Source organism: Oryza sativa, chromosome 12, assembly GCF_034140825.1.
Source record: "Oryza sativa Japonica Group chromosome 12, ASM3414082v1".
In the NCBI taxonomy this organism is placed as follows: domain Eukaryota; kingdom Viridiplantae; phylum Streptophyta; class Magnoliopsida; order Poales; family Poaceae; genus Oryza; species Oryza sativa.
Window position 1 is genome coordinate 6632744 of NC_089046.1, and position 116770 is coordinate 6749513.

The following is a 116770-nucleotide window of genomic DNA, read 5'->3' on the forward strand; positions in this document are numbered from 1 at the left end:
GAAACTAAAGCGAAAGAACAAAATTCAACAAAATAGTGTAAATCTAGCATAAACAGTACATGTGGATATTTTTAACATGTAGATCTCAGTTTTAGAAAAATTTAGCAACTTGAACCACTCGAATCCGAGCTACGGTTATTTAGTTATGATTTTCCGAAGTTTAATCGATTTCATCTATAAAAAACAACTGAAAAAGAGGAGATGATGACATCATGATGACGTCATCGATGGCAGCCACGGCACGGGTGGCGACCTCGCCGGAGCTAGGGGGGTCGGCCGGACTTTTGGAGGACACCTACGCGTAGAGGACAACATTGCGAACTCAATGGTGCTCACCGATACGACAAACGACGTCGGACGACGGACGGCGACGAGCTTGTGCGGCGGCGGTGGCTCGGTCGACGGCGGCGACGGGTCTCCGGCGACCGGCGACAGCGGGGAGAGGTCGCCCAGGCTTCTACTCCACCGTGCGCACCTAACGGCGGCAACGGGAGGCGGCGGCGACGACGCACGCGGTGGCGCGAGGCGGCTGCTCGTCGGCCGGCGACGGCGGCCGCTTGGACGGCGTGGCGGCGGCGCTACGGAGCACTAGAGAACACGGGAGATGGGGCAAACGAAAGAGGACGCCAAGGGGATGCTTTATATAGGCATGGGTGGAGGAGATCGGCTCAGGAACGGATGGATTTGGTGAAAGAAGTTAGGATTTATCCGAGTTCACCCGAATATAAACGGCCAAAATTCGTGAGATATATAACGAATTTGATGGGGGTTTCTTCGGGATTAGGTAGAGGAGATAGAGAGGAATCCGTTTTTGCAATAAATTTTGGAAGGGGATCAACGGATGCGCCGGATTTGGTGGAGATTGGCGCCGGTATCGGGATGAACTCGGCCTCTGGACGGCTGGCTGGTGCTTGAAGACCCACTGTAGCGAGAGGGACGTAGATTAGACTTTAGGCTGGGCTGAGGAAGGGAGAGAGAAGAGGAAGGAATGGGCCGAAAAGGGCCCAAGCTGAGGAGGAGGATTTTTTATTACTTTTCCAAATAAATCAATCACCAAAATGATCTTTGAATTGTTAAAAATACTTCCAATGCTCAAATAATTTCAAGAAAAATCCTGAAAATACTTGGACACTCAAAGTATTCAAAAAAATTATAATCAGACCATTTAATGATTAATTTAATATTTGAATAATTGCTGAACTGCTCTTTGTATAATTAAAATTAAGAGTTGAGCTCTGAAAAATCTGAGAAAATTCCAGAGAGTATAATTAACCATGGAGAATTTAATAAAAATTAAATCCATCCATGCTTTATATTTAGGAAATTTATTTCCCACATTTAACTTTACTGGTAAATTAATGAACATTTAATATAAATTCTAATAATAATTTATTAAATAATTTATAAATCCTAAGACGAAAATCAGGATGTGACAACGAGGTATACAATGTAGTCATCTCCAAAGGATTTTGCAACCCTTTGTCTCTTACTCTTGCGAGTATCTACAATGTTGTCCTCCTCAGGATTTTTCTTAGGCGTTTGATCATTGTGTTCTATCGGTGCAAAGTGCTCATGGGGCATGACAGTTTCTTGACTAGAAGTGCTAGGTGTATGTTTCATGGGAAATTCATTCTCAAAGAATATAGCATCTCTGGACTCAAAAATTGTACCAACATGCATGTCGGGTACTCCAGAGTTTACTATTAAGAATCTATAACCCACACTGTGAATAGCATAACCAAGGAACACACAATCAACAGTATTTGGTCCAAGTTTCCGCTTTTTGGCTATAGGTACATTTACCTTGGCCAAACAGCCCCATGTTCGTAGGTATGAGAGATTTAATTTCTTCCTTTCCCATTCCTCGAATGGTGTTACTTTCTTATGCTTCATTGGAATTTTATTCAGGACATAACACGCAGTCAAAACTGCCTCACCCCACCATTCCTTGCAAAGCCCCGTAGTGTCTAACATAGCATTCACTATCTCAGCTAGAGTACGGTTCTTTCTTTCGGCCACCCCATTTGATTGGGGTAAATAGGGAGGCGTTCTCTCATGAATAATTCCAAACTCTTCGCAAAAGGATGCAAACTCATTGGAAAAATACTCCCTACCTCTATCAGACCTCAACCGTTTGATTTTCCTTTCAAGTTGGTTTTCTACCTCAGCTTTATAGATTTTAAAGTAATGCAATGCTTCATCCTTTCTTTTCAATAGATACACATAGCAAAATCTAGTGCAATCATCTGTCAGTGTCATGAAATATTTCTTTCCCCCTTTAGTCAACACGCTGTTCATTTCGCACAAATCGGAATGAACAAGTTCTAGAGGTGCCAAATTCCTCGCCTCAGATGCCTTGTGAGGCTTACGAGGTTGTTTCGATTGAACACAAGTATGGCACTTGGAACCTTTGACCAAAGTGAATTTTGGAATTAAACTCATGTTAGCTAAGCGCGTCATACAACCGAAATTCACATGACAGAGTCGCGAATGCCACACATTAGACTCATCATTCTCGCTAATATGGTTCACAGCATTATGATTATTACACATGTCATTCAAAGCAAAGCGAAACAAGCCTCCGCTGTCATAACCTTTTCCAACAAAAGTCTCATATTTAGATACGACACATTTATTGGACTCAAACACAAGTCTAAAACCTTCTCTACACAATAGAGAGCCGCTAACAAGATTCTTCTTTATTGAAGGGACATGCTGCACGTTCTTCAGCTGCACGGTATTTCCCGAAGTAAACTTCAGATCGATCGTACCAACACCATGAACAGCCGCAAGCGACCCGTTTCCCATCAACAAGGAGGAACCTCTCCCGACCTGATAAGAAGAAAACAGAGAAATGTCAGCACATACATGAATATTAGCACCAGTATCCACCCACCAATCAGGTGAGTGAAAAACAGAGAGAACTGTAGGTAATATTTTACCGTACCCCGATGTTCCTCCGCCCTCGCTAATGACCATGTTAGCAGACTTCCTGTCTTTGCGCTCAGGACAATCCTTGGCCCAATGCCCAGACTTGCCACACACAAAGCAGTCTCCCTTTGCCTTTCCCTTGCCTTTCTTCTTAAAGTTGGTTGCAGCCTTGGGTTTGACATCAGGCTTGACTTTCTTGTTGTTGTGGGATGCTTGAGTGTCACGCCCGGAAATTCACAAGTAATTTCCGAACTTATTTGTGCATAAAATCCTCGTCCAGGAATCAGCCGAGGTACACAAACTGACAATTTAATATACAGATTCATCAAATTAACTAAACCGATAAATACTTACTTAAGAGGCACTTAGTCCTCACCAAGAAGAAAACTGCAGCGGAAAGAAAAATCTAGCGAAGCTCCGGCTCCACTCCCACAGGCAGCTCAACTGGGGTATAAGCCAAACGTCTTCTCCTTCTGGATCCTTTTTCTTCAACTGAGGTTGATTGATTATTGCAAGGTGAGCATATGACATACTCAGCAAGCCACACAGCAAATATGCAAGTGCACAAGGATACCAAAGGATGGCATAATATAGGCTCATTTGCAAAAGCAGCATTTAGCAAAACATTTAAGAGAAGTAAAACAGTGGAGTAATTAATCAGAAATTTTAATCAACACTGAACAACACGCCCATGCTGCTCAGGCCCAACCATTCTGAAGCAACCATACCCGGCTGTACAGATCTAATCTCCAAACCAGGAGCTAAGCAAATTATTACCAGGTATAACATCTATAATTATTGTGAGAGGTGTGAGACTAATCACGAAAAACATTGCTCAACTCGCCCATAACCGCGGGCACGGCTATTCGAATAGTTTTACTCTGGCCAGAGGTGTACCACTGTACCCACAAGACACAGCCCCACATCATGTCACCATGTGCCTCAGTACCACCACGGTACCTCGGAAAGGGGCTGTGACAGTACCCCTTGCATAACACAATCCATCGCAGCGCACCATTCCTGGATCATAATCACCCCCTTATAAACAAGGCATGGACTCCCCAGCGACCCCCGTGGGCTTATCTCCGCCACTTCTCAGTCTGGTGCTCTGCAATGAACCATGCTATACAAAAGGTAAAGCCGTTGCCCACGCTGGCTTGTGGTTGGCACGGTTAATGTTTCACAACAGTAGCTCGCGAACCGGTCCTTAATTGTCATGAGCACGACTCTCAAAACCATGTGCTCACAACCCACCATTATCAAGTTTTAGTTGGCAAGTAATTAATTAACCAATCACGATTGACCATCGTGAGCTATCATTAAATATAACCATAAGTGATAGTGAAACATTAGTTATCCCAATTGTGTGCTAATGTTTCTAAGCATGGCTAAGCAATTATATCTAATATCTAGTTGAACCAATATATAAAGCTCAACTAGTCAAGTTATAATAACCCAAGGTATCAAGGAATAAAGTAATCAATGCAAACATGCCATAACAAAGGAATAGGTTCACACCACCCAGTGACATTCGAAAATAAATGCACAGTTGAAATAAATAGAGAATTTAAATGTAGGATCAACATGCTCAAAGGATTGTGTTTAGGATCTGTGTGACTTGCCTTGCAATAATCGGTCTTCAATTAATCTTCTTGAATACTTCCGGCGCACTCGCGAACCTTCGCAACGACGGAAACGACAAGCTAACACGCAAAACGAAGAAAAAGACTAATAAAAACCAAATAAACAATACATAAAAAGTAAACAAACATGTAAATCATAATTTTAGATGAATTATGAGACTTGAACGGCCTCATTCTGACTTCAAATGAATTTATTATGAATTTTACAAGATTAAATCTAATTAAAGCCCATTTAAAAAGAATTAAATAAATTTAATTCAATTTATGGACAATTTTAATATGTAGATCTTTATTTTACACAACTTTTGCAACTTGAACCACATTAAACTGAGTTAAGATGAATTAGTTATGAATTTTTAAACATTAAATCGGATTAAAACCTTTATATGGATTTTAATTAAATTATGACGCAATAATGAATTATTTTTGAAAAGGAAAAGAAGGATTATTGCGTCAGCGGCTAGGGTTTGCGGTGGACCGGGTGCACGGCGGCGGTTCACGCGAACGGACGGCCGAGATCAACCCTATCCAAAACGGACGGCCGAGATCGATCGGTCCACGACCGGCTCACGGGAGAGGGCGACGATGACGTCAGCGACGACGTCAGCACCGGCGGCGGCTCGGCGGCTCGGCGGCTCGGACGGCTCGGACGGCGCATGCTCGCCGGCGAACGGCGGCTCTACGGCACAAACGGAGGGCACCAAGACGTAGATCACGGCGCGGCGAACTCACCGATGACCAAAACGTCGGCGGAAGACCAACGGACGGCGGCGGCGTCGAGGAAAAGGCGGCGGAGAAGATCAGGTCGACGGCGGCGACGGTGCTCCGGCGGTCTTCGGCGGCGGCGAAGCGGTGGACGGGGACGGCGGTGACCTTGCGAACCCGATGGTGGCGACGGCGACCGACGACGGCGGCTGCAACGGCGGCGCGGCGCGGCTGAACCGACGGCAACGACGGCGGCGACTAGGGCTACGCGGAGGCGGCGCTAGACACGACGGCGGGCTAAGGCAAAGGTGGCGGCGGGTAGAAGAGACACCGGGGGTCCTTATAAAGGGGCTAGCGAGCGGCGACGGAGGCCCACGGCTGCCGGCGACGAGAAGGAAAGATTGGGGAAAAACGAATCCGAATCAAACTCGAATCCGCCTATTTCCAAAGGAAATTGACCGGAGTTTCTATAAGAGAAAAGGAAGAGGAGATCGAGGAGATTATTTCCCCTCAATCGATTTGGCCGGAGAAGGAAAGGCGCGGCCGGATTTGGAAGGAGACGGCGGCGGCTTGCGCTAGGGTTTGGGCGGCGGCGGCGGCGCGAGGAGGACGACGGGTCTGACAGACGGGCCCCACCTGTCAGCGAGCGAAGGCGCGCGCGCGCGGCGGACTGGGCTGACTTGGGCCGGGAAGAGAGAGAAGAGAGGTTTTGGGCCGACTTTCGGCCCAAAGCCAGAATAGAACTTTTAAAACCTTTTTCAATTTAAATTATTTCTTAAATGCAATTCCATTTATTAAAAATACTTCCTTAGCTCAAATAAATCCCAGAAAAATCTAGGAATTATAGAATTAAGCAAAGTATTTAACAAAATTTTATCTAGCCCAATTTTATGTTGAGATTTAACAAATTAAAATTAGATCTTCTCTTCTAGACTTTTAAAATCATTTCTAATAATTCCTTTTAAACAACAATTTATAATTTAAAGATTTTTAAACAAGAAAAGCTCTTAACAAAAATAATTAGATTATTAATGATCAAATAATTACAGAACTGTTCTTTGTATCATTTAAGAATTGAGCTCTGAAAAATCCGAGAATATTTCAGAGAGTTGACTTAATCATGGAGAATTTAATAAAAATTAAATCCATCCATGCTTTATATTTAGGAAATTTTATTTCCCACATTTTACTTCACTTGTAAATTAAAGAACACTTAATATAAATTCTATTATTAATTTATTAAATAATTTATAAATCCTGAAACAAAAATCAGAATGTGACATTGAGGTTCTTCTTCTGTACCATATTGGCACTAGAACCTCCCTCAATCTTTTTGCCCTGGACGTCCTTTGCCCTCGCCTTCTCCTCAACACCCAAAGAGCCAATGAGATCAGAAACACTGAACTCTTATCTCTTGTGCTTTAGACAAGTGGCAAAGTCCGAGCAAGAAGGTGGCAATTTGGCAATAATGCCACCCGCCACAAACTTGTCCAGCAACTCACAGTTGTTGTTCTCAAGTTCCTTAGCCAGCTGTTTACACCCAAATTTGGCACCTATGGACGAAATAGAGGAAAATTGCCAAAGTTTGGAAAGTGCTGGGTTTCCTTCACAGGGTCGGTCAGACCGCAGGTGTATGGGCGGTCTGACCGGCTAGTAGGGCCGGTCTGACCGCAGGTTCGTCGGGTCTCGGGTTTCCTTTCTCGGGAAGGCATGTTTCGTGTTTCCTTTGGTTTCTATCCTGAGTTGGACGTGGAGAAGGGCCTGTAGAGGGCAAGACCAACCCCTATTTAAGGGACAAGGCCGGTTCATTGTAAAACCCCCCGAATACAATCTACTTGAATCGTTCTTTTACTATGTTTTCTATTTTACCCTAGTTTTAGTCCATCTTTGTCGGTTTGCGCCGTAAACCGTCCGCCGCCGCTGCGAGAGTGCGACACCTCTTTATAGGTTTGTCCTGAAAACCTTCTATTTTGCCCACGAAACGGGTAGTTATCCTCATATCGATCTAAATCGGCCTAGAGGCTGATTTTTATCTCTAAATCGGCTCCGCTAACCGATTTAGCTTTTCTTTTTGCAAAATCCATCTTGATTTGGCCCTTTGGCTAGATCGAGGTGGTTGGCGACTCCATATCACTGCAAGGCGTTTAGTTGTTGCGGTCGTGCTTGTCGACTTGTCAAAAAAGTTGCCAACACGATTTTTGGCGACTCCGCTGGGGAACGATCTAATCGGACATATCACAGCCGAATTTCGTTTAATCTAGTAGTTTTCATGGCCGTGTGGCCGAAATTGATTGTTGCCGATCCTGTTGCTCGCCAGCAAAAGCCCTCACATCTCGTACACGTGCGCGCACACAAGCAGCAGTAGGCCGCCGAGCAACAGCAACAAGTCCTTGCTGTGCACAGTCAGAAAGTTTGAAACCCAATCCAATTCAATCTACTGTGCATACGTGTTACAAAAATTTTTTTAAAAAAAGATCAGGCTAGCTGTTGTTTAGAGCCGATCTACAGAGAGACAAATCAAAGTTTATCTGCTGATTTTGGTGAAATTGATTAGTGCACGTATTACTCATATCGAGAAAAAAAATTCAAGACCGTATATTAATTTATTCGGACAACGATTTCGGCTATGAGCTATATGGCCGGATTTAATCAAGGAATTTCTTCATCAACTATGACGAGCGGGAACGAGTTCAACGGGATTACTACACAATACATTAGGACCGACCAAGGCGCCATGAGAGGAAACGTCCCGCTACCTCAAGTTGTAATTTCACCAAAGGTAACCTTCGATTCGCCCAACCCGTCCTTTGCTATTCAAAATGTTAATAATCATTGTGTAGATGCATATGCTACTTCTAGTTTTACTCCTATACAATATGCTTATAATGCTTAGGGGGGGTGTCAATAGGTGATTATACGGCCGATTACACAGAAATCGGCTATAGGCAAAACCTAGATAACGGTATGATTGGTCATGGCACCGGTCTAACCGTATCCTATGCCGGTCAGACCGTGCCCACCATGGCCGGTTAGACCGTGTACTATGCCGGTCAGACCGTGCCTACCATAGCCGGTCAGACCGTGCCCTATTCTGGCCAGATCGGACCTCCTGTGGCCGGTCTGACCGCACCACTGACCACCGGTCAGACCGGGCCATGGGCCGGTCAGACCGGTTCCCTAGGAGTTTCTCCAGGTTTTCATACCACGACTAGCAATATTGATTTTAATTATTATTCATCACCTGTTAATACTGTTAGTCATGCTACTCCACATATCCCTGATGCTTATAATGATGTTGCTAGGGGGTATCCTCCCGATACTAGACAAGGCCAATATAATCATATTGCGCCGCAACAACCACCCCTTAGGCCATCAAATACACCACCAGATCTACATAGGCCTAAAAATATGAAGGAGTTGATTAGTGACATTATCAGGGCTACGTTTGGGGTTGAAGCGAAGGATCGTGCTAGGGAGAACCAAAAGCCGTATCCTTATTTTTATGACGCTGTCCCATATCCTCCTAATTATAAAATTCCTGAATTTACCAAGTTTAGTGGTGTGGATAGTAGGACTACATATGAGCATGTAGATCAATTCTTAGCGCAATGTGGTAGGGCTAGTAGTATGGATACATGTAAGTTGCGCTTGTTTTCTTTATCTTTGTCCGATACTGCTTTGATATGGTTTAATTCTTTACTGGCATATTCTATTGGTACTTGGGCTCAATTAGAACAAAAATTTCATGATTATTTTCACACTAATGAAACTGAGCTTAAGTTGTCTGATTTAACATCGGTTAGGCATAAATACAATGAATCTGTTGCTGATTATATTGAAAGGTTTAGAGATATTAAAAGCCGATGTTTTAGTTTGAGAATAACTGACAAAGATTTGGCCAACATTGCATATGATGGATTGCTTGACTCTATTAAAGAGAAATTAAATGGCCAAATATTTCTTGATATTGATCATGTGTTGCATGAAGCTCTGGCTCAGGAAAGCCGAGTGGATGACAATAGTTTAAATTCTAGTTTAGATGAAAGTGCAATATCATGTATAGCCGAACCAAGCGACGGTTCGAATTGTGTTAATAATTTGTGCAATGATGCCATATCGATTATAGCCGAATCAAATGTTGGTCCGGATTATCTTGCTAATTTGGATAATAATGCAACAATCATTATAGCTGAACCAAGCGACGGTTCGGATTGTGTTACTAGTTTAGACAATGATGGAATAGCCGAACCAAGTAATGGTTTAGATTGTGTTGCTAGCTTAGAGAGTAACATCATTGAAAATATAGCCGAACTAAGTAACGGTTCGAATTGTATCATAAGCGAAAGTGAAATAGCATTGTCACCTAAGACCGAATCACAAATCGGTCATGTGGATATTGGAAAAGATGATGACAATGTCTTGCGGGATAGTGGTGAAATAGAATCCAAAGTAGCTATGCATACATATCAAAGGCCGTATCCTGAACATGTAGATTCGATCCCATACCCGCAAGGATTTAAGGTGCCCAACTTCACGAAATTCACAGATGAGAATGCTATGACTACAATGGAGCATATCGGCCGCTTTATTGATCAATGTGGTAAGGCTGGTAGCGATGATTTGCTAAAGTTGAAGTTGTTTCCCCTTTCTTTGTCAAACTTTGCATCTACATGGTATAGTTTACTTGCTCCTAATTCAATTTCTACATGGTTACAAATGAAGCATGAGTTTCATGATTATGTCAAAGATGCAAGCTTGATAGAGCAAAGACCGATTGATACTTCATCGGTCACTTGTGAAACGATTTCGGTTACATCTATGCCTAAAACCGGAATTGTTAGTAATCCTCTCCCTATTAGTCCTATTGATGTTAACAAAAAGAAAGGGAAAAGTGTTATTATTGGGGATCCTCGGCCCAAGACTAGGATCAATAATGCGAAGGCCGAAGATCATAAAGTTGCAAAGGATGAGTCATCTAGTTTCCAAAGGACCAAAAAGCCGAAGCTCACTTTTGAGATGCTTATAGCTAAGTACGAGAAAGGATTAGCGGGTCAATGATTTGATAATCAAACTAGTGATTCGAAAAGACTAAGATCATCTCGTAGGAAGAGATTTGGTCAAACACCAAAGCAATCGGAGCCATCAACTATACCAACTCCATGCAAACCTCCGATTGTGATGCCATGGTATCCATATCCAATGTTACTATATGGTTATCCTTTTATGTATTATATGCCATGGATGCCTCAACCACCTATGCCGTGTCATCAAGCATGGAAGCAATCACCTAGGACGGTACCAAGTCATTCTAACTCAAGACAAGACCGTTTCCCACGAAAGAATCGGTCAAGTGGATCAAAAGTGAAAAATGTGAAGAAGTTGTGGGTGAGAAAAGAAGAAAAAGCTCCGGAGGTCGTTGCTATCAAGGAGAAATCTCAAGATATTCAAGTACCTATTGAAGATGCGGCGAAAACTATACAAGCGGAGAAGACTGAAGCCGACGCCGTTGCTGTCGACATCGGCAGTCTGACCGAGCCAGCCGGCCGGTCTAACCGCCAGACTACGGCCGGTCTGACTGACCCTCCTAGCCGGTCTGACCGACGGCTTGTGGCCGGTCTGATCGGGCCCAGAGGCCGATCTGACCGGGGGGCATTAGAGAAGAGTGGGAAAATTGAGAGCAACATAGGAGCTTCCACTTCGACCAAAAATATGAAGAATCATTGCTTAGCTCCTAGAAAACAACCACAGCCGAAGTGGATACCTTCTGGCTTATCTCGCTCTCAAAAGAGGAGGCTACAGCGTCTTCGAGCCATAGGTCAAAAAGAAAAGGAGGCCGAAGATGTGGAGAATAAAATATGTAATAATTTAGAGCCTCGAACGACACCTAAGCGAGTGTGGAGACCTAAAGAAGTAAAAAGTAAGAGATCGGTGATTTCCCAAAGTAGGGATAAATCCAATTTGATGAGAGAAGAATCATCGGTCATTAGAGATAAGTCTCCTTCACATGATGCAATGGATGTTGGTGCGGTGTTCGTCTTGCCTTTGAAATCGTGCAATCAAGAAAGCCGATTTTGCTTGGGGGGCAAGACATTAATATGCTCATGAGGGAACCAAGAGAAGATGAATGGCGATGGATATGACATCACATCTTTGAGCCACCGTTTGTCGGATGCTAAGGCAAGGTATGGGTTTATTGTGTTCAACATTATATTATATGCCTATGCCATGTTAGAACATTGCTTGCTATCTAGCACATGTGTGTTTTTGCTTATCAAATTGATATTATACATACATGTTGCAAATGCCAGTTCTAGGTAGTAGAATTGGTAGGTTGGCATATAATTTGTTTGAAGTATGATTTGGCTCATGACTCTTTGATATTTATTTAAAGCCAAATCATATGTGTTTTTATGGATCACCATGTAAGATATAGATTTCATATTTATTGCACCATGAAAGTTTTGCTTACTCGTAATTCGGCTAATGTCAATGGTCAATGTGATGATTTGCTCTAGAGTGGTTTTCTTTAGGAACATTGGCATTGTTAATATTTTACATACATGCTCAAGCTGATTACTTACATTTGTAGTTTATTGGAATCTGTACATGTGACACATATGACTTTGGTGATTCATTATTGATTATACTTCAATTGGCTAAGTGTTTTGATGTCATGATGATTATTGTTTCAAAAGCCAATTGAATTAGTATTCATCTAGACATATTAGTTGAATGTTATAATTTTTCATATGTCTAGAGAGAAGAAGTTTTGGTCCAATAATTTGATGCACCAAGCATCTGGCTATTATGTGAAGAAAAATTATATACTAAAGGCCGATGCTTGATTTCAAAAGTTTGGACGAAATTGGCAAAGTCATAGACCAGGGGTGGTCTGACCGGCATTGCACAGCGGTCTGACCGGTGGTACCTGCGGTCTGACCGGCTCTGCATGGCCGGTCTGACCGGGCAGACAGGGTGGTCTGACCGGCATTGCGTGGCCGGTCTGACCAATCCCGGGCAGAGAGCTGGGGGGCACGTTACAATTGATTTAAAGACCGGATTAATTGTGAATTCGGATATTTGTGCCCATAAGTCAGAAATAGATTGGAGAATCCCTTTGAATAGAATATTTGAAAGGTCCTAGTCTTGGGGTTGATCGGAAGATTCTGTGGTAAGCGTTCAAATATTATATCGCCGAAATATAGATGGAGTGCTATTGATGTGTTTAGACAATGATCAATCTAAAGTTGCTAGGGGAGATGTGCATGAAGGGATTTGTGGAGTTCATCAATCGGCCCATAAGATGAATTGGTTGCTTAGAAGAGTGGAATTCTATTGGCCGAAAGTAATTGATGATTATTTCAAGTGCTACAGAGGGAGTGAAACTTGTCAATGGATCGGCAATGTTCATTTGGCGCATGTCGCTATATTGAATCCTATCATCAAACCATGGCCGTTCCGAGGTAGGGCTTTGGTTTTCATTGGTCAGATTTATCCATCGTTATCAAAAGGGCATTGGTTTGTGCTAGTTGCAATGGATTACTTCACTAAGTGGGCCGAAGCCGTGCCGCTCGAGAATATTACTTGTACGAAGTTGAGGTAAATCTTGGCTCTCTTCGGTATTTCAAGCAAGACGACTTGTCGGTTGGAGATTACAAGACCTTGATGGGAATTTTGAAGACGTCATCGACAAGCGTTTGAAGACTTTGAAGGAGATGAAGATGCTTCAAGATGGTGTTTTCAGAGAGCAATTAATGGGAAATACTTGAAGAAATACTTCCCGAGCATTTGGCAAAATGCTTAGGAAGTCCTATGGCCGGTAATTGGATTATCGCCCTAAGACAACATGTTCTATGCTTTTAGAATCACGATGTTCATCAAAAAGGCAGGGGGGCATGTGTTTACACCCAAATTTGGCACCTATGGACGAAATAGAGGAAAATTGCCAAAGTTTGGAAAGTGCTGGGCTTCCTTCACAGGGCCGGTCAGACCGTAGGTGTATGGGCGGTCTGACCGGCTAGTAGGGCCGGTCTGACTGCAGGTATGTGGGCGGTCAGACCGGCAGGGTCCGAGTCCGAGTCTATTTTCGTCGGGTCTCGGGTTTCCTTGCTCGGGAAGGCATGTTTCGTGTTTCCTTTGATTTCTATCCAGAGTTGGACGTGGAGAAGGGCCTGTAGAGGACAAGACCAACCCCTATTTAAGGGACAAGGCCGGTTCATTGTAAAACCCCCCGAATACAATCTACTTGAATCGTTCTTTTACTATGTTTTCTATTTTACCCTAGTTTTAGTCCATCTTTGTCGGTTTGCGCCGTAAACCGTCCGCCGCCGCTGCGAGAGTGCGACACCTCTTTGTAGGTTTGTCCTGAAAACCTTCCGTTTTGCCCACGAGACGGGTAGTTATCCTCATATCGATATAAATCAGCCTAGAGGCTGATTTTGATCTCTAAATCGGCTCCGCTAGCCGATTTAGCTTTTCTTTTTGCAAAATCCATCTTGATTTGGCCCTTTGGCTAGATCGGGGTGGTTGGCGACTCCATATCACCGCAAGGCGTTTAGGTGTTGCGGTCGTGCTTGTCGACTTGTCAAAAAAGTTGCCAACACCAGCATCTGAATCTCATGAGCTTGTTCTACTACAGAACGGTCATCGACCATCTTGTAGTCATAGAACTGCTCCATGACATACAGCTCACTACCGGCGTCAGAAACTCCGAACTTGGCCTCAAGTGCATCCCACATGTCCTTCCCAGAAGGCATGTGCATGTACACGTCCACTATGTTGTCAGCGAGTACACTGATCAATGCTCCCCGGAACAGGCAATCCGAAGCCTCGAACTTAGCCTCTTCCTCAGGAGAAAGAGGTGGTTCACTTCGTTTGCCCCGTGAAACATAGAAGCACTGCATCGCTGTCAACCACAATAGTGCACGTGCTTTCCATCTCTTATAGTTAGAACCATCAAAAGCATGTGGTTTCAGTGCAGCAGCAAAGCCAACTACCGAAAATGGCCTATCAGGTTTTTGGATTGTTGGAAATATGGTCATGAATCGGCATATTTTAATCCAAAATGTTAAGACAATAATCATGGCATAAGCAGTGTAGGGTGATCTAGTGACAACATGTAACATAACCAGTAGCATACTAAAGACATCATGCGCATCATGAATATCACGAACAAGAACATAGCAGTAACGCAATAGCATGCTAGAGGCATTATTCATGAATATCAGGAACAGGAACATAGCAGTAAAGCGCTAACAACGGGAACAGGAACAGGAACATAGCAGTAAAGCGCTAACAACGGGAACAGGAACAGGAACATAGCAGTAAAGCGCTAACAACGGGAACAGGAACAGGAGAAGGATATACCCCGAGAATGGCCCTCCGCTAGATTGTGAGGCAGAATTGCCTCCGTTGGTGTTGTTGTTCGCGCCACCGGCTCCAGCTCCTGGCGCACCACCTCCGGCTCCAGCTCCTGGTGGCGCACCACCTCCGCCATCTCCTCCAGCAGCAGCAGCGGCGCCGGCTCCAGGCGCAGACATGGTGGGGCGAGAACGAGCAGTCGTGCGGAAGCACTCTGTAACATACCGAAAATTAACCATTTTCTAATTCTGCATCATGCTGAGTCTTATGTTCTTAATAACTTCCTAAACCTAGGAAAATATAATTAGAGGGACCTTCTAAAACTAACTTGCATAAAATCTCTTTCTGGTATTTAACTTCTTTTGTGTTTTTCATTTAAAATACATGTGGTTGAATTGAGGTATTTCTTGATTTGGTTTAAAACCTTCTTTTGACTAAAATTTCTTTATTCAAAATTAGTTTGAAAACCCTTTCTATTTTTTTTTATGGATTATGGTCCAAGAAACCTTCCTAATTTTTTTCCCTTGAACCTAAACCAAAGTAATTCCAATTTTATTGGAATTAATTATTAGCCCATTCTTTGATCTTAAACCCATCCTTTGATTCTCGATACAAATATCCAAATTCTTCCTTTTGATCTAGCCACTGATTTAATTCCTGTGGCTTCATTTCCTCTTCGGCACAAGAATAGTATTATTGCAAATATTGTGAATAATTGCTCTTGTGCTAAGAAAATACCAATTTATATTCTTTACTCAACTTTCCCTATTAGCCACAAATAATTCTTCAAATACTTCTACTATCAAATTTAGGATTCAAATCCTATTTATCTGCCTCTATTTATTACCCCTACCTTTCATTTGAGTGCATCAAATTTCAATATATTTTATCTCCAAATTATTGCACTCAAAATAAATTGGGAAAAATATCTCCTTTGTTAGCTTTCTCCAAATTTAAATTCTCTTCAAACCAAACCATTCAAATTCCTTTCAAAATTGAGAAACCAATTCTACTTAAATTGGGCCGAAATTCTTTTTCTCCTTCGGCCCAAGCCGGCCCAACACCCAGCCGAGCCGCCAACTTGCGCCGCCGCTGACACCGTGCCGTGTTCGTCCTTCTCCGCCGCTGCCGTGCCTTGCCCTCCTCCTCCGCCGTTTTCTCCTTCTCTAAGAAACCGTCGCTGCTGCCCTTCCTTCGCCGCCAAGTCGCGCCGACGCCGTGCCGTGTCCTCCCTTCCCAGCCGCCCAACTCCCTGGCAGCCGACGTGTGTGCGCGCCGCCGTCGACATCCAATCGGAGCACAGAGCCGACGCCGTCATTTTCTTTTCCACGGCGCCGTCACGAAGTTCTCCTTGATCTTCCCCTCTGGAACCGCCTTGCGCCACCGCCTTTTGCCACCTATAAGTATTCGGCGAGGCTGCCCCTTTTCCCCTCCACACCATCGAGCTCTCCGAGCTCCTTCTCTCCTGGCCATTACCGGCCACCACCATCATTGGCCGATCTCCCTCACCGGAGTAATACCGGCCAATACCTCGCGCCATCGAGCTTTCCTCGATGAGAGGATTCCATTTTTCCCCTTTCCCCTCTCCTTTAGCCACCGCCACCACCCATCACCGCCACCCACCATTGCCGGCCGAAGAGAGCTCTTGTTGTCGCCGTTCCGGCATCCTCCCTCTCCCTCTCTGCCAGCTACCGACTTCCCTGGATGCGCGGTACTCGGGAACACTACCCGACACCGGCGTCGCCGTCTTCAAACTACCGAAGAGCCGGCGCCCCTCCTCCCTCTCTCCCTTCTGTTACCCGGCTGGAAGGAGGAGAAAGAAAGGAACGGGAGGAAGAAGAAGAAGGAAAAGAAAAAGAAAAAGAAAGGCTGACAGGTGGGCCCCTGCACAGTAACTCTTCGTATTTTCTCTATTTAATTCAAATCCTAATCTTTAGAAGCCTATATCTCCTAAACCGTAGATCCGATTCCAGTCAAACTTGGACCTAAATTCATATAAACTCAAAATCTATATTTTGATACCAAATTTGCTATTTTAAGATTTTATTTGAATTTCCTTAATTTATTCAAATACTATTTGAATAAATATTTGATTAAATCTTATAATTGAATTTACAACTTAAATTTATATTTGCTTTTCAAATATTTTCTTTTATTCCAAATTACCCCTTTAGCCACTAAAAAGCCGCCGGTTGGAACTTTACGTCTTCCATGGGGACGTTCGCGGTTTACTATCCCCGACGTCGGACCGTTGGTTGTAAAGCCCGGCAAAAACCAAACCTAAGGTCGAAGTGCTGCTCCTGGCACCCCACGCCTTGATGCGTATAGTGGTCGGAGCTTCACTATTCCCTCGACCTCCACAGCACGCCGCACAGTTAGCTCTTGGGCTCTGTGTGATCCTAGCCGCTCCGCCGCCACTCACGGTTGTCGGAGTAACACTTCCGCCCCACTAAACCCACACAAACTTCATACCCCACTAGCCGTTATGCTATTTGTTGACACCGGCCAGAGAAGATACCAATTCTAGTCGTTATACTGCCCAACTCTAGCAACGACTAGCAAACACCCAAATCCCAGCCGATATTCATCCTACCTCGATATCAGCTGCTTAATCAAATGAAACCCCAGCCAGCCTACTATCCAAACTCCATACCAACCATTTACCCTTCTACTACCCATAGCCTATGCATGAAATACGAGCCGATATGCTATCCTATTTCAGCATCGACTCGAGAACAACTAAATCCTAGCCATTCTCCTACCAAAGCCCAACCTCGACCAATGCTAGCCACATATCCACTTAACCAGTTAGATTATTCGGTATATCCCCTATTATCCAAGAAACCAAAAACCACACATAAAATATAAGTGACAATTGTTACTTAATCCCCTCTAGCCTCCAACCCTTCAGAACATACACATATTAGCCCAGTAATCCCTACACCCTATAAAGGAGATAGGTTATACCCTAAACCCTAGCCCTTTTAGTTGTTTATCGTTTTCTTGTTATTTTATGGATTTTATTGAAATTGGTTCTTCCTCTTTCTTAGTAGAGTCTATTTTATTTTGGATGGCAACCTGTGGTATTTCGAGGATCGGATAATCAGGTTGTCTATCTTGGATTTATTTGCGTTGGAGCAAGGCAAGTTATTATTCCTCCCTTGAACATAATTACCCTATATTCTATATTTCTATTCTATGCATTAGCCATTCATGATTTTGAATGCATAACCTGAATATATAGCAAACCAGATATGCTAGCTTTTGCTTAGCCCTGCCTAGTTAGACTGCATAAAAATATAATGAACTTAGATTGGGACAGTACGTAAAATTTGGTTGATTTCCGGGTGGCTAGTATTGTCTCAGTCGATATAAGTTTACCAAATACTTATGTCAAACGAACGAGTACGACCGCAGCTTCTAGAATAGGGACAGACCTAGATATTATGTTAATTAACAATGTGATACCTCTGTACAGTGGTTCCTTTTGTATGTCCTCGCGTAGGAGGCAATCTTATGCCGAGCAGGGCATCTTATGATATTTACCGAGGCGCAGGTAAATATACTGATTTTCGCTCATGAGCTATGTGTGTGATTTTATGGAAACCTGGTTGAGATGACGTGGGGTCTCTCATCCAGTTCTCTCTAAAAACCCCGAGAACGCCAGAACTCCTCTCGCTGCTGATAACGTTACGTTCAGAGCGCATGGGGACTAGAGTTCATGGAACAGGTGCCACAATTATTGATAACCTAATACTGGGCCATGACTAAGCTAATGAATATTGGCAAGTCGTGGACTGCGGGTAAAGCGTACATCTACTGCAGTAGAATATTCATGAAACTATTCGAATAGCCGTGCTCACGGAATTGAGTATCGGGACTCATATGGTATTTGGTTAGAAACTTAATTCCAAATTTTATTAAATACTGTTGCATCAAACACATTGCAGGATTTATCCTTCTATATTCTCTGCTTACTGCAAGTAATCATAGCCCTACTGAAATACTACTAATTCATACATTCATATTGAATATAATAGCTTGCCGAGTACATTGTACTCACCCTTGCTTCAACCCCCTTTTTCAGAGTCCATTTGGATCGAGTTCTTATCAAAGCCGGGAGTTCAATCACATAAGTTAGTTCCCTTTAAACCTAGTCTTGAAATCTAGTATTGTTAGATGGTTTAACTCTATAGCAAAACATTAGAGTTGATTTATTCTATAGTTTCTGCTATATTAGTTAGCCACAAGTTTGTAAATACCCATGTATTTTATAATAATATCTCCCTTGGAGCCATGTCAAAATGTATGCAATGAAGATCCAGATTGTTGAACATGTATCAATCTACTGATCTAGGGCTTGATACAGTGTAAACATGTCGGTTTCTGAATCGTTAATTTTGGGACCCGACACACTCCCCAAAAACTTGATCACCCGCCTACCCGGTGCAGATCGTGGGAACGTGGACGCGCTGTTGCGGAGGCAGTCGTGGGAACGTGGGTTAGTGGCTGCAGGTTTCTGAATCGTTAATTTTGGGACCTGACACACTCCCCAAAAACCTGATCACCCGCCTACTCGGTGTAGATCGTGGGAACGTGGACGCGCTGTTGTGGAGGCAGTCGTGGGAACGTGGGTTAGTGGCTGCAAAAGAGTAGCGACGTGACGCATGCACGCACGCCCGCCTCGACCCCCACCTCAACCAGTCAACAGGGAGCCTCCAATAATTCCCTATTTAGGTTGAGATATTCCTCGCTTAAATCCTAAGGTGGTTTTATTATTCTTAACACTTATTATGGGCCTTTGAGATTTAATAGGATAAGTTGGGCCTAGCCCAATTATTCTAACATGGCCGACCCGGCGTCGCAGGGGCCGCTACCCCCGCCGCACCTTCTACCAGCTCGTCGACGTCAACCTAACTTGCTCTGCCTCCGCAACAACCCCAAACTCTGCCCCTCCATGACAGACGTCACCCGAGCACTCGAGCACGTACGTCGCCTCCCAGTCCCAGCCATGGGAAGACAAGCAACGAGCCACGCCTGATTGATTCAGCCCACCTCCTTCTGAGGGGCAGACCCACGATGATTCATGGGTATTCAAATGAATACCCAAGATTTTTAAACAACAAATATATATATGAAGTTCCATATGTATATATGAAAAAAGAAAAAAAGCCTACCTATTCAAAAGAAGCTTAAACTAAAAACGTTTCCTATCCCTCCCACCATTTTTCTCCCCACTATTTCAGGCCCATTGGTCCAATACCAAAAAAAAAAAAAAAAAAGCCCAAACACTAGTCTAAGTTTCTAACCCTAGCTCTCACCACCATCCCAACTCTCCCGGTCCAGCCGCAAGGCGCCGGGGCGGCAGGGCGGGGATGAGGTCACATTAGCCGACGGTGGTCATGGTGACGCAGAAGCAGGATTTGCAATTTCGGTGGTTGCTGAAAATTTGGTGATACCCGGACTAAAATTATTTGAATTTTTAATATATTTTGATTGAATTTGAATAAATTTTGACCAAATTTACAAATATTTGACAATAAATAAAAAATTTTGGAGAAATTTGTGTTTGCCAGTGGGGGCCGAAATTATAGAATTTCGAATCGAAATTTCAAACCATGCTTAGAAGTAAAGGGCGTCGAGGCGCGATTGATGCGGGTGCCGAACATGTGGAGAGAAGGAGGCCGCTAATATGCAGGACCTACGTGGGTCCCACGCGCCACGTCTGCTTAGACCAGAGAGTATACTGCCTAGGATCTGCGGTGTAGCAGTTTTATAAGTTAAGGGACTCGTTATATCTAGTATTTCGGTTCAGGGATGAATTTCAGTCTCGGTGACAAATAGAGGGATCTAAAGAAAACTTGTCCTAGATCCAACGGCTAACGTTATCCTTAGTTCCTACAATACTACATCCATTTTCATTTTCTTTTAAATAGATGGCACCGTTGACTATTGATTATGATATTTGATGGAGTAATTATTGATTTTATTACAAAATTATATAATACTCCTATATTTTAATGTGACCTGCTTTATCATTAAAGAAATTTTAGTATGAATAATATACTATGTTTTAAATTAGATGAATATGGTTAAATGTTATTTTCAAAATACGGGTGTAGTACATGATACCGAATTATTGATTAAGAGAAAATGTTTGGTTCCTTCGCCAAGTTGTCGAGAGTGGGTTTTTTCTTCATTCAAGCACATTGTGACACATGGATAAAAATGCTTCCAAAATTTAATCAGCTACTGTTAGAACTCGGTTCATTAATTAGCGTACAAAATGGATATAAACAACTAGTAATATTTTTTTTATGAAATCTGGATAAATCTATTTTGCAATTTGATTATTCATAATATGCCTCCGATGGTACTAATTTGACTAATGAAAAACCATCGTTAGTAACCCCATACAACATCTCAGAGATTAGATATTGTTTGACACAACTTCAGTCCAAGATGTTGGAATTTCGTATTCCTAGCTACATGGATCTATTGATTTGGATGTGTGATTAGATGGATGAGTGTGCGTACATTGTAAGCGTCTGCATTTACATTGTATTTCTAGAAAAAAATGATTGACAATATTTAGAAGAATTATTTTGTTCATTTTTTCTGCGAGGGGAACTATTTTGATCGATCTTATTTTATACCAAATGTAAAATTCTAATCTACTGCAACTAGTAATGTGCTTGTGCTAACGCTACGGAGATCTATTATATTATTAAAACAGCCTTGAAAAGAGGCACCATGTTCGCTGTGGAGGTTAGAAATTTCCACATTAATCAGATAAAAAGAAAAGAAGAGTCCAAGTATAAATATAATTTAAAAATAGCTGAAATTCGGAATTAAAAATAAGCAATATAAAAATAAGAGTTTATATAAGAACCCAATACGAGAGTAATCAAAATTCGGAATAAAAATAAAATAAAATCTGAAATTAGAAAAGAAGAAGAGTGCAAGTAGGAATACAACTTAAAAATAATTGAAATTCGGAATTAAAAATAAGGAATATTGAAAGAAGGGTCCATATAAGAACCCAATACGAAATTAATTAAAATTTAGAAAAAAAAATAAAATAAAATCCAAAATTAGAAAAAAAAATAAAAGAAGAGCTCAAGTAGGAATAAAATTCGAAATTAAATATAAGCAATATTGAAAGAAGAGTCCACATAAGAACCAATACAATATTAATTGAAATTTAAAATAAAAAATCAAACAAAACTAAAATTAGAAAAATAAAAAGGAGAGTTCAAGTAGGAATACAATTTTGGAAAAAAGTTCAAATTGAAAATAAAAAAAAAATAAGAAATATTAAAAGAATAGTCTATATAGAACACAATACGAGATTAATTAAAATTCAAAATAAAAAATAAAATAAATTCATAAAATAGAAAAAGAAAAATAAGAGCTCAACTATAATACAATTTATAAATAACTAAATTTTTTAATAGAACATAAAAACTGTTGAAATAAGGGACAATAGAACACAGGACGAGATTAATTAAAGTTCGAAAAAAAAATTTTATAAGAGTTCAAGTAGGAATATAATTTATGAATAAAAATATCGGAATGAAAAATATGCAATTTCTTTTTTAAAAAAAGTCCATCTAGAACACAACGATGACAAATGATAATAAAGAGGGGAGAAGCAATAGGCCTATAAAGGAGTAGAGTGCTAATAGTTGATGTGATATTTAAAAACTATAAAGAAAACCTCAATAGAATCCCAATGACGATTAAGAGGAGTAATGATGGGCATGCCGTTAAGCAGCATGGTCACGAAGATTGGCGGGACTTATAGAGAGTAAAAATAAACCCCAATAATAATCATGTTCGATTTTTAAAATCTCAATGACAATAAGGAGGGGAGGTAGCGGGCGCGTTGCAGGGGAGTACAGTGGCAAAGCCACTAAAGATTTGGCGAGATTTATAGAAAGTAAAAAAGAACACAAACAATAATTATTATCGATTTTTAAAATCCCAATGACGATAAAGAGAGGTGGCAGTGGACGGGCCATAGAGTAGTAAAATTGGCGATGTTTGATGATACTTCTAAAATTTATGAAAACGAAACCCAACAAGACAAAAAAACTCTAAAACTATAAGGCCTAATGTTCCAAAGAGAATAAATAGAAGTAGTGGTAGATCGAGCAAGCAAATAAAAAGGTGACAAAGAAGTAAGGGGTAGCGACTGGCGTGCCTTTTAAAATCTATAAAATTGTTGGAATCACGGGAATGATAATTTTAAATAAAATCATGTGTAAAAAATAGATAATTTTAAATTGATGCTAGCCGCGCAATTGCGCGGGCCGCCCAACTAGATTTATGTAATGTAAGAGAAAAACATATATATACACGTAAATAAGACCTATTTTCTTTGATTTGTAGGGATTATGCATGTGTTTTGAGCATCATGTATATATAAAGTCAAAGGTATAATTTGTAGATCAATATATTTTTCATAGATTTTGTCAACAATTCAAGTTATTAGAGCTATAAATGAATGGCATGCGAGCGCAATAGCCAACTACTAGCTTTAAATTATATATAGCCAATTCATACAATAGTTGCTTACTATACTATTAATATCTGGTCTCACCTGTCATATAAACATTACGTCTTGATGTTCGTGCTGCAGCTAGCCTGCTGCTTTTCTCTCTTTTCTTTTATCTTTTTAAAATATGTTTATAGCTGGCTTATAGTCTGCTATTGTCTCTACTCTCCAAGATCATTGTATGGTTATGGATACCACATACCTAATAGTAGTTGACTAAATCTCGGCAGGACCCACCACATACCATGTCCTATACGGAAACTGACTTCAGTTATGGAGGGAGTTCCGGATAAGGAAAGACAACCAGAGTTCTACATGGAAACGACAAGGACTACTCGAATTGTATCCATATTGGTTGCCCTAGTTCTACTTGGACAAGGGGATACCTGTCACGCCCAGAAATTCTCGAACCAGAATTTCTAAGCTGAATGTGCATTAAATCCCTGTCCAGGACCAGCCAGGGTACACAAACGACAATTGTTGACATACAGATCCACGTCTTACAAAAATAGAAAAGATTACAAATGCAGCGGAAAAGATAAAAGCGAGCTAAACCGGGAGGCTTGACTTCAGCAGCGGGCGACTCCACTCCACAGGCAATCCTTGACGGCAGCGACGAAACCAACTTTGACAAAACAGCTCCAACTAGGAAGATCTTCAGCTCTGCTGTGGGGGAAAAGAGAGCAAGACTGAGTACTACCCACTGTACTCAGCAAGTCATACCGGAAGAGGAGGTATGATGCATGATATAACCAAAGGAAGCTAGGGGTTCTTTTGCATAAAGCAGGCATTTCAAAGCAGTAGTTGAAAGCAGTAAAACAGCTGTAGTAATTAATCAATATTAACCAATCACTGTCCAACGCTACACCACGTTGCAACAGGCCCAACCAACCACCTGAACTACACCAGTTCATTAAGCTAAACTAGGGGTGAGACTAATCACGGTGAATCTGGTTGATCGCCCATAACCGCGGGCACGGCTATTCGAATAGTTTTACTCTGGCCAGAGGTGTACAACTGTACCCACAAGACACGATTCCACACATGTCGCCATGCCCCGAAGTATCACCATGATACTGCAAAGGGGGAAATCGTGACAAGACCCTCCACATAACCCTCCCCTAACCATCCACACCACGCTAAGGTTTCACCCCCACCCCTCAAAAGGCAGTGGGCGGTCCCCTCTTGCGCCGCGGTGAATCCGGCAGCTGGACAACCGGACACCCCGGCCGACCCAACTCCATCACGCCCACCCTCGCCACCGGTGCCTAGGAAAGGGTCGAGCTATACTTCAGATCAAGCAGTTACCCACTCCCGCTTGTGGTAAGCACGGTAAGTCTCCCAGGGTTTCCCGTGAACCGGTCCTTAACTGCCATGGGTGCGACCAGCAAAACCATGCACCCACAGCCCACCATTCAATGTATTTTAATTAACTAACACCATTGCGGTGGCACCAATCCAAAGCTATGCTCATAGTCAAAGTCTATGTAATAATGTGATCCCCATGTGTGTGCTAGTTGAACTAAGCATGGCTAAGCATTTCCTAAACCAACATCTAGTCATTTTGATACCCAAGTTATCAATGGCATAAGGTAAACAATAAATGGCTGAGTATTAGGACCCATCCCACATGACATTGTAAAAGGATGCAACATTTAATAGAAATGCGGGATATTTGTAAATTGGGTACAATATGATCAAACGTATTGCATGACTTGCCTTGCTCTCGCACTGACGAGACCTCAGCAACGTCTTCGAGAAACCGTGGATCGACGAAACGGCCGAAACCTACGCGACAAACAAAGCACACAAGCAAAACATGCTATAAGACTACAGAAACAGGAAACAAAACCATTTTTAATGGATTCTTTGCATTTTTCTTGATTTACTGAGACTTGAATGGACTTAAACGGAGCTCGGATGAATTACTTATGAATTTTAGAAGATAAACTGTGTTTTTACTAATAAAGAAAAGTCCTTAATTAATTATTGCGCAATATTGCCCCAGGGCTGACGTCAGCAAGGGGTGGGGCGGCACCGACATGCGGGCCCCACTGGTCAGCGGCACTAAGAGAGGGAGAGGGGGCGGCTGGCAAGCGGGCCCCATGGGTCAGCGGCACAAGGTGGCCGGTCCACCGTGTACCGGGACCACGCGGGTGGTCCACCGCCGGTCCACAGGACCGACGGTCCGGATCGGCCTCAAAGGCGATCGGACGGCGCGGGGGAGGCGGCTAGGCACGGCTCGGCTTCAAAGCCGACCGGCAGCCATGGCGGCCGGTGGTGACACGCGCGGTCACCGGCGATGACCGGCGGCGGCGCGCGAGCGCCGGCAACGGCAAGCGACGGCGCGGGAGGCGGCGGCGGACGGCGCACAGACCGGCGGCGGCAGACGAAGGCGACGGCGCACGCGCGGAGGGCGGCGGCGCTCATGGGAGAGAGAGGAAAGGAAGGAGGAGAGGGGATTCCTCACCGAGGCGATGGCGGTGACCGGCGTGGGAAGAGACGAGCGGCGGCCGGCGCTTCCGACAACGGCGGACGGGGTCGAGCACAACCTGGGAAAGGCGATGACCGGGTTAGGGAGAAGAGAGGAGCCGCGGCACGGCGAGGAGAAATGGCCGGAGATGGAAACCATGGCGAGCTCACCGGCGGCGCGAGGGAGACGGCGCTCCGGCGGTGATTCGCGGCAACGAAGCGGCGGCCGAGGTAGCTCTCGCGGCGGCGAAGCTAGCGGCGGTGATTGCGCGGCGTGGCGACGGCTCTAGCGACGGCAGCGTGCGGCCGGAGGCGGCGGCAAGCGGCGGCGCTAGCGGCGAGCGGCGCGGGCTCGGTAGGAGGCACGGGAGGGGACGGCAAATGGGGGAAACGAGAGAGGGAGCTCGGGAGAGTGATTTAATGGGCGAGGGAGGGGAGGACGTGGCCGGGAACCCTCCCGATTTAGCCGGCGACGTGGGGAGGAGAGAGAGAAAGAGGGGTGGGATTCGAACTCGAATCCCGCCCTCTCGAGCGCGCGCGCGGGCCGGGAGATGCGGGGGAAGAGGCGGCGACGTGGGGAGGACGCGGGAGCGGCGCGGCGTGGGCGCGGAAAGAGCGGAGGAGGCGGCGGCGTGGCGGATTCGGCGGCGGTTGCCGTTGGAGGCGGGTGGCTGGAGGAAGGGGACGACCTGACAGGTGGGCCCCACCTGTCAGCGTCCCGGAGAGAGGGGGAAGGAGAACGGGCCGGCCCACAAGGGGAGGCCGAGCGCGGGCGACGGGTGGACTGGGCCGACGGCCCAAGAAGAGGAAAAAAGGAGGAAAAAGGAAAAAGAAAAGAAGAAAGGATTTTCCTGGGATTAAAATTGCACTTTGGTGATTTTTAATTGATAAAAATTATTTCCAAGGCTCTGAAAATTCCACTAAAAATCCTGTTAGCATTATTTGACATGTAGAATCCAAGAAAAATTCCACATGCCGATTCCGATTATTATTTGCATTTATTAATTAGGGAATTAGCTCTAGGTTAATTAAGATAATTTCTTCGGACGATTTATTTAGCCAATTTTTAAAGCAAGCAAAGGGGGGAAAACTTCAGGGCGTGACAATACCTATGGGTATAAATACAAGCCCCCCTAGGAGGACAGGGGGACAGACAGACTCACCATGAGACGACCAACACGATCACCACGATCGGGATGACCACCTCATCGATGACCACCACGAGACCATGGAAGACACCCATGACAATCAACACACGCCCACCAGAAGCCACAACATACAAGCCAACATACGCCAAGACATGCCGCCGGATATCGACTTCAGGATAGGCATGGCTATTCCCCTACGATTCCTCCGGATACCGTCAGGAGATACGAAAGCGCTATCTCTGATCTCGCCGGGCACGGATTCGAGGAGGAAGACTACCCTGTTGTCGACTACGAGTCAGACCTTCAGACCGACATGTCGACAACAGTTAGATAGGCTACCCCACATATTGTACTGGTGTGGTTATGGTAAATAAAAGCAACTCCGGCTCCGGCCAACAGGATGTAGGGTTATTACCTGACCACTCAGGGGCCCGAACCTGTATAAAAATTCCTGTCTCCATCTCTTTTACCTCAGTCTCGCGTATATCCTAGCACCGACGATCCCCATACTGTCCAAATACCGTAGTCGAGACATCAAACGTCGACAATCATGTCCATTCAAAAAAATAGGAGTACAATTTAGGATAAAGGGTGTCGGAGATATGGGCCCAGGGGTATGCAAAGTGGCCCATCCAGCCACGTGGCCCTACAGCCTGGCCCTACCCCCACGCCTCACGAATTGCAGAAGTGGCCGAGGAGGGGGGGCTCGGGGTGCCACGTCATGCCCCTCGGGCCCTCGCGCTGCCTTGCCCCGAGGCCCTCGCCCAACTGCCATGTGGTAGGGGGAGCGAGCGGGGAGGGGACCCAGGCTGAACCGCTATCAATGCGCGCGGCGCCCCAACTGCCCCTCACCGCATTTAATGCGGTAGGGGCAGACTTGCAGTGCCATTTGACTGACGCACGTCAGTCAGGACTGACCAAGTATGTGACCGGCCCATCGCCGGTCAAGACCGATTGGACAGGCGGCCGTGCCCCCACGTCGCCTCTGTATCCGGTGGAGTGGAGGTAGGTATGACCCGTCCCATCGGAGCGTCATTCGGAGCTCCCTCCACGAGAGGAGGACCACCACAAGTCTTCACCCATTTATGAGGGGATGGCAGGGTTGTCCCTCGTGTCAGGCGAGGGGCGGCGCTGGGTCGCGCTCAAGGACAGGCTGCTGCTTAGCTTCCGAGCGAAGGCGCGGATCGTGGCACGGACAAGGTGAAGTGGGTCCCCCTCCCATGAAAAAGTAGGTAGAGGCGGTGCATGTGGTATCCCCTTGAGCTATAAAAGGAGGACCTTGCCCACCGAAAAAAGGGACGACTCTCAGCAAGCCTGAACTTTAGGAGAAGAAGAGCGAGAGCCCTCTCCGGAGTTTAGGAGCCTTTGTAACACTCAACCTTAATCCCACACACAGGAGTAGGGTATTACGCTCCATAGCGGCCCGAACATGTATAATCTTGTCGCTCATACGTGACTTAGTAGCATTAAGGGCGGATACGCGATCTCTAGAGGCAAGCTCTTTCCCCCGACCGAACTCACAAAAAGGGCGATCTCACGATCTCCCGCTAGAGAGGATCACTCCTTGACAGAGGGAGATGTACTATTGCATTGGTAGTTCACACCAGCTAGTAGAACTTGAGAGTTTTTTTTCTGTTAATATTGTGCTCCCTCCTGACGCTTGCGCTCATCCCACTTTTGCGCACCACGCTGTGGCTGCGCCAGCGTCACTATGACCCCCCCCCCCCCGAAAAAACCCGTTTTCTCTTCCCTCCTTCCTTTCTTTTCCTTTCAGTTGCATTCTTTTTCGCCGGTTAAGCTGGCAAGCTGCATGCCACTCACAGCTGCCCGAAAGGAGGTTGGCTGCTATTTTGAAAACCACCTGCATATTTTGGAAACCCTCTATTAAGGGAATTCGTTTCATTTCTTTTGTTCCACTAAAAATGTTTCACCTAGTGTACTCACAATGTTTCACTATGTATAGATCTAATGTTGCAGTGAATTGAAATATTTTTTTTGCAACAAATCACCCACATATGATGGAAACCCTCTATTAAGGGAATTCGTTCATTTGTTGTTCCACCAAAAATGTTTGACCTAGTGTACTTATAATGTTTCACTTTGTATGGATGAAATATTGCAGTTACTTGAAACATTCTTTCGCTATTTGCTGAAACATTGTTTTCATATAAGGTAAAACAACGCTCGACTTAAAAGATTGAAACATTTTTTATCTACCTAGTGAAACAATTCTGATATACTTAGTGGAACAACGTGCAACATTTAAAAATGATTCAATAATAAGCTAGTTTTTTCATCGGAATATATCCATGTGTGGTCTTGTTTTAAATATTTAATTACAACGAATTTAATCGTGTAATCGGATCATGATTTGGATAAATAATTTAAGAGAAAAAAATATTTTAAAATAGTTTTGCATGCATGCATGCTTGATGACGTCATGCTGACGTGGGCATCTGATCTTTTGCAATAGATCGGATGTCCGATTTATAGTAGCCTCCGCCGTCAAGGCCTGCCATATGCTGCAATTTCAACCATCCCTAAAAATATGGTATTTCTTATTCCCAAGATAAAGGAAAATTTAGAATATATGTACTATATTGGCACGCATACTAAAAAGAAATTTAAAAGGTGCATTCATTTAATTTGATGCGTTGAAGGGTCGTCGTCAGACACTAGCTCTCATTGGAGATTAATGTACTCGCTTTTTTATATAGTTAAGGCGTGTACGTATTTTAATATTTAAATCTGAATTTTGATCAATGATTAGTCTAATATTAATAAATAATATCACTGAATTGACTCAAATTTACTTTTCTATTGTTGTAGTTTTGTTCATACAAATATCGTATTATTTAAGAAACTAAGAAGTCCAATATTAGTTTTGAAGATAATGTTAAATATGACTACGCATTATATTAGGTGCACAATGGATAGAGGATAGCGTGCATGCACACCATTCAATCGTTCATTTGTTCTGGCGTGTATACCTTGGGCTTTCCATGAACCTCACATTCCATCAATCTTCGACCCAGCCTGCTAGTCACACAAAAAGAGACAACTAGCCGTAGAAAATTCTACCGGTTGGGTTTTGGCTGTACATGTTTATCACATCAAAGGAATCAAGCGGATGTTTCTTCGTCACCTTATAATTAGGTAAATTTTATTAGTACTCCCTTCTTCCTATAATATAAGGGATTTTGAGTTTTTCTTACATTTTTGACCACTCGTCTTATTCAGAAAATTTATGCAAATATAAAAAACGAAAAGTTGTGCTTAAAGTACATTGAATAATAAAGTAAGTCAAAAAAAATAATTCCAAAATTTTTTGAATAAAACGAGTGGTCAAACAGTACAAACAAAAACTCAAAATCCTTTATATTATGGGATGGAGGGAGTATACGGTGGTGTTTCGATCTAGGGACTTAACTTTAGTCTCTGTATTTCGACACTAATTTCGAGTATTAAATATAGACTACTTACAGAACTAATTACATAAATGAAAGCTAATTTGCGAGACAAATTTTTTAAGCCTAATTAATCCATAATTAGAGAATATTTACTGTAGCATCACATAGGCTAATCATAAATTAATTAGACTTAATAGATTCGTCTCGCGAATTAGTCCAAGATTATGGATGTGTTTTATTAATAGTTCATGTTTAATATTTATAATTAGTGTCTAAACATCTGATGTGATAGGGACTTAAAAGTTTTAGTCCCATCTAAACAGGGTCATAATCTTTCTAGAACCAAGAAAAGTCACGCTATGGTGGTGTGGATCGAGACCAGTAAACCGGGCAGCAGCTGGTCCGGCATTATATATGTATACCGGAGGGTCTATATATAAGTAGCAAACTAATGACCAGAGAGAGTAGTGCTAGCCAGTAATAAGCACCTCTAGCCAAGAAATCAGACTGGACGACCGGCCGGCGCCACGCCGGAGTTCGTTCACAAGTTCTCGCCGGTGAGCCTGCGTTCGATGTTGAAAAGACGAGGAGTGGCTGCGCAGCAGCGGGCGCCGGAAGCGATGGTTCTGGCGGCGGTGCTCCTCCTGATGATCGCCTACGGCGTGGCCCGGAACGAGGCGGCGGTGCCCGACTCCAGTCTCTCCTGCCTCTCCATGCCTCGCCAACAAGACGGCGCGACAACTCCAAATCGGCGTTCCTTATCCGTGCACCCGTCGTGCTGCACTAGTAGCCCCCCGCCGAGCTGCTATAAACCTCAACCCTGCCCACCGTCCTAATCGACCGAAAAGGCCAAAATATATACATACACAAAAGTTACCATATATATTTCAAGATCGGTGGAAGTACTTACAATATATATTAACGTGTTGTGTCATACTATGTCAGAATTTACAAGCTAGCCTACTACTCCTTCCGTTTTAGGTTTTTAAGACGTTTTTAACTTTGGTCAAATTTAAAGCATTTTAAATTTGACTAAACTTATAGACAAGTATAGTAATATTTATAATATCAAGTTAATTGCATTAAATCAATAATTGAATATATTTTCATAATAAATTTGTCTTGGGTTGAAAATGTTATTGTTTTTTCTTCAAACTTAACCAAATTTAAAACAATTTGATTTTGACTAAAGCTAAAGTGTCTTGTAACCTGAAACGGAGGGAGTATGTCAGAAACAGGGGTCAGGGAGGTCCGCGGCTATCATCGATCTCGAGTCGAGACTCAGTTGATCGAGGCGTCGAGGGTGCAGTGTAACGCAACGTACGTTTCGTCTTCTCGCTTCTAACCTCGCTCTCTGTTAGACTGTTTTATCTCACGTCTTCACGAGGACTCACCAACGAACCACCAGGAACGACCACTGGTGGAGAAGTGCTTTTTAGTCCCGGTTCGTAACCCCCTATAGTCCCGGTTTTCAAACCGGGACTAAAGATCGCTATCTTTAGTCCCGGGTGAAAAAACCGGGACTAAAGATCGATCTTTAGTCCCGGTTGATGTCCCGGTTGGTGTCATCAACCGGGACTAAAGAGAGGGTAGCGGCAGTCCATCAGCTAGTCCTTTTTTCTTTTTTATTTTCTCCCGAATCGAGTGGTATGCATATCATCAAATCAAACCCCAAATCCACATCACAACTCCACAGCACGATTCACAGATTCACCACAAATTCATTCACAATATCCATTCACATATTCATTCACAACATCACAAATATATTCACAATATTGATTCAAAGGTTCATTGACAACATCGAGTCACATACTCATTCACAACATCACAGATTCATTCACAATATCGATTCATAGATTCATTCACAGATCAAAACATCCAAACCACAAATTAAAAAAAATCAAAAAAAAAATCGACTCACTGGCCGGCCTCCCATCCCGCCGTCGGCCGGCCACCCATCTCGCCGCTTCCCCTCCGGCCGGATCTGGGGGAGGGGAGGGCGAGGCCACCGGCGACCGGCCTCCATCCCGCAGGCCCGCGCCGGGCCGCCGCCGGCCGTCCTCCATCCCGCCGCTTCCCCTCTGGCCGGATCTGGAGGAGGGGAGGGCGAGGCTGCCGGCGACCGGCCTCCATCCCGCCGGCCCACGCCGGGCCGCCGCCGCCCGTCCTCCATCCCGCTGGCCCGCGCCCGGCCGCACTCCCGCCGCCGCCAGCCGGCCGCCGCCAGCCCCAGCCCGCACCTGGCTGCCGCCAGCCCGCGCCCGGCCGCCTCCATCCCGCCACCGCCGGCCGGCCGCTGCCAGCCCGCGCCCATCCTCCATCCCGCCGCCGTCGGCTGCCTCTGCAAGAGGAAGAGGGGGAGGGGAGGAGGAGAGGGGGTGAGAGAAGAGGAAGGGGAGAGGATGAAGATAAGGAAGGAGAAGAAAAAGAGATAAGGATGGGCTACGCATGCGCTTGTGCGTGGGCTGGTGCGTACGCTTTATTCCCGGTTGATATTATCAACCGGGAGTAAAGATCCATCTTTAGTCCCGGTTGGTGTTACCAACCGGGACTAAAGATCCCAGGGATCTTTAGTCCCGGTTGATAATATCAACCGGGACTAAAGATCCTATCTTTAGTCCCGGTTGGTGTTATCAACCGGGACTAAAGATATCGGGGGGCCTGACAAGGCCTGACAGATTTAGAACCGGGACTAAAGATCATTTTTAGTCCCGGTTGGTAACACCAACCGAGACTAAAGATCAAATATGCCCGCTGTAGCCACCAACCGGGACTAAAGATCATCTTTAGTCCCGGTTTTTAGTGGAACCGAGACAATTGTGGATTTCGGGCGACCGACCAAAGATGGTTTCTCCACCAGTGGACGACGATGGCGCGACCCAGCAAACCGGCGACACCGACGCCCACGCGCGCTGCATCCACACCTTGCCCTAGCGCCCTTGGCCCTTGCGAACTTGCCTTCACGAGTAATGATGATTAACGTAGCAGATTAAATCAAGGTGAGAGTCTTCTGATCTTATCACTACTGTAAAAACGATTTTGATTTTTCTATACGAGGGGCCCAATAGATTTCAGACAGACCGTAACTAATCGCTTGCTAAAATCGTTCTCCATTTTCGTATGCGGCTCCTTTAAGTGACCCGTATGTAAAAATCTATTTTTGCTCTTAGAGCATATCTAACAATAGGCCTTATTTTGAAGCCCCACTTAAATGAGGGCTGCCCCCATTTTTCAAAGACCCAAAAAAATGCCTCCAACTCCAGCAGTAGCCCTTATTTTTTAAGCCTCTATTCATGTTTCTCTTGTATTTTAAAATACAATCCATATTTACACTACGTTTAACACCACAATAATTTAAACATGAATATTTCTAACGCATATAATTTAACCATACTTAAATTCACAATTTCGAAGTGCACAATTCAAATTAAAAATCAAAGTTTTCAAACATGTAAATATGGTGTGGGCAACCAAGATTATACTGTTTATAACGTGTATTTATTTAGCATATATGTATTGGTTCTGCAGTATTAACGACTCAATACAAACAGTTAGTCATTCTGAAGAAATTTAGGACACTTGTACATGATTAGTGCCTGATATACTTTAGTGAAGGAGAAATTTGGGTGCCTTCCTATTTTGGGGGCCTTTAATAGGGGCCCTGCTATACCTTTATTTTTCTTCCTTCACTCAAAAACTCATTGGGGGCTTAGTTTAGACTCATTGGGGGCTTAGTTTAGGTGCTTTGCTGGAGATGCTCTTAAGGGGCCGTATGCAAAATGTATTCAATCGTATACCCATTGATTTCATATCCCTGCAATGTCAAAATTGAGTAAGATAGTCCTCTCGCCAAGAAGGCTAGTTGTTGGTCAATCGTCTCGTTACATATGAGATGTTGTCGCTGCCAAGCGGGGAAAGTATCAATGTGATGGCGTGTAATACATGCATCGGACTTTCCGATGTTTTTGGAGCGAACAATCGCCAAGTGCTCCTCGATTTAAGGAGCCACCAATGAAGATTGTTGCAAAACCGTGAAATGCGCTTTACGAAATAAATCGTTGTCTACATTCATTATTGTTTTCCTTCCAAGAGTCATATTTCCCCGCAGTCTCCCCTCATGACTTGATTCAGAGACCCTGATTGGACAAAGGTCTTCAATAAATTCTACGCAAAACTCAATGCCCTCCCCTGTTCCATACCCCTTGGCGATGCTTGCTTCCGGACGAGAACGATTATGAATGTACTTCTTTCGAACGCCCATGTACCTCTTGAAAGGAAACATGTTGGGTAGGTATGTAGGACCGAGAATACCAATCTCTTTCACAAGGTGACATAGAAGATGCGTCATTATATTGAAGAATGATGGTGGAAAGATTATCTCAAAGCTGACAAGACATTGCACCACGCTATTAAACTGTCTGGATCAATGATCTTCTGCAAAATTGCGTTCTGGAGTATCCAAACGGTACCTTAATACTCTTCAAGCATTCAAACATACTTTCCTTCTCTACCTTGCTCAGGGTGTAGTTGGCTGGACGCAAGTAATGGCTTCTTTTCTCCTTCGGTTCCGAATGAAGGTCGTCGCATTGTTTCATATGCTTGAGATCATTACGTGCTTTTAGTGCATCTTACGACTTCCCATATAAACCTAGGAAGCCTACCAGGTTGACGTAAAGGCTCTTAGTGAGGTGCAAGACTTCCCAACAGGGTATCTTCTAAAAAATAGACTTCTTCTTCTACATCGCCGCGTGACCGTCTTCACTCACTATTGGTTGGCTGCCAGGTCCCTTTCTAAATAGTACTCTCAGATCTTTCACCAGAGCAAACACGGTTTTTCCGTTCCGATGCTTAGGCTTAGTACGTTGGTCTGCCTTCTATTCGAAATGCTTGCTTTCTTCCGGACAAGGTGGCTTGCAATAAGGAATCGATGACGGCCCATATAAACAACCTTCCTACAATGTTATAAATACGTACTTTTAGTTTCATCCATACAGTGCGTGCAAGCCTTGTACCGATTATTTGACTGTCCGGATAGGTTGCTAAGTGCAGGCCAATCGTTAATGGTCAGCAACGCTCGTAGGCCAATCTTATTTGTCCTCGTTCCACACGGGGGCACCTTCTTTCTTCACAACAGTTTCAGATTTTCAACCAATGGTCTTAGCTACACATCAATATCGTTTCCAGGTTGCTTTGGACCTTGAATAATAATTGGCATCATGATGTACTTCCGCTTCATGCATAATCAAGGGGGGAAGCTGTAGATATATATGGTTATAGGCCAAGTGCTATGACCGCTGCTTATCTCTCCCAATGGATTCATGCCATCCGTACTTAAACCGAACCCTATGTTTCGTGTATCCTCTCCAAAGTCTTCAAATGTTCTGTCGATGTTTTGCCACTGCAACCCATTGGTGGGGTGTCTCAGCATCCTGTCTTGTTGATGTTTTTCTGCGTGCCAACGCATTATTCTAGCATGCGCTTTCTTCCTGAACAAACGCCTCAGCCATGGTATTATAGGGAAATAACACATCAACTTAGTTGGAACTCTCTTTTTTGAAGGTTGTCCGTCAACATCACCTGGGTCATCTTGTCTAATTTTTTGTCGTAGTGCCTTACAAATCGGGCATGTTGTCACACCCCGAAGTTTTCCTCCCAAGCCAAAATTGTAATTTTTATAAATGACCCTAAGAAAATGCTGGTGAAATCAGGAGAAAACCCTAAGAAAGTAATGCAAATAATAATCGGATTTGACATGTGGAATTTTTCTTGAGTTCTACATGTCGAAATTCATTAACAGGATTTTTAGTGGAATTTTTAGAGCTCTAGAAATAATTTTAACCAATTAAAATTGAGCAAGCAATATTTTTAATTCCAGGGAAAATCCTTTTTCCTTTTTCTTTTTCTTTTCCCTCCCTTTTTCCTCCTTTTTTTTCGAATGGGCCGCCGGCCCATTCCCCTCCTTCCTTCCCTCCTCCTTGCTGGGCCGGCCGCAGGCCGAAGCCCACCCAGGCCGCCCGCCTCCTCTCTCGGGGTCGCCGACAGGTGGGGCCCACCTGTCGGGCCCGTCTCCCTCCTCCCGCCGATCCCGGCGCGCCGCCGCGCCGAAACCGCCGCCGCGCCCACGTCTCCGCCTCCCCCGGGCCACGTCGACCACGCCCGCGCGTGCGCCGCGTCTCCCGCGCCCACTCCCCTCTCTCTCCCGCTCGCGCCCGCGCCCGAGATGGCCGGGATTCGAAAATCGAATCCCGCCTCTCTCTCCTCCCCACTCCCCCACGTCGGCCGGCGATTCCCGCCTCTCTCGGCCACGTCCGGTTCCCTCTCCCCCTATTTAAGCATCGCCGCCGTCCCCTCTCACTTTTTCCCCATTTCGCCGCACTCTCTCGAGCCTCCCATCGCTCCCGCGCCGTGCAACCCCTTGCCGCCGCTTTTTTTCGCTGCTCCGGCCGCCGCTAGCCGCCGGTAGGGTCGCCGCCAGGCTGCACCGTCGCCGCCGTCGGGTTCGCGTGGCCGAGATCCACCCCGTCCACCCCTCCTCCGTCGAGGTTCGTCGCCGGAGCCCTCATCCCCTCGCGCACGGGTGAGCACCACCTCCACCGCCGCCTTCGGCCATGGTTTCCGATCGCCGTGGTTCATCTCCCTCTCTCTAATCCCTCTCTTCTCCTTCCTTAGGGCACCCCGAAGCTCGTCCGCTAGCCGACGTCGTCCTCCCGTGGCTTGTTGTCGTCGTTCGCCATCGTCTTCCTCCGCGCCGGCCACCCTCGGTGAGGCATTTCCCCTTTTTTTTTCCCCTTCCTCTCCTCTTAGTGCCGCGCCGCCGCTTCAAGTCGTGTGCCGTCGCCTTCGACTGCCGCCGCCGCCTCCCGTGCCGCCGGTCGCCGCCGTCGTCGGCCGCGTGCCGTCGCCGTTAGACCTAGCCGGCCGGTCGGCTTTGATGCCGAGCCGCGCCGGCGGCCGCCTTTATCGCCGCCCGTTCCCTCCCGTTCCTAGCCGCCGCTTAGCGCAGCCGCCTTCGCGTCGCCTTTTGCGCCGTCGCCTTCACCGCCGGCCGCCGTCTTGCGCCGCTGCCGTAAGCGCGCCGCGCCGTCGCGCGCCATGGCCGCCGGGCCGGTTTGCGCCGTGCCCGCGCGCCCCGGCCGCGAGCTCCCGCTGCCGCTCCGTGGGTAGATCGGGGCCATCGGTTCGGCCGCCACGTGGTGCGCCGCTCCTCCCCGGTCCGTGGACCCGATCCGCCGTAGACCGCCCTCTCCCGAGCCGCTGACCAGTGGGCCCGCGTGCCGGCGCCCTTCCTCCCTCTCCCGAGTCGCTGACCGGTGGGCCCCGCATGTCGGCGCCGCTTCCCCCGTGCTGACGTCAGCCCTGGTTAATATTGCGCAATAAATTATTTAAGGATTTTTGTTATAGTAATAAACACAGTGAATCTTCTAAAATTCATAACTAATTCATCCGAGCTCCGTTTAATCCCATTCAAGTCTCAGTAAATCAAGAAAAATGTGTAGAATCCATTAAAAATGGTTTTGTTCCCTGTTTCAGTAGTCTTATAGCCTGTTTGCAATGTTTGCTTTGTTTGTCGCTAGATTCCGTTTCATCCGACGCTCCGGTGTACTTTGAGATAGTCGCCGAGGTTCCTCCAGCAGCAGAGCAAGGCAAGTCATGCTTGTCACTTGATCATATTGATCCTATATTGCAAATGTCCTAATGTTTTCTTTCAAATACCGCATTTGTTTTGCAATGTTACTATGGGATGGTTACCTATTATTACAGCCATGCTATTTTGATACCATGCTCCTTTGTTAGCTTGGGTTATAACATGATTAGAGTTAGGACTAGGGTTTGCTTAGCCATGCTTAGTTCAACTAGTTCACAATGGGGAAAATCATATTAATGTTTAGACTGTTAGTTCTAATGGTCATGTTGGATTAGTGACACCGCTTTGGTGTTGGTTAATTAAAATGAATCACATGGTGGGCTGTGGGTGCATAGTTTTGCTGGTCGCACCCATGGCAGTTAAGGACCGGTTCGCGGGATGCCCTGGAAGAATTTATCGTACTTACTACAAGCCAGCGTGGGCAACGGCTGGGCTTGTAGTGTAGCTATCCTCTAGTCGACGCATCCAGGCAAGGGTGGGCGTGATGGAGCGGGACGGGCCCTGCGACGGCCTCTGTCGCTTCCGGATTCACCTAGGCACGAGAGGGGACTGCCCGTTGCCCGCTGGGGACGGGGGTGAAACCTGAGGTGTGGTGTGCTTGGCTAGAGGGGGTTATGCGAAGGGTCCTGTCACGGCCTCTTTCCGGTATGTCGTGGTGGCATGTCGGCGCACGGAAACGTGTCGTGGGGCTGTGTCTTGTGGGTACAGTTGTACACCTCTGATCAGAGTAAACCTATTCGAATAGCCGCGCCCGCGGTTATGGGCGGTCAACCAGATTCACCGTGATTAGACTCACATTAGTTAGTCTAATGAAGTTGGATGGTATAGGTGGTTGGTTGGGCCTGTTGCAACGTGGTGTAGCGTTGGACAGTGGATGCTGAATACTGCTTAATTATTACAACTGTTTTCGTATTCAATTCCTGTTTATAAATGCCAGTATTTATGCAAATGAACCTGCTTAGCTATCCCTTGTTGAATCCATGCACCATACCCCCATTCCGGTATGACTTGCTGAGTACAGTGGGTAGTACTCAGTCTTGCTCTATTTTCCCCCGATCTCAGAGCTCGAGTATGTGTCCGATGGCGGGTTCTCCGAGGAGTAGGCTTCGTCCGTGCCGTCGAGGATGCCTGTGGAGTGGTGTTCCCGCTGCAGTTCAAGTCAAGGATTAGCTCCAGTTATCTTTTGTTTTCCGCTGCATTTCTGTAAGACTTTTATGATGTTTGTAAGACGTGGATCTGAAGGTCAACATTGTCGTTTGTGTACCTCGGCTGGTCCTGGACGGGGATTTTAATGCACATTCTGCTTGGAATTCTATTCGGGAATTTCTGGACGTGACACATGTTCTCGTACTCCTCACCACGATAGAGGATACAATTGTTCGGACATGCGTGCATCTTCTGTACTTCCAGTTCTAGAGGGCAGACTACCTTCTTGCTTCGTACGTTGTTTCGGGCAATTCATCTCCCTCCGAAAGAATGTTCCTTACAAATTTCAATAACTCACCAAATGCCTTGTCGCTCCCACCATTTTTGGCCTTCCATTGCAAGAATTTCAGCGTGGTACCCAACTTTTTTGCCCCTGTTCACAACCTGGGTACAACGACGCTTTGTGGTCCGCAAACATACGCTCTAATTTCTGGACCTCCTTTTCACTTTTGCAGTCCTTGTGTATGTCGTGCAACATCTGACCAAGATTATCCGCATCGTCGTTATCTTCAACAGCCCCGTCTGCCTCACCTGTTATATTTTCTTAAAATCCACCGCATTGAGCTTAGTCCGGAATGTTCTCGTCTTCTTCTTCGTCTTCTTCCATTGCAACCCCAAACTCTCCGTGTGAGGTCCAGCAATTATAGCTACGCATGAACCCCGACTAGGGTTGGCAACGGGGCGGATCGGGGGTGGGTTGGGCTAGAACACCCCCGCCACCGCTCCCCGACTTCTCCCCCCGACCCCGGCCCTGCAGAGGTGGTCGGGTGGAAAACGCCACCCACCCCCATCCCCGCAGGGGACCCAGCGGGTGAGCGGGGCCCCGCAATACCCAGCTGAGCGAGCTGGACGACGACGAGGACAGCGAGCTGGAAGACGACGAGGCGAGCCGCTGCCGCCCGCGGATGGCTGTTGCCGCCGTCGACGCCACCACCCGCGCCCTGGCCACAGACGCCGTCGCCGGCGCCTGGCCGCCGCCGCCACCGCTACCCATGACTTGGCCGCCGCTGCCCGTGACCTAGCCGCTGACGCCGCCACCCCCGCCTGGCCAACGCCGCCAGCACACGCGCCTAGCCGCTGCCACCGCCCGTGTGTTGATGAAAAAATCGAACACACCGGCCTGAGAGATCTGCTTAGCTCCTGTGTAGGTCCAAAGATTGGTGAGATGCGGGCGTGCCAGTCAGTTTGATCCTACAACTGACAAGATATGCAAATAGTAGACAAAACAGCCGATCGGTTGACAAGCCGATGGAGTAGTTCCAGCAGATAGCCGATAATAACCGATGCCGATACCAGCCGATAGCGATAGGGTTTTGAGCAATCGGCTATACGTCCAATGTAGATTCTTACACTTTAGCAAATAATGATATATAGGCAATTGGCTACTGATAATAAAATATAACAATAATATAGTCCAGTATAAACCAATCGGCGAGCATTGATATGATAGAATAAGCACTGATCCGAAGGTTAAAGTATACATCGGCTGGAGGTCCGATGTCATGAAATCCACAAGATTAGATTAAACAGTGAAACCTTTGTTGTCATCGGCTAAATCCAACTTATATGTATATGCAATCCTTATGAGCCGATGCAACGTCCAGATAACTCACCAGCTGAAACCCCGATGAAACTCTTATTGGCAATCAAGAAGCAGGCTAGAGATTATGGCTCTAAGCATGACATAGTAGATCAAACTTAACTGATGCAACACTAAGTATTGAAAAGAAACATAATATCTAAACAATCAAGCCGTTGACTGAGTTTTCAGGGTGGTAGATGTCTAAGCTAATCTAATCTAGCAATGCGATTTAGCCGATACCGGCAGAAACCCTAAAACGAGAAGCAGCCGATAGAGCTAAATTGATATGCTAAGACTAGATTAACAGAGACATATGATAAATAGGTAGGCAAATATATCATCCAAACCAGAGCAATCCAAGAGGTCGAATGTACTGATGCAGCCTTGAACGACGCCAACGTAAACGATACAATTGCCTAGGCCGGCGAAACATTGGACTTACCCCTTAGCCAGAGATCGAACACCGATGCAGCCCCGCGTCAGGTGCCAAGTCCCGCCGGACGATAAAATAAAATAGAAAAGGTAACAGGTGGCGATGAGACGAATTGTATTGATCGAGAGATCGTTTACAATGACCCCAGGTGTACATATTTATACCCATGGGTAGATACTAGTCCTTGTAGGACAAGAAAGAAACTTTCCTAAAGATAAAAGGAAAACATAAAGTCCTTATAGGACACTAAACACACTTTCCTAAAGTTAAAAAGGAAACTAACAAACTATTCCTAATTAATAGATAACTTGCCATGCCGCATTCTCTTTGAACTCGGTCTATTCTGGATAAATTTCCTTTAGTAGATCAATTTCCTTAACCGAATATAGAAAGAATCCAACAACCGACGACTTGATAACTCTCATCGGCTAATCTCAGGACTTCGAAGCCGATGCTGACTCTAAGCCGATGATTACTCCAGGCTTACCAAATTTATGATTGGTACGCCGTCGCCCGTGCCTGGCTGCCGATGCCGCCGCCGGAGGAACTGAGGAAGGTCTGGTGGTTGTGGAGAGTGACTGCTGGGTTGGTGAGGAAAGGAGGATGGGTAGAGGGTGGGGAATTTAGGGTTTGGTTTATATATGATAGGCTAGATGGGCTTTTTGGCTTGCAATATGGTAGTATTAATAGTCTAATATACACCCTCGGGGCTCCGCGGGTCACCCGCGGGTGGCTATCCTCCCCGGCCCCCGTCCCCGCCCATGGCCAGGGCCCCGACCCCGAATTCCCGCGGGTCGAAATCAGCACCCATCCCCGCCCCCGTAGGGGTGGGTCCCATGCCCCACGGGGGAAATTGCCGCCCCTAACCCCGACTCAAACAAGTGGGCATGAATAGTTCTTGATGTATAATACTTCTTCTGGTTTTTGCACTTTTTGTATGGACAATATATAAAACCCTTATGCATGTTAACATTGCCCACACTCAAAAAATAATGCACGCCTTCAAGAAACTCTTTCGACCATTGGCCCGTGGTGTACATCCATTGCTGATCCACCTATACATAAAATAAACAAATGTTAAGTAAGTCCAAAAAAGTGAAACTAATTAAATAATCATATCATAATTTAAAACATCATATTTAAACTCAAAACTGACATTACACATTTTATGAATTCTTCTTATTTCTAACGATTTTAACAAGTTTTAAATGCACTTATTCGGAGTTATGAGTAATTTCTACACAAAAGCTACAAAGATATATGGCGGCGAGAACAAAGAGAAGTTCAGAATTATTTTTAGAAGATTTTCTAAAGTACTAAACATATTTTTAATGTGTTGTACTTATTTCTAACTATTTTAACGATTTTTCAATTAACTTAGTTTTCTATTCTTTTATCTTAATTTTCTATATTTTTTCCTTTGTCATCTCTTTTATTAATTTTTTTATCCACATGTTTCTAATATTAAAAAGTAACCTAATTTGATGGTGCCGGCATTTTCGGAATGGATGACTGCACTGCAGTGGTGTTTTGGCATTTCCCGTTTTGTTTCTTGGAAAAACAAGAAAATAGATATCTAACGGTGACTACAAATCCAACTCCCAATCATGTGATGTTTTACCGCTACTCGAAAAAGTTTCACTACTAAATAAAAAATATTTCAGACTATTAAATGGTGAAACACAGTTTAATCATGATTGAAATGTATTATTCTCATAGATGAAACATCAAACTTTAACAGTTGAAACATCAACAAATTACAAGAGTAATCTATACTAATATAAAAAGTACAGGTTCATCCCCAATCCTGCAATCCTTCAGATCCAATATCACATAGGACCCACCTGTCATCCGGCTCAAACAAACCGCGCCATCGGCGGATAGAGGTGGCCAAACGGGCGGCCCGGCCCGGCACGGCACGGGCACGGGTCCGGCACGGCCCGTTTCGGCACGGCCCGTTAGGCACGGCTCATGAAACGGGCCGTGCCGTCCCGACCCACGTGCCGAGCCGCCGGCCCAAGCACGGCCCGTGGATGGCCGGGCCGTGCCCGTGCCGGCACGGCATGCGTGTGGCCCGCCGTGTCAGTACGGGCCCGTGAATGAAAAATGGGCCGTGGACGGGGCACGGTTGGCCCAGGAACCGAAATGGCGCGGAGGGATGCGATGCGGACTTGCGGAGGTGGCTGGCGGGCTGGGCCATCAGCTAGGAGGGGTGCTCAACGGACTTGCGGAGGCGGCTAGCGGGCTGGGCCGTCAGTTGGGAGGGATGAGATACGGACTTGCGGAAGGATGAGATGCGGACTTACTACAGTAGCCGTGCCGTGCTGTGCCGGCCCGCGGGCTCGGCCGGCGGCCCAAGCACGGCACGGCTACTCGTGCCGTGCCGGCACGGCCCGTTACTGTAGCAGGCCGTGCCGGGCCGAGCCGGCTACAGGTTCCGCCGTGCCTCGGGCCGCCCGTTTTGGCCCGGCCCGTTTGGCCACCTCTATCGGCGGACCACGTCGCGCACGAGAAAAAGGCCGATAAAAAAAAGAACGCCAAACAACAAAAAAAAAATAGCGATTGGTCAAACCTCTTTCCCGGTAGTGCGCCTCGCCGCCTCCCGCGCCTGCGCGCACCCGCCGGGCAGCCGGCCGTCGCCGCCGGCTCCGGGCGCGGCTCCGTCGCGGGCCCTACCCTGCCGCCTCCTCGCTCAAAGCCCGCCGGTTCCCCTCATCCACTTCTTCACAGTCTCATCCCAATCGCAACTGCCGGGGCCAACTCCGGCCGCCATCCTGCTGCGCCTCCTCCCCACCAGGTCGCTCACCGCCGTTGGGCGCCCTTCGCCTCCCCCCGCTGGCCACCTCGCCCACACTCCAAACCGCCAGGCCACCCACCGCCAGCCGGCGGCCCCCTCGCGTCCGCGCCTCTCTGCGCCAGAAATCAATCCGCCAGCATCCGCCGGACAATGCTACGGGGACAACTGCAGGATGGCCACCCTACACCGCCACCTGCTCGCGCGTGCCCGCCGGACAGCCGGTGTCCCCGTCGTCGCCTCCTCGCGCGTGCTCGCCGGAGAGCCGTGGTCACCGTCGGCAGCCGCCTTTTCCACCGCTCGCCCTACCCCGCCGCCCACCCCCTCCTCCGCGATCACTTACGCCGCACACCGCCTCCGAGCAGTCACCCCGCTCGCGCCTCCCCCGCACTCCAAACCGTTGAGCCTTTGTCACCGTCGCCGCCCCTCTTCGAGTTCTTCAGCTTTTGCACCATGGGAGGCAAGCAGATGCAGATGGTGGAGCTCTGCGGCTTCCTCAGCCATGTCGGCTCCATATATTGATGTGGTTGGCGTCCTGTGCCCCTCCACTGCCGAGGCAATCGAGCGTCCAGGCATCTATTTGGACTGGCGTTGAATCATGACGAATTCTACAAGGATGCAAGAAGCTGGCAAGCAACAACGAGCATGACCGTACCATACATGAATGTGCATAAATCCAAGGTGATTCTCATGTTCCAAACCTTTCTTTCTTTATTTCCCCTAAAGATAATTGGAGATTGTAAATCTTTATTAACATGTTTACAGAAGAAGATCTAGGTGGAGGAGATCTAGATCATACAAGTTAGAATATGTGTATTTCTGAATACATCTTTGTTCAAAACCTTCCAATCTGCACTCCTCTATAACATGTGATCTGATCTTTCTGTCTGTTTGGTTGGAGGGAGTTTTTAGGAGGGATTGGGAGTTTAGAGGGATGAGGCTATTAACTGTTTTATTTGGTTGGGGGACATAGGAATTTTTGTGGGATAGGGATGGGGAATTGAGGAATGAACTCCCTCATTTTCAATACCTGGGTAGGGGCAGGTAATTGGGAGGGAATTCCTCCTTTACTTCACATAAACAAATCTCAGCCATCCGTTTTCATTAATGATCTAATCTCCAACTAAATTCCCTATCAATTTCCACCACCTCTACCAAACAAGAGACTGGGATGAAAAATCAAATTCCCATCTTAATCTCACCGTCAATTCCCTCGTGTAAACTCCCAATCCCCTTTCCTTAAGTTGACAAACAAGCCGTTTGTGTTTTTCTAATGGTCTCACGAATGGTAATTTCTGTTTTCGGTGCAGATGGGTGAGCAAGCATGTTTTCTTACAAATTAAATTAAGGATTTCTACTTTGATGAGGGCAGCTGGGTAGGTGTACTTACAACAACAATGATGAAGGTAAAAGAAATATTCCCTCCAATTTAGCCCACCTTTTTTTTTATCAAATCTTAAAGAGTATCGTAAGTGCAAACTTCCATTGGAGTTTTGACTTGTATATATGCACAACACTATCAAATTGCCACTCCCTGTTACACTCATCTGCTGTCAGAACAGGTTAGTTGAAATTGGTATACTAATTTAGTTTCATTTTTTAAATGGTTTTTACATAAATATTGTGATTTTCCTTTCTAATCATGGTTTGGCCCATTCCATGCTGTAACAAATAAGACTTTTCAGATACTCAAATACCTAACGCATATTTATAATGGTTAGGGTTATAATGCTACTATGGGGATGTAATGTTCTCTCAACTTAGAAAATTAATTCAATACCTTAGACTTACTGGAAAGTACATGTTGTGCTTTTGCAACTTTGTTAAACACTCACATAGAAACTTGGTTTCCATCAGCAATGTGATGAAAATTAGGTTATATAATGCAAGGATTTCCCCTCTTAGTGTTATTAGAACTATCTTATCAGTTTTTAGCCTGTGTTTTGTTGGCATGGAAAAGGAAGTGCAATTCTGAATTGGTAGTGCAAACCAGATCTACGGCAAGGGCTACATCGACGACATGAACATTTTTATCTCCAACTACCAGTACAACCTCGACCTCATGGGTGTCGTCCGCGAGCACTCTGGTGACAACCGCGATTGCGCCGAGCAGGTCGCCTTCAACCCGTCCCACAAGAAGCCCGACGACCAGCAGCAACAAAGCTACAACATCACCCAATTCTCCAATTCACGGTAAAAATAACACCTCATCTGTTGTACTGTTGTTGTATACATCATCTTCTTGCCACTTCAATCGCCCTTGCCAATTACCTCATGATTACATAGTTTTTTACACTATCCTTCATGATTACATAGTTTTTTTTGTCAATGGTAGGAAAGTATTAAGAAGCTGTCACTGTAGAAACAAGAGTACCATCGTTTACGGCTAGGACTACTGGGGTCTCTAATCCCATTTGCTCCCCTAGCTTTCGTCTCTCAGTGTCAGTGTCGGCCCAGCAGAGTGCATCAATGTGTTTGAGCGAACCATACTTTTATCGGTTGGAAACATGACTTAGGGTGCGTAATTAGTACCAACTGTACACTATAAACATGAGAGGAAATACTTTTCTGTGATGCTCCACTTGTGATATTAATCATTGGCATGGTAAACTTGCAAAAATATTCCATATCCTATATTCCTAAGGCATTGTGCTACTGATAAATCTATTGATGGGCTACTGCTGAATTTGTTTTAAAGACAATTACCAATTTTTGTATCTGCATGGCCATTTCCTCTTTTGTTGCACTTGTTAGCAATTTTGAACTGTGTCATAGCAACCTAGAAGGGATTTATTTTTTAAGCTGTACAAAATTTACATTAATGCAAGGGAATGTGAATCCTATTTACTAAAATTCTGAGATTTTGTACAAAACATGAGATAATTTTATTTTGATGAATTTTTCTGAATAGTGTGATGCTCGATCAATTAAGGCACTAAAAACATCCAACTTGTAGTCACACCTTGATGCCTCAATCTTACTTTTATTTTTGTTTATAGTTGAACTCATTTCGTTTTATGAATATTATAATTTCCTAATTTATTTCTTAAATAGAGTGTCATATTGATTATTCTTTTTTTTTTTTGGAATCTCAAGCTCGCAGACTACCCAATGCCCATCTCTATTTTATTGCCACTGATTATCTTGGCTAAGTACTCGAGTTACATCTCAATGAACTATGTCAATTGTGCGCCTTAATGTGATTCAATGCACTCATCTCCTCTCTCGCCCTACTTCAATGGACATCACATGAAGCTCTACATCGTAATCGGCTGCATGGCCAGGTAAAAACACATATTGTTTCGGTTTATTTGCTAATATGTTTTGCCTTTGAGTAAATCGCATTGACACATATTGCGCTAATGGAAATTAACTGAATTAGAGCAGCTGGGAAATTCATATATTGATCCTGCATATTGGTCATGCTCTGCTTCTAGACTGTTTTTTACATGTCAATGTTTTTTTTATGTTTTCCATATTCATGATCTATCACATATTTGAATATTTCAATCGCTTCTCTATATGACAACATGTGCAATTAAGGTTTAATAATTTACCAATACAGACTAACTAGAAATGTCTGCTTGGCCATATTAACAATTTAGTGCACTCGAGTTGAGAAGAAAGCATGCTATAGAGAGGTACGCCTCCCCCATTGCCGAGCAGAAGGAAGTAAGAATAAAAAAGAACCATTAATTGTAGCACAAGGAGGCATCAAGCACCATAGGCAAGTCTGCTTATACAACTGTTGTGGATATCGTGTTCACTTCATTTAATGTTAATAGTATATATAATGAACATTAGTATAAGTCATCAAGTCAATATTCTTGCAATAAACATTTTATTTTGGAAACGAGAATCGACAACCTGTTATGACACTCGGACGTCTCCCATTTACAGAGAACAACAGCGAGGCTTCCAGATATGGTTGACTTACTTTTAGCTGCTTGGTAAAGCAACCAGAGCAAAGCAACTTCACGAGCCCAAAGTAATCAATCTTGATTGCAATCTATATATAGCTGTGCAATAATTTTTTTCCTGCAACTAATTAACATGCTCATCATTGTTGTTCTGATTATTTAAAGCAGGAATGCATCATCGACAAACTATTGTGATAGCTAGGTGCCTTACCAAAGAATTCAGCCTCGACAACCTATTGTGATAGCTAGGCGCCTCACCAAAGAGGATTGCAAACTGCAACGATCGAGCTTGCTAAGATATGGATGATGTTGTTCCTATGAGTTGCTTGATTCAGCAAATGAAGCAAAAATCAACATTATTAATGGTAAAATTCAGGTACATATTCATGTATCCATTATGTATACAGCAGTGCCGTAAGAATGTTATTGCACATCTTATTCATTCTTTCAAGAATGCTGGACTGATTTTCAAAGTGACCAATACATGTTTAACTTTATACAATTGTTTGTCTATAGGATAGGACCACATACTTATTGTTGACGTTGCTCTCAACTCCTGATGGACAGAAGAGAGATGTTAGTGATGACTACTCCTCGCTGCTCAAGAAGGCCGATAGATGTTGGTAACTTCTACAAGGACTAGGCTCCATATGTAAATATTTGCACATGCACATACAGGTTAATTGCTTCTATTTGTTATGTACAAGACTGCTAACTGGCCTTTATGGTTAATGCGTACTCCACATGTTTGATTGTTTCTGGCCTTCATGAATATTGTATATACTACTTGATACATTGATATCCACCTATTACTTTATGTTGGGATTGATATCCACCTCTTCCTTTAATTTTGGTATTTGAACAGAAGTATCTATCTATCTAACAGTGCAACTATTATCATCATTTTATTAAGGTTCACATGCATTGGGTGTTTTTTCTCAATTTACTCCATTCAATATATGTTAACGTGCCTTGCACGTGCACACTCACTAGTAAATAAAAATATGAAACACCATCGAAGTATCAAGTACAACATTTCAATCCAAACCCAAAAAAATCCATATACATTGGCTGAAACATCAAAAACTCAAAATTGTACCAGTCGAAATTTGATTTCTTCCTCCTCTTCAATAGGGCCACATAAAAGCACAAGACAATCCAACTAAATTTCTCTCTCCTCCGATGTGCTGCGAGCTCCCCCATCCAGCAGCAGGCAGCAAGGGAGGGATCGAGCAAGGAGCGCATCCTGCTGCCGGCCTCCGCCCGTGCGATGTTGCCGCCCCGCCGACGACAAGGCTACGGGCAGCTTGGTGATGACGACCTTCCGCAGCGCCAACCTCGCCTCCAGGGTCTCCGTGCCCCACGCCTCCAATGCTCACAGACTAGGCGAGAAGACAAGAGATGAGAAAGGATGAGGAGAGAGGGAGAGAGAGCGCAAGAGGGAGAAGGCGAATGGATAAGGATGTAGAGGAAGAGAGATGCGAGGAGTTGAGAATAAGCGGCGAGGAGAGCGCCCAATTGATCTTTTTTTTCATCCGCCGACCAACACTAAGGGTTTCCACAAAAATTAGTGAAATATTTAAAATATGAAAAATAATAATAATAATTTTTAATGCTATTAGGGAAAATGAAAACTTTTGGTGCTAAAAACTAAAAAAAATTAAAACGAATTATGCAAAAAATAAATAAAAATGACAAACCGTCCAAATGCATCAGAACACGAGAGCAAGTTAAACACCAACGCGGATAAGTCTTCTCTGACATCAGTGACCCACGTCCCTCTGACTTTACGTCAGAGGAGCGCGATCCAACACCGACGGTCATATACTACAGACGGACTGACACGGCTCGTGTCATATTCCATTCCCATCAACCCATCCTACGTTCTACGCTTCTACTTCCTCCGTTTCATATTATAAGACTTTTTAGCATTGCTCACATTTATATATATGTTAATGAATATATATATATATATATATATATATATATATATATGTGCGCGCGCGCGCGCGTGTCTAGATTCATTAATATTTATATGAATGTAGGCAATGCTAGAAAGTTTTATAACCTGAAACAGAGGTACTTTCTAACCTGAAACAGAGGTAGTACCTTTCAAATCAAGACATGATAGCAACACATATGAACAGTTGGCTGAATGAGGCTTCGGCGGACAATAACCATCACCATTAATAATTTTCATGTATCAGTTTTCCTCTATTGTATTTGTTAACCAGATATAATTATTACGACCTTATAGAAATACTCATTAGTTTCGTACTAGTCTCACACTACTTCAAAAAAAATGAATTTTGCTGGCTCACCTCCTATTTAATTGCAGGCGAACTACAATAACACTAACATGTAAAAATGATTATGATGGTGCTTAGTTAAAGCATGCCACATGAAAATTTATTTTCGCAGTTAGGGTTTCTCTCCTCCAAATGCAGTTCCATGCTGCACTTTTTCTCTACCCTCCCCTTTTCTCTTCTCTTCGCTCTTTTTTTTCCCGCCTCCTCTCTCCCCACTAATTTTGCTGCACTCCTTTTCCTCCACACTCTCCATATCTCTCCCACTTCTTCCCTCCTCCCATCCTCTCTTTCCCACTCTCGTCTGGCCTCCTCTAACTCGGGTTAGCGGCCGCAACGGCGAGAGCGGCAATGACTTGCATTGCTCAGGAGGCGACAGCGGCCTCGGATCGTGCGGATCCTGCTACCTTTCGCCCCCACACACTTAGATCCACCCACTGCGGCGATGGGACGGGCGGATCTGGTGGCATCTCTCCTTCCCGCGCAGATTCCGCTGCCTCTCCGCCTCCCTCGAACGACACTGACGAAGATGGATCTAGACGCAACAATGGTGGTGGCTTCCGCACAACGACAACGACAATGCGGCGGCTTCGAGCAAGGACGGCGCAGCTCCTTTGAGTGACGACAACGGTGGTGGATCCCGATGCGACGGAGGTGGAAGCTTCCGCATGATGACGACTACAACAGATCCGTGCGTGACGACGGTGGCTTTGAGCAACAACGACCACAGATCCAAGCGGTGGTGTCGGATCTTGCGACGGCATGTTTCTAGATTTTTGGTTTTAGGATTTTTTTTTCTTCAAACTTGTTTTTCAAACGGACAACTTAGTGCGCCCGCGTGCGAAAATACAGTTTTCGCGAGCGGTTGCGTTACCCTCTTGCGAAAAGGTTGATTTCCGCAGACACCTGCGTAGAGGAGGGGCGCCTAGCTACTTGCGAAAACCAATTCTGACCGCATGCAAAAATCGATTATGTAGTAGTATCTATTTAACACAGCTATAAATCAGGTGTCCGATTTTTCTAAAACGATCGGTATTTCAACTCTTAAAATAATGTTTTAGCACTCAACAAAATATTTCAACTCTTGAAAAGAGTGAAACACAATTAGCACTAGATGAAATAATTTGCTTCCACGTATGAAACAAGCAATTTTTAAGCTATTGAAACATCAATAGATCTGAGTGAAATCAAAGAAAAAAAATAAAACACCATTAAAACCCAGTGCAAGATTTTTATCGAAGTAATGAAACATCATGATGATTGGACTAAGGTATTGAAAATTCACAACGCACCCATCCATTCTTACTGTGCTCCTCCCCTACGTGCTCCTGGCAGTGAAGTGACGAAGTCCTCTTCGAGCTCGCCAGCCTCCTGGAACGCAAGAGGATAAGAAGGACAGCTACCGTGTAGATCTGGGAGCTAAGGCCTGGTTTAGTTGGGAAAAATTTTTGGATTTAGTTGTCACATTGGATATACGGACACACATTTAAAGTATTGAACGTACTCTAATAACAAAATAAATTACAGATTCCGCTAGGAAACTGCGAGACGAATTTATTAAGCCTAATTAATTCATCATTAGTAAAAGTTTACTGTAGCACCATGTTATCAAATCATGGCACTATTATGCTTAAAAGATCCGTCTAGCAATTTATATGCAATATATGTAATTGGTTTTTTCCTACGTTTAATACGCCATGCATATATCCAAATATTCAATGTGACAACGTGAAAATTTTTATTTTGGTTACTACACAGCGCATAAGACAAAAATCATCACATAGCACCGTGCACATCACCTTCCCCAACACAGTTGACCACGCCGTCATCACGCGTCACCCTAAGCGTGTCGGACCTCCCTCTCCCCCAACGACCTCCTTCACTCGTGCGAAGTCACAAGCTCCACCATGACCTTGTCTCATCCGATCCCGCCATTGCGAGGTCACCTCACACACCCGTCTACACTCACTGTCCGGTCATAGAGGAGAAGTGGAGGGAGTGTGAGAAGGGAGGGAGAGGGAGAGGGACCTCGCCTCCCGCACTTGCCTGTGCTAACCATCTGGCCATGGAGAAGGGGAAGAGGAGGGAGTGGGAGAAGAGAGGGAGAGGTGTTGGTTGCAGATAAGAAACGAGTGCTGAGGAATGAGGATAGTGAGGAGCGCCCGATATTTGTGTCTTTTGTCAGACGCGCAAGAGGGAGTATTCTCCGTTTGACGCCGTGTTTAGTTCCGAAATATTTCTTCAAACTTCCAACTTTTCCATCACATCAAAACTTTCCTACACACATAAACTTCCAACTTTTCCGTCACATCGTTCTAATTTCAAACAAACTTCCAATTTTGACGTGAACTAAACACAGCCTGAAACTATAAAACAAAAAAAAAAACCCTAAGGTTTCAAACGTTTGACTAAAATGTTGTTCTATAATACATAAGTACAAGCAGATGTAACTGTGTTTATTCATGTGTGCCATAGAGTTGAAACAAACCCAACCTTCCGACATGTTGTCCAACTCCAAGAGAGTTTCTTACCATCTGATGCATCTCCTGGCCATGCTACCCATCCTCCTACATGTTCAGTCCATGGCGGCGCCAGTTCCATGCCTTCCAGACCAGGCATCGGCGCTGCTCCAGCTGAAACGCTCCTTCAACACCACGGTCGGTGACTACTCCGCGGCCTTCCGATCATGGGTCGCCGGCACAGACTGCTGCCACTGGAATGGCGTCCGCTGTGGCGGATCCGATGGCCATATCACCTCCCTCGACCTGAGTCACCGTGATTTGCAAGCCTCAGGTCTTGATGATGCACTCTTCAGTCTAACCTCCCTCGAGTACCTTGACATCTCTTGGAACGACTTCAGTGCGTCCAAGCTCCCAGCCATTGGGTTTGAGAAGCTCGCCGAGCTCACCCATCTTGACCTCTGCACCACCAACTTCGCCGGCCGGGTACCCGTTGGCATCGGCCGCCTCAAGAGCCTGGCCTACCTTGACCTGTCTACAACATTCTTTCTATATGAGCAGGACGAGGAGAACAGCATCACCTATTACTACTCAGAAACAATGTCACAGCTCTCGGAACCGAGCTTGGAGACCTTGCTCGCAAACCTCACCAACCTGGAGGAGCTTCGCCTGGGCATGGTGAACATGTCAAGCAACGGCGCACGGTGGTGCGACGCCATAGCCAGGTCCTCCCCAAAGCTGCGGGTCATTAGCATGCCGTACTGCTCACTCTCCGGTCCCATTTGCCACTCACTCTCGGCCTTGCGATCACTTTCAGTGATAGAGCTGCACTACAATCATTTGTCTGGTCCAGTTCCTGAGCTCCTGGCTACTCTCTCCAACCTTACTGTTCTTCAGCTTTCAAATAACATGCTTGAAGGGGTGTTTCCTCCCATCATATTCCAGCTTCAGAAATTAACTAGTATTAGCCTCACTAATAATCTTGGGATCTCCGGAAAACTGCCTAATTTCTCTGCTCACAGTTACTTACAGAGTATATCTGTGAGCAACACCAACTTCTCCGGCACAATTCCAGCTTCCATCAGCAACCTCAAATATCTGAAGGAGTTGGCACTTGGAGCTAGTGGTTTCTTTGGAATGCTGCCATCTTCCATTGGTAAGCTGAAATCTTTACATATACTAGAGGTGTCTGGGTTAGAGCTACAAGGATCCATGCCGTCATGGATTTCAAATCTGACTTTTTTGAATGTTCTCAAGTTCTTCCATTGTGGTTTGTCCGGACCAATACCTGCTTCTGTCGGATCCTTAACGAAATTGAGAGAATTGGCACTGTACAATTGCCACTTTTCAGGAGAGGTAGCTGCGCTGATATCAAATTTGACTCGCTTGCAAACCCTCCTGCTCCATTCAAACAACTTTATTGGCACAGTGGAGCTAGCCTCATACTCAAAACTGCAAAATCTTTCTGTCCTCAATCTCTCAAATAATAAACTAGTTGTGGTTGATGGAGAAAATAGTTCTTCAGTAGTGTCCTACCCCAGTATTAGCTTCTTACGTCTAGCATCTTGCAGCATATCTAGCTTCCCTAACATCTTGAGGCATCTCCCTTATATTACTAGTCTTGACCTTTCATATAACCAGATCCAAGGTGCAATACCTCAGTGGACATGGGAGACATGGACGATGAACTTTTTCTTGTTGAACCTATCACATAATAACTTTACGAGTATTGGATCCAATCCTTTACTTCCCCTTTACATTGAATACTTTGATCTCAGTTTCAACAATTTTGATGGAGCAATACCAGTACCACAAAAAGGAAGTATCACACTTGATTACTCAACCAACCGGTTCTCATCTATGCCTCTTAATTTCTCCAGTTACCTTAAGAATACAGTCGTTCTCAAAGCCTCCGACAATAGCCTCTCTGGAAACATTCCCTCATCGATTTGTGATGCAATTAAGAGTTTACAACTACTTGATCTCTCTAATAACAACTTGACAGGCTCAATGCCATCATGTCTGACGCAAGATGCAAGTGCATTGCAGGTATTAAGTCTAAAACAAAACCATCTTACTGGCGAGTTACCTGATAATATCAAGGAAGGTTGTGCATTAAGTGCATTAGACTTCAGCGGCAATATGATTCAAGGACAGCTACCAAGATCTTTGGTTGCCTGTAGGAATCTGGAGATCCTTGACATCGGCAACAATCAAATTAGTGACCACTTCCCATGTTGGATGAGTAAACTTCCTGAACTTCAAGTCTTGGTCCTCAAGTCTAACAAGTTCCATGGGAAAATAATGGATCCTTTGTATACCAGAGATGGAAACAACTGTCAATTTTCCATGTTGCGGATTGCTGACATAGCCTCAAACAACTTCAGTGGCACATTGCCAGAAGAGTTGTTTAAGATGCTCAAGTCCATGATGACCAGGTCAGATAACGAGACTTTAGTCATGGAACATCAGTATTCCCACGGCCAGACATACCAGTTTACTGCTGCACTCACATACAAAGGCAATGACATAACAATTTCCAAGATCTTGAGATCACTTGTGCTCATTGATGTCTCAAATAATGAATTCGATGGTAGCATCCCTTCAAGCATTGGGGAACTTGCGTTGCTTCATGGACTCAACATGTCTCATAACATGCTTACAGGGCCAATTCCAACTCAGTTTGACAATTTGAACAACCTTGAGTCGTTGGACCTCTCCTCAAATAAGCTTTCTGGTGAGATTCCACAAGAGCTAGCATCGTTGAACTTCCTTGCAACATTGAATTTGTCCTATAATATGTTGGCTGGAAGAATACCACAATCGTCACACTTCTCGACATTTTCCAATGCCTCTTTTGAGGGAAATATTGGGCTCTGCGGACCCCCATTGTCTAAACAATGTAGCTACCGATCTGAACCAAACATCATGCCACATGCTTCCAAGAAGGATCCCATAGATGTTCTACTTTTTCTCTTCACTGGGTTGGGATTTGGTGTCTGCTTTGGAATTACAATTTTAGTGATATGGGGAAGCAACAACAGGAAGCAGCAAGCCTGAGAGGGAACCATGTTATAGAATGGCAGAATATTTTGTCAGTCACTCTTGATCACTCTAGCAACAGTCAGAAAGAGTAGTATGAATAGTGATGTATGAATTAAATAAAGGATGATTATGTTACCATGGAAGGATAATACTATGGACAATGTAATTAAGCAACAAAGCAGGCAATATTGTATCCATGAAAAGATATGTTTACATTTGAGAGCTATCTAATACTGTTGCCTATCAACTTGTCTTTCAGATATTTTTACAAGGAATCTAGTGTTTTTCAACTTGTTGCAGATCAAGGCGTGCAAGTGAACTTAATTTGTTTCCTTGTTTGCATAGTTTTTCACCTATGGATTTATTAAAAAGAGATAATTGCTTATTTGACGCTCTTTTGTGTTGGAAATATAGTCATTAATTGGCATGTTTTAATCCAAAAAGTTAAAGCAATAATCATGGACAATCAAAACAAAGACTTTTCTAAACTGGACAGTGGGAGTACATGTATAAGTGCAAGTAGATGTACCTGTATTTTGTGTGCCATAGATCAGTACGTAGAAAACAAACCCAACCCAGCCGTACGTTCTTCAACATGCGATCTGCTTACCATCTGATGCCTCTGCTAGCCATGCTACTCATCCTCGTCCTTGCTGACCATACAAGCTCCACGGAAGCAGTAGCACCGGCTGCGTGCCTCCCAGACCAGGCAGCGGCGCTGCTCCAGCTGAAACGCTCCTTCAACGCCACCATCGGTGACTACTCTGCCGCCTTCCGGTCATGGGTTGCCGTTGCCGGCGCAGACTGTTGCAGCTGGGACGGCGTCCGGTGCGGCGGCGCCGGCGGCCGTGTCACCTCGCTCGACCTGAGCCACCGTGATTTGCAAGCCGCCTCAGGTCTTGACGACGCACTCTTCAGCCTAACCTCGCTAGAATACCTTGACCTCTCTTCCAACGACTTCGGCAAGTCCCAGATGCCAGCCACAGGGTTCGAGAAGCTCACCGGGCTCACCCATCTTGACCTCTCCAACACAAACTTCGCCGGCCTGGTACCTGCCGGCATCGGCCGCCTCACCAGACTCTCCTACCTTGACCTGTCGACAACATTTTTTGTAGAGGAGTTGGACGACGAGTACAGCATCACGTACTACTACTCGGACACAATGGCACAGCTCTCGGAGTCGAGCTTGGAGACCTTGCTCGCAAACCTCACCAACCTGGAGGAGCTTCGCCTGGGCATGGTGGTGGTGAAGAACATGTCGAGCAACGGCACTGCACGGTGGTGCGACGCCATGGCCAGGTCCTCCCCGAAGCTGAGGGTCATTAGCATGCCGTACTGCTCACTCTCCGGTCCCATTTGCCACTCACTCTCAGCCTTGCGATCACTTGCAGTGATAGAGCTGCACTACAATCATTTATCTGGTCCAGTTCCTGGGTTCTTGGCTACTCTCTCCAACCTAAGTGTCCTTCAGCTTTCAAACAACAAGTTTGAGGGATGGTTCCCTCCCATCATCTTCCAGCACGAGAAATTAACAACTATTAACCTCACCAAAAATCTTGGAATCTCCGGAAATTTGCCTAATTTCTCAGGTGAGAGTGTCTTACAGAGTATATCTGTCAGCAACACCAACTTCTCCGGCACAATTCCAAGTTCTATCAGCAACCTCAAATCTCTGAAGAAGTTGGCTCTTGGAGCTAGTGGTTTCTCTGGAGTGCTGCCATCCTCCATCGGTAAGATGAAATCCTTATCTTTACTAGAGGTGTCTGGGTTAGATCTAGTAGGATCCATACCATCATGGATCTCAAACCTGACTTCTCTTAATGTTCTCAAGTTCTTCACTTGTGGATTGTCTGGACCCATACCATCGTCCATAGGGTACTTAACAAAATTGACAAAATTGGCACTGTACAATTGCCAGTTTTCAGGCGAGATACCTTCACTGATCTTAAATTTGACTAAATTGGAAACCCTCCTGCTCCATTCAAACAGTTTTGTCGGGATAGTGGAACTAACCTCATACTCAAAACTGCAAAACCTGTATGTCCTGAATCTTTCAAACAATAAACTAATTGTGATAGATGGAGAAAATAATTCTTCTCTAGTGTCATATCCCAGTATTAGCTTCTTACGTCTCGCATCTTGTAGCATATCTAGCTTTCCTAACATCTTGAGGCATCTCCCTGAGATTACTAGTCTCGACCTTTCATATAACCAACTGCAAGGTGCAATACCTCAGTGGACATGGGAGACCTGGACGATGGACTTTTCCTTGCTGAACCTATCACATAATAACCTTAGGAGCATTGGACCTGATCCTTTGCTTAATCTTTACATTGAGTTCTTAGATCTCAGTTTCAACAATTTTGAAGGCACCATACCTATACCAGAACAAGGAAGTGTCACACTTGATTACTCAAACAACCGATTCTCATCTATGCCTATGCCTCTTAATTTCTCTACTTACCTTATGAATACAGTAATTTTCAAGGTCTCCAGAAATAGCCTCTCTGGATACATTCCACCAACGATTTGTGATGCAATTAAGAGTTTACAAATTATTGATCTCTCTTATAACAACTTGACTGGATCAATACCATCATGTCTGATGGAGGATGTAGGTGCACTACAAGTCTTAAATCTAAAAGGAAATAAGCTTGATGGCGAGTTGCCTGATAATATCAAAGAAGGTTGTGCATTAAGTGCATTGGATTTTAGCGACAATCTGATTCAAGGACAGCTACCCAGATCTCTAGTTGCTTGCAGGAATCTGGAGATCCTTGACATTGGAAACAATCAGATTAGTGATTCCTTCCCTTGTTGGATGAGTAAACTTCCTGTGCTTCGAGTCCTGGTCCTCCAGTCTAACAAGTTCATTGGGCAGGTACTGGATCCTTCATATACTAGATACGGGAATAACTGTCAATTTACAAGTTTGCGGATTGCCGACATAGCCTCAAACAACTTCAGTGGCACGTTGCCAGAAGAGTGGTTTAAGATGCTTAGGTCTATGATGTCCAGCTCTGATAATGGAACTTCAGTCATGGAACATCTCTATCCCCGGGAGAGGTACAAGTTTACTGTTGCAGTCACATACAAAGGCAGTCACATGACATTTTCCAAGATTTTAACGTCACTTGTACTCATCGATGTCTCAAACAATAAATTCCATGGTAACATCCCTGCCGGCATTGAAGAACTTGTGTTACTTCATGGGCTCAACATGTCTCATAACGTCCTTACAGGACCAATTCCCACTCAATTTGGCAAATTAGACAACCTTGAGACATTAGACCTCTCCTCGAATAAGCTTTCTGGTGAGATCCCGCAGGAGCTGGCATCATTGAACTTCCTTTCAATATTGAATTTGTCTTATAATATGTTGGATGGAAAAATACCACAATCATTACACTTCTCCACATTTTCCAATGACTCTTTTGTGGGGAATATTGGGTTGTGTGGACCTCCGTTGTCTAAACAATGCGGTTATCCAACTGAACCAAACATGATGTCACACACTGCTGAGAAGAATTCCATAGATGTTCTACTCTTTCTCTTCACAGCATTGGGGTTTGGTATCTGTTTCGGAATTACAATTCTAGTGATATGGGGAGGCCACAACAGGAAACAACCTTGTGAGAGAGCAATTTTATACATTGGCAGAATAGTTTGGTAGTGACTCTTGGTCAACCCAGCAACATTTAGTAAACTAATATTAATAATGAGGCATGTATGAGCTAAATAAAGAAGTGATATGTTATCACTGATATGTGGTTGTTCTAATTTAAGCAACAAAGCAGACAGCATTGTATGCATGAAAAAGATAATTATGTCTGAGAGCTATGTAGTTCTCAATTGCAGCATATTTCACGGCCTCCAAGCACGCTTAGTATGACAAGTGGGCTGCCTAGTCAAAAACCTCAGGGTCTAATGGAGTTGCAATTCTCTGATAATTCCATTCGTTATTGTTGTAGCTAAGTGAAATGTGTCGCTAATGTTGTAGCAAGATGATAGTTGTCATTAAAATTGCAGCTTTTTCAAACTTATTCTTTACAGGTTTCATATTTTGTATATGCTGAGCTAACAAAAAAAGTCACACTGCAGTTCATTAGTTTGGGCAAATACCCTCACACGTTCTAGGCCATCCGAACTTTACATATGTGGTGTCATTATTTTGAAATAATGAATATAGAAAAAGGCATAACTACTTTTTCCTTAAAAGAAATAAATCATGCAGATGGCTCAGTCCCTTCAACACGATCGTTATATTGACCATCTGAGGTAAGACACCAACTATTTGTACATCTACAAGGTTATATGGTTATTAATGTAGGAGAACAGTACCTCTTCGGCTCTGTCATTTCGTCGAACGGTTGGCGGGCGAAATCAATCAATGTTGCAGACTACCTTTACACGCACCGAACTAATCACGGATTCTTCTCTAATAAAACTAATTACATATTCTGATGCTGGAAGATTTCTAGTCACGGGGTTAATTACTGCGATCGAACTCTAACTGGGATTGCATACGAGGAAGAGGAAAAATCTGGCGGAAGGCAGCAAGCAAAAGGAATTGAGGATTACCTGAATGGAAAAATCGCTGCCGGAATACCGGAGACAATTCGTCGAGGAGGAGACAAAAGAAGCGAAGTCCCGCCGGCCGCCGCCGCCGCCGCCACCGCCACCGCCGGTCGCCGCCGCCGCTGGCGTTGCGTGTCTGCTCGGTTGAAATTAGTTAGGCTGGCACCTGTAACGTGCATCCACCGCCCAAGTTTTAGATCCAACGGTTCATGATCTGTCACCCGAATCAACGTTACCAAACAATTTTGCCAATGCTATCTTATCAAAACTTTGGTAGTTTCGAAATTTTTATTTCACAAAAATAATATTAAAATTTGAAATTGCAACAAACTATACACATCCAGCGCTACCAAAAAATGGCAACGCCAAAATTGATTTATTAAGAAGTTTTCCATTTTATATTGTGCTAAAATATAAGGATTTCTACCATCCACAGTACTACTTTTCTCATCAATCACCTTATCTCTTTTTTTCTATAAAGCTAATGCCTACTAAACACCTAAATCTCAACATACAACATACTCCCTCTATCCCATAATATAAGACATGGTCAAAGTTGACATGGTCTCCAAAACTAATTTTTAGCTTATAATTTTTCATATACTACCAAGTTTATAACAACAAAATTATAACCATATGAAAGTAAATTTAAATCTCAATCTAATGATATAAATTTTAATAAACAAAATTCATTTTATATTATACTAAGTGTTGGTAAAATGTTTTAGAGGTTGAATATTGAAATATGTGCACGTCTTATATTATAGGATGGAGGGAGTAGTATTTATTAGCATTCCTAAAATCAACATACGAGCATGCCACATCAACCCACTAAGCACACAAAGTTTAACATACAAGCAAACATAATCTACAACTTATTTAATTCTAAAACTAAACATACACATGCTAAATCATCATTATCAAATTATTTTCACAATATTTCAATCCAAAATCATTTAATCATTTCTACAATATCTCACATATATCCCGCGGCAGAGCACGGTTAATCATCTAATATTTAAAATTCTTCTCATTTTATCTCTACCTACCTTCCTACCCCCACATATCTCTTATTAAGGGATATTAGAGCCTTTTCAACCTTCATCCATGCTCTTTATATTTTAAAACAAACTGACGTGGTTACATCCATCGTATATCCTTGGGATCTGTCCAGATCGGTGCTATTTTAAACCATATATTATTGTTTGGTAGAATTATAAATATATAAAGGCATTTAGTTTGTTATCAAATACGCTGTCCAGATTCGTAGTATTAGAATACGTCACATCGACCCAAAATCCCTTATAATATGGGACGGATGGAGTATTGGTCAGTCTAGAGAATTTAACAAATCACATTTAGTCTATTGTACTAAAATTTAATAATGTTGGTAATTTATCAAAATTTTGGCAATGCCAAATTTTAAAAAGATGAAAATATCTATAAACTGAACTTTCATCCACTGAGAACACGCTTTCACTATAGGAATATCCGAAGAATTTTCAGGGAGATGCCAACCGTCTCCCCTTTCTACAAACACGAGACGCTTTCACTAGCTTTTCAATATTTGTCACATCAACAAGTGTGAACACTTAGAATATGTAACAATAAACCGTGGTATCTTCTGGAGAATAGTAACAAAATCGTTTGCCTCTGGAGTCAAGGGCTCAAGGCTGTAACATCGAAGTGCTTGTCAAGAAAGAAAAATAAACCATAGCACTGATGATGATGAGGGCGACGGATCGGAGACCACAGCTGCCGGCGGATATACGAGTGGGCGCTAGAACCCTGCTCCAAGACCCGAATATTCATCGAAATTATACTTCAAAATTTTAAGAAATAGAACATAAAATATAAATTTTACGTAGATTATACTATTTAAACTTTAGTCTTGACAAAATTCTAGCTCCGCTGCACGCGCATGTCCTCCTCCGTATCCAACTCAATATATGCTATGGTGCCCACTACAGCATCGTTAAGTCGCTATATATGCTTCCTATCTTATTAATTTTCTTGTCAGTATAGTCGAATAAAGTATTATTTTTTATATGTTGTATCTAAGACACTACTAAAAAATCCTCATAGGGATCAGTCTTATAGGTGCCGGTTCCTTTAAAACCGATACCTATAGGCCTTTTCTCACCTCCACACGTGGAAAAAAAAAGAACCGGCACCTTTAAGACACTATAGGTGCAGGTTCATTAGTAAAAAGCGGTACCAATACTATATGTGTCAGTTTTTTAAAAGAACCGACACATATGATATATTATAGGTGCCGGTTTATTAAAAAACCGACATGTATAATATGTTATAGGTGCCGGTTATTTTACCGGCACCTATACAAAACGACCCGAGCAGACGAGCCGAGCGCCGTATGTCATCCTTATCTACTGCCACCCACGTCGTCGTGTCCTTATCCACTTGCTCTCGCAACTCCTCTCCCTCTCGCGTCTCTCTGACTCTCTCCCTCTCGCGTCTCTCTAAAGACGGAGACTACCCGGCGGTGGCGGCGGCCTCCCGAGGCGGGCGGATGCCCGGCGGAAGCAGCGGCTGCGGCGCCCTCCCCTCCGCCCGATCTAGCGGGAGGGGAGGTGGCGGTCTCCCGCAGCTGTCCGGCGGTGGCGGCGTGCTCCCGAGGCCAGCGGCTGCCCGGAGGTGGTGGTGGCTGCCGCACCCTCCCCTCTGCCAGATCCGGTGGAAGGGGAGGCGGCAGTCTCCCGCGGCCCGACAAAGGCGGCAGCGGCAGCGGCGCTCCTCCACCACCGCCATCCCGGTGACCCAAGGGCCTCATAGCCGCCGCATCATCCTCAAGGCCGCTGTGGTTCGAGTGTGTTCTTTTCTCTCAAGTTCTCTTGTTCATATGTGTACCGAGAATATGCGGATTTGGATCGGATGAATATTATAGTTAAATGGATGTAGGAATTGTTGTTGTTATTGACGTGTTCCTTGGATTTTGATTTTCGATGTGTGGATATTGTTCTGGGATGTGGAGGGGATCACGGGATGTGGAGGTTTTTTTTTTTTTTGGCTCGTGCAGACGTAAAGGTGCCGGTTCTATTTTACCTATTGGTGCCGGTGCTAGCAATAGGTGCCGACCAATTGGAGCCGGACGGGAAACCGGTACCTATTGCCAGTTCCCAACCGGCGCCAATAGGTTTTTTTTACTAGCGACATAATCAGACCAATGGAAGTTATTTCCGTGGTTATTTTCGGTTGTTGCCAATACAATACAGAATCCTCTTTGATCATTATTACGTGATATTTATGATAAAATCTAATAAAACTTTAGAAGCATTAACCATAATATATTCGAATTTTAAAACAAGAAAAATGGTATGGATAAATTTGCTTTGCAAAATACAATCATAATATCATAAAGTTTTATAGATTTTGTATTTTTATTTTAATATAAATTGATGGTCAAAGATTTAAAAGTTTAGCCGAATATTATTTCAAACATCAAATATTTATCACCGGATATAGTACCGACTCATAATATTCTTATTGTCTAGGTCTCTCTAACTTGAGGAAGATCCTCACCACAGATACAGAGGTGCGCATCCTATATATATACCACAAGAAAAAAAAATGAAGGCTAACCTCAACTTCATTTGGCAGATAAAAGGAAAAATAAGTGCTTAGTAAACACTGACAACATCAATGAAGTTGAGGTTTACTCCCTCCGTTTCATATTATAAGTCGCTTTGACTCTCTTCCTAGTCAATTTATTTAAAGTTTACCTAAGCTTATAAAAAACATAATAACATTTCCAACATAAGACATATATATATATATATTACCAAAATATATTCAATGTTATATTAATAAAATTAATTTAGGGTTATAGATGTTGCTAAATTTTATAGAAATTTAGTCTTAAAAGAAGTTTGATTAGGAATAAAATAAAAATGACTTATAATATGAAACAGATGGATAGATTAGTTAATTTCAAAATTTTGCATGCACATAGAGCGAGTTCACACCCCTACATCCATTAGAGCATTGTAAATTTCTAGGCCTAATGAAAATATATGAAATTTGCAAAACTTCTACTATCATTTTTTTTTCATATCAGTACTAGTATCATTTAATTTGACATGATATATATGACCCAATATAAAACGCTGCAGCTCTGGTTATGGCCCTCACTCCGTCGAGACTCGAGGCAAATCATGGGAAAATCATGGGCTTAAAGTGAATTAAAGTGATTAAATCCGGTGAATTAAGTGAAATTGAAAGGGAAATCATGGGAAAAATGATGAGAGAGTAGTAGGGAATCGATTTCTATAATCATTTATAGGAGGGAATACATAACGAGGTATATCAACGTGGCGGCAGTGCTAAGGCTCAGCCCAGAGACAAAACAAAACAGGCAGATAAACAAATCCCTTATCGCCTGCGAGAAAACGTAACATAAAAAATAGCGACGACAGAAAAAGATGAAAAAAAATGGAGAAAAAGCAAAAAAATTGGACCGAAGAAAAGAAAATTATAGTGGATGGAAAAAAAAAGGCGACGAAAAAATGTGGACGGTGAAAAATAGAAAAAATGGCGAAAAAAAGGTGGACGAAAAAAGGGAAAAAGCGTACAAAATAAAGAAAAATGGTGAAAAAGGGACGGAAAAAAAGAAAAAAAAAGGACAGACGAAAAAACCTGAAGCCATACTTATTTTTTTTATTAGGTATATGACGGAGCTCGTGGCTCCTCACCGGGAGACCGCGCAGGCCCCCCTTTGCCGGTTCGGCCGGGGGCTTAGGGTGCAATCTCAAGCTCTCTCTGTATGTGGAAAGATTACTCGCCGGCAAGACACACGAGACACGGCGATGTATACAGGTTCGGGCCGCTGCCAAGCGTAATACCCTACTCCTGTGTTTTTGTGGATTTGTGTATGAATGAGCTACAAAGTGTCAGCCCCCTTCTCCCCTGTTCTAAGCTCTTAATCTCGAAAAGAATCAACCCACCTTTCTATGGGCAAGGTCCTCCTTTTATACTTCAAGGGGATACCACATGCACCCTTCTCTTTCCAAACTGGACTGTTCTTTTCTTTATGGACGGAGATCGGTATGGTTGCTGTCCAAACGACACTTCGATGGGACAGCTCACACCTACCTCCACTCCCGGCGGAGACGGGCGCAACGTGAGATCGTGGCTGCCCGTTGCTGATGCGACCAGTGTCAGATCGGTCATTCTTGTCCACCACGCGTCAGTTTAACAACGTGCATGTTTGCCCTTCTTCGTGTAACACCTTGCCTGTAATGGTTAGGATGAAGCCTGGTATAAATCTAACCAGGGCTAACGTGCCATCTCTAAGAGATAACACGCTAGCTCCGGCTTGAGACGAGTTGCCTTGAGGCTTTCGTCTTGACGGGATGGGGCGAGGCGTGCGTCAGACCGCCAGTCGCCACCTAACCCTTGATCTGACCGGTCTGTGACTGGTCACAGACCGGATAAAAGAGCGTGCTGTACTGCGTTGTACGCAGCGTGACACGCTTGACCAGACTGCAATAAATGCTGTTAGGTGAGCACAGCTGTGCTCACTTATCCCATATATGTGGCGCAGACTTCTTTAAGGGGTCGGGGTGCCTCGGCCCTCGGGGCCGGGGCAAGCGCAACCCGACCCCCCCCCTCGGGGGAAATCACGAGGAGGGCGGACACCTCACCCTCGGGCCCGACGTCCCCGAAGGTGCCAGGCCACGTGGGCGATTGCGTCTGCCTCAAGCCTCTGGTCATGATACTCCCGGTCCCATATCACCGACAGTAGCCCCCGGCGTTATGCCAGAGCAATCTCCCTTCCCAAGGGAAGCGGTCAGGTGTGACGCCACCCCTAAAGCCTAGTGACAGGTGGGACCGGTCTCCGTAGTTGGGCAAAATACCCAACGGTCTCAATCCATGCACATTGGTATTGGTAACTTTGGTTGTCCATACTGGGCGGTCTATTCAAGACTGCCACATCACTTGAGCAGCGCGCGAATCTGGGTGAGCAGATTTGTTTCGCTCGGAGATACGGTAACGCCGCTTCGGTCGGCGAGCGTAATTAACGCGCGCACGATACAATCCGTTTCGATTGCCACAACCGCATATCCACTTCACGCGCCGTAAACGGGCGAATGGGATTAGTGGAAGCGTGGGTGCGGGAAACGAGGGAGCGAGATAGCGAGATACGAGGGAGCGAAGTAGTGGGCGCGAGAAACGAGGAGCCAGGCCCAGCGATGGCAAGGGTATAAAAGCATCGAGAAAAGGATTTGCTCCCTTCCTTTCGCCATTGTTCCTCTTGCCTTTGCCGCTTAAGCTCTAACTCTTTCCCTGCTACGCCCTACTTTCGCCACACACGCTCGTTCCCAATCATCTCTTCCTCCACCGCCATGGCACGGGGCTCTGCTCTGCTCGACGGCAGTGTGCTGCCGCCTTCCCGCATCGTGAACGAGAGGCACGCCGGACTGCCGCGCCGCTTCATGCCGGAGTCCGCCACCGGTCGGGAGATAGTGATGCTGGGAGAGGGGCGCCCGGCACCAGACTACCCGGGGCGGTCCATCTTCTTCCTCCCCTTCGCGATGGCTGGGCTGGTCCCGCCATTTTCTCATTTTTTCATGGATGTTCTGGAGTTCTACGATCTCCAGATGGCGCACCTCACCCCCAATGCGGTGATGACACTGGCCATCTTCGCGCACCTGTGCGAGATGTTCATTGGGGTGCGCCCCTCTCTTCAGCTGTTCCGGTGGTTCTTCACCGTGCAGTCGGTGTCTCCGCCGTCGGTGGTTGGCGGCTGCTACTTCCAGCCGCGGGGGCCGGTGCTGAACCGCTATATCCCCTGCGTCCTCCGCAAGAAGTGGGACGACTGGAAGAGCGACTGGTTCTACACCCCCCTTGCCGACGAAGCGCGCCTCCGCCTTCCAAGCCAGCCCCCGGCGCAGGTCTCCAGCTGGCGGGCGCCGGTAGATCTGGGGGAGGAGTACGACGCCGTCCTCGACCGCCTGGCGGGCCTGCGATCCCAGGGGCTCACCGGGGCCATGGTGTTCGGCGATTACCTCCGTCGCCGGATTGCGCCGCTCCAACGGCGCGCCCGGAGCGCCTGGGAGTACACTGGGCCTGAAGACTACATGCGGACCCACCAGGGAGCCAGATGGGATTGGGCTCCTGAGGACTTCAAGATCGTAGTCCAAAGGGTGCTGAACCTTAGCTCCGCGGAGGCGTCTCGCCTTCCTCAGGAGATCCTCCCCCTCTGCATTGATCCCGACCGCGTCTCCATTCTATCCATTATGTTGGGGGTCGGGGCCTCAGAGGAGAGAGCCCCTAAGGGCCACGACGGCGCGGGCGAGAGCCGCCGGGGGAAACAATCTGCCCCAGGAGGGGGTCGTGCTTCTGGGCCTCGCGTCGGGGGCCCGGGGAGCAGCCGCCCTGCCGACGCCCAGGGGAAGAGGAAGCTGGGAGGAACACCTCCCCCATCTCCTCCCCGAGGGGGCGGGGCGGTGCGTACCAGCGGTCGGCGCCCGGAGGGGGCCGCGCCGACGTCTCAGCCCGAGGGGGAGCGCAAGAAGAAGCGGCTCCGCAAGATGGGGGAGACGGAACCAGCCCGGGGAAACCTAATTTCCCCCCCAAGGTGGTCATTCAACCGACCCCCTCGCAGGTTCGTCTCACTCTCATTGCAACCATCTTTCTCCAAAAAGAAGTTTTTTCTTGCTCACTTTGTTCGTCTTCTGGCTTTTTCTTCTGCTTCAGCGATGTCCCGTCGCATTCCTCCCGCCACCCCAAGTCCGGCCAGTCCGAGGCCGAAGATCCAGTGGCCGCAGAGGAGCGGAGGCGAGAGTCTGACCGGCGCGAAGCCGCAGACCGCCTTCGGGAAGCTGAAGAGGCCGCCCGGGAGGCCGCCCGGGTTCGCCAAGCGGAGGAAGCTGCTCGGGAGGAAGCCGCCCGAGCCCGCCAAGCCGAAGAAGCTGCCCGGGAGGAGGCCGCCCGGGCTCGCCAGGCTGAGGCGACAGCGTCACTTGGGCCCACTCCCTCGGGCGGCCCTCAGGCGACATCCTCCGAGGCGGCTCGCGACGAGGCCGCGGGCGCATCGCCTGGGCCTACCTCACCGGGCGACGCCCAGGACCAAACGGGCCCGGGGGACATCCCCGAGCCCAGCGCATCCTCCGGGGGGCCAAGCCGCGTCGCCTTTTCTCCAAGGCGGCTTTTCTCCTCCTCTTCCGTCGCCCCGGTGAGCGCCGAGCCCATTATGCAGGCCTTGGCCGCCGCAAACACCGCGGTGCTAGATGGATTTAGCGCCCAGGTGGAGGCCTTGCGAGCGGAACGAGCGGAGCTCGAGGCCGCATGGGCGCGCGTCGAGGAGGGGCGGCGCTCGGTGGACGCCATGGTGGAGGTGGGCCGTAAGGCTCACCGCCGCCACATCTCGGAGCTCGAAGCCCGCAAGGCGGCGCTGGCGGAGATTGCCCGAGAGGTGGAGGAGGAGCGAGAGGCCGCCCTCGTCGCCACCACCGCGATGGTCGAGGCGCAAGACACCCTCCGTCTTCAGCACGCAAGCTGGGAGGCGGAGCTGAAGAGCAAGCTCGACGCCGCCCAAGGGGTTCTCGACTCCGCCGCTGCCCGAGAGCGGCGGGCAACGGAAGCCGAAGCGGCGTCCCGGCGGCGCGAGGAGGCCCTTGAGGCCCGTGCCATGGCGCTGGAAGAACATGCCGGCGCCGTGGAGAGGGGCTTGACGGACCGCGAGGCCGCCACTGCTCTCCGGGAGGCGACGCTGGCGGCGCACGAGGCCGCCTGCGCCGAGGAGGAGTCCGCGCTCCGCCTTCGCGAGGATGCACTCGCCGAGCGGGAGCGGGCTCTCGAGGAGGCCGAGGCTACGACCAAACGGCTGGCGGACAGCCTATCCCTTCGCGAGGCGGCGCAGGAGGAGCAGGCGCGCCGCAATCTTGAATGCGTCCGCGCCGAGAGAGCCGCGCTGGAGCAGCGGGCTGCTGGCCTCGAGGCGCGGGAGAAGGAGCTAGACGCGAGGGCGTCTATCGGCGGGGCGGCCGCGGGCGAAAGCGGCTTAGCCGCCCGCCTCGCAGCTGCCGAACACACCGTCGCGGAGATGCAGCGAGCGCTGGACTCCTCCACCGGGGAGGCCGAGGCCCTTCGCTTGGCGGGCGAGATTGGGCCCGACATGCTTTGGGATGCGGTCTCCCGCATGAAGCGCGCCGGTCGGCAAGCGGGCCTCTGGGGAGGCCAGACGTCGGTGCCCCCCACCAATCTGGAAGGCCTCGCTCCGCACCTCAACAGGATGGCTTGGGTTCTCGAGCAACTCCCCGAGGAGCTCGAGAAGACCATCAAGGCATCCTCGAGGGACCTCGCCCGGGGGGCGGTCGAACTCGTGCTAGCGAGTTACCAGGCCCGGGACCCCAATTTCTCTCCCTGGATGGCGCTGGAGGAGTTCCCTCCCGGGACCGAGGATGACGCGCGCGCGCGGGTCGGGGATGCTGCCGACCACATTGTCAACGGCTTCGAGGGCTCGGCCCCTCGGCTCGCGTTCGCCCCCAGTTCCGACGAGGAGGGCGACGCCAGCGGCGAGGACGACGGTGGCGACGAGGCCAGCGACCCGGGTGCATTTGAATGAGCCCCCAGGCCCCCGCCAATCTTTACTTTTTTTTCTTTTTCTTTCTTCTAAGGCCTTCATGCCTCTTTTGTGTATAGATCAACTTAATCTGCAATCAAAAATGATGAAAAATTTTCTATGTTAACTTTATTTTGCTATGCATATGAGTTGAGGATGATCTGTGCCATGGTCCTTTTGCGCCTTAGCTTGAAATAAGGGCTCGCGCCCAAGTCCCGGTCCTCGAATGGCTCGGGTCGGGGCTAGTGCCTGGGGAGATCCACATGTCGAGACTGGCCAGGCCGGGAACGTGGTGACCGAGGGTTATGGGTGACCCGATTGTGGGTTTCTGCCGATTCCCCCCCGGAGTTCACCACGCCCCGGGGCACGGCTCGGTTCTGGGCCCGTTTGGCGATTTTAGCTGACCGAACCGAACCCCCGAGGGCAAGGTTGAGTACAAGTGACCTTATTTTAAGTCAAGATCCTTCAAAAGGAAAGAACAGCACAGACACAACCTTTAGGAAATTGAAACTGCTTTTATTGAAATGCTGAAAGGAATATATGTGCATGTGTGGTAGCCCCCGGCTAACCCCGCACACCCGAGGGGGGTGCGGGGTTGGCCCGAGCCAAAACCTGACACCCGACCCCCCCTCTTCAGGGGTAGAAGCGACGAAGGTGTTCAATGTTCCACGGGTTTGGCAGCTCCGTGCCGTCGCCCGTGGCCAGCTGTACCGAGCCCGGCCGGGGGACACCGATCAGTCGATACGGACCCTCCCACATTGGTGAGAGCTTGCTCAATCCAGCGCGCGTTTGGACGCGGCGTAGGACGAGGTCGTCGACGCAGAGTGATCGGGCCCGGACGTGGCGCTGATGGTAGCGCCGCAGGCTCTGCTGGTAGCGCGCAGCTCGGAGGGCCGCGCGCCGCCTTCGCTCTTCCAAGTAGTCGAGGTCATCTCTACGAAGCTGATCTTGATCAGCCTCGCAGTACATGGTGGCCCGAGGAGACCTCAGGGTGAGCTCAGATGGGAGAACCGCTTCTGCGCCGTAGACGAGGAAGAAAGGCGTTTCCCCGGTCGCTCGGCTTGGTGTGGTTCGGTTCGCCCAGAGCACCGCTGGCAACTCCTCGATCCATGAATCGCCGTGCTTCTTGAGAATGTTGAAGGTCTTGGTTTTGAGGCCTTTAAGGATTTCTGCATTGGCGCGCTCCACTTGGCCATTGCTTCTGGGGTGGGCAGGTGAGGCGAAGCAGAGCTTGATGCCCATGTCTTCGCAGTAGTCGCCGAAGAGTTCACTAGTGAATTGGGTGCCATTATCCGTAATAATACGATTAGGTACTCCAAAACGGGCCGTGATGCCCTTAATGAATTTAAGAGCAGAGTGCTTATCGATCTTGACAACCGGATAAGCCTCGGGCCACTTAGTGAACTTGTCGATCGCAACATACAGATACTCAAACCCGCCCGGGGCCCGTTTGAACGGTCCCAGGATATCAAGCCCCCAGACAGCAAATGGCCAGGACAGCGGTATGATCTGCAGGGCCTGGGCCGGCTGATGGATTTGCTTGGCGTGGAACTGACACGCTCTGCATCGCCGGACCAGATCGACTGCGTCATTGAGAGCCGTCGGCCAATAAAATCCTTGACGAAAGGCCTTGCCAACCAGGGTACGCGAGGCGGAATGGGCTCCGCACTCGCCCTCATGGATGTCAGCAAGAAGCTCAACGCCTTGTTCCTGAGGAATGCACTTCAGGAGGATTCCGTTAGCCGCGCGCCGATAGAGGGTCCCTTCTACCAGCACATAGCGTTTGGAAATGCGTTGTACGCGTTCACTCCCTTCGTGGTCCTCAGGTAGAGTCTTATCTGTGAGGTATGTTTGGATCTCAGAGATCCAAGCAATCAATCTAAGGGAGCTTGGAACGCTCTCTTCGGGTCCCGAGGCCTGGACTCCGACGGGCCTCGGGGGCCGGTCAGGCGCATCCGTCTCCCCTAAGGGGTCGGGTCGCGCCGACGGCTGGGTAAGCCTTTCTTCAAAGGCGCCCGGTGGGGTCTGGGCTCGCGAGGACGCGAGCCTTGAGAGTTCGTCGGCTATCATGTTATCCCTTCTAGGTACATGCCGAAGTTCTATCCCATCGAAATGGCGCTCCATACGCCGCACTTGGCGTACGTAGGCGTCCATCTGTGGGTCAGAGCACCGGTACTCCTTACAGACCTGGTTAACGACTAGCTGGGAGTCGCCTAATACCAAGAGGCGGCGGATCCCCAGTCCAGCTGCCACTCTGAGTCCGGCAAGGAGTCCCTCGTACTCTGCCATATTGTTAGTCGCTCGAAAGTCGAGACGGACCAAGTATCTGAGGACGTCTCCGTTTGGAGAGGTCAACGTGACCCCTGCACCGGCGCCCTGGAGAGACAGAGAACCGTCGAACTGCATCACCCAGTGGGCGGTTTGAGGCAGCTGTGAGGGGTTCGTGCTGGCCTCGGGCATTGAGACGGTCTCTGGAGCCGGGGTCCACTCTGCCACAAAATCGGCGAGGGCCTGGCTCTTGATAGCGTGGCGTGGTTCAAAGTGCAGATCGAACTCAGAAAGCTCGATTGCCCATTTTACCACTCGTCCTGTACCCTCTCGATTATGCAAGATTTGACCGAGGGGGTAAGACGTAACCACAGTGACCCGATGCGCCTGGAAATAATGGCGCAGTTTCCTCGAGGCCATCAGAATAGCGTAAAGCATCTTCTGGGCCTGTGGGTATCGGGTCTTGGCGTCCCGGAGGGCCTCACTAACAAAGTAGACAGGCCGCTGCACCCTTCGGTGGGGCCGTTCCTCTCTGCTAGGGGCCGTACCCCCGGGGCGTTCTTCGTCCAAGTGGCCCCTCGGGGCGCAGTCGTCTTCTGTGCCGATGACCTCGGGGTCGGAGGACGACAGGAGCGGCCTTCCCACAGTGGCCTCGGGGCCGTCCTGGGGGTCGGGGGCTCCTGGCATCGTCGGACAAGCGGGCAAAGGGCCAACTCCGGTCGTCAGGGGCCTCTGGCCTCCGTTCGGCTCGGGGGCCTCTTCTCCCTGCTCTTTCCCGGGTCGAGTCAGCACAGGGTTAGCCTCGGGGTCAAAGGGCGTTAAGTGCGGCCTTCCCGCAGTGGCCTCGGGGCCTTCCTGAGGGTCGGGGGCACCCAGCACCGTCTGACAAGCGGGCAGAGGGCCGTCTCCGGTCGTCAGGGGCCTTAGGCCACCGTTTGACTCGGGGACCTTTCCTCCCTGCTTGCTCCCGGGCCAAGTCGGCACAGAGTGGGGGTGCGCAGAATGAGGATTGTCCTCATCGCGCTCCACAACCAACGCTGCACTAACTACTTGGGGGGTCGCTGCTAAGTAAAGTAACAGGGACTCATTTGGCTCCGGGGCGACTAGAACCGGGGGAGAGCTAAGATACGCCTTTAACTGAGTAAGGGCATGTTCAGCTTCCTCCGTCCAAGTGAACGGCCCCGAACGCTTGAGGAGCTTAAACAAGGGTAGCGCCTTTTCTCCCAGCCTTGATATGAAACGACTTAGGGCGGCCATGCAACCGGTGACGCATTGCACATCCCTAAGTTTGCTGGGGGGGGCGCATCCGCTCGATAGCTCGAATCTTCTCGGGGTTGGCCTCAATGCCTCGGGCAGAGACCAAGAACCCGAGAAGCTTGCCCGCAGGTACACCAAACACACACTTATCGGGGTTCAGCTTTATGCGGGCGGAGCGGAGGTTCTCAAAGGTTTCCGCTAGATCTGAAAGTAAAGTTTCTTGGTTGCGCGTTTTTACAACCAAGTCATCGACATACGCCTCAACATTACGTCCTATTTGGCTACCCAAAGAAATTCGAGTAGTACGCTGAAAAGTAGGACCTGCATTCTTTAACCCGAAGGGCATTGATGTATAACAATAGGTTCCTACGGGGGTAATGAACGCAGTTTTTTCCTCATCCTCCCTAGCCATGCGAATCTGATGATAACCAGAGTATGCATCTAGAAAACACAAAAGGTCGCACCCCGCAGTGGAGTCGACGATCTGATCTATGCGAGGCAGGGGGTAAGGATCCTTAGGACATGCCTTGTTAAGGTCGGTGTAGTCGATGCACATCCGAAGCTTGCCGTTCGCCTTGGGAACGACCACCGGGTTCGCCAGCCACTCCGGGTGGATGACTTCACGGATGAATCCGGCCTCCAGAAGCCTCGCCACCTCCTCGCGGATGAAGGCTTGACGTTCCGGGGCCTGCCGCCGCACTTTCTGCCGGACCGGCCTTGCGCCCGGCCGCACGGCGAGACGGTGCTCAATCACCTCCCTGGGGACCCCGGGCATGTCCGCTGGTCTCCATGCGAAGACATCAGCGTTTGCCCGCAGGAAGGAGACGAGCGCGTCTTCCTATTTGCCATCCAGAAGACCACCGATCCGTGTGGTCTTGGATGGGCCGTCGCCCAAGGCAACCTCCTTGACCGGGACCTCGTCGCATGTGGCCATCCGCTGCCTCGGGGCGGTGGGGGCAGAGGGGCCAAGCCTCTCGTCACCACCCTCGGGCTTGGACGCAGCAGCGAGGCGGTCCGCGCGCTGCTCCATACAAGCGAGCGCGACTTTAAGGTCGCCACGGACAGAGATAGGGCCACCGGGGCCCGGCATCTTCATCTGGAGGTAGGCATAGTGGACCGCCGCCATGAACTTCACCAACGCGGGCCTCCCTAGGACCGCGTTGTAGGGCAGACTGAGGTCCGCCACATCGAAGCTCACCCGCTCCGTGCGGAAGTTGGCGGGTCCACCGAAGGTGACCGGTAGGTCGATGTGACCTAATGGCCACGTGTGCCCCGGCGTCACACCGATGATCGGTTGAGACGGCTGGAGCACCATCCCCGGGGCCTTGATAGCATCAAAGGCCGCGGGGGAAAGGATGTTGAGAGCCGCTCCTCCATCTATGAGGACACGTCCCAACTTCACGTTGCAGATGGTGGGGGAAACCACCATCGCAATCTGCCCTCCCCGGGCAACACACGGTGGGTGGTCGGTCTGATCAAAGGTGAGGACCACCTCCGACCACCGCGCCCGACGTGTCGCCTCATGAGTAGGGGCCATGGCCAGAAGCTCTCGCTTCATAGCCTTGAAGCTCCGGCGAGAGACGTGAGCACACGCCCCTCCATCAACGGTGGCAATGGTGGCCCCAGGTTCTTGGAAACCTAGGTCATCATCACCATCATCGATGTCAACAGCGGGGGCCTTCTGCTTGGCCTCACTTCGCCGTTTGCCGGAAGGAACCGCCGGGGACTTGCCCTCACGGCGTTCCTGCCTCCTGTCCTCCTCCCACTTCCTCGTTCGCTCAGCCAAATTTTTGACTGCGCGACAGTCCGCTAGATCGTGGAGGGAGGTGTTGTGGACGGAGCACCACCTGCCGGCGGGGCGCTCCCTGCTGGGAGTACCAGCCTCTTTCTTTTTGTCGCTCGCAGGCCTCCCCTTTCGGGTGGCCCGCGGAGCGCCCTCGACGGCGAGGACATGACCCTCGTCGCCGGAACGGTCCGACCTCTTCTTCCTCCTCCTGTCACGCCGCCCTGTCTGAGCGGCGGATCCGGGGGCGGCCGAAGCTGCCACTCCGGAACCGGAGGAGTTCCATGTCCACGCTTCCTCTTTACGAGCCACTCGGTCCGCGAGCTGAAAAAGCTCCGCGGTAGTCTGGGGCTCTTTGGAAGCGATCTTTTCGAGCATGCGGTTGTGCCGCACGCCCCCCCTGAACGCGTAGATCACCGCGTGTGCAGGGATGCATGGTATGGTATTGCGGACTTGGCAAAACCGCTGAATGTACGAGCGAAGCGACTCATCATCGCCCCGCTGTACTGCATGCAAGTCCGCTTCTTCGCCTGGGCGAGGATATGTGCCTTGGAAGTTCATGGTGAACTGTTGGCACAAATCTTCCCAGGAGTGGACCGACGCGGGTGGCAGGTTCATTAGCCAACCCCGCGCCTGTCCTTTTAGGGCCATGGGAAAGAAGTTCGCCATGACCCTGTCGTCACCCCCAGCGGCCTCGATCCCGGTCGTATAGACCTGGAGAAACTCGGTGGGGTTGACGCTCCCATCATACTTCTCGGTGATGGTGGGCCGGAACCTTGGGGGCCAACGGACATTCCGAAGACTCGCCACAAAGGCTCTACAGCCAACACCACCGGCCGGGGGCACGGAGGGCTGATCCTCACGTCCATGTCGAGGTGACACTCTGGACGAGGAGGCGCCCTCCGTTGCACGGGGAGTACGCCGGTTATTGCGCCGGCGCTCGATGTCGAGGCGGGCATCCGGCTCCCCACGCTGATCCTCCCGAGTCGACGGTGTCGACGAGGGAGTGGCAGCCGAATGACGTGCAGCCGCCGCCGCTCGCCGCGCCCTCCGCCTTGACGACACGGAGCCGGTGGTAGCGGCGCCGGAGGTGTTGGTGGTGGCGATCCGTCCACCAGCACCCAGGCGCTGCTGTGCAGTCATGACCAAGTTGGCCACATCTTCCAGCCATCGTTGGGCTGGAGACTCCGGGTCATGGACGACAGGTGGGTGTCGTAGGAGCGCGCCAGCAGCCTGAAGCGCACCCTGAGGCGTGCTGCCGTCGCCGTAGACGAGGAGGCGGCGCTCCCCATCTTGCCGTCCTCCTGCACCACCTGCGACTGGTGATGCCATGGACTTGTCGACCTTCTCAAGCGCCTCCCCCTGCTTAGGGCTTCGGCGCGGAGGAGATGGGGGAGTACGAGCTCGACGGCGTGGATTCGGCTCCCCGTCGTCGCCACTCACACTCGGAGAGAGGTCGTGCGCCTTTGCTTGCTCGGCCATTAGGCTGAACAAGGGAAACTTGGCGCCTACGGAAGAGTCTGAGAGCTCAGAAAACACACGCTGAGCCCCCCTACCTGGCGCGCCAGATGACGGAGCTCGTGGCTCCTCACCGGGAGACCGCGCAGGCCCCCCTTTGCCGGTTCGGCCGGGGGCTTAGGGTGCAATCTCAAGCTCTCTCTGTATGTGGAAAGATTACTCGCCGGCAAGACACACGAGACACGGCGATGTATACAGGTTCGGGCCGCTGCCAAGCGTAATACCCTACTCCTGTGTTTTTGTGGATTTGTGTATGAATGAGCTACAAAGTGTCAGCCCCCTTCTCCCCTGTTCTAAGCTCTTAATCTCGAAAAGAATCAACCCACCTTTCTATGGGCAAGGTCCTCCTTTTATACTTCAAGGGGATACCACATGCACCCTTCTCTTTCCAAACTAGACTGTTCTTTTCTTTATGGACGGAGATCGGTATGGTTGCTGTCCAAACGACACTTCGATGGGACAGCTCACACCTACCTCCACTCCCGGCGGAGACGGGCGCAACGTGAGATCGTGGCTGCCCGTTGCTGATGCGACCAGTGTCAGATCGGTCATTCTTGTCCACCACGCGTCAGTTTAACAACGTGCATGTTTGCCCTTCTTCGTGTAACACCTTGCCTGTAATGGTTAGGATGAAGCCTGGTATAAATCTAACCAGGGCTAACGTGCCATCTCTAAGAGATAACACGCTAGCTCCGGCTTGAGACGAGTTGCCTTGAGGCTTTCGTCTTGACGGGATGGGGCGAGGCGTGCGTCAGACCGCCAGTCGCCACCTAACCCTTGATCTGACCGGTCTGTGACTGGTCACAGACCGGATAAAAGAGCGTGCTGTACTGCGTTGTACGCAGCGTGACACGCTTGACCAGACTGCAATAAATGCGGTTAGGTGAGCACAGCTGTGCTCACTTATCCCATATATGTGGCGCAGACTTCTTTAAGGGGTCGGGGTGCCTCGGCCCTCGGGGCCGGGGCAAGCGCAACCCGACCCCCCCCCTCGGGGGAAATCACGAGGAGGGCGGACACCTCACCCTCGGGCCCGACGTCCCCGAAGGTGCCAGGCCACGTGGGCGATTGCGTCTGCCTCAAGCCTCTGGTCATGATACTCCCGGTCCCATATCACCGACAGTATACATAAGCGAAGAGTGATGCCTGATTTCGTAAGCATGTTTTTTAAATTACTAAACGACGCATTCCGTACGAAAATTTTCTATATGAAAGTCGCTTTTAAAATATCAAACATATTTATCTGTTAAGTTTATAATAATTAAAACTTAATTAATTATGTGCTAATAGTTTTCTCATTTTACGTGCTCTAACTTAATCTTTATTCTTATGAGTTTTAAACACCACCAAATCCAAATCCAAATGGAGACTTCCCTGATACGACCGCGACACTCGTAATATTCTTATTCCCTAATACGCATTACCGAGACTTCCCTCATGTTAGCCGTCCAAATCCTAATGCGTAGTATAGTCATACGCCTTCAGACTTCAATTGGTTGGACTTGAACCGACGAATTGAAATTATCCAGTTGGATTTCACCCCTCTTTGACCATGCGAATATATATTGTGCGATAAAAAATAATACTGGTAAAAGTTACGATGAGAGCGAGATGACTGCCTCAATTGAAAGAAGGGTTGTTATCATACGTGTCCGCTTAAGAACGAAGTAGGAGTAAAGTGAGATTGTGACGTACTTGCGCAGTTTCTTATTACGGAGTAAGTGAAATCATTTACTTTTGTGATAACATTGATTATTTATCGTATTAAAAAGTTTTTGTTGGACTTATTTTATCATTAAAAAGTTTTAAACATGACATATATTTTGAATATTTACATTATATTTTAAAATAAAATAATTATCACACGTTAGGAAAAAACAAAACAACATTCAACTACATACTATACGTTCCCACTGGCATCCAGTGCCACTGGACCAGTCGCATCCCGTAGAAGTAGAAGGTATTTATAATCTTTGAGACTTTGACGTTGATGCCGGCTATAATTTTCGAAATAAAAAAACCGGGAAAAAAAATCTCCGATCTGCGATACTCGTGGAGCTCGGGGAGGTGCCACCACCATCAGGTGGAGCTCCGGTAGGAAGACAAACATCGCCGCCCCAGTTCACACCATAGGAGATTTTCTTTCGTGGGCTTCACCACGCCCGCCGCGGCATCGCCGAGCTTTCGACTGCAGCTTCACCGTGGCATCATCGGATCTGAAGCGCCGACCTCCTCCCTCCCGCCGCAGCCACGGCCCCTCTGAAGTCGAAGATGTCAATACTTAAAAAAAAAAATGATGGTGACCAAAACACGTTTACACTGACGGGCAGATGCTCCGTCTGCATTCTCCGGCCAATGAAAATCATGTATTTTCACAAGCGAGTGGACGACTGCCTGTTAAAATCGATCTTCACGGGTGGCTAAATTATACTGCTCGCCAGCGAAAATCGTTCCAGCGCTAAAAAAAAACAATCACAGCGGACGGAGCGGCGTTGCTCCGTCTGCATCTACAGTCGCAGCCGCTCCTCGATCTGCCAGATCATATCCAATCCAGTGTAATTATTCTCAAATCCACAAATGTGAATCCCAAATTGCTAAATCCACATAGCACCATAATTTATAGCATTTACAAGTTTCACAAATTTACAAATCAGTAACAGAAAAACGAGAGACAAGACTTACAACATTCAAAAATTTCCAAGCTACATTGAGGCCCTGTTTAGTTCACCAAAAAGTTTTCGCAAAAACATCACATCGAATCTTTGGACACATATATGGAGCATTAAATATAAAGAAAAAGAAAAACTAATTGCACATATAGGGAGGAAATCGCAAGACGAATCTTTTAAGCCTAATTAGTCCATGATTAGCCATAAGTGCTACAGTACCCACATGTGCTAATGACTGCTTAATTATGCTCAAAAGATTCGTCTCACAGTTTCCAGGCGAGCTATGAAATTAGTTTTTTTATTCGTGTCCGAAAACCCATCCGACATCCGGTCAAACGTCTGATGTGACACCCAAAAAATTTCATTTCACCAACAAAACAGGACCTAAACAGCAAACAAAGATCTGCAAGCTTCCTCAGCCACAGCAACAACGATCTTGTCATCTCCTGTGAGATAGATCACCAACCCATGCATCCATGAATTGGAAACAAAAACTAGGAAATGAGGACGGGAGGGTACATATACTTGGACTGGGGAAGGGAAGGGAGATGGAGTGGAGGAACCGCGTCGCTAGATTTGATGCTTCACCGCGCTAGAGGGATCGAGGAGCCAACAATCGTCGATTGGATCCGCTTGCCGCCACCTCCCACAGCTAGATCTAGCCCTTCCATGGCCGGATCCGTCACCTTCACCATCGCAGCCCATACCTTTGTCGCCGCTAGTCGCCACAGCCCTTACCTCCCCCTTTACCACCACAGCTTGCCAGATCTGGGAGAGGGAGGGGACGTGATCGAGTTGAGTGGAGGAGAACCGTGCCGCCCCCTCTTTGGTCGCCGCCCAACTTCCCTCTGGCTAGATCTAGGAGAGGGAGGGGGGTAGGGAGGGTCGCCGCCACTATTTGTTGTTGTCACCACCGCCGTTGCTGTCGCGCTGCTAGCGCTGCCACCTACACCGTCCTTCCCTCTAGCCAAATCTAGGGAAGGGAGGGGAGGGCTACCGCTGGCTTGATTTGGAGGAGAGTGGAGGGGATCGAGGAGAGGAGAGGGGAGGTGAGAGGGGTGGCAGGCTAAGAGAGGTGGAGGACTTGGGTGCACAGTTATTAGGACCGGATCGGACCGGAAAAAACTGGAACCAGAGCCTCCACCGGTCTGGTCCAGTTAAAAGACCGCATGTGCAAGTGAACTGGTAAAAACTGGTTGGAGCTCAGAGGGCAGGTGCTAGGTAGGATTCGAACCCACGATGGGTTGATTGGAAGCACATCACACCAACCACGAAGTCATGCTTGTGTTTATGTATGAGGCAAATCAGTTATATATTTAAACTTCTAAACCGCCTTAAACCAACAGTCCAACCGGTCAAACCAATGAACCATCGAACTGAGGGCCTTGCCAGTTCAACAACCAGTCTGGTCTCAATAACTATGCTTGGGTGGGGAGAAGTCGGGTGCACTTTCTTTTTTAATTCTTCGAGTGCGCTCGCTCGATGTCTGAATTTTTTTAAAGCCTCCTTCCCTTTTTGCACGCAGATGTCTTGCTTTTCGTAGGTGGGGCTTGAACTTAGGGACCATTTGTTATTTTTACATGTGGGATTTTTGGGTCCATCTAGAAAAATAAAACCCATGTGTTATGAAAAATCGTGTGCGTCGTCATCAGGGTTAGGCGCTTTGGATGATACAAATCGCACTGCCGCGACGACGACTTGACGGGGGAGAGCAGGCGGTTGTAGTACATCGACGTCATAGTCTTGCTCGTTGTTGAGGTCTTCGTCGTCCCCCACGCCATCCATACCATTGAGGTCTAAGGCACGTATAACAAGTTTAACTAGAAAAAAGTTAAAGTAAACAGACGAAGATGAACTAAATGATTTTGACTATATATTTGCATAGCTAAATATTTTATGGGAGAGAAAGAGAGTACCGTTTAATGTGAATGGAATATATTGAGCCATATATAGCGACATATAAATACATTCAACTTTGACTAGTAATTAAACAAATATAATATGTATGTTTAGTGTCACATCTTATATTTTGGAATATATAGAGTATATGATTTAGATTTTAAACCGTTGTTACTATAAGATGGAAACTAATCACATCTTATAGTAAGTCATATATAACAATCGGAACCTATAACATTTATGCCATATTTTAACATCTTCCGGTAGTCTAGCATTTAAGCGTGAGATATATAGACGCTTAAGACTGAAGTAGAAATCGGAAAAAGCGCTCAATGATGATAATCCTTCCTGCTGATGTAGAAGTTGTGGTCATGGCTACAGCTAGTCGTTCACTGCATCATCACGGCAAGTGCGGTATACGACACACCAAGCGCGAAGAGATAGCGAGAGCGGGCGTAGGTTGAGAAGCCAACAAGCATGAACGCATGATGGTGTTCTGAGTGGATGAGTGACTTGTGACTTGTATGTGTGTGGTATAGGGGACAGCAGACACAACATCAAAAATAAATTATAAATAAAATAAAATTAAAAAAAATCTACAGTGACGAGTGCCGAAGATATGTATGCATTGATGTCGGATAGTGTCGCTGATCAACTACTTTCTCTATTCCACCAAAAAAAACCCTAATATCGGACAATACTCTCTCTATTTCGTAAAAAAAAAATCTGATGGGACATCCAGTACTAGATTTGTCTTTTGAAGACGGAGCGAGTAGTCAAGTTAAGCACGTCTTCAATCTCAGCCTTTTATGAAGTTCCATCACCTCACTGAACTTCTAATCGTCACAAGCAACTAGCAAGCACCTTACGGTTGGTGCTCATGACATCCTCTTGCTCTGCTGTACTTCTTTCGTCTTAGAAAAAAAAACTACTTTTGAGTTTGAATTTGAACATAGTTTATGTTCAAATTCAATAAGTTTTTATAACGGACGGATGGACCACACAGATGACTTCTTCAGAGATCCGGTTACTGAGAATAAACTCAAGTGCCATAGAAGCCTTCTGTGCCTTCAAACATACATGACCTTAATATGATGCGATCCTCTTTATTTGCATCACAAATATTCTTCCGAAAGAATTCTTCTCTTCAGTTTAAATACAACTATACAAGCAAGCAGGGAGCCATATGGGCTTTCGGATTCCGGCCCATTTTACAGCCCAGCCCAGAGTTCAGTTGTTCTGAATGACAAGCAAGATAGGTTTCTTTTTCACTAAATTCAGTTGTTTCTACTCCCCTCCAATATTTACTGGATTCAGAATAACTTGATCATTCAGAAAAAGAATGAACGTAATAAAAAAAAAACTTAGGGAAGCACCAGTAATATGTGTTGAAGTTGTGGATACATGAATCCACCCACCATGGTTTAAATCCTAATGCTCACGAGTATTACGCAAATGTAAATGGACTTTCAATGGGTTTTAGTGAGAGCAAGAATATGCCGCTGATTTCGGACTCTTTGAGCATGGTTAGGAGGGTGTATTCATTGGCATGCGTAGTGATACGTGTGCGCGCATATGACGTGTAATAAAAAAAAAAGAGTTAAGCATGGAAGCTCAACAGAATGTTTGAGGCCCAAGAAGGGCGGCCCATGTTTGAGGCCCAAGAAGGGCCCGGCCCATTCCTTCCGCGACGGCCGAACGTGTCGTCGTCTCCGACCACCACCACCACCAACCAGCGACCAACCACCACACACCTGAGCTTCAGCTCCAGCGGCGGCTCTCTTGGCGTGCTCCTGCTCAGCTGAGCTCGGGTGAGCTCTTTCTACCTCCAAGATTTCCTCCTCCTACCTCCACTCCACTCGCCTCACCTCAGCTCACCTCAGCGTCGTCTTCTTCCTTCCGCAACCTCGCAGGTTGAACCGGAGAGCGGGAGGAGCGAGTGAGTGGTGGTGGAGGCCATGGCGGAGGATGAGGCGGCCAGCGCCAAGAAGCTCTTCTCCGCCTCCGATGTCGTAGGGCACGCGTCCAGGAAGGATTGCTGGGTCGTCATCCATGGCAAGGTCGGGCAGGGGGCAAGAATTAATCGAGTCGATTCGATCTCTGCTTTTTTTTTTCTAGATGGAGATCTGATTTGGCTTGATTTCTTGATGGGTGGTGTATACTGGTTCTTGATTGAGTCTGAATTTGTAAATATTTTTTGCTTTTGTTTCAGGTGTATGATGTGACCAAGTTCTTGGAAGACCACCCTGGTGGAGAGGATGTTCTCCTGCATGCATCTGGTCAGATGAGATTCAGATTCCTCCATTCCTATCAACTGTAATGATAATGTTTGATGCTAAAACTGTGATGCTATTGAAACTATTTACGACCTTATCTGCTCATCAATTTAATTGTGATGATAAATGCTCGGATTCGTTGCTGTCAGTTAATTTTCTTCATTTTTGGTGGTCAGTTCAAGCCTGCAGTAGTAGAATTAGATTGGTTCATGTTGTTTAGTTAAGAGAAACCAATTGTATCATGCTGCTCTGATCTGAATAGATGGTTGTGTTCAACACCTAGTCAACTACCATTAGCAATTTATCATAAATCAGCCCGTACGGTATTTGCTTTTGTAATGCAGCCAGTGGGCATCGATGCTGATTCATGATTTGTACCACCAGCTTCTGTTAACCTTGTATTGTGCCACGTGGAAGCCTCATAACCATAGGCATATTCAACTCCTGTTGTTCTAATTGTCTAAGAGAATTAACAAAATTAAAATCATGATAGAGCCGCTTGTTGCTTAATTCTTGCAAATATCTTGCCTTCTAAGTCATGGAATAACATGCATTTTACATCATGAAAATTCTCAGTTATTCATTACCAAACCAATATAATGATGGCTTGCTACTGTTTTCTTGGGAGACAAAACAATGCCAGGGCAATTTTAGTTTCAATATTTCTAAATACCGTACGGTCTGATTAATTTATGATAAATATGTTGTCCCAGCAGAGACCAATGCATAGAAGTTAATGCTTTTTTTACTTTTCGGATGTTGCTTTCCTCTGGACTAAATTTCTGAGCCTCACTAATCACACTAAATTTGCTATTGCAAATGTTCCCCTTGTATTGTACTGATTCCATTGTACTTGTTCCGTTTAATTGCACATGCTATGTTGATATATTACTTTAACTAGATGACAAAAATAAAATGTTAACATATGGTGCGGTTCTGAAAGAAAGACATTTGGAATAGATGCAAGGTTTATTGACAAGTTTCTATTTTCTGTTGCCTCTGTATTTAATCAATTCTTGAAGCCTCTGGGGATGCCACGGAGGCATTTGAAGATGTGGGGCACAGCACATCAGCCATCAGCATGATGAACAACTACTTGATTGGAAGCATCAAGGACTATGTGCCTCCTAGTGCATCAGAGGCTACAACCATTGGCGGCAATGATGTGCCGCCAAACTTCAGAAGGATGCCACAGAAGAAAGGACCTCCTGCTCCCAACACCTTTCTGGACTTCCTGCTCCCTCTGTTTGTGCTCGGCCTTGCCTTTGCCGCTTGGTACTACCTGACCTTCATTGCCAAGGCCTAGTAAATTTGGTGAAGGTTTGAAGTATTGAACATTTTACTATGCCACGTCTGCTTCAGCGACACATGGAGATATATTCTGGTCAGTTCTAAGTTTTATTATGAGGTTTCTGGCTGTGAATTAGAAATGTCATCGTATTATTATTTGTTACCAAATTGTTGGCTTTGCTTCGAAGTTGGTACCACTCTTACATGTAAATGGCGATGGCTGCATCAGTAAAATGTATGGATGGGGCATTTTCCCTTTCGCTATCAATGTCTCTACGTATTTGCAATGCTGTTCTCAAAGTCCCCAGTGATCCAGTTACTTTTGCCTGTACACTGAAATCACAAATTCTCAAGGATGTACTGACTACTGAGTGGCTATCTGGATAATCATGTCTAACATGGAAAGAAGTACTAATGCAAGTGAAAATAAGCAACTTTGATGAATTTTGAGCTGTAGGATGGTATTACTGTTTTTCTATATTTCAATGCATGGATTGCTATTTGAACATATTATATATCCAAAATTTTTTGCTAGACAATATGTGAAAGAGCATCTAGCAATCTATAATACTTGATTTAAATTTTACAAAGTCTTGTAAGGGAGATTTGAAAAGAAGGTGAGACTCATTTCTCTTTCACCTATAACCAGATTGGCCATAACTATATCAAACCAAGACATGAATTCTTCCTTAGTACACAACCATCAAAAAATTCATAATCTAAGTAGATATTAAGTTTTTTTTAACCTATCTATCATGTTTTCGTTTGTTAGTTGGAACAGTAGTAACTGCATTCAGAAACAAAGAAACTTATTATAAAATTCTCCTTGCCATTTGATTTCATAGTTACCGGCTGATGACTGATTGTTACTTGATGTACCAACGTTAGAGAACAAAACTAAATGTCCAAACTCCAAACTAACAAACCAATCATCTCATTTCAACACAAAATCGCAATGCAATGAAATTTTCCCCAGCTGACCTTGACACGGTCATGTAAGTTTCCTTGGTTTATAATACATCAAGTGGCAGGGTTAGCTCAAAATATAACACCAATGCTTCCATTGCCTATTTTCTGTTCTTTTCCTAAGTAGCTGGATCCTGAACGACAGGAAAATGATATTTTATAAGTGAACCAGATTCTCCATGAATTTCATGACACCATAAGCAATCTATTATCATTCCCTCCATATCATTCAGGTCAACCGTATAAATTAGGGAGAAACAGAACATATAAAAGATAGACATCTTATAGAACATTTGTTGTTCTTTTCATTAATTGCAAACTTTCAATCAAAGTATTTTCAGTACCTTATACGCTGTCAATGAACTGTGCTGCTTACCTTCAAATCTAGAGCTGTCAAAATCACTATTAAATAACTCGCACATAATTAAACAACAAACTTTACATGGGGATGACACTATTAAACAAAATCTTCTTTTACATAATGATTATAAAATCATGTACTAGTATATATGTTTCAAATAATTTGCTTGCTTAATCTTCTAAACTGGGCATTAGCCAATGAAATATATCTTGATGTATCACACAATATATACCTGAAGTCCTTAACCACACCCAAAATTTCAAGAAACCCATTTGATATCAAAAATGGATGGGCTCGTCCCCTTGATCTTCAAGGTGCTCAAGAAGAAGAAGGCCATGAGGTACTACCGCTCCCTCTGTTGGAATTAATGAATGGGCCTTAGCCCACTCGAAGATTAATTCTTTGGAAAATCACAAAAGCCCACCTCATGGGATGGCATGCATGTGGAGTTTAGTACCACCTTGCTTATTCTAGGAGAGGGGGACCTCCTTAAAAGGAAGGATGCCCTCCTAGCCACTTGAAGCATGTGTGGTGGAGAGAAGAGGGGAAACACGCGCGCGCTCGCTCGCCTCGCCTGGCCGGGCAGGCGGCGCGCGCGTGCACGATGTACGCGTCGAATGGTCCGAAAAATTGGCTCCTCACCCTTGCGCAGATGCAGCCTCCTTTTGCAGTTTTGTTTTGCTGCAAATTCGGATTCGTTTTTGTTTTGGAAACGTTCCGAAAAATCCGGTGCGTGCAAACGGCATGGAGTCCGGATAAGTTACGCGCGACTTATCTGGTTCGGTTACGCGCAGTAGAGATCGTGCGGGCGCCCTGATCAAGCGACCCGTCTCTATATAAACCGACCTGCCGTCTTCACGCAACACATGCGAAATCAATCTAGGGTTTGCCTCCTACTCTGTACTGCGCCGTCGCTCGTAGACTACTCCATCCCGCTCGCCGGCGTGCACCGGCGATCGGGAGAGCAGGTCTCCGGAACCTCTGCCTTCGACGTCCTGCACCGGGAGAAGGCGGCAATAAGGTTTTTGGGAAGCGCTTCGCGCGACTGCTCCCTGTTTGTTCGCGACGGCTCGCCTTCCTCTTCGCTCGCGTGTTTCGTGCCTTCGTAGACACCTGCGAAAAGTTTCGACCAAGCAGCCGGTCTTTCCGTCACCTCGGTACGTGTTCAATATGTTGCGCATATTTGATTTGTTCATGTTATACTGTGTAGTTTACATGTATAGATCTAATGATGCGTTCATGCTAGTTTTCTTCTGTAATGTCATGATTTATTTATGGAATAGATTAAATCATTATATGTCTATAATCTCAACAATCCAAAAACCTTATTATAGGCACTGTGATTTTACTATGGCTGGTTTTGCCGATGCACTGAGGCCGGATAAATTCACCGGTGTGCATTTTAAGAGATGGCAGATCAGGGTCACTCTGTGGCTGACAGCTATGAAATGCTTCTGGGTGAGTACTGGCAAACCTGAAGGAGTTCTTACTGCTGAACAGCAGAAGCAATTCGAGGAAGCCACTACTCTCTTTGTGGGATGCATTCTTAGCGTTCTTGGCGATCGTCTGGTCGAGGTGTATATGCATATGACCGACGCTAAGGAGTTGTGGGATGCACTGAATACTAAATTCGGTGCTACTGATGCTAGCAATGATCTGTATATCATGGAGCAGTTTCATGACTACAAGATGGCTGACAACCGTTCTGTAGTCGAACAGGCTCATGAGATACAAACCATGGCTAAGGAACTCGAACTCCTTAAGTGTGTCTTACCCGACAAATTTGTGGCCGGGTGTATTATTGCAAAACTACCTCCATCTTGGAGAAGTTTCGGTACTGCACTCAAACACAAGAGACAGGAATACTCCGTTGAGGGGTTGATAGCGTCTCTTGATGTTGAGGAGAAAGCTCGGGAAAAAGATGCCGCGTCTAAGGGCGATGGTGGGCAGTCCAGTGCCAATGTTGTGCACAAGGCCCAGAACAAGAGCAAGGGGAAATACAAAGCTCAGCAGACCACCAACTTCAAGAAGCAGAAGAAGAACAACATCAATCCTAATCAGGATGAGAGGACTTGCTTTGTGTGTGGCCAAGTTGGTCATCTGGCTAGGAAGTGTCTACAGTGCAAGGGGATGAAGGCACCTGCAGGGCAGACTTCTAAGTCTGCTAATGTGACCATTGGCAACACTGGAGATGGAAGCGGGTATGGTAATTTACCTACTGTTTTTTCAGTTAATCAATCTACTAATTGGTGGGTTGATACTGGGGCCAATGTACATGTTTGTGCTGACATCTCATTGTTTTCTTCTTATCAGGTCGCACGGGGTTCCACCGTCCTAATGGGGAATGGGTCACATGCTTCTGTTCATGGTGTTGGCACGGTAGATCTGAAGTTTACTTCGGGAAAGATCGTGCAGCTGAAGAACGTGCAGCATGTCCCTTCTATCGATAGGAATCTTGTTAGTGGCTCCCGTCTGACTAGAGACGGATTTAAGTTGGTTTTTGAGTCTAATAAAGTAGTCGTGTCTAAACATGGATATTTTATTGGTAAAGGTTATGAGTGCGGAGGCCTGTTCCGCTTTTCCCTTTCTGATTTCTGCAATAAGTCTGTGAACCATATTTGTGGCAGTGTGGATGATGAGGCTAATGTTTGGCATTCACGTTTATGTCATATTAATTTTGGCTTGATGTCTCGGCTTTCCAGCATGTGTTTAATTCCTAAGTTTTCCATTGTCAAAGGTTCTAAGTGCCATAGTTGTGTGCAATCGAAGCAACCTCGCAAGCCTCACAAGGCTGCCGAGGAGAGAAACTTGGCACCACTAGAACTCCTACATTCAGATCTTTGTGAAATGAATGGGGTGTTGACGAAGGGTGGAAAACGATATTTCATGACATTGATTGATGATGCTACTAGATTTTGCTATGTGTACTTGTTGAAAACGAAAGACGAGGCTCTAGACTATTTTAAAATTTATAAGGCAGAAGTTGAAAATCAACTTGACAGAAAGATAAAAAGGCTTAGGTCTGATCGTGGTGGAGAGTTTTTCTCGAACGAGTTTGACTTATTCTGTGAGGAACATGGCATCATACATGAGAGGACGCCTCCCTATTCTCCCGAGTCTAATGGGATTGCTGAAAGGAAGAACCGCACACTGACTGACTTGGTGAATGCCATGTTGGACACCGCGGGACTGCCTAAGACATGGTGGGGGGAGGCATTGTTGACCTCAAATCATGTGTTAAACAGAGTTCCTAACAGAAATAAGGACAAAACACCATATGAGATATGGATTGGTAGAAAACCATCACTTTCTTATTTACGCACATGGGGGTGCTTGGCGAAAGTCAATGTACCAATAACGAAGAAGCGCAAACTTGGACCTAAGACTGTGGACTGTGTTTTTCTGGGATATGCTCATCATAGCATTGCCTATAGATTTTTAATAGTTAAATCCGAGGTACCGGACATGCATGTTGGTACAATTATGGAGTCTCGTGATGCTACCTTCTTTGAGAGCTTTTTCCCAATGAAGGATACACATAGTGGTTCGAACCAACCCTCTGAAATAATTCCCAATTCAATCACACCACCAGAACAAACTGAACATACACATGAACTTGTCTCTGAGGAGGATGTCAGTGAAGCTCCTCGAAGGAGTAAGAGACAAAGGACGGCTAAGTCTTTTGGTGGTGATTTCACTGTGTACCTCGTGGATGACACTCCTAAGTCAATTTCAGAAGCATATGCATCTCCTGATGCAGACTACTGGAAGGAGGCTGTCCGTAGTGAAATGGATTCCATTATCGCTAACGGGACTTGGGAGGTGACAGAGCGACCCTATGGGTGTAAACCTGTGGGGTGCAAGTGGGTGTTCAAGAAGAAGCTTAGGCCTGACGGTACTATTGAAAAATACAAGGCTCGGCTTGTTGCTAAGGGCTATACTCAGAAAGAAGGCGAAGATTTCTTTGACACTTACTCACCTGTTGCTAGATTGACCACAATTCGTGTGCTACTTTCCCTAGCAGCCTCACATGGTCTTCTCGTTCATCAAATGGACGTTAAGACAGCTTTTCTTAATGGAGAGCTGGATGAGGAGATCTATATGTATCAACCTGATGGGTTTGTAGTTGAAGGTCAAGAAGGCAAAGTGTGCAAATTGTTGAAGTCTTTGTATGGTCTGAAACAAGCTATTAAGCAATGGCATGAGAAATTTGACAAAACATTGACATCTGCAGGCTTTGCAGTCAATGAGGCAGATAAATGTGTGTACTATCGCTATGGTGGGGGTGAGGGAGTTATTTTGTGCTTGTATGTTGACGACATACTGATATTTGGGACAAACCTTGAGGTGATAAATGAGGTTAAATCATTCTTGTCTCAAAATTTTGATATGAAGGATTTGGGAGTAGCTGATGTTATCTTAAACATTAAGCTAATTAGAGGTGAGAATGGGATTACACTCTTGCAGTCCCATTATGTGGAGAAGATCTTGAATCGTTTTGGCTACATTGATAGTAAGCCTTCTCCAACACCTTATGATCCTAGCTTGTTGCTTCGCAAGAACAAGAGAATTGCTAGGAATCAACTGGAATACTCCCAAATCATTGGCTCGTTGATGTACCTGGCTAGTGCAACTAGGCCTGATATCTCCTTTGCTGTGAGCAAGTTGAGCCGATTTACCTCTAATCCGGGAGATGATCACTGGCGTGCGCTTGAGCGAGTAATGCGCTATCTGAAAGGTACTGTGGAATTGGGGCTTCACTATACTGGGTATCCTGCGGTACTGGAGGGTTATAGTGATTCTAACTGGATCTCTGATGTGGATGAGATCAAAGCCACTAGTGGATATGTTTTCACACTGGGTGGTGGTGCTGTTTCATGGAGGTCTTGCAAACAGACCATTTTGACGAGGTCAACCATGGAAGCAGAGCTAACGGTACTGGATACTGCTACTGTTGAGGCAGAATGGCTGCGTGATCTATTAATGGATCTGCCTGTTGTTGAAAAACCGGTGCCGGCTATTCTTATGAACTGTGACAATCAAACGGTAATTGTCAAAGTGAATAGTTCTAAGGATAATATGAAATCGTCTAGACATGTGAAAAGACGATTGAAGTCTGTCAGGAAATTAAGAAACTCCGGAGTTATAACGTTGGATTACATCCAAACAGCGAGAAACCTGGCAGATCCCTTCACGAAGGGACTATCACGAAATGTGATAGACAATGCATCGAAGGAGATGGGTTTGAGACCCATGTGAGTTATACTATGGTGGTAACCCAGTCTATGTGATCGGAGATCCCGTGAATTAGATCCTGGGAAGAACAAACCATTAATAAACTAGAGGAGAGTACCAATATATATACCCTCTCCAAGTGAAGATGCATATACTCTCGTGAGCTGCAAGGCAGGTTGGCTATGCCTTAATGAGTTCTGTTGGCTTTAATTAGCGAAGATGTTGTCCTGCAGAGCATTCTTGAAAGAACTCACCTTTGTGAGCTTGACTGTTGGTCACAGTCTATGAAGATTTTGGGTGAATTTTCTAGGAAGCTTACTAAAGACCTAGGAGTATGACTTATACGCTCCACCCGAGGGGTAGTCTACAGACGGTCTAGTACCAGATAAGACTTTGAGTGAAACTTGCTTGCACAAGACTTGCAATTCAAGGCGTAGTCCATTGTTCAAGTTGTGAGTAAGTGTAGCTTGGAGTTCTAGGTGGATGTTCAACCTTAATTGGTCTCTATCGAACCACTGGTATATAAACAGTATATTGGAAAAGGCAAATCTCAGTGGGATTTTGAGATTTGGTGGGGGATTGTTGGAATTAATGAATGGGCCTTAGCCCACTCGAAGATTAATTCTTTGGAAAATCACAAAAGCCCACCTCATGGGATGGCATGCATGTGGAGTTTAGTACCACCTTGCTTATTCTAGGAGAGGGGGACCTCCTTAAAAGGAAGGATGCCCTCCTAGCCACTTGAAGCATGTGTGGTGGAGAGAAGAGGGGAAACACACGCGCGCGCTCGCTCGCCTCGCCTGGCCGGGCCGGGCCGGGCCGGGCCGGGCCGGGCGGCGCGCGTGCACGATGTACGCGTCGAATGGTCCGAAAAATTGGCTCCTCACCCTTGCGCAGATGCAGCCTCCTTTTGCAGTTTTGTTTTGCTGCAAATTCGGATTCGTTTTTGTTTTGGAAACGTTCCGAAAAATCCGGTGCGTGCAAACGGCGTGGAGTCCGGATAAGTTACGCGCGACTTATCCGGTTCGGTTACGCGCAGTAGAGATCGTGCGGGCGCCCTGATCAAGCGACCCGTCTCTATATAAACCGACCTGCCGTCTTCACGCAACACATGCGAAATCAATCTAGGGTTTGCCTCCTACTCTGTACTGCGCCGTCGCTCGTAGACTACTCCATCCCGCTCGCCGGCGTGCACCGGCGATCGGGAGAGCAGGTCTCCGGAACCTCTGCCTTCGACGTCCTGCACCGGGAGAAGGCGGCAATAAGGTTTTTGGGAAGCGCTTCGCGCGACTGCTCCCTGTTTGTTCGCGACGGCTCGCCTTCCTCTTCGCTCGCGTGTTTCGTGCCTTCGTAGACACCTGCGAAAAGTTTCGACCAAGCAGCCGGTCTTTCCGTCACCTCGGTACGTGTTCAATATGTTGCGCATATTTGATTTGTTCATGTTATACTGTGTAGTTTACATGTATAGATCTAATGATGCGTTCATGCTAGTTTTCTTCTGTAATGTCATGATTTATTTATGGAATAGATTAAATCATTATATGTCTATAATCTCAACACCCTCTCCTCATCGTCCTCCTTCTCCGGCACCGGCGGCCCGCCGCGCATCGACGATATCGTCGCCGCCGCCACGATGACGACGCCACGCGATCATAAGCTTAAGGTGGTGACCAAGCCTGGCGGCGGCGCGCAGCGCGTTGCGGCCATGGAGACGCTGCCGCGGGAGACGTTCTCGCCGCGCTTCCGTTGCGGCGGCGGCGCCGCCGCCGCCGTGGCGTCGGCCATTGTTGGTAGAAGCTACCTTGGTGGTAAATGAGCTGTTGGCCATTGCATGAATGCTAGCTAGACTAATTGTTAATTCATGGCGAATTGGCGATAGATGTTTGTGCAGTACTAAGCAGGTAATCTTGGCTTTGTGATATGCATGGTTTGTGTCTGAACCTTCAGGGTAATTGCATTTTTCCTTTGTAACATGAGACAATCTGAGTTCTGAAGGATTCCAATTAGAAGATTTATGACCTGTTCGATGCTTTCGTTGCTGATTTGCTTCTGCATACCTCCAAAACCTGATTATTTAATCAATGTCGCTTTACGCCATATGTTTGAAACACATGCATGATTATTTTCTTCAAAATGATGGGATAGTTCATACTTTAATTGCTCCAAATGGACCCTTAAATAGTTATATTAGTAAAATTACTTTAACACCAGCGGACCAGAATTATTTTAACAGAGTTTATGCTGCTATGCTTAGAGCAAGTACTATAAAAGCTCATGTGCTGTCCCTAAAAGAACCATATAGGATTAGATGATAAGGTGGAAGAGATAAGTGAGCAACGAGAATATGAGCACCTCTTATGCAAGAGGTAACCACTGCACAATCTTAAAAAAAAGGTGAAAAGAGAAAGTGAAATAGTGAGAGAGTGAGTCAATTAAAGAAGATTTTAGAGTTTGTGTGCTAGAGGTAACATATTGTACATGTTGCCTTTATAGATGACATATACAATATGTTACCTCTAAAGAGCATCGGGTCACTACGCCGTAGAACACAAGATCATCGAAAGAAGTTCAGATCAAGCCACAGGAGAGAGAGAGAGGAAGAAGCTAGATCTAGACTAGTACATATTGTGATTTTTTTTATCTTTCAACCCTTTTTTTTTGTTTCTTTGTATTAGATCAAAATGCTTTAGTAGAGATTCATGTGGTGTCTCGTACTTTTGACTTCGATTCCTAGGGATATGTTGATGTTTCAACAGTTGAAACTCAATGTATGGATGAGTGTGATGTTTCAGTCATTATTCAACCATGTTTCACCACCTTAATCGTTTGTAATATTTTTGGTCTAGTGGTGAAACCTAGTAGCGATAACACAGTGGGGAAAAATCGGGCATCAAATTTGTAGTCTTGCGTGAATATGTGCTAGATTGGCCGGCTACATCGTGAGAGTTTCTAGTGTGAACTACTAATATACTCATTTTTCCTTCGAACTTCTCATATCCGTAATTCGGCATTCCGATTCGAATTCCGAATTGCACTAGACTGCTACTGCCTCAGTAGACAAAGCAGCTGCAAAATTAATTAGTTGCAAAATTTCCTAATTTATATGGCTACTAGCACGGGAAGATCCAATTTTGGTAAAATTGGTTTTATAGCGTTGAAAGTTTCTGTTTTTGGAGTCATAGCACTGAAAGTTCACCAATAGCACCTAAAATCAATCACCGTTCCTGTCCAAAGCAATTCCGTCGATCCTCTCCAGTTCCCGTTTTGTTTGACCACGATTGACCGAATTGCGCACATGAAGTGACGCTCCTGTGGTCCTGCCCTTTTTTAATAATAGATCTAAACCGGCCTCTACACCCAAAAAGGATGTACACAGCCCTAGCGAAACTTACAAGAGTACATAGACTCACACCCTTACAAAAGGTTTAACACCATCTCAAGCAACTAGACCCGAGCAGAGCAACCTTGTGTGGATTAATCGATTGATTCCTGGCCCGTTCACCCCTCATCTGACCGAGAAGAGCAACGAGATATAAGGCAAGATGAGAAATGAACCTAAACACCTGTCACGAACCCACTCCATTCCTGTCAACAAACACACAAGAGATAACCAGCAATTCTCAGCAGTAACTCAGTTACTCAAGATACAATATGGCAGAATAGAGGCAGGGATTGAGAAGAAGCAATCTAGACTTGGATTTGAGAGAAGAAAGGTTGAGAAATCAGATAATAGAATCAGGGGTAGGGGAAGAGAGCTCGAGGAGGAGGAAGAGAGGCATAGCCTTCTGTTTGTTCAATTCTTCGATGCCCTGTTCTGTGGCTGAAGGGAAGTATTTGTACTCCTGCTCATTGACTTGCTCCCTTGTTAGGTAACTTGGGCTAAGCCCACTTTTAGCTGCAGCCCACTATATGGCCCATCGTGTATCCGACCATGGGGTACATGACATTCCTCCCACCTTGAAATTCGATTTGTCCCCAAGTCGATCCAAAGGATGGTACCCTTGCCGACATTGAGGAGATGCTGAACTGGAAACACCAGGATCCCAGGGCCAGTTCTTCTCCAACTCAATAACTATAGCCTCCTGAATTGCAGAAGTTTCCACAATATCAACAGTTTGTTTCTCCTTCATGCCTTGAAAACTGCTGCTATCATTTCTCATTTGAAAATGCATGCTCATGAAACAACTTGCTGAAAATATTGAATTTTCAATCTGAAGTCGAACTTGGTTGCACCTGAACAAACCCATCTCCAAGATGGAGCTTGGAACGATCTGTGCCGAAGATTGCACAAGCAATAATGCCATAGCCATGATACTTCCAACTGAATGATTTGGTAATTTATCCAAACTGAACTTGGCAACACCAAGCTTTGGTCCATCCATTTCATCCTTGGAGACAGATTGTTCCGTCATCTTAATCCGAGTCACCATTTCTTGATCTTCTACAGTGACCCCTTCAGGAAGTAAAAATGACAGGGAATCATCCCCTTGCAAAGCTAGATTTTCAAGCAATGAGCTACCAGCAAAATCAACCTTGTACTGGACCAATTCAGCACTTTGCAACATGGTGAAGCAATTGGAGATATGACTGCTATCTTCTAGTGATTCTCCCCAAACCATCTCATTGTGAATACCACCAATGGTATAGTTAATTGAGAAATTATCCCCATTACACAACGTAATTGTAGTGAGCACTCCATATATCTGAACAGTCAAGTTTGGTGGTGGCCATGGAATTTTGAGCTCTGTAGGAATCAGCACTCCCTGCAAATTCCTACCATTGACCAATACCTTTTGGGCCTCCTGATCTTCATTAGCACAATTAAACAAGCACTCACCCCATGTGTCATGCATTGGCCAGGAAATTAGCTTCAGTTGCACAAACATACCAGGATCATCAAATGACCAACCATAGATTGAATACTGCATATGCTGGTAGGCAGTCCAACATGTACCAGATGAATGCAGCTCATAGCAAATACACCATCCAACAACCAGATTTTGCAGCAAGCCCTTAGTGGAAGTAATTGTTCTACTCATGAACTGGGCAACACTGTAGTTCAAAGAGATTTCAGGATGCTCACCATGTAAATTCAGTGCTTCAATTTCAGCTCGAACACCTTCTTGAATAGGAGACGACCAGGGTTGTAAGAGCTTTACCACCACACCTCCGTTGCCTTGACAAAGCTGTGGATCAGGCCATGGTAAGGGCCGAGAACTTGAGGTCATCTTAGCCTTGTTCCATGGAATTACTGCTCTCCAAGGTGGTACTGGTGGAGATCTAACTGTGTATTCTGAGCTCCGGTCAAAGCAACCATAGATTACTTCCAATTTCGATGAAACGAAAGAGAGGCTGACCACTCCAAAGTCACGGATCAAGCACCAACTCCAATTTCTGGGAGGAATTGCATTGAGGACTAACATTGGATCTCTGAAGCATAAATACATAGCGGTGAACTTGGTATCCACTTCCATGAGCTCCATCCATTCTTTGTTGGCCATGTATTTGCCATCATCATCATCAGCCAACTAGTTCTCACACTTCATTGAACACTCAATGGTTGTTCCCATGCCAAGCTTGGTTGTGTCAACATGGTTAGTTGAGCCGGCCTCAGCACTGACCTCCAATGAGATGGAAGTTGGATCAGTGTTGGCGCTCAACGCTGCCACATCTCTAGTGGAATCCTTGCTCAAAGGTAAATCCTCCTTGGTGTCACGAAATGCCTCCAGCATCCGATCAATCTTGGTGCACAGGTCTTGAATGGTCTTGTCCGAGTTCTCCACCGCCTTGTCCATATCAGCATCAGCCTTCTTGGTCTCGTTGAAAGGAACCGATGTCACCATGGCTGCTGATGTAATTGAGGGTACAGATGAAGCTGTAGTAGCAGGGAACACGCGTTCTGGTGCAGCAGCAGTACTCTTGGCCACTGGCCTGGCGGTGGCGCTACTTGGTACCATCGTCGAACAGGTGGTGTGCGTGGCAGTGGCGCCATCTCCAGGGAACATCTGGACGTGCTGCATATCCAGTAAGCAGCCCTCGTCGTAGATGTCGTGACCATGGGTGGTGGACCGAGCCCTCTCCGCGTCATGGCTGGACATGAACGACACAAGAGCCTTGACTTGCCATGTGCTCACCGCAAGAACCTGCACCGCCACTGCTCCATAGGTATCGTACACTTGATGCAACACCTCAGATGTCACTGGATATATGATCTGGCTCACGGTGACGCAAAGGACAGCAGCTGAGTCGCCTCTTGGACAGCTCGGCATTTCATTGAACAGGTGGTGGGCATCTCCTCCAAAGACACCACCACCAGGTTGCTGGCTGTTCCTCTGACCACCAGCGCTCTTCCACTTCATCTCCACACCTAAAACCCCACGAATCGACTGCTCTGATACCATATTGTCACGAACGCACTCCATTCCACCCCAAATCAGCAACAAACACACAAGAGATAACCATCAATTCTCAGCAGTAACTCAGTTACTCAAGATACAATGTGGCAGAATAGAGGCAGGGATTGAGAAGAAGCAATTTAGACTTGGATTTGAGAGAAGAAAGGTTGAGAAATCAGATAATAGAATCAGGGGTAGGGGAAGAGAGCTCGGGGAGGAGGAAGAGAGGCATAGCCTTCTGTTTGTTCAATTTTTCGATGCCCTGTTATGTGGGCTGAAGGGAAGTATTTCTACTCCTGCTCATTGACTTGCACCCTTGTTAGGTAACTTGGGCTAAGCCCACTTTTAGCTGCAGCCCACTATATGGCCCATCGTGTATCCGACCATTTGGGTACATGACAACACCGAGCCAGATTCCTTTGTTGTCTCTGTTCCTAGCCAGCGGCGGACCCCTTTCCAGGAGGCCTGGGCCCTGCCGCCGCCACACCACCACTGCCGTTCGTCGCCATCCTCAGCTCCTCGTCCATCTAGCCGGCTACTGGCGCTGGCTCGTTCATCGGTGGTGGCTGTGTAGCAGTCTCGGCTATGCAGCAGCTCAGTACAACTGCTTCGGTGAATTGATGAATTCATGTTTTAGTACATCGATTCAAGTGAATTTTTGCTTCAGTGAACTATCAGCAAGCTTCTTCTTCAAGCGCATGATAAAATTTTGGATACTCGTGTCACGCTTTTCAAAATGCTAAACGGTGTGTTTCGTGTGAAAACTTTCTTATATGAAAGTTGCTCTAAATTATCAGATTAATCCATTTTTCAAGTTTGTAATAATTGAAACTTAATAAATCACACGTTATTACCACCTCATTTTGCGTGAAACACTCAATTTTTATCTTCATATTCATATCCAGGAGATTCAAACACCACATTAATTAATACACCGTGTGGATTTATTTATCTTGTTCTGCAATCTGTGACATGAGACTTACTATGTGCATGATTTATTTATCTTTTGCGAGGACTCAATAAAAATCGTCAGACGTTTTCTGTACTGATCTCCAAGCCTGAGTACATGGCAAGAGCAGAGTACAAGTTCTCTGTACTGCACGAAGCTACATATGGCAATTTTCTTGGTGGGAGTTTTCGTTGGTGCGAGGCTGCGAGCTAATGATGTGGTACCCTCTGTAGGACTTGCAGTGGTAGCACTTCATTTTATAGAGAATCTGTTATATGCCACTAAAAATTGGTTTTATTACTTATATGCCACTGAAAATTAGTTCTTCCCCTATATATATTATTGGTCTAAATTTACGTACCCTCTCATACCACTCCCATCTATTGACCATGTGTTGACCGTTAACTATCAAGTAAAAAAAGACGGTTTTGGCGTTTTGTCCTTATGAGTATAGGACATATCTAACAACTCAGAATGATAAATACATCTTTTTTACTTAAAGTTAACGGTCAATACATGGTCAACAAACGGGAGTGGTATGAGAGGGTGTGCAAAATTAGACCAATGACATATTGGGGAAGAGACCATTTTCAATGTCATAAAAGCGATCAGACTAAGACTAATTTTTAGTGACATATAAGGGATTCTCTCTTGATTTTTATGGCAGCTCTCTCACTCTCTTGACCCTCGGGCGATGGGGATCGATCGGCTAGGGCGCTAGGGCCAGGCCAATCTGCTGCCAGCGATGGCGATGGGGGCGTGCAGCGGGAATGGTGAGAGAATGGTTCTCTTGTTGTTCTGGTTCTGCTTCATCAGATGAGAGAGATCGATTGATCGATTGATCCACATAAGGGCAGCAATGCCAATTCATGTACCCAATCCAATCAACGCAGTCAAAGATAACGGGAAACCAAGAGGGATCGACGAAATTGCTTTCAACAATAACGAAATGATATTTTGGGTGCTGTTAAGTTGACCGCGAACTTTGGATGATATGAAATTAAAAAGAAAAACTTTCGATGCTATAGAATCAATTTCGCCTCCATTTTTTTATAGGGTAAATAGCCAATTCAGTCCTTGATGTTTTGCTAGGGGTCGAATTAGTCCTTTACATTTTGCATTGTCCAAACAAATCCTTAAAAAGATTATCGTGTGGCTTAATATAGTCCTTGGACCGATTAAAACACCACATGGACATGCCACATCATTCATGCATGCACAGTCAACATTTAAATATCCATTTTACCTTTATATTTTCTATAGAAAAAAAGGAAAAACATGAAGAATGCAAATAATCATAAAACAAAAGGAAAATGCCACATTATTTAGTTACTAATGCAACATCTTTTTTTCCAATTGTCAAATGCCTTTATTATTATTATTATTTATTTATTTCCTATGGAGAATATAAGGATATAATGGACATTTAAATGTTGAATTTGCATGTGCAGGTGATGTGGCATGTACACATGGCATTTTTTTGGGTACAAGGACTATATTAAATCACACAATAATGTTTAGAGACTTAGTTAGACAATACGAAATGTCAAGGACTAAATTGATGCTTAAGTGAAAGTTCAAGGATCATGTGGGTTATTCACCAATTTTTATATATTCTTGGATGAGACATTAATGTATTAAAATCTTTAAATGAACGATATCCAAATTCGGAAGATGGATCAATAAATGAAAATTTGTTTTCCATTATGTGGCAATTGAATATGATAGAATCCTTGTCATGACCTGAGGCCATGACAGGATAAACACTGCCGGGAAGATAGCCGGGCGGCCTCGGTTCCTGCAGAAGGGATGTAGATTTAGGCTAGGAAGAAGAACAATGTTGGGAGGGAGAGATTAGAGTAATTGATATTCATTGCCCAATTGATAATAGATACAATCCCATCCTTATATAGATAGTACAACTTGACCCCTATGTAAGAACTTAATCTTATCTTATCTCTAACTAACTAATTAACTTAATCTTATATTATCTCCAACTAACTAATAATCTTATCTCTAACTTAATTGGTATGGGCTGCCTATAGGCCTCTGCCTTCCGGCCCAATCCCATGACATTGTACCAAGTTGTCATGACCTGAGACCATGACGGGATAAACACCGCCGGAAAGATAGCCGGGCAGCATCGGCTCTTGGAGAAGGGATGTAGATTTAGGCTAGGAAGAAAAACATTGTTGGGAGGGAGAGATTAGACTAATTGATATTTATTGCCTAATTGATAATAGATATACCTAGATATAATCACATCCTTATATGGATGATACAACTTGACCCCTAAGTAAGAACTTAATCTTATCTTATCTCTAACTAACTAACTAACTAACTAACTTAATCTTATCTTATCTCTTACTAACTAATAATCTTATCTCTAACTTAATTGGTATAGGCTGCCTATAAGCCTCAGCCTTCCAGCCCAATGCCCATGACATTGTACCAAGTTGTGATGATCTGAGGCCATGACGGGATAAACACTGCCGGAAAGATAGACGGGCAGCGTTGGCTCCTGGAGAAGAGATATAGATTTAGGCTAGGAAGAAGAACATTGTTGAAAGGGACAGATTAGACTAATTGATATTCATCGCCTAATTGATAATAGATACAATCCCATCCTTATATGGATAGTACAACTTGACTCCTAAGTAAGAACTTAATCTTATCTTATCTCTAACTTAATTGGTATAGGCTGCCTATATGCCTCTGCCTTCCGGCCCAATACCCATGACAATCCTATAGAAGTATTTAATGCATATGGTTTATTTAGTATCTAAAAGGTTCATTGTCTACTTCTATATAACTAAGGACGAATGAAAATTGCTAACATATGCTTACATGCATACTGAAACATAAGACAAAATTAGAAACACAAGAAAAGGAATAAGGCCATAGGTCACTGGTGGAGAAACCCTTTGTAGTCCCGGTTCGTAACCCCCCTTTAGTCCCGGTTTCCAAACCGGGAGTACCAATCCGGGACTAAAGATCGCTATCTTTAGTCCCGGGTGAAATAACCGGGAGTAAAGATCGATCTTTAGTCCCGGTTGGTAACACCAACCGGGACTAAAGATGGCTCAGCCACGTGGCCGGCTGAGCCATCTTTAGTCCCGGTTGGTGTTACCAACCGGGACTAAAGATCGAGCTGACCATTTTTTTTTGCATGGCCCTGTTGCTGCATGGTTTATATATATATATAGTTTATATATATATATATATATATATAAACCATGCATATATATGTTTCAATACATATATATGCATACATATATATATATATGTATATATATATATATATATTATATTATATTATATGTATATACATGCATAATATATATGTATTTATACACATATATATGTTATGCAAATTAATGCATATGTATATAGATATATATATATGACCAAAATATATTTACATTATAGAAAATGTGTACACATGCATATAGAAACATATGTAGTCATGTATTAATTACAATCCATTATATGTCCTAGCTAGCTAGCTATCATTTCGACGTAGTAGTACTCGCTGCTAGCTCAGAAGCTAAGGACCGGTGAATTGTGTTTCCGTCGTAGTAGAATTCACCCTTGGGATTAAGGATTTCTTCGTTGATGAATCCCATGAGTTGTTCTTGAACCGCCGTGATAAATTCCTTGTGTGTGGTCAGGTTATCCCTCATGCGAATAAACTATATGAATGTATGAAATTGATTAGTAATTAAACAAGAAATCGCTACGTAATGAAATTTTGAATTTATTTGTACGTACATCGAGCTCTCTTGTGGTGATGATTTGGTTTGCAAGGCAGTGGCAATACTCGCACACGTAATAGCCGCACAAGTTATTTCCCTGCTTTTGCTTTGCGCACTACAAATAAATGACAAACAACGAGAGATCTAATTAATATACACTTGTATGTATTTGAATCGGAGAAATATAAATATAGAGCATGTGTACTCACAGGAAATTTGAACTTCCGCCTAAGTCTTTCTCTCCATTTGCCGCGGACCAAATGACGGAACCGATACCAAGCCCTACATGGAGTTTAAAGCTATGATTCGTAGTAGCAATTAACATAACAAGATTTTCTTAATTAACAAAGGAACTTATGACGGTACCTGTCTATAAGTTCGAAAACCTTGTCAAACGTAGACTCTTTTTTATCCATTGAGTCATATACGTTGACGGTGCAGGCCTCCAGGTCGAAGAGTAAAAGCACCCAGTGGAATCTGCAATGTGCGTGGGATGCATTACATATGAAACACTTAGCAAGTTCGTACGGGAATGAAATTTGGTATGTAGGAAGACAGTAAAATTAAACTAACTCTGTGTTGTATGGCAACAGTATGAACGTCTTGTAATGCTGCGCCTTCAGGAGATGGACGAGATTGTCCTCTGTTTCTTGTGGATATTGGTCGAGCATTGCGACGTTTACTCTCCGAGGGTCGATGAATCCAGTATCGAAAACCCTCCGCCGTCGGGCCCTTTGAATCTCCATTCTACAACGATAAAAGGGAGTATATTATTTTCTATAGTCTACTTATATACAAGGACCTAATTTATTAAAGGAGACGTATAGTAAGAAATCTAACCGAACGATATACTTACAAAATCCAGCAACTCATAATAGAGACGTCGAGGGCGTCCAGCTGGTATAGTTCGTAGATTCCCTTGAAATTGATCCAGAGAATGTCATCTCCTTGCAAGAAGTCCGTGTCCCTGATCCTCGCTCCGATCATCTCTCTACCGGCGGCGCTCATCTCCATGTACAGCTGATGGAACTTGTACATTTGTGTGGGTAGGGACTGCAGCAGCTCAGGCTTGACAAGCGGTTTACCGAGTTCGTACATGTATTTCACTTCCGCCTTTTCGATTGGTGCGACTCCTAGCAATTGATCCGTAGTTAGACCGGTGTCAGTAATAAATTGTTCTATCGTCATTTCTTTACCGGTAACCAACGGCTCGATCTCCTGTTTTGGTTGCTCTCCAAGCTGAGGGACTGGTTTGGACTTTCCAGAAGATGCTTTCTTCAGCGTTCGCTCATAGTCCGATAGCTTGATGGCCTCCTTGACAGATGCAGACATACCCCTGAAGAAGTTCCTGACACTGGGGTCTATAGGAATCTTCTTTTCTGGACTTCGAGGCTTGAATTGTCTCTTGACTTCTGATGCAACGTAAGCGTCAAGCTCCTCTTGCGTGCAATCGTACCCCGGGTCCTTGTTCTTGGCGGCGTCAACTTTCGCCTTCTTCGTTGCCCTTGTGTGGGCAGGCGGTGCAGCTGGGGGGGCCCTTGACTTTGAAGGTGCCGGAAGAGGAGCTTGCGGGGGAGTAGGTGTAGGAGCACGAGGAGGAGTCGGTGCAGGATCCTGAGGAGGAGTCGATGCTGGAGCCTGAGGTGGAGACGGTGCTGGCGGAGCATGAGGAGGAGACGGTGCAGGATCATGAGGAGGAGATGGCGGAGCCGGAGGAGATGGTGCACGAGACGCCGCTTGTCGCCCAGGGAGGATGATGTACCGCCTGCGCCATAGAATAATGGCATGGCTTGTGTCTCGTAGATGCGTCTCACCGTCTCCTCCAGGGTAATCCAGCTCGAGGTCCTCGTACGCGCCTTCGACCAACTCAACTTCGACCTTCGAGTATCCTGCTGGAATCGGCCTGCAGTGGTAAGTACCTGAAGGGTCCGTTGGGATGGCCATGCCCGACGCCACCTTCATGTTGTGAGAGATTATTTATTAGTAATCAACATATATAAGCAGGAACTAGCGGAATGGCTAAATCTTACCTTTATTGATAAGTTCTTGAAAGGAATATGCAGCTCACATGGTGTCCGCTGAGTGATGTCATCAACGGGACAGGTCGATTCGTCCTGTGTTTGCATGGCGTCCATGCTCTGCGATCCTACCTGCCCCGTTGAGGCGCAGCTGCTACGGTTTCCTGACGGGCTCACCATTGCAGGAGGAATGGTCGGCTGGGGATCATGGGACCGATGTGCGGCCATGCGTTCATCAACCTTCCTTGCCACCTCCTCTTGCATGTTGAGTTCGTAGCTCGATACCCGGAACTCTAGGTCTGCAATCTTCGCCTCGGTATCTCTCTTGCTCCTCATCCGACTCCTGTACGTGTGGATGTCCTCCTTGAAACCAATCTTCCAAGGAATCACCCCTTTCCCTCGTGTTCGTCCTGGATGCTCTGGAGTCTGCAGGGCGAGTGTCAGCTCGTCCCTATCTCTGTCGGGTCGGAACGTGCCCTGAGAGGAGGCTTCCACTGCATCTGTTAGTCGTTGCGCAGCCTCTCGTATCTGAACGCCGAATACCAGTGAGCCATCAGCTGGGTTGAGCGTTCCACCGTGAGCATAGTACCAGAACTTCGATCGTTCCGGCCAATTGGCTGTTGCCGGTTCGATACCCCTCTCAATCAAGCTAGCCTCCATCTCCTCCCACTTCGGCATCGCGACGCTATAGCCTCCTGACCCCAAGTGGTGATGGTACTTCTTCTTGGCGGCATTTTCTTTGTTTCTTTCCATCATCGCCTGCCCTTGTTCACCTGTCTTATATGCAACGAACTCGTCCCAGTGATCCCTTAGCTTTGGGAATGTGTCGAAGTTCGGTGTCTGCCCCTTCAGTATATACTTCTTGTACAGATCTCCCTTGAAGCTCTGAAACTGTTCTGCCATTTTCTTCAGAGTCCACCTTTTCACTTTGTCCTCTGTACCCGCAGGAAGGGTGAATGTCTCGAGCATTGTGGTCCACAGCATCTCTTTCTCCGAATCTGGGACAAAGCTCTCATGATCTCCTCGTGCCCTTGTTCTTCGCCAGTACACCGTACTGACAGGCACGTTATCCCGCACAACCCAACCGCTGTGACGTACATAGTTCTTGGCGGCTTCGGCCGGGGCACTAGGACGTCCATCTTCTTCCACTTCCGTTATGATGTGCCGACCCTCAAGCTTCTTCGCTGCACCTCGTTGCCCGCGTGCCCTCTTCTGTCCAACGGAGGGTTGACTACCACTAGCCTCCTCCTCCTGGTTCCCCTCCACATCCCTTTCCACGTGCCCCTGCTGGTTCCCCTCCGCATCCCTCTCCACGTTCCCTTCCTCGTTCAAGTACTGGTTTGGATCCTCGTTCCCCTCTTCTTCATTCCAGTACTGGCTGCTTCCCTCCGCGATTGTATCGTACAATATCTGTTCCTCATCGCGGTCAGCCATCTGTTGATACAAGAAACATCTGCTAAGTCACGAGACATTTATGTTTTAACAATCTAAGTCATGTATGCTAAGTGTAAATGTCGTACATTAGAACCCTACACAAACTTACGTGCTAAGTCTAATTACAAATCGTGATATAAGCTAAGTCTAGGTGACGTATATTATACAACCCTAGCTAGTAAATAATTATATACTAAGTCTAATTACAAATAAAGTAATCTTATATTAAAACTCAAATAATATTACATGCTACGACTAAAATAGTCATGTATGCTAAGTGTTTCGTGCATATATGCTAAGTCTAATTAAGACAACAATAGTCAATTGCTACTTGTCGCACCATTTCCGTAGTAAATAATTATATACTAAGTCTAATCTCAAATAAAGTAATCTTATATTAAAACTCAAATAATATTACATGCTAAGACTAAAATAGTCATGTCTGCTAAGTGTTTCGTGCGTACATGCTAAGTGTAATTAAGACTACAATAGTCAATTGCTACTTGTCGCACCACTTCCGTAGTCAATAATTATATACTAAGTCTAATTACAAATAAAGTAATCTTATATATATATTCAAATAATATTACATGCTAAGACTAAAATAGTCATGTATGCTAAGTGTTTCGTGCGTATATGCTAAGTCTAATTAAGACTACAATAGTCAATTGCTACTTGTCGCACCACTTCCGTAGTCAATAATTATATACTAAGTCTAATTACAAATAAAGTAATCTTATATATATATTCAAATAATATTACATGCTAAGACTAAAATAGTCATGTATGCTAAGTGTTTCGTGCGTATATGCTAAGTCTAATTAAGACTACAATAGTCAATTGCTACTTGTCGCACCACTTCCGTAGTCAATAATTACATACTAAGTCTAATTACAAATAAAGTAATCTTATATTAAAACTCAAATAATATTAGAACACTACACAATCTTATATGATAAGTCTAATTACAGGTCTAATAATCTTAATTAATTGCATTACAAATATAACAATCATTTATATTATTACGTCACTTGCCTGCTCCAATTCCTTCTAGGGCTAGCTCTTCCACTCAGGCTTGACGGACGACTCCGACAACACGTCTTTTCTGCAAGATACAAAAAGATGTATATAGTCAAATGCGAAGTAACATATACATATATATATATATATATACATATATATATATATATACATATATATATATATACATATATATATATATATATATTGCATTTCACGTTAACGTTCGTCCTCGTTCGTTCGCTCGTTCACGTTCCCTAGCTCGTTCACGTTCGTTCCCTCGTTCTCACTTGTCTTCGTTCGATCGTTCTCGTTATCGCTCTCGTTCGTTCGATCGTTCTCGTTCTCGTTCACGTTCTCGCGGCAACATACATTGACGTGTTCGTTCTCGCTCTCGTTCGTTCGATCGTTCTCGTTCTCGTTCACGTTCTCACGGCAACGTACGTTGACGTGTTCGTTCTCGCTTCTCGTTCGTTCGATCGTTCTCGTTCTCGTTCGTTAATGGCGGTGTGGCGGCATCGGGGCGGCGGTTGGCGCCGTGGCGACGGCGGCGGCGTGGCGACGGCGTGGCGACGGCGGCGGCGTGGCGACGGCGTGGCGACGGCGGCGTGGCGACGGCGGCGGCGTGGTGACGGCGTGGCGACGGTGGCGTGGCGACGGCGGCGGCGGCGGCGTGGCGTTGCGGGGCCGTGGCGGCATCGGGGCGGCGGTTGGCGCCGTGGCGACGGCGGCGGCGTGGCGACGGCGGCGGCGTGGCGACGGCGTGGCGACGGCGGCGTGGCGACGGCGGCGGCGGGGTGACGGCGTGGCGACGGTGGCGTGGCGACGGCGGCGGCGGCGGCGTGGCGTTGCGGGGCCGTGGCGGCGGCGGCGTGGCGTGGCGGCGGCGACGGAGAGAGACGGAGAGAGATCGAGCTGAGATCGGAGAGATCGAGAGATAAAGGGAGATCTGGCGGCGGCGGCTCTCACCCCAGAGATGCGGCGGCAGCGGAGGAGGCGGAGGCGGCGGCGAGGACGACGAGCTCGAGACGACGGCGAGATACGGCGGCGTCGGCGCGGGGATTTGCCCTAGGCAGTGGCGGCGAAGGAGAGAGGCCGAGAGAGATCGATCGGCCGAAAACGTCTAAGTGTTGGTGAAGAAGACGAGGGCGCACCGGGAATATATATACCCCCGGATCTTTACTCCCGGTTGTTCTCAACAACCGGGACTACAGATATCTTTAGTCCCGGTTGTTGAGAACAACCGGGAGTAAAGAAAAGATATGTACTCCCGGTTGTTGAGAACAACCGGGACTAAAGATATCTTTAGTCCCGGTTGTTCTCAACAACCGGGAGTAAATATCTTTTCCCGCTATTTCGAAATTCTTTTTAAACCCGGTTAGGGTTAAGAACCGGGACTAAAGATTATAGCACTGCATATGATTTTCGCTTACATATGTGTTTATAAAATAGAAGTTAATGCATTAACATTATTTAAAGTACTAAAGATTAATGACAATTACTTCGAAAAATTATTTTTGTCTGTAATAAATTAAGTGGATAAATCGTAATAAGCAAATATATGACTTATAATTAATAAAAATTCCAATATATATATATATACTTAGCATATATATGAATGATATTATTATATTGGTAAAAACTCTAATTAAGATATGTATGTACATACTGCATGATTTAAAATTAATAAAAATTGTAATCATCATATATACTTAGCGTAGGAATTATATTAAATTAAATGCTAAAAACTCTAATTAACATATGTAAATGCCACATGCATGATTTAAACCTTTTAAAAATTCGAATAGTCATATATAAGTAGCATATGAAAGATAGTAAATTAAATTGTGAAAAACTCTAATATATGAATGATAGTTTTAAAAATATATTAAATTTAATACTTTTAAAAATTCTCCAGTCAATTATAATTAGCATATGAATGATAGTAAATTAAATGTTAAAAACTCTAATTAACATATAAAATTGCCACTTGCGTGATTTAAAACTTTTAAAAATCCTCTAGTCAATTATAATTAGCATATGAATGCTAGTAAATTAAATGTTAAAAACTCTAATGAACGTACATATGAAATTGCCACCTGTATGATTTAAAACTTTTAAAAATTGTAAGTATCACATATAACTAGCATATACATGATTTGAACTTGTTGAAACCTCTAATAATCGTGCGTAATTAACATATGCCATACATCAATTGATTTATATGGATAATCAATACATCCAAAATAGTTTACATCGTGTACACAATAATTACGGCATTACATCGGCGGTGACGGTTGACCGCACGTACTTTCTCCTCACTATTGTTCCCTCCTTGTGATCGCTGCGTGAGTAAGGGGTGTCTTCATTTGATAGGAGGATGCTAGGGTCAATCGTCACCGTGAAAGGGGGTTGCCCATCCAACTGATCGTAATCCTCGTCAGTCTTGTCCTCAACTCCGACGATTTTTCTTTTGCCTGGGAGAACCACTTGACGCTTAGGCTCATCAGGCCCTCTGCCCTTCTTTCCTTTGCTAGACATGTCCTTCACGAAAAAGACTTGCGTTACATCATTGGCAAGGACAAAAGGTTCGTCCGAGTATCCAACCTTGTTAAGGTCAACAGTTGTCATCCCACTGTCATCAATCATTACGCCTCCACCAGTCAACCTAACCCATTGGCACCGGAACAGAGGAACCTTGAGAGGACCATAGTCAAGTTCCCATATGTCCTCGATGGCACCGTAATACGTGGCAGTTGTTCCATCGTGTCCCATGGCATCGACACGAACAGCGCTGTTTTGGTTCGTGCTCTTCATGTCTTGGGCTCTCGTGTAGAATGTGTACCCATTGATCTCATATCCCTGGAATGTCGCGATCGACCCAGACGGTCCCCTCGCCAGGAAGGCAAGTTGTTGGTTGATCGACTCGTTACCCATGAGATGTTGTCGTAGCCACGCGGGGAAAGTATCAATGTGATGCCGTGTAATCCATACATCGGACTTACCGATGTTCCTGGCGCGAACTAGAGCCAAGTGCTCCTCGATGTAAGGAGCTACCAATGAAGAGTGTTGCAGAACAGTGAAATGGGCTTTACGGAATAAATTGTTGTCTACCGTCATAATTGCTTTCCTTCCGAGAGTTCCCTTTCCCCGTAGTCTCCCTTCATGGCGTGATTCCGGTACCCCGATTGGGCGAAGGTCTTCGATAAATTCTACGCAAAATTCGATGACCTCCTCTGTTCCATAACCCTTGGCGATGCTTGCCTCTGGACGAGCACGGTTACGAACATACTTCTTCAGAACGCCCATGTACCTCTCGAAAGGAAACATGTTGTGTAGGTACATAGGCCCGAGAATACGGATCTCTTTCACAAGGTGACAAAGCAGATGTGTCATTATATTGAAAAATGAAGGTGGAAATATCAACTCAAAACTGACGAGACATTGCACCACTTCATTCTGAAGGGCATCTAATCTATCCGGATCGATGACCTTCTGCGAAATTGCGTTCATGAATGCACGTAGCTTTGTTATTGTTGCCCGGACATTGTCTGGAAGGATACCCCTTATTACAACTGGTAGCAGTTGTGTCATCAACACGTGACAGTCATGAGACTTTAGGTTTGTGAACTTCTTCTCCTTCGTGCTTATTATTCGCTTGATATTCGTGGAGTATCCAGACGGTACCTTTATGCTCTCCAAGCATTCAAACATACTTTCCTTCTCTGCCTTGCTAAGAGTGTAGCTGGCTGGACTCAAGTAATGGCTTCCTTTCTCCTTTGGTTCCGGGTGAAGGTCGCCGCGTTGTTCCATATGCTTCAGATCATTACGTGCTTCCAGTGTATCTTTCGACTTTCCGTATACACCTAGGAAGCCAAGAAGGTTTACGCAAAGGTTCTTAGTGAGGTGCATCACGTCGATTGCGTGGCGTACGTCCAAGAATTCCCAATATGGTAACTCCCAAAATATAGAGTTCTTTTTCCACATCGCCGCGTGACCATCTTCGCTCTCTATATGCTGGCTTCCAGGCCCCTTTCCGAACACTACTTTAAGATCTTTAACCATAGCAAACACTGTTTTCCCGCTGCGATGTTTAGGCTTCGTACGGTGGTCGGCCTTATGTTCGAAGTGCTTGCCTTTCTTCCGTACCGGGTGGTTTGCTGCAAGGAATCGACGATGACCCATGTATACAACCTTCCTACAGTGCTTAAGATACGTACTTTCTGTTTCATCCATACAGTGAGTGCAAGCCTTGTACCCCTTGTTGGACTGTCCGGATAGGTTGCTAAGTGCAGGCCAATCGTTGATGGTTACGAACAGCAGCGCTCGTAGGTTAAACTCCTCCTGTTTGTCCTCGTCCCACACGGGGACACCTTCCTTCTTCCACAACTGTTTAAGATCCTCGACCAGTGGTCTTAGGTACACGTCGATGTCGTTACCAGGTTGCTTGGGGCCTTGAATAATAATCGGCATCATTATGTACTTCCTCTTCATGCATAGCCAGGGGGGGAGGTTGTAGATACACATCGTAACGGGCCAAGTGCTATGGCCGCTGCTCATCTCTCCAAAAGGATTCATGCCATCCGTACTCAAACCAAACCGTATGTTTCGTGCGTCCTTTCCAAATTCTTTAAATTTTCTGTCGATGTTTCGCCACTGCGAACCATCGGCGGGGTGTCTCAGCATCCCGTCCTGTTGACGCTCTTCAGCGTGCCATCGCAACATTCTAGCATTCCCCTTGTTCCTGAACAAACGCCTTAGCCGTGGTATTATAGGGAAATACCACATCACCTTAGCAGGAATTCTCTTCTTTGTTAGCTGCCCGTCAACTTCTCCTGGATCGTCCCGTCTAATCTTGTATCGTAGTGCTTTGCAAACAGGGCATGCTTCTAGGTTCTCGTACTCCTCACCGCGATATAGGATACAATCGTTCGGACATGCGTGAATCTTATGAACTTCCAGTCCTAACGGGCAGACTATCTTCTTAGCCTCGTACGTTGTCTCGGGCAATTTGTTTCCCCCCGGAAGAATGTTCTTGACGAGTTTCAATAAATCGCCAAATGCCTTGTCACTAACCCCATTTTTTGCCTTCCATTGCAACAACTCCAGAGTGGTATCCAACTTTTTGTGCCCCTGCTCGCAACCTGGGTACAACGAAGTTCTGTGGTCCTCCAACATCTTGTCCAATTTATGGGCCTCCTTTTCACTTTCGCAGTCCTCCCTGGCGTCCTGCAACATTTGACCAAGATCATCCGCAACGTCGTTACCATCAGCAGCTATTTCCTCCTCGCCCGTTTGATTTCCTTCAAATCCAACAAATTGAGCAAAGTCCGGAATATTGTCGTCTTCCACTTCATCTTCTTCCATTTCAACACCTTGCTCTCCGTGGGATGTCCAACAATTATAGCTTGGCATGAACCCCGACTCAAACAAGTGGAAATGAATAGTCCTGGATGCAGAATACTCCTTCTGATTCTTACACTTATTGCATGGACAACAAATAAAACCCCTTTTCCTGTTAGCTTCGGCCACTCTCAAAAAATAGTGCACGCCGTCAATAAACTCTTTGGACCGCCGGTCAGCGTACATCCATTGCCGATCCATCTACATGAGTCAAAAAAACCGTACACAAATAATTATTCTTACAATAATGACAGTCATACAATAATTATAAGATATCTTTATTCATACAAAAATCATAAAATATTACACCAAATAATTCTTAAAAACTATTTGTTAAGTAATAAACTAATTTTAATGTGTTTTACTTCTTTTAATTTTCATTTTAGTTTGTTTTCTATTATTTAAGATTAACTTTCACTAGAGTTTTCCTTCTCAACTATTTTATAAAACCTTGTTTAGCAAATGAACTAAATTTCTATATATTCTTTCTTCCCCACACACATTTTCTCTCTCATCAACTTACAACTACATTTTGGAGACAAAAAAAGTGTGCAAAACATAGGTGCAAATGTAGTATGACAAAAAAAACATTGGAGGATGAAGTTGCAAACCTTTTAGGCACCTCCGATTTGTATGTAATCACCAAAATAAATTCAATAGAAATTTTGGCATGACCTCCCCTCTTTTTTGAAGAAATTTTGAAGCTTGCTCGGGCAGCTGGAGGAGGAAGAAGACATATATATAGGGGTGGGACTTTAGTCCCGGTTGGTAGCACCAACCGGGGCTAAAGATCACCGGGATCTTTAGTCCCGGTTGGTATTACCAACCGGGACTAAAGTTACGATCTTTAGTCCCGGTTGGTGTTACCAACCGGGACTAAAGATCCCGGGGGGGCCTGACAGGCCCTGACAGCATTCGAACCGGGACTAAAGATGATCTTTAGTCCCGGTTGGTAACACAAACCGGGACTAAAGATCAAATATGCCCGTTACCCTTTTGAACCGGGACTAAAGATCATCTTTAGCCCCGGTTTTTATTGCAACCGGGACTATTGTGGAAATCGGCCGACCGACGAAAGATGGTTTCTCCACCAGTGGGTATATCGCCCACGATATGGCGATTTTCAAGAAGGATCGTACTGCGGTTCTCTTCATCATGTCTCTTATGGTCACAGCTATGGTTTCTCTCTTCCTGCCAAGCGGGTAAGCTCTTCAATTCTTTAATTTTATATATATATCTCGGTGATTGGGATGGGTTGGGAACAGGGGCGGAATCAGGCATGGGGCAGCTAGGGCTTGGGCCCCATGCCTAGCTCCATAATCCCCATTATAATCTTGAAAAATGCTGTGTAATTTATGAAAATATTTGAGATCCCATTAGCTTAGCCCTAGGCGTGGAAATTTTCTGGCTCCGCCACTGGTTGGGAATACTATCCAATCGGTTCTAGTCTGAGCAATGGAAAGTTATTTTAATTTGAAATATATATATATACTAGAAAAAATACCCGTGCGTTACAATGCGGGATGTCTTTTTTAATCTTATTATTGTTATATGGTTTAGTTAAGATGAAATTCACTGTGGGAGTTTACTTGGATATATATATTTTTAGAAAATCATGATCTGCAGTTAGGAGTCCAATCATCTCAAGTTAGCATACGAGTTTTTTTAAACAGAATTCTTATATGATTACTTTTGTATTACCAAAAGTGAACGATCTTTAAAACTGACTCAAATACGGATATGTATTTCCAAAAGCAAACGAACATAGAAACCGACTCATACACAGATGACGTACCAAAATACCGGTAAAACATCTTTAATTTTTATAATAGTAGAGAAGAGATATATATTAAAACCAAAACATCAAATTATAACCGATTAAAACACAGATGACGGACCGCGGAAACATCTTCAATTTTTATAACCGCCTCAAACATGGATGACGGACCGCAGAAATATCTTCAACTTTTATAATAGTAGAGATATGTTTCTCACAAGCATAAATTAAATGGAAAAACTAATATCTGAAACGGAGGCATATACAAATTTGGTTTTGTGGACAAATAAAACATCTTTACTTGTCCAGGATTTAAATGAAAAAATTAACTAGCTAATTAATTAACTTATCAGTGGAGTTCAAGAATTTTTTTTCCTACTTCATTTTCTAATTATAAGCATATACTCCCTCTGTCCCACAATATAAGGGATTTTGAGTTTTTGCTTGCAGCGTTTGACCACTCGTCTTATTCAATTTTTTTTTTTGCAAATATAAAAAAACGAAAAGTTGTGCTTAAAGTACTGTAGATAATAAAGTAAGTCACAAATAAAATAAATGATAATTTCAAAAAATTTTGAACAAGACGAGTGGTCAAACGTTGCAAACAAAAACTCAAGATGCGTTATATTATGGGACGGATGGAGTACTAATTAACCTGGCTGAATTATGCATGCAATATGCAGCTTTCCATTACAACTTGAGCTGCGCCAACCTGCCAAAATGCACGGAACATGCATGCGTAGCGGATTGCCACCGCAGAGGTTTCCAGGTTAGTGTGGGACTAGTACATTGCATATATGGACGGCCCAATCAATGTTGCTGCGTACATGGCGGCCTTCTTCATCCTGACGACAAGTTAACGACCAATTAATTAGGCGATATAAGAGCACCCACAATGGTAAAGTAAGATGCTATCTATAAAACATGTACATCTCATGCAATAGACTAGATTAATAGTAAACCACCTCAATAGTATGTCTTCATGGGTATCTATAGTTCTCTCATGCATTGCCTCGTTTTTCTCTATAGACTATCTCGAAGTTAGTAGATAGTTTTGCTCTCTCTCTTCATTTAATATCTTCTATGTAGGAAAATATGCTGACATGGATTTCTTGTAGAGAACCTAGCTATAGATAACCATTGTGGGTGCTCTAATGGATGGATTTCCGATATGAGCAATAATGTATTACTGTCAATGATTATATATATGTGCAATTGCTGCAATGAGCTGATCGATCTCTTCGATCTTTTTGCTCTTTCATGCATGCATGTGTCGTTCGATCGACCTAGCTATATATTTGATGCCGACTCAATAAACAAAGTTTACATGGGAAGATTTGGGGCTCTCTACCCAGTAATTAATTGGCTTGATATATATTGACTTATAAATATCATTGTACATTTTCATACTGTTCATGTGGAGCTATAGCAGCATCTGAAAGTGAGTGAATTAGTGGGTATGAAAAAAACAAGACAAGTGCAGATAAAAGATGACTATGTATACTTTCTCTCTAGTCAAGTTAACTATTGAATGTTGTATAGTTACTCTCTCCTGTTAATAAATACTCTTCACGGGAATAAATGGGTTGAATGGGCTAGATTAGGCTGGGCACATCATGAGAGTTTCTAGTGTGAACTACTATGATCTCAATTTTGCCTTCAAACTTTTCATACACAAGCAAGGGCACGCCGAGGACTAATATACTACTTCCCTTGGTGCCTCTGCACTGGTGGGTTTTTGCGGCCCGACAGAGATGAGTATCTTTAAAAAGGTGTTTACACGCAAATTTGGCACCTAGTATCGAAATAGAAAGAATTGCCAAAGTTTGGATTTCTGCTGGTTTTCCTCCAGGAGGACCGGTCTGACCGCCGTATGTAGTCCAAACGGGTTGCGTATATGTACTAACAAATAGATACATAAGATATGAGAAGGGACATGGTATTCTCATTTATGTTCTTTTCACTGTATACAAAAGCCTCTCCTCTCCTCTTTTATATAGACAATTCTCATATATGGAAAAGTAGGGTGAGGCCCATTAGTATATTGGGATGGCCTTCATGGGCCAAAAGCCCAAGTTTCTTGACAGATCTATTTTTTTATATTTTCTTTGATGAGACACTAATGTCTTAAAACCATTAAATGAACGACATCCAAATTCTGAAGATACAGTCCAATAAATGAAAATTTGTTTTCCTGTATAGTACCTGGCAATTAAATATCATAGAATCCTATAAAAGCATTTAATGCATATGTTTAATTTAATTATTATTTAGTATCTGAAAGGTTCATTGCCTATTTCTATATAAGTAAGGACGAATGAATATTGCTAACATATACTTACATGCATACTGAAACATAAGAGAGAATTAGAAACACAAGAAAAGAAATAAAGCCATAGGTATATCGCCCACGATATGGCGATTTTCAAGAAGGATGGTACTGCGGTTCTCTTTGTCATGGTCACAGCTATGTTCCTCTCTTCCTGGCAAGCAGGTATATAAGCTCTTCAATTCTTTAATTGTATATTGCTCTGTGTGTGTAACGTTGATTGGGATGGGTTGGGAACCATCCGATCGGTTCTAGTCTCAACAATGGAAAGTTATTTTAATTTGAAATATATATGTATATATATGTTTCTCACAAGAAGAAATTAAATGGAGAAATTAATATATGAAACGGAGGCATATACAAATTATGTTTTGTGGACAAATAA

The 116770-nt window shown here is 45.7% G+C and overlaps 6 protein-coding genes and 2 long non-coding RNA genes across 14 annotated transcripts; 5 read left to right on the forward strand and 3 right to left on the reverse strand.

The window, feature by feature from the left end:
- The first annotated feature begins 16073 nt into the window (after window positions 1-16073).
- Window positions 16074-18975, forward strand: LOC107279554 (uncharacterized). Its single transcript, XR_010738152.1, has 3 exons — window positions 16074-16515; window positions 17690-17781; window positions 18727-18975. It is a non-coding gene; the product is annotated as an uncharacterized lncRNA (long non-coding RNA).
- Window positions 18976-43655: 24680 nt separating this feature from the next.
- On the forward strand, window positions 43656-49219 carry LOC4351801 (chitinase-like protein 1). Of its 6 annotated transcripts, none has more exons than XM_066306394.1 (8): window positions 43656-44573; window positions 45203-45298; window positions 45886-46085; window positions 46989-47176; window positions 47498-47619; window positions 47793-47880; window positions 47978-48188; window positions 48329-49219. In XM_066306394.1, the coding sequence occupies exons 2-4, from the start codon at window positions 45290-45292 to the stop codon at window positions 47029-47031; spliced, it is 252 nt and encodes an 83-aa protein (XP_066162491.1). In that variant the 5' UTR covers window positions 43656-44573; window positions 45203-45289; the 3' UTR covers window positions 47032-47176; window positions 47498-47619; window positions 47793-47880; window positions 47978-48188; window positions 48329-49219. The 6 variants fall into 6 exon arrangements, with proteins under 6 accessions (XP_066162491.1, XP_066162490.1, XP_066162489.1 ...); XM_066306393.1 differs by having other exon boundaries at window positions 47981-48188; XM_066306392.1 differs by having other exon boundaries at window positions 46996-47176.
- LOC136354749 (uncharacterized) lies at window positions 48771-52262 on the reverse strand. Its single transcript, XR_010738506.1, has 2 exons — window positions 51918-52262; window positions 48771-51544 (listed from the first exon to the last, which is right to left on the reverse strand). It is a non-coding gene; the product is annotated as an uncharacterized lncRNA (long non-coding RNA).
- Window positions 52263-52344: 82 nt separating this feature from the next.
- On the forward strand, window positions 52345-56109 carry LOC9272704 (receptor like protein 22). Its single transcript, XM_066306390.1, has one exon. The coding sequence runs from the start codon at window positions 52581-52583 to the stop codon at window positions 55635-55637; it is 3057 nt and encodes a 1018-aa protein (XP_066162487.1). The 5' UTR covers window positions 52345-52580; the 3' UTR covers window positions 55638-56109.
- A 34-nt stretch (window positions 56110-56143) lies between these two features.
- LOC4351803 (receptor-like protein 43) lies at window positions 56144-59665 on the forward strand. Its single transcript, XM_066306389.1, has 2 exons — window positions 56144-57352; window positions 58241-59665. Exons 1-2 carry the CDS (start codon window positions 56146-56148, stop codon window positions 59293-59295), a joined length of 2262 nt encoding a protein of 753 aa, XP_066162486.1. The 5' UTR covers window positions 56144-56145; the 3' UTR covers window positions 59296-59665.
- A 23249-nt stretch (window positions 59666-82914) lies between these two features.
- Window positions 82915-85007, forward strand: LOC4351805 (uncharacterized). 2 transcript variants are annotated; one of them, XM_015762767.3, is made up of 4 exons: window positions 82915-82988; window positions 83091-83237; window positions 83390-83456; window positions 84476-85007. In XM_015762767.3, the coding sequence occupies exons 2-4, from the start codon at window positions 83136-83138 to the stop codon at window positions 84757-84759; spliced, it is 453 nt and encodes a 150-aa protein (XP_015618253.1). In that variant the 5' UTR covers window positions 82915-82988; window positions 83091-83135; the 3' UTR covers window positions 84760-85007. The 2 variants fall into 2 exon arrangements, with proteins under 2 accessions (XP_015618253.1, XP_066162382.1); XM_066306285.1 differs by having other exon boundaries at window positions 82915-83237.
- A 17064-nt stretch (window positions 85008-102071) lies between these two features.
- Window positions 102072-104383, reverse strand: LOC136354667 (uncharacterized). The gene is made up of 6 exons (XM_066306179.1): window positions 103261-104383; window positions 102978-103151; window positions 102771-102881; window positions 102614-102686; window positions 102421-102519; window positions 102072-102341 (listed from the first exon to the last, which is right to left on the reverse strand). The coding sequence occupies exons 1-6, from the start codon at window positions 104364-104366 to the stop codon at window positions 102159-102161; spliced, it is 1746 nt and encodes a 581-aa protein (XP_066162276.1). The 5' UTR covers window positions 104367-104383; the 3' UTR covers window positions 102072-102158.
- A 4626-nt stretch (window positions 104384-109009) lies between these two features.
- LOC136354666 (uncharacterized) lies at window positions 109010-113137 on the reverse strand. The gene is made up of 2 exons (XM_066306178.1): window positions 112891-113137; window positions 109010-112480 (listed from the first exon to the last, which is right to left on the reverse strand). Exon 2 carries the CDS (start codon window positions 112478-112480, stop codon window positions 109148-109150), a length of 3333 nt encoding a protein of 1110 aa, XP_066162275.1. The 5' UTR covers window positions 112891-113137; the 3' UTR covers window positions 109010-109147.
- Window positions 113138-116770: the final 3633 nt, after the last annotated feature.

Excerpts from the sequence above, each read along its gene's own strand:
- LOC4351801 (XM_066306392.1), top strand. Across the intron at positions 46,086-46,995 it reads ACCCAATTCTCCAATTCACG|ACTACCCAATGCCCATCTCT; the intron begins GTAAAAATAACA and ends TCAAGCTCGCAG.
- LOC9272704 (XM_066306390.1), top strand. The coding sequence starts at position 52,581 with ATGTGTGCCATAGAGTTGAAACAAACCCAACCTTCCGACATGTTGTCC.
- LOC4351803 (XM_066306389.1), top strand. The coding sequence starts at position 56,146 with ATGTACCTGTATTTTGTGTGCCATAGATCAGTACGTAGAAAACAAACC. Across the intron at positions 57,353-58,240 it reads AGTGCTGCCATCCTCCATCG|GTGCACTACAAGTCTTAAAT; the intron begins GTAAGATGAAAT and ends TGGAGGATGTAG.
- LOC4351805 (XM_066306285.1), top strand. The coding sequence starts at position 83,136 with ATGGCGGAGGATGAGGCGGCCAGCGCCAAGAAGCTCTTCTCCGCCTCC. Across the intron at positions 83,238-83,389 it reads GGGTCGTCATCCATGGCAAG|GTGTATGATGTGACCAAGTT; the intron begins GTCGGGCAGGGG and ends CTTTTGTTTCAG. Across the intron at positions 83,457-84,475 it reads TGTTCTCCTGCATGCATCTG|CCTCTGGGGATGCCACGGAG; the intron begins GTCAGATGAGAT and ends CAATTCTTGAAG.
- LOC136354667 (XM_066306179.1), bottom strand. The coding sequence starts at position 104,366 with ATGAAGGTGGCGTCGGGCATGGCCATCCCAACGGACCCTTCAGGTACT. Across the intron at positions 102,520-102,613 it reads GGCGGAAGTTCAAATTTCCT|TGCGCAAAGCAAAAGCAGGG; the intron begins GTGAGTACACAT and ends ATTTATTTGTAG. Across the intron at positions 102,342-102,420 it reads TCACCACAAGAGAGCTCGAT|TTTATTCGCATGAGGGATAA; the intron begins GTACGTACAAAT and ends ACATTCATATAG.
- LOC136354666 (XM_066306178.1), bottom strand. The coding sequence starts at position 112,480 with ATGGATCGGCAATGGATGTACGCTGACCGGCGGTCCAAAGAGTTTATT.